We start from the raw sequence: 144,179 nt of genomic DNA on the forward strand, positions 1-144,179 counted from the left end.
TGCCAGCTGAGCCGTGCAGTCTCCTAGAGACTGTGTCTTCGTATTGCTGGAATGAAACTTGACCTCCCACATACGACCTTTTACAATCGCACATGCAGCAATGTATTGCTGTTTACTTCCTATGGCTGGCTGAGCAGATCCGTCAGTCTAAATAATGTATTCATACTGATCTAAAGGCATAATCTCATTTAGGAGAGGATATTCTTGTTCATATTGTAGAAATGCTTGTGTTTTTAGCCTTGGATCATATCTGTATTCTACATCCACTGCAGTGAGAGAATTAGCCCATTGTAACCATCTTGGATGTAAAGCTTTAGCATTAGCGATGCTAGCCTTTGTAACAGTCTCTAAGGCTGGTACTGGAGTTGCGACAATTATGCGTTCCCCCTGAGCTAGTGCTCTTTCTCTCTCTAAAGTGGTCTGTACTGCTGTCAGATTTTTTTCTGTAGATATAAAACACATTTAAGCGATTGTTAACAAATGTGATTTGTATGCTATGGGTACAATTTCGCCTTCATTGAAGGTTAGGTAAGTATACCCGGATTGACCGGCTATAGCATGGATCACCAGATTGCGTACGTTTACACGTGTCTGCAAGTGTTTTGAACCTATCATGTCAGCTTGCAGGGAAAAAAGGATATCTGTGTGTTCCTGTGTCCATTGCCTAACTGAGAAATCAGGTCTTATTAAGTTGCAGAAAGGTTTTACTCTCTCTGTGTAGTCCAAAATGTATGTTCTGCCAAAATTAAAGAATCCCAATATGTATTGTAAGTTCTTCAAAGATTTAGGAGATTGGAACAGCATGCACTTTTCTAAAAAGTTAGCTGCCAGGCTTTTACCTTCACTTAATAACTATTCTCTCCAACATGGGACATAGAGGTGGGCTACTTTAGATTTTTTAAAGTTGAATTTGTAGCCCTCAGAGGCGAACCCCAAAATATGTTGCACATCCTGGTCAAGTGTTCCTTTAAATCATCATCATAAGATAAATATCATCTACATAGGACAATGCCTCTTCATCCAAATTTTGAAGTAATTCTGTTACCCTAGTGCTGAACAACCCAGTGCTATTCTTATAGCCTTGGGGGAGTCGACAAAATTGATGCTGTGAACCTAACTTGGAGAATGCGGACAAATACCTACTTTCAGGCGCTATGTTTTGGCAGAAAAATCCATTTGAGATATCTAGTGTTGTTTTTAATTTTTTCCGCACAATGTTATTCATTAATGCGGCACTGTGTACATTTTGTAATGCAAATGTTTTAGTGCATGTGTTCAGATGTCTGTAATCTAAAACTAGATGGTATGAATTATCGGGTTTCATTACCGGAAACAAAGGATTATTAATTGAGGAGGTGCAAGTTTCTATCACACCGTGGTATTTAAGTTGGTCTAAGATCTCCCTGACCTGTTTTTTCGCTTCCTGTTTTATTGGGTACTGTCTCTGTGGAACTTGATTAGTTATAGCAGGGATTATGTGGTGAGGTGACTCAGTATCCCAACCAACATGGTTGCGATAAAGTGCTGGGGCAAGGGCAATGGCCCACTCCTGTGCATATGTATGTTTTAAGTAAATTGGGACGTAGTCGGAAAAGGATGGTAAAATTACCGTTTCTCCCTTTGGGCAATCCCTAACATCTGTAGATGGCAAATCTTGTTCAGCTAATAGAATGTCATAGCTGAAAGTCAAGTTCACCCAAAAGTGACATTTAACTTTTCTGGGTTTGTCCCCCTCCATTTGAAGTGTTATTTCATGTAACCTATGTGGGACACTTACCCTCGTATCAGGTGTTTCCACTGTGATGTACTCATTCAACTCCGCTGTCACCAGAAATTCCATCAGGTTCTGGCGAGCTATTGTTACTTCTGCTGTGCTGTCTAGCATCGTCAGAGCCCATTGCCCCTTCCGAAGTTGTGTCCTCAGAATTCTGGGCATGTCTAACTTTGAGACCTGCTACTTTCTTCTTTTTAAATTGAGGTTTAGATTGTGGCTTGTCTTCTTTTTTAGGAGGGTAACTTGAAGCGCATTGTGTGTCTCTGGACTTTGTACGCTCTTCTCGTCTGTGTTCTGACAGTCCTTCTCTCTTGGAGTTTCTTGGTGAGTCCTGAAAGAAACGAGAGGAATGTGTACCAGTATCCTGATGCAGGTCAGGTTTTTTAATGTTATCTCTATTCCTAAGGTTGTACCTCCTTTCGGAGGGCTCCTGTTGAGGAGACCCACTTCTGGACTGAGATCTATTTTTTCTATTCTATATATTTTTATTGTTATTATCCCATTTATTCTTGGAAGAAACAGGTGCTTGCTTGGTGCCATCCTTTTCAGGACCACCCATGAGATGCGATTTTAATGCTCTAGATCCCAAACTATCTCCCCCTAATTCAGCATAGGTGCTGTGTTATTTTCAGAGCTATCAAGAATGGCATTTGATCATGTTGAATGGGAATTTAACCCATAATGGCGTGTACCGTTTGTGGTGTAATTTTAGTTGCATTTCCCTGAATGGGTCCTGCTTGTGTAGCTTTTGTTGGCTGAAGTGTTAGTGTTCTCATCACAAACTGTGTTAAGTTTCTGTAAAGTTTTATTATTTCCTAATGAAGTGGATGTAAGTCTGCTACTGGCATTGTGTCAAAATATCTGGATGCGGTGTGTAAGCCGCAAGGACAGGCCAAATGGCTCCCTCTCTTCCGAGTGGACCTAGTCTTGCTTTATTTCTTGTATGGGGAAGAGCGCCTTTAAACCAGTTTATGTGCTCCTGGTAGGTGAGCGGAATTTCAGTGTCCTCATATGGACTGAATTCATCTGGAGGTTCTTCTTCAGCATAAGAATGAAATGTATGTGTTTGTGCATCTCATTGTGGGAATGTAACCCATGAATAGAATACCTCTGTTCTATATGATTTGTGAGCCTCAATCAGGAAAGCTACTGCCCCACCTCATATTCTGCTAGTTTTAAGGTAAGGGCAAATCTAGCATTTTCTGAAATGTTAATTTCCCCTTCTTCTTGAACTAAAACGCATTGCGCTGGCACAGCGGTGTCTTCTGTCATTGTTGAAAAATAATTTCAAGGAAACTGAGATAAGGATATATGCACAATAGGACCTGTTTGTCCCTCAAGCTGGATAAACCTACAGCCAATAAACAGGAATGTTTGCCTACTCAGCTATGGCAGGATAGATCCCTTCTCACTTCAGACGTCTCTGATGTAATGTGAGTTGGGTTCTCTGATAAAAGGACGACTTACTATTCAGATTGACTGTTACATAAGTATCAAAACCAACATTGGCGGCGCCATGTCGTGTAGTTCCTATAAACCTATATAGGATCTGCGCGTTTAGAAAACATACACTGCGGGCTTGGTGTCCAAACTGATTCCGGACACCCCTACCGAGTATGTCAGCCTGTATACCTACTATCTCACAGTGTCACTAGAAACACCTCTTACCAAGGAGAGAATGGTTCTTGGCAACTATCGAACACGACAACCCTGATCCCTCAGAATCGTGGAAACAGTGCTACTAGTCACTCAGTCATTCATTCTCACTTTGTCTCGGAGAGAGATACACAGAATAAACGATGGGGACATCTCTCAATAAGTATTTATTGAACCAGCGTCATTTTAGTGTAAAATAGATGTGCTGAAACAACCATTAGACAGTAACAGATATAAATGATTATAAGCACTAACAGAGTAAAAGGATGGTAGATTTCTACCATAGTGCTAAAACGATAAATACAGGCAAGTGTTAAAATACATGACAATAATAAAAGCGTACTCCTACGATGTGTCCCTAACAAGATGTACCTGAATGTACCTAGCATGTATGTAGGTGTAAAGTCAAGAATCCCTCTAGGATAAAGTCAATCCCATTACCTGAAGTGAGAGACTGTGGGACCCCATTCTGGTCTGGAGGTGCAAACCCCGCAAGGGATTTCAGACCACTGCGAGCCGGAGTGTCTGCGTGCAGGACCCTCAGCGTCTTGTGTCAGTGTGTCGGCATGGAAGTCCTTTCCTCCTCTCTACCTTTGCAAGAGATAGTGTATATATACCCAAATTGATACCCCCTGGGGATATAACTCACTGTGTCATGTCAAACTAGGATGAAGGAAGGAATGACCCTTGTACATAGTTTTTATGCTAGAGATGTTCGGCCTGCTGTGCAGCTGTGATTCCAAGAATACTCGTGCATAATGAATGAGGCTTAAGCCTTTCGGAGAAAAACCTCCGGTCCTCTTGTCATTACCTCAGCTAGGTAAAAGGTCAGTCCTAAGAACCGTAATGTAGTGCAAAATGAGGGCAATGTAGGTGAAAGGTGCATTTAGTACCTGAACCGATTTTGGGGTACCTATATGGAACATAACAGACCTTCCTCAAGGGGTGACTCAACCCATCCAACAAACACTCTGGGGTGCCCGAGGAATTCCAAACCGGGTTGAAATCTGAGTAGAGCTGATACCCAGAAGGGCCCTGACATAAATTTGAATTGTTCACAAAAGCATTTACGAGCACAGCAGCAGTATTCTTTTGCATACTCTTACATGCATTTGTAAATCGGACCAGAAATGTCCAACTCCCTATTAGTAAAAATACAAATAATGGGTGGGCGGAATTTGCGAAAGTGACTTTCACAAATTATCGCGAAAATGTTAAAAATCTCCGCAAACACGCGGAAATATCGCGAAGATGCGGAAGTTTTTTTCCCGCCCGTTCACGGTATTTTCTGCGTGGTCGCGGCTCGCCAACTTACCCATGCGGTTGCTCGCTGGCGCGCCCATCTTGTTTTCACTCTTCTCGCGGTGCATGATCGCGAGAAGAAGGACGTGATCGCGCGACCAATGACATTACTGCGGGCGCGAACTGTCGCGAGACAGCGCAAATGGCTACCAACAATCCAACATCTCGTGGAGAACGCGACCGGATCGAGAAAACTTGTCGGCGAACGCGGGGATTCAGGTAAGGCGATCGAGCGCGCACAAGAATGTATCATTTTACAGCGCGAGCAAGAAACAAATTATCGCTAAGCTGCGGAATGCGGAAATTTTGACATTTTCACGCTCTCCGCAGAACGCGAAAATGTCAAATTATCGCAATTTCCGCGAGCGGAACGGAAATTTAGCCCAGGCCTAATGGCACAGCCCATTCTATATGTTCCAAATGGATATGAATACTCCCTGAATATTCTCATTATATTGCAATTTTTGATTTTTGGGACCAACTCACAAAGGCATATTTGAGTACTTAAAAGGGTACTAGAGGAGTACCACTTTACCTACTTGTAAATGTCTTTGTAAATGGGTCCCTTTAAGTTTTGCAGTTGAGATGTATCATTCGCAGTCAAAATCGTTTACATACACATTGTACATATGGATTTATATTCCTGAAACTGCTTTATGTGTAATTATTAAACTTACATCTGACATGTCATCTCCTGTGTGTTTTCTTCTACCTTTATTAAATTAATGAACCTATTTTAAAAACATTATTTGTAACATTTGACCTTAATACGGTGGCAATGAGGGTTTCATTAAATGGAAACGTTTGTTGCGTTGTCTCCGCAGCATTAACTATATGTTATCCTTAAGAGGACGAAAGCTTAGTGAAATGGTGTCTGATAATGCATTAAAAAATATTCTTTATCTGCTCGACTTGAGACGGAATTTATTGGTGTAGTCGTATAGTAAATTATTAAGTGGACAGAAACAACATTTTTCTTCAAAAAAAACTTGTAAAGGATTTGAAACTTGCGTAAGTTTCTAAATAGTTGGAAATTACTTTTTTGTTGGGACGCATGAATTCTGAAATTAGCCATATATTAAAGGTTATACACACATCTTGGATTTTTTTTAGATACATTAATGCTCAGTTTATTTGTACTAAGATGTTGCAGAAAACTAGAGAAGGATGAAAAAGTTCTTATGATTTCATTCAAAATTCATGCACTGTCAATTATCAATATCACCCGCGATTAAGCATAAGTCATCAGTAGAACTCAAGGAAAAGGCTCTTTAGTCTTCACTTTATGTGATTGTTTGGAGAATGGTCCATGCATGCACATTAATGCACTTGCAAGGATCCCATGTTCAAAGGTCAATAGGCATCAGGAATACAGAAGTGGTATATATGTAAGGCCTAAACTTTCCACCCACAACATCGGTCAGTATCGCACTCTCAATGCACTATCCCTGCTGCACTCTCTTGAACTGGACTCCGCACTGTCTACGCCTTAACTGATGGGCTCTGCTGCACTGTCAATCAGTTGCCCACACACCATCATTGCTGGACTCCCTTCTGTACACTATCATAGAACACAATAACCCAGGTTTACTAAAATGGTCACACAAGGGAACTTGCTGCACTGCGCTGCCTGACAGGGAGAGAGCAGGAAGGTGCCATATGTATTCTCCTTGCGCTGGCACACTTGTGGCAGCCTAGTGCCAGTGGAGGCACTCTTATCCCACTATGCAAAGGTACCTGCGTTGTGGTCAGAATAGCTTTTGTGCAGAAGGATTACATTTCTGCACAAACACTGCTCTTATATACTTATTCAGTTTTGCACGTGTGCTGCAGTACACGTGTAAAAGGAAGCAACGAGGATAAACAAAGATATGTCTCCTCTTTACACCATCCTTGGGTAGGTGCACCATTTGATGGAAAACTCAGTGTTATAGATTTCAGTAAATCTGGGTTTGCATCAAAAGTGGGCATTGTGTGGCCTAGTAAATCCTGATATAGGGAGTATGTCAAGATATTGACACAACCCCGAAACAAAATGTTAGTAGATCCGGACCACAGTGTCCTACCCTCTCACTGCTGGATTCTCCACTGCATTGGCCTTCAGTAGACACCCATACAGCCATGAACTAACACTGCTGGACTCTCTGCTGCACAGTCGTTCACTGCCCAACATTATCCTGGAATATTATTGCTGAAATGTAGTGCACACCCCCTCAGGGCTCAATACCGCACTCACACTGCTGGGCTCCCTGCTGACCCATTCCATCACCGAGGTCCACACGCTCACTGTTAGGCTCTCCGGTGCCCACTCCATCACTGAGCCTTCCACTGTCACTCCATCTCTGAGCCCCACACTATCACTGCAGAGCTGCTCCCCACTGCCTATTCCATCTCTGAGCCCCACACTATCGCTGCATGCAGGATTCTCTCCTCTTTGCTGGAACTCCCTTGGGGCATTATATTCCGATATGTGATTGAGGTTAACAATAGCACATGGCGGTATTTCTCTGCGTCGTGCGTTCTGTGACAACCACTTTTGTTTGTGGAGGATAACTCGGGTGCGAATGGATGCACGGCACGGTATGTGACTTTGCCCCTTGCCCCTGAATTAAAGGGCTTAGAGGTGTGGCAAGTTGGCGCGTACCAGATCCCACATTACATTACACTGTGGTAGACAGAGAAACGTGTCCATTTCAATTTGATCCTGATCCGACCACATTTCCAGCTCGTGCTCTGCCTTCATATCCCTGATAGATAATGGTTTAATACGCGATCTGTTTTTGATTTAAAGGGTCGGTCGTAAAACCCAGATCACGTTTCTCACTCAGTGGGTTAAAAAACCGCTTACGCTCATTTCTGCAATGTAAAACGACACTATATCAAATCAAACATTTCCAGATGTGGCCAGCCTCAGTGTGCAAACTGAGTGTGTTTGTGTGCATCAGAGGAGCGGGAACAAGTCTGTCGAGGGGCAAAAACTACTAAATAATTCTGGAGAAGGGCTGTACCGCCACCTACTGGAACAAATGCGATCGACATTAAAATATGTAAAATGTATTATGATATACTAGTAATAATATTAAAATGAACGAATAAAACTGTCTGTATTAACAGCAACACCAGTATCTGAAATACTGCAACAATTACAAATAATATTAATACTATCACTGCTATATTAATAACAATATTTTTCCATAGCGTACAATATAAATTCAGTTTTTTCACAGTAGTTAATGACAGGGATTATCACATTATAACAGCACAATTCAATAATACTCGTGTTTTTGGCCTTACAAGCATGAAAGCGAGAGTACACCTTGTCAGGATCCAGATCTGTGATGTTGACGATAGACATCTCTTGAGAACTTAATAAATTCAATAAGATATCTGGCCAATAAAGAAAGTTCATATTTCATTTTTGTATTTTGGATTAAAGTGTTTGAGAGGTACATCGTGTTAACCGCGTGCTTTACAATTTTACTAACTCATAAAGCAAATTTAAAATAACTGATTTTCTTTTCGTTTTAACTAATTCATGGTTAGCATTGTGTATTTATGATTTGCATGCTATAGATTTGTTAAAATGAAAAGAAAGTAGGTGGTATCCACTTATATATTATTTACCATCAATGTAAAAACGATGCTGCTGAAAATATGTTACTAAAAATCTGTGTGATTTTTTTTTTTAGAAAGTCTAGAACCCTGGCGTTTAACAGCATTTAACAATAAATATATGTTGCGTTGGTTATATTTGTGAGGAGGAACAGATATATGCTACGTACTTCGACAGCTTGTACTTAAAGGTTTTACATGCACTGTGAAACTCATTAATATATCTAGGCTAACACATAGCTAGTGTAAAGCTTTAAATAATAGGGGATTGTTTAACTTTACTCTGGAGAAAAGAACCCGAGCTCACAGCTAAAAGAGAAGCTGTTGAAAACTTTCCATATGGCCTTGAGTGTTCTGTAAATCATGTCCTACTGTTTGTTCTCTAAGAGAGCAGCTCGAGACTTCTGCAAGGACAATGCACTGTCATCTGAGCTTAGTTTTTATCTTTATTCTAAAGTCAATGATAGAACATTTGATGGAAATAATAGGAACATCTGGTCGAAATTACCTAGGCAAACTAACAGTACTATCTTTACAAAGTCAGGCAAAATATGTCTCTTCTACCAGCGTACACGTTTCAATATCTCTGTTGGAATCGTACAAAGCTCATCATTTTATGAGGACTGCACGAATTTCAGCTACGAAGGAGTAATGGGAATAATTTTTATGATTCTGCGTTACTCTTTGATGCTCTATTACCAATGGTAACATGATTTCGTCCTGCTCAAGTGATTAAGAGTAATTTGTGGGAGAAATGCTACCAAGAAAGCACATTTAGCAAGTGTGAGCTGATGCTAGAACTTGCTATTTGTGTTCTGCTGCATTTAGTGTTGTTTCTTAGCACAAAATGCATCCTTGCATCCATTTTGAATGCAAGGGTGCATTTTGCTCTAAAAAAAAAATAGCACTAAATGCAGAGCACATTGACTGAGCGTGAGTGGCTGCCCCCCTCGCTTCTCATGTTCTATTGCATTTCACGCTATTTCTTAGTGCAAAATTCATCCATGTGCTTTTTTTAACATAAAGGGGCATTTTTGCACTACGAAATAGTGCTTAAAGCAAATATACCCTTCTTGTGTAATTCTGCATTCTCTTACAGAATTCTTAGGTAATGCCGCATAATTGCACTACACAGAATTACTTGAGTTACGCTGACTCCTACATTTTAGATATGGTGAAGTTGTGTAATTAAGAATTTTCCTTCATTTAGGGACTACCCGTAGTTTTGTATCGGAAATACAGGCGAAAGAGTATCTAGATGAAATCTCGGGACACAAGTAAAAAAAAAGAAAAAAGCAAAAAAGTAAAAATCTTAAAAAGTGTGTCTGTTCTCCGGTAATATACCTCCTCTGATATAATAAATCGGGTGTGACACGGTATGTTGAGGCTATAAACAATATGTAAGGGATTTTCTGTGAAAGTAAGCCCTGTGTTAGGGTACCTGTTGTTTTTTTGGTTTTTGATTTTTGCATATTTAAAGGTTATTTGATAATGGGGGGAAATCAGCGGGCGTTCAGGGGGCTGTGTTCGTTGGATGCCACACCCCTGGCCACGTGATGGCCAGGTAACCTCCATTAATGGTGGTGGGAGGGGGGGGACAGGGTGGGGAGGGGGTAGTTTGGGTAGGGGGGGTAGGGTGGAAGGTCAGACAGGTGACTATACTGTTGTATATTGGTGGGGGAAAAAATAATCTGAGGGGTATGGGGCAGTTAAGGGCCCAAAAAATATATATATAAAAAAAAAAAAATCTGAGTACGTATCCGGACCATATGATTTAACTTGATGGGGGTCCTAAAGGTGTTATCCTTAAATATCTGTGGCTTAAATGACCCTAAAAAGAGACAAATGGTTGCGATAGGTCTACAAACTATGGGTGCAAATGTTGTGTGCTTACAGGAGACCCACATCGAGGGCACACAGATACATATATTAAAAACATTGGGGTATAAACTGGTCTGTGCAACTCTACAAGGTGGACGGATACGGGGGGTTGCTATACTTGCAAAGGGCGCAGCTTATACTTTTAATCGTTCCAAAGCCGATAGATTTGGCCGCTGGGCAGTGACGGAGTGTCAAGATGGACAGGGGCAAAAGACTCCTCTTTGTGCTATTTATGGGAGTAATAATGATGACCAGGCAGTCATCCATGAGATCTCTAATGAACTTACGCATTGGCCTCTACCCTTAGTGGTCTGTGGGGATTTTAATATCAATCTCTCCAGTGACTGGTCACTAAGGGATGATTGGCTGTATAAGGGCCGGAAACCTAGAGTTTTTAAGGCAATGAAATATTTGTGTGAGACACATGGGCTTGCAGATGGTTGGCAAATCTTAAACACTAAGGATCCGGGGTATACCTTTTTTTCTAACCCGCATCGTACACATGTAAGGATTGACTATATTTTGATATCTAATTCGCTTAGATCTAAGTTTCAAATGGAGAAGCTTCCCCGAGTTCTCTCAGATCACAATCCTTTGATCTGCACTCTAGACATGTCATCCGGTAGTATTACACCTAGCTCTTGGACATTTGAAAAAACCTTACTGCTAGACGATATGTACTGTGCACACATGAAAGAATTGGATACCAAACTTTATAGAGGACAATGTTGGAAGTGTATCGATCGAAATGGTGTGGGACGCCTTAAAAGCTGGGATACGCGGAGAAACAATGCAATACTCATTAAGAACTAATAAAATAGCCAGGGAACATCTCCGAGGGTTGCAGGAAAATCTTCGTTTAGCTGAAGAGGAGCTGATAACTGCAACTCAAGGGAGCCAACAGTTAGTAGATATCAATAGAACTCAAAATGTGGTAGCAATTGCAAAAGCCGCTATTACAAACATCTTTACTACTAAAGCCATCAAAAAGGCTACCGCTCATAAAGAGATGGTGTATGAGGTCAATGAACAAGTTGGTCATCAGTTGGCTATCCGTATGAGACAGCAAGCCTCAGTAAACTTGATACGGGAAATACAGGATCCGGTGGAAGGCCAATTAACTGACCCGGAACAAATCAGGGAGCCGTTTTGGCGATTTTATAATACCCTATATACCGAAGAGGGGGGGAAGGACCTAGAAAGAATCGAGAGTTATCTAAATGGAGGATGTACCGATAGGTTCGACAGAGAGGACCAGTTTACCCTAGACGAAACCCCCAACAAAGGGAAAGCAACCGGATTGGATAATATACCGTCGGAATTCTATTTAGTTTTTATAGAACAGCTTCAAGAAATCTTATTTGATTTAATAGTACACATTTTTAAAGGGGGGCAGCCCCCAAACTCCTGGTCTAGGGCAAAGATAGTTATCTTTCCGAAAAAAAATAAACCTCCGGATCAACCATGCTCATATCGCCCTATTTCTCTAATAAATGCAGATTCTAAATTATACTCAAAACTGTTGGCAAATTGGATCGCCCCAATTATTCACAAAGTAATCGCCAAATATCAGCATGGCTTTGTTCCAGGGAGATCAACCACTAATCACATCCAGAAAGTGATCACCCTGTTTGACTCTATGGATAGGACCGGGGACCCTATGGCCTTGGTCCTTCTCGACGCCGAGAAGGCCTTCGATAGGGTCTCATGGCCATTTTTGTGGGCTGCTATGTCTAGGGTGGGGATTAATAGCGGATATATTCAGGCAGTGCAAAAACTGTATGTGAATCCCAGGGCCATGGTAATGGTGAATGGCAGCCCCACCAAGGAGTTGATTATTTCGCGCGGAACTCGACAGGGGTGTCCTTGTTCGCCACTGCTCTTCGCGATTTACATCGACTCCTTCATTCGCAGACTAGAGGGTAACTGTGAAATCGCACCAATTGTATCACAAACATATCCAACTTAGATCTTGGCTTATGCAGACGATATCGCGGTGGTAACTGCGGATCCCAGCTCGGCTATGGTAGCTATCGAATGTGAGGCCAATATTTTTGGGGTCGTTTCTGGATATGCACTTAATCAGGGGAAGACTCAGATCGTGACGAATAACAAAATCGAAATGTCGGACTCTCGAGTTGTTGATAAAGCCATATATTTAGGTATTTGTATTACAGCTGAACTTGAGATTTTGGTGGATGTAAATATAAAACCATTGTTGGGCACCATACAGAAAGATCTCCGCCGCCTAGATAATTTACATCTATCCCTAATTGGCCGGGCTAATGCTTTGAAAACGGTGTTTTTTCCTAAGATCTTATATTTATTTAGAGCAATATGCTTAGAATTTTCTGATCAATGGTTTAAATCTATGGAACGCACATTTTCAAGCTTTATGTGGGCGTACGCACAACCTCGCCGTGCGTATAAATTTTTGACCCTGGCAAAGGAAAGAGGTGGGTTGGCTCTCCCAAATTTAAAAGCCTATTATTGGGCATCTGCGCTACTTTATAGCAGGGAATTGCTAATAAATACTGGGCTAGAAACAATACCCGAGGGCGAGTCGCCATCTTTTTTTCAATTAATCTTAGGCAATAATAATTATGGATATCTTTGGCGACACCTCCATGATAGCCATTATAAAAAAGTGAAATTAAAAACATTGACCAACAGCTTTAAGGTATGGAAAGCTGTGAGGAAATTGCTGGGCATTGCACAAATATCTTTCTATACTCCCTTAAGCGATAATCCGGTTTTACCGGAGATCTTTAAAGACAATCATATTAGCAGATGGAAGACAGCAGGTATTAATCATATTGGATGTTTCCTTACCTCGGAAGGGATACAATCTTTTGAGCAATTTAGGGAAAAGTATCAATTGGACTGGCGGGACTTCTTTAAATATTTACAAATTAGAGATTTTCTCATACGCAGGGTGAGGGGAGGGAATCTTTCAGGTAAAATAACTCTAGTAGAAACATTAACAAATAAGAGGGTAAACACAATTGGGGGAATTTACTCCCTTATAAATGCACGAATTCCGGATGATTTGGAGAAAGTATCTCAGAAGTGGCATGAGAAAATTGGTACAACCTCGGAAACATTTTACTCTGCATACGCCATGTTTCAAACTATTCTTATGTCTACAAAACTCCAAACGCAATTTTATAAAACCTGCTTTTTTCTTTACTACACTCCAGATAGGATTACTAAATGGGGGAGTGGTAAGGGGACATGCTGCCCAATATGTATGCTATTTAATGCTGACTGTGTGCATATTTTTTCCATCTGTAATGGACTAACAACTCTAAAACAAAATATTGAGAAGTTTTTGTCGTCCATACTCAAAAGAGAGATTGTCCTGACTAGTGAAGTCATACTATTGGGAGTGACAGATCCTAGTTTGCCCAGGCCGGGTCAGGAACTTATTTTTATAGCCATGGCGGTTTTAAGAATGTGTATCGCCTCGGCCTGGCTAGACCCCAATGCGCCGGCTTTTCACCAATGGCTGGCTAGGTTCCTTGCAATCTCCAATCTAGAGGCAGCTATCTATAAACGGAAAGGGAGAATACGCCGAAAAAGAGGTTGGAGAGTTTGGTACCCCTTAATTGAATGGTGTCAATCTCAAAATAATACTGAGAATACAGTGAATCTTAGCTAATCTTATGATCTAATAATAAGTGGTAGCTATAGGGATAATGTATAATGCACTGTGATGATGAACTGCTGTGAACATATACATTTTATTTTTTATTTTGCTTGTATTGTATTATATTATTAAATGTCTGACCTGGATGGGCCGGGGGTGGGAATTATGGGTGTGTTAATAATGGTAAAATCAAATAAAGATATTTAAAAAAAAAATAATAATTTTCCTTCATTAATTTACCCAGAAAACTTCTCTAATTTGTAGGAATATTCTCTCCAACAATTCACTTTGCAAGAGAATAAGTGCAAATAAAACACTCAGGATTTTTCTTTTTTTTTCCTAATGAAAATTCTGGAAAAATGTAATATTTGGCTTTCTCATTCTACTAAACCTCCTTGTGCTGATATTTTCCCCTGCACATGTTTTCTGCCATTTTTATGACATTTTAGCACAGTTTAATGAAGTGCATTTAAGCGAAGTCCTGCAGTTGTGCGCACTCAATGCATTGTGATGATCAGCAACAATCATTCGGGCGGGAGGGGAGATTTTATGTTTATAAAATCCTGTGTGACAATGGATGGCAAACACTGGTTGTAAAAACTGCATTTGCTTTGTGTGTCCTCTAATTGTTTTTGCTAAATATTCGTTTTACCACTAAAATAGGCTCTAACAAGCGCAAATTGTATTTACAATGGTCTTGCATCCACTTCGTCTGAACTGGTGCTGAGAGCAATGGTAAGTCAGGAGTGAGCTCCATATGTGCTCAGCTTCATGTGGGCTGTAGGGCAAAAAGGATGTAAATGAATCTGTGAGTATGTACGCTAATCAGGCATATATTCACCACATTTGACAATGCAACAAGCACACCATGTAACATTTGGTCAAATATTTTTAATTTTAGACAGCACAATAAATTATCTTACGATGTATTGTTGGTCAGTAGACTTTATAGATTATGTACCTTCCATTTGTTTGAATCATCTTATCACAGGTATCTGCTTATTGGTCATCAACCTTTTCACCAGCAAGAGTAAGACCTCCTATATAAAGGCATCCTGCAGAAACATGGCCTCTCTCCTGAGATGCGTCAAAATTTCAGGAGATCTAGACTGTACCCTACTTTTGTAAACGCATTTGAAGACCAGCTTTCACGCTACTTTCTTTGATTCTTGTTTGAAGGAGATACAAACTGTTCATCAAACAGGGTTCCACCCAGGCTACAGTACCAAATCTTCACTAACTGCCTTTTGAGATGATAGCAAGCCACCCGTTGATTAGAACAGGTTTGCTAGCCTCATACTATTGTACCTGTTTTCTACCTTTGATACGTTAGTGAACCGACCTTCTTTCACAGACTGAACAACAGTGGCGTTCAAAGCACTGCACCAGACTGAATTTCATTATACTTCTGCAAGGGATCTCACATGATCATTTCCTTCATTCACAATTTCACATCTTCTCCCTTTCTCTCTAAGGTAGGGGTTGCTCAAAGATCCACCATCAAAGGCTTTCTGTTTTTTAATCATATATCTAAGCACTTTCCGAACATCATTAAATCCTTAAACTTCACAAATTACATTTAAGCTGAGAACACCCATATCATTCTCAAACTGGAAATCTATCTACTTGCACATCTGTGCTCCAGGCTCCTGTTTACCCACAGTGGCCCACTGGATATCATCTAACCACATACAGCTCAATAATTTTAATAGCAGTGACCCTCACCTGCAGGAACAGGTGGCCCCATCTTCCCATTTCTTTATGGCCCTTTTATCTAGGCCAATTCTGATGTCCACAAAGTGAAGAAGATGACAGGGATATTCAATTCTTATCTGCCTCTTACCCCAAAATAAATCTAGTTAACAAACACCCTTTTTTACCACGAGGACCCATCAGTGTTTACATACTCACCTTGGTTTTCTCCACAGTATATTACGAGCCTTGATCTTTTTCTGCCTAAATGCATACAATGCATAAAGCCTAGGAGAGCCTGTCTGTAGCCTTCACGGATTCTATTGCACAAGCAAAATGATTGCCAGAAAATGCCTACAACTAATCAGCATTGATCACATTACTCCCACCATTCAATATTTTAACTGGCTGCCAGAGGCATGACATATTTTCTTTCAGACAATCTGCAACACATTCATGACCATCCATAGCGGTGTGATGATCTTTCTACAGAGATATTCCATACTCAACTCCCAAAGTAAACCCACTGTCTTGAATGGGCTAATTTTTAACTACCCCTGGGTTCAGAAAGCTCACATATGTGACACCTCCATTGCGATTCAGATAGGCTACCTTGTTGACAGACTTACACAAGTACAAAGTGGATTTCACTGACATTTTCAGTTCATTCTTCTTTCCATTAATGGGACATATGCCTAGTTTCTCACTACCAAGTCACAGGGAGGGTACCCAGCGGCAGAGGAGAATCACCAGCAAATGCAATATCACAGCGTTTATGGCACAGCCTCAACCCTCCTGTGATATTTATCATGTGTCTTAGGTTCATTCAGTCAATGTTACATGAATGGCAGATCAACATTGTTCTTGTCTGTAGACTCACCTCGAGGTTTTGTTCACACAGGTCTCAGTCAGATGTGCTTTGACATGTTCTTCATACTACCTCAGTGACAGAATAAACTTCCACGTACCCAAAAGAAACCTCAGATCTGCCAACCTCGCACTAGCTGAAACCCCGCGCATCCACAGAGCCAGAGCAGGCGGAAGATCGTTCTCTCACATTGCACTCAAGACCTGGAATGAGCTACCGACAGACATCAGACACAACCCCTCCCTGGACACCTTCAGGAAGGCTCTCAAGACCTGGCTCTTTAGCTGAACAGATCTGCGTACCCCCCCCCCCCCCCCCCCCCAAGAGCCTTGGGACTCTCACGAGTAGCATGCTTATAATCCCTTGATTGATTGATTGATTGATACTAGGGCAGTACCTCTTCTTTCCAAGTAGTCTTGCAACTTGTCCTCCAGGCAGGGGTCAGCACAGGGCATCTCCTCAGAGTACAAATTCCTCCCTGCCTTTACTGGTACTTCCAATCCTGGTAAGACACTTCCTCTAATTTAGTGATGGAAAATATCTATCTGAAATCAAGATAAATAACAAGGGCAGGCCCACGAGGGGCTGTAGTGAGGTTCTGATAGGAAGAACAGGCCACTTAAGAGCTGTGTTTCTTTTGCTAATTAAAACCCCAGCTTAACAGAGTAAGGATACAGTTTTTTGCTATTATTCTGGATGCCTGCACTGAAGCTAGTGGCACCAACAAGTCAGCAATACATAATAAGTGGATTGGCAATTCGCATGCCAGCCACTCTGTAGTAATGCGATGACTTATGTTGTCACAGTAAGGTTATTTTTTACCATTGGTTACTGTAATGTTCCATTGCATGAGCTTGTGCTCTTGTTGATGTACACGTTTTTGGAGTGTTATGATTCAAAGCTTGTTCTAGGTTCTTGATGTTGTACTGTCACTATTCTTACTGCTGCCCAGTGTGTGGGTGCTAATAATGAAGACTTAAGAGATATACAAAAGAGTCCTTTTTTCATAACCAAAATTGGCAATGAGGTGACCTGGAGTTAGCTCCCACATCCACTGCTGTGGTGCATGGGAGAAGAGTGAATGCAGAGTCTTTCTGTGTCATTTTACGAATTTCTATGAAGAAGTGCCACCAATGCTGTAAAGCCTCACTGAGTGAAGCATCTGTTCTGCTGCACAAGCTATTTGTAGTTAGGGGTGGGCGGAATTTGCGAAAGTGCCTTTCTCAAAATATCGCGAAACAGCAAAAAATCTCTGCGATCACGCGAAATTTCGCGTGATTGCGGAGATTTTTGTGTGCTGAATTAAAGTGTTACTGAATTCCTGTTGGGGTTTCGTTTTTGTGACAGGAGCATCGTGCCAGAATGAATCCTGCCCTGCATATTTACCCAAGAAGATGCCACCGTTTTGTGCAATACCTCTACTCAACTGGAGTACTTTCTACTGGCTAATCAGTAAGTGCTACCTCGTTGGGTAAATGTATAGTGCTTTTCCCACACTACAGCTGCATAAAGGGCCAGAAGAGTTGTCTACGGTGACCATGTGTGTCTCTAACGTTGCCACCACGCCGACGGGCCCCGGGGTCCCTCGAGTCAGCTGTCCATCGCAGTTCACATGCCTCATGTTTATAAAGGGCCAGAGACCGATCAGAGCAGCAGATGAGGAGACAGAACCTCCTGGCGTCAGGAGCTACAACACGGGGATTGCGCTCGAGAAAGTCGTGGATGCACAGAGCTCCATCAAGGATCACAGCTAATTTTTGACTATAGATGTGGGGAGAAAAGCACACCTACCCAGCCTCAACCGAGCGCACAAATGTTTTGTGCTGATTAATGCGTTACTGAATTTGAGCTCCAACTAAGTCCCCTGCTTTATTTATATCTGTAAGTGCTTCCTGTTGAGGTTTAATTTTTGTGACAGGAGCATCCTGCCAGAATGAATCCTGTCCTGCACCTGCCCGTTCCGGCCACGGATCGCGGAAGTTTCGACATTTTCGAACGCCGAACGCGAAAATGTCAAAATGTCGCAATTTCCGTGAGCGGAACGAAAATTGTCGCCCACCCCTATTTGTAGGGCTGTGCGTTTTACCACATTACACTGCATTTTTAGGCGTAGGAGAGGAAGTGTTAACAGACACAATGAACTATGTAGTCCATTACTGTTTGGCAGTTCTTTGACACACACTCTTAGGCCTGGGCATAGTTTGCGGGGTTACAAAAAACCTCCGCGAAGTTCCACGAGTGGCGGAGTGCAGTGGGAACTGCAGTTTGTGCTGGTAATCCTGCCGCTCAGGAAGAAATTCTACCTGAGTTGCAGCTCGCGCTCGCGAACTTACTGTTCGCGATTGCAAACTTACCGTACATGATCGCGAGCGGGGAAAAAACTCAGCTGCACAACGCGAAGTGGAGTTTTCTGCACTCTATGAGCTCTGTGGAGTGCGGAGTGCAGAAAACTCTGCAAATTCCCCGAATGGAGCGAAGTTCACCGCCCACGCCTAGCCGGAAGCCATCTGATGAAGACATTGCGATGTACAGTCATTTTGGAAGCGTACAGGTTTGCAGTTTATTTTCAGCTGGAGTGACACGCAGTTCACTGTGTGTTTTCCTGTGAATTTTGATGGACATTGTTGTGGAGAACTATCGGATAGAAGTGTAACAGCGTACCCCCATATTGTTGCTTGCCTTGCAACATTGATCAAATTTATCAGCGAGCAGCATATCGTAAATTTCATTACACTTAAGAAGTGAAAGTATGCATAGCAGAAACTGAAGTAATCTTTAAATGTAATTAAATCTGTTGTATAAGTGTCATACTCCAAAGGGTTTTCTTTTCACGTTTTTGGAATATTATTAAGCATTCTTTCAATTACAATGACTGCGACTATTGGCAATCATCCACCTCTGTTTTTTTCAGGACCCAATCAACCCAGCATGAAATGGGAAAAATCGCTCAGCCTCCTTAAAACTTACATGCTATCCATTAATGGAGATTTATTTGAGTCTGGTAGAAAGAAAGCCTAACTTTTAAATTGAATAGGAATCAAGGATGAGGACATTTTTTAACATTTGGCACCTATACAACCCCAAACTGGTACAGATGTAGAGGATTATGATTGCTTTAGTGAAGCCTTGGATAGACTGACGAAACGTTTCAAGGTTTCCTTTTTATACTAGAAATCAGCAGCCTAATGAAACTATAGATACGTATATTTCTACACTAAGGTGATTGGCTACAGATTGTGCTTTGGGAGAGGGTGAGGATACTTACATTCTGGAGCAACTTTTTATTTGTTACTCAAATAAAAAGATACAGGCACAATTACTGTGACATCGCAAACCCTCTCTACAAGATTCCATTGATAACCAAAAGTGTGGAACATTCAATTTCTTCATTTAAAACTATTAATGTTGATACCTTGGCTTCTTATGTAGCAACTGTGTCATTAAAAGGTAATTTTAAAGCAAAATTCATTAGACAAAAGAAAGCATTTCCAGGATGTACCAAAGTATTGTGTAATAGGTGTGAGTCAAAAAATCATTCTTCACAGCTTAAAATATGTCCTGCAATGAATAAGGAAAGTTTCAATTGTGGAAAAATTTGACATTTTGGTAGTTTGTGCAAGTCAACTAACAACAGAAGGGCACTGTTAGTAAAGGAAGAAACCAATGAAGTAGTGTCTAGAGAAGACATGGTATTGGGGATTGTAAAGAATGTTGAAGGGTACCAGGGGACATGTGTGGCTAGGGTTTCCACTTCTGGAAGTGATGTCTTACTCGGGGTCAACAGTTACAATCCTAGCATACACATATTTTTATAAAAATTGGGAGGATAAGAGTTTGGAACCCAATGATGTAAACGGTGTTGCTTATGGAAAAAGTGTATGTTGACATTGCTGGTCAGCAGGTTTTGGGTTGGAGATGTCAGGGAAAATTAGGTTTGCATTTGGATCCCAGTGCCAAAAATCCAATTTACATTCTGGATAATGATCAGATGGTCAAGATTATCCCTATCAAGGATGATTTGTTGGAAAAGTTGTTAGATTCACATGAATGTGTTTTTCGTGTAGAATTTGGCATGGTTGAGGGGTTCATTCATTATATTTCTCTAAAAAAAATCTTGTCCAGTGGAAGACAAATGTATTCACTATCTGCAGCAGGAGAATTATCACCTCACCCATGGTTAAGCATATGTGTAAAGAATACGTTATTGAACCTATGGATGCTTCGGAATGGGTGTCTCCCATTGTGCTAGTTAAAAAAAATGGTAAATTAAGGATGTCTGTCGATTTAAGATCAGCTAACAAACAAATTGTCGTGGACTGCCATCCCTTACTCGTTCAAGAGATTTTTGAAAATTTGCAGGGAGCGAAGTTCTTTACCACAATTGCTTTAAAAGCTGCATACCACCAGATTGTGGTGACCAATGATTGTCGAGAACTCACAATGATTATTAATCTTGATGGAAGCTTTAGGTACAGCAGGATGCTGTTTGGACTTGCATCTGCAGTTTCAGTGTTACAAAAGCTTGTTTGTTTGGGAACTTTGTGGATGTAGGTGCGTTCCAGGACAATATCCAGGTGTAAACTGATATGTAGGAAAATCCTTATCAACTTTGTGACAAAGTGTTAACTAAACTGGAGCACAAAGGGATGACAGTTCAGCTTGAAGAATGTAAATATCTTACTTCAGAGGTTGAATATCTGGGTCATGTGATTTCGGAGAAGGGAATATAACCAAAGAAAGATTTATTGACAACAATTGAAAATATTCAGGTTCCCAAAGATAAGAATAAGTTGAGATCATTTTGGGAATGTGTGAATATTATTCACAGTTTGTAAACATATTTGTGATATGACTTGCCCTTTGAGGATGCTGCTAAAGAAGGGCACCAAATATGTATGTGAGAATCAGGACAATGGTTCCTCTTCATTGAAGTTAAATATCATCAATTCATCGCCATTGTTAGCTTTTTCCCAATCATTGCAAAATATTGTAACTATTGATGCCAGCTCTATTGGTTTAGGAGCTGTTTTAAGTCAGTGCAAGGGTGGCATTGAGTACACTGTTGCCTTTTGTGTCTAGACCGCTAACTATAGCTGAATGTAAATATTCTACTACAGAAAGAGAGGCATTAAGTTGTACATAGGCGGTGGAACACTTTAAAACATACATATAGGGGAGTTCATTTCAGTTGAGGACTGGACACAAGCCCCTGATTTCCTTGTTAGTTAAAAATGGGGTAGGGAAGGCTTCATCAAGGTTCATAAAAAATGTGGGAAGACTATACAAAAATAACTTTGATGTAATCTTTTTACCTGGTGTACAAAGTGTTAGAGCTGACTGCTTGTTGGAGGATGGTACCAATGTTGTGGAGACAAAGTTTGAAGAGGAGTGTGTTGTGGCATCCATTGATGATGTTATCATGTCTGGAGTCATGTGCATTCAAAGGATGAACGGATTGAAGCCTCCTCAAAAGATGAGATTTTAAACAAAGTAAAAAAACATACTGTGGAAGTTTGGCCCATGGAAAGGAATTTGAAAAAAGATTGCAGCCTTTCTGGAAAGGTAAAGAATTTTCTATAGAAAATGACATTGTTGTGAGGAATCAATGTGTTGTGCCCCTCAAAGATATCAGGTATAATATTATTTCTATTGCTCTTTTAGGACATGTAGGGCAGTCTGGAACCATTAAGAAAACTAGGGATTTGTTTTGGTGGGCATGTATGGATGCTGAACTTGTACAGTTTGTTCAACAATGTCAATTTTGCCAGAAAGTGTCTGAAAACTTTGAATGCAGATGTTTTTCATCACACATTGCCTGAAGACCCAAGGAGAGAATAGGCAATGGATTTGTTGGGATCTTATGAGAGTTTTGATCAAGGCAAGGTGTATGTGCTAGTTGTTATTGACAATTTCTGAAAATTGGCAGAAGTGAAATGGATATCTAAACCACATACTGATGCTGTCATTGAGTTTATGCAGGAATGTTTCAGGAGAGAGAGGATTCCTGATTCTGTATTGACTGACAATGGTGTGCAGTTTACATCTATCTATCAAATTGGAGTCATACTTTGTGGAACTGGGTATTAAGCATGTACGCACAGCTTTATGTTCGCCCAATATGAATGGACTAGTTGAGAGGTATAATAGGGTGATTGTGGAAGGGGTTTAATTGGCTATCAAAGCCATAACCTATGTTAAGAAACATGTGCCTGACTTAATTTGTTCATATCATTGTACTTTACAAGTGACTTCATAGCTTGCTCCATTTGTAATGTTGAAAGGAAGGAAATCAAGACAAGGTTTGAATCCAAGCTGGTTGGTTGAAATGTCTTGTAACTTGAGTATGGAAACTATTTATGATAAAGCTAAAGAGAATGTTCAATCAAAATCAAAGTCAGTTATTGATGGTTTGCCTACAAGGTTGTATAAACAAGCATTTTACGCTTTGGTGATGTGGTAAAAATCTAACTACCAGGACATGTTTGTAAAGGAAACTCAAAGTATTCTAAACCATGGAAGGTGGATAGAATTGGAAAAACGTCAGCGTTGCTTAATAATGGTTCACGGTGGAGTTTTATGCGATTGGCTCAGGTCAATAGGGGTGTTTATGATCAAAGTGTGGAAGATGTTTAGTTACATGATTTCAGTTCTGAAATTGTTTTCAATGTAAATATTCTACTACAGAAAGAGAGGCATTAAGTTGTACATGGGCGGTGGAACATAACATAAACACAATTCACGTCTGGATGAACCACAAAAGTCACTAAATCAACCTGTGCTTAACTCTCTGGTAGCTTGGTGCAAAAACTAGTTTCAAAGGATAGAGTTAATCTTATTAAATAAAATTACACCAAAGTGACAAAAATCCAATCAGTACACCCAAAATTACAAGTTTCCTAAGTTTTAATTGAAAATGGTGGGAAAAAGCACAAAGCGCCACACACGATGATCTGGTCACACTGGAATAGGGTAAAGCCATAATTTCAGGCCGACTGCGATGAAGGACAAGCCTGATACAAGGACCAGGTTCATACAGCTGAAGAGCTGCCGTTCGTGTTGGCGGGGGCCGTGAGGAGGCGAGAGGAGCAGGTCAGGTGTCATGGACAGTCCCTGTGTTGGCTTGAACTGCCAGTTGTTGCTAGAGCTTCGCAATGGTGGTCATTGCAGGTTATGGCCCTGAAATGAAGGTCTCACTGGAGCTTCATGTTGGCGGTCGTTGCAGATTGTTGTTGTCGATGTGAAGTGCAGGTACTGCTGGAGTTTTGCATTGGCAGTCATTGTAGGTAGTTGCTTTCAGCGTGTTGGTGCAAGTCCCACTGGACCTTCACATTGGTGGTTGTCACTGGCATTTGCTTTAGGTACATAGAGGCCACATTACAGTCGCAAGGAGCCCAAACCATCTGTAGCTTCACCTTGAGTTCATAAGGAGCACATGCTGATGCCAGCCAGGACTTGAGTGGCACCTCTTGGGGATTAGGACTCACTCCAGCAGAGGCCGGCAGAAGGATTCCGGCATGTCCAGGCAGGCACAGATGGTGCTGGTCAATTGAGCAGTTGTGTAGAGGCCTTTGGAAGCTTATTGTGTCCCTGTAGGTCATACAGGAGTTCGACCAACTTGCCCTTGGTTCACTTCAGGGAGTCCTGGGTTTAAGGCAAGCAGGCCCCATCTTCTTTCTTCAGACATCAGGGCAGTCCTTCTTCTGAATATTCCACAGGACCTGGAGTGTTCAGATGAGAGTTTCCTATGGTGCCACTTTTATCCCAGTGCCAGCCTGTGGGTAGGGGATGCTCCCTTTGTCTAACTTTCCCCCTTTACTGGGTGCGACTCCAAACTGTCTAAGGTAACCAAGGGCAGGCAGGACTAGGTCTGAGCTCCATTTGTCAGTGGCAAGGCGGGCAGCCCATAAACGTCAGGAAGTGAGTGGCATGCCCTGAGGCTACCCTTTCACGGCCAAGGAGGGGCAAATACAACCCATCAGGACATCATGCTCAGAAGAGCAACACCGTGCCCCACACCCAAGGTCATTTTGTTCCCATGTATGGAAGGAACGCACAAAACACCAAAGGAGAGCCAGTCACAGTCAAGTGACCCTGGACACTGGCAGAAAGGCACATTTGGTTTAGGAGTGGCTTGCTCAGGAAAGCAACTTTGTTTTGTTATGTTATAATTGCTTTGTATAGCGCACAACTCATCCCGATAGGGACATCTCAGCGCTTGGTTGGCAGATAGCTGACATGGTGGTAGTATTTTAAAATAACCAGGTCTTAAATTGTTTCCTGAATTCCGTAAAGCTAGGGCACGTGTGTATGGTCAGTGGTAGTTTTTCCAGTGGAGATGTCTCAGGTGAGAAAAGGCACGTCTTCCATATTTAGCCATGTGATTCCGGCGGAGGCGTGGATAGGATTGGTTGCTGGATTTCAAGTTCCTGCTAGGACTATAAGGAGCAAGCCTGCTTTGCAGGTATTTAGGGCCAGAGCCTGATAGAGATTTGTAAGTTCTACACAGCAGTTTGAACAGGGCTCTCTTGTGAATAGAGAGCCAATGTAAGGCTCTTACTGAGGGTGCTGATGGAGTCTTTGGTGGCAGGTTGTTAACCATACGTTCCGCTGCGTTTTGGATGACTTGCAGATGGGACAGAAGAGATTAATTGGAGGCAAAGAATAAGGCATTCCCATAGTCTAGCCCGGTAATGACCAGCGCCTGGGTGAGTTTTTTATGTGAGTTCAATGGGAGCCTTTTAAAGACCTTGGTCCCATGTGGAGGATATATGGTCTCATTGAGTTGGAGGCAGTTAGAGGACATCCTGGAGGCACCACCCCTCCTGCAGCTAGAGAATCTATGTTTGATATTCTCAATGTCCTGCCCGAAAGAGACGAGCAAGTGGGTGCCATCTGTGTATGACAGTGTCTTCAATCCAAAGGATTTGATCAGTCATGCCAAAGGGATACGTATACATTGAAAAGTGTGGGACTCAGGAAAGAGTCTTGAGGAACTCCTGTGTTCAGGGGAGAGTCCTGGAGTGGTGAAGTCCCATAGAGACTGTTTGGTCTTTAAGGAAGTCACTCAACCAGTTAAGGGCTGAGCCTCTCATACCTATCTGCTGCAGATGTTGTAATAGGATTGTGTGTGAGATGGTGTCAAAAGCTGCTGATAGATCAAGCAGCAGCAGTATAGCTGGTTGACCATTGTCAAGTGACAGTCTAATTGTGTCTACTACTAGAAGTAGAGCACTCTCTGTGCTGTGGGATGGTCTAAAATCTGATTGAGTAATGTCCAACAGATTGTTCTGTGTGAGGTAGGCCATAAGCTGTTTGTTAACATGGTTTTTTTTTCAAGATGGGAGTTAAGTGGGTTGCTTTCCATTACCTTGGAACCGTGGTTAGGGTCAAAGATTGATTGCATAGTTCGGTGATGGCCGGGGCAAGATGTGGGGAGAGAAGTGAGGTGATTTTTAAAGGGAAGGGATCAGCAGGAGAACCAGATTTTGCTATGGCTAGTGAGTTGATCATTTGGGTTAGTGAGATGGGCTTGAACATTCATGTGTTGCAGAGCTTGAGTAATGTTGTCTAGTGGTGAGGGAGATGGATGTAGATTGAAAACTATTGTAAATGTTGTTAATTTTGGTTTCGAAATGAGTTGTCAGGTTATCTCAGAAGACTTGTGATGCTGAGGGGTTGTGAGGGGGGCAGGAGAACAGGCCTGTGGTTGGGAGAATGATTTTACAATTTAAAAAAAAGTTCCTTGGAGGAGCTACTGGCCAGGTCGATTTTAAGAACAATATATTGTTTGCGAGCAGTCTTTATTTTAGCAAGGTTAGAGTGAAGTGCATCTTTAAATCTGACTTTACCATTAAAGAGGATTAATTTTGTTTTAAACTGTGTTTGTTCTTTTAACAGAACATAAATAAGCACAATCCCAATTGCCACAAGTTTAAACAGCAATATTCCATTCTGCAGGCCCTTTATTATCACATATTTCTTTGCTAGGCCCCCAAGTTCATTACATAGATAGGAAAACCTACTATTTCCAAAGTTACTTCTCAGTAATCTCTGTCACCCCTTCCTGTTTTTAGGCTAATCGAGCCTGGGGTCAATGCTATAGAGTAACCTCACTCAGTTCATTTAGGTTCAACTAATCCAGTACTTTGCATTTTTTCCAACCTCCCCATACTTTATTTATTTGGGCATTCTGTTCCCTCATACACTGCCCTTTCACTCTCCATACATGCAGTCGTTTCATTCATTCACATTTGTATTGAAAGCGCCATTGTATTCGCCCATAACTTGGTGATGTCTCACTTCACCACAATGAATCCCTGCATGCAAAATAAGAGCTGGTACCTGGGAAGTCTACTTCACATAGGACTCCAAGCATTGTGAATTGTGGTGTGTCTGGTAAGGGAGACCTGTGGGCCTAGGATAATTCCGCAGCTATCTCTGACCATTACCTTCTTATAGTTGGGCATTCTCAAATTAGATGAAAGAAAGACCCCTATTTCTCCTAACAGTTCAAATACTTAGCTGGTTGGGCTCTCCCCGTTTGATATAGTCTACTTCCGTTATTAATAGTCTCTGTGGAGTATCTTTAGCTGGATGAATTTAAATGTGATTAGTATGGCCACCTCGCGGGGTATATCAAGACCACTTCCCAGTTGACATCCTCCAATTTTCCCAGATCTGCTTCCCATATTTCCCTATGATTCTTGAGATTATCCCGCCTGTTGTTATTCAGGGTGCAGTATATGAGGGAGATCCCTTGCATGAGAGTATATACAGTAAGACTCTGCCCTCCAGTGGACTATTGTCATGCAAGTCTGTTCAGTCTATCTGTTCCGCCTCCAAGGAATGTTTCAGTGTGACATATATGTACTTTTGGGTGGATGCCAAATTGTATTGCATTTGTACATTTTCTGAAGTTTTGACGTCTCCCTCTTGTTTCATATCTCCTACCATGGAGATCCCTATTAGGTCCTATCATCGGAAACCCTCCAGCTTCTTTATTTCCCTCAGTTGGCCCCCTATCCAGAGATGACAGCTAACTCCTCCATCTCATGTGCACCCAGAATAGAGTCAGTAGTCCTTTTCCACAAGTTTAAAGAGGATTTTAAATTTCAATTCATTTGAGTGGAAGAAGCATTTCTCTATTTGTTACCAAACGTATCACTTATTACATGCAGTAAGGTAACTAGGCGTTAATCTATAGGAAAGCTAGCCTTACAGCAGTGAAAAATGACTTTAGGAATTTCTCCCTGTAAGGACATGTAAAACTTTACACACCTTCTTTGTAAATACAAGGCATCCTGCCCTATGAAACCTCAGGGCCTACCATAGGAGTGACTTATGATCGAAAAGGAAGGTTTAAGCCTAGCAAAAGATTATTTTGCCAGGTCAAAATAGCAGTTTAAAATCGTACTACAGATGCATTGGCAGACTTAAGACATATTTTTCAGTGCAACGTTAGTGGGTGGCACAATGAGTAATGCAGCCTACAAGTAGACTTTCGTTTACAGGACCTGGATACATGTAGAGCCATATACTAGGGACTTACAAATGAGTTAAATGTACCAATCAGATGTAGGCCATTTTTGCCATGTTTTAAAGGGAGAGCACAAGCACCTCACCACTAGTTAGCAGGCCAAAAGTGCACAGAGTCCTAAAAGCCAACAAAAACTTGTTCAACAAAGAAATGCAAACATTCTTAGGGCCATGCTTATAAATTAATGATATTTATACCAAGGTGCTAAAAGCTTCCCCAAATCATAAACAATTGAAGAGATCAGTGTTCATTTGTTCCCTAATATAATCATCTCCAAGTTGATTGTGAGCACCCATGATATTTTACATCAATAACTGTAGGCCATTGATAATCAATGAAATGACAAAAATTTGAGATTAATACAAAATCCCAGCCCTTCCTTTGGCAACAGGATCCAAGAATCCTATTTTAATTGGAGAATTAAAGCTTGAGACAGTTACTGTTTCTACATTGCTGATGAGCCAAATGATCAGTATGGCAGAAGAGACACTATAAATGAGAAGTATTATAAAGAAAACACATCTGTAAATGTCACAGCTTGGCACCAAATTAGCTGACTAGGTACTCAAACTAAGGTTGAAATCACCTTAGCCTATTGGCTAAAAATATATGGACTAGTTTCCACCATCAATCAGATGAGTAACTTTGAGAGACGATTCCATAATAGTTCCCTTCTTCTTCTATAGCAGTTTCTTAAGGGTGCACTTGAATTTGATATTTGGGATAAAGTACCTTCTGCTGTGCATACTGTACGATTAATGCAATTCATCGATGAGTTCTGTGACCATATAGAGGAGCAAGGCAGAAGACTGAGTTTCTTTGTAAGGTCATATAACTCCAGTGTGACTTGTAATAACCTATAAAGTACAGTGGGGGGGCACATTATTCCTCATAATGCATGGTCACACACACCACAAACCATTTAAGTCCTTGGTGTCTTGCTCTTTCATATAAAAGAGACAGTGGGGCACATGCATCAAGGTAGGCAATCGCGAATCCATAATTGCAATTATTACCGAACCGCAATTATGGAATCACAATTGCCTATGCATGTAGGTTTAGCTAAAATATTAGCGATTCCTACATATTCCTTAATTGCAAATAGCAAATTGCGATTCACAATTAAGAAATAGCTTCTCATTTATTCCTATGGGCCTCGAGGCCCATAGGAATGAATAGGAGTTGCATGCACAATTTGCAAGTACCAAATAGGTACTCGTAAATTGTGCATGCAATTTCAAGGGTGCAAGGGGGCCAAAAGGCCACCCTGATGCACCCCCGAAATTGGCATGTGTACACACGTGGCGCACACACATGCCCGATGGGCATGTGTGTGCGCCAGATGGCACTTTGAAAAATGCACTTTTGTGCATTTTTCAAAGTTTTTGCAAAAAACAAGCAACTTGCAGTTGATGGTAATTTGCGTTTCCTAAATGCGAAGTCGCATTTAGGAAATGCTTGACGCATTCCAAACAGGGAATCGCAATTAGCAATTCCCTAAATGCATTCGCAATTTAGGTAATCGTAGATAATTGTGAATTTACATTTGGGGTGCCGCTCGGAGGCCGGACATTCTGCTGACTTTGCCCTTATCACTGTGATTGCCCGGAGGAGCTTGCTGCGGGGAGACAGAGGGAAGAGTGCTTATTTTATTCTCTATTCCACTCGCGGGACTGCGAGGACCAGCGGGCCTTGTGCCTTCCTCATCATTGCCTGCAGCTGGTGTCTCTTCCCGTTCCCTCCCCCCAACGATACTTAGCGCCTCGCGGCCCCCGCTTCGCGGGAGCCGCTCCGAGGCCGGACATTCTGCTGACTTTGCCCTTATCACTGTGATTGCCCGGAGGAGCTTGCTGCGGGGAGACAGAGGGAAGAGTGCTTATTTTATTCTCTATTCCACTCGCGGGACTGCGAGGACCAGCGGGCCTTGTGCCTTCCTCATCATTGCCTGCAGCTGGTGTCTCTTCCCGTTCCCTCCCCCCTGATTGTTATATCTGTTAACCCGCTCACGCCCCCCTAGAATCCACCGTTCAGGCCTTCCCCTGTATTGGAGGTAGTTCTAGTGGCAATGAAGACCCATCTTTTTATGAGACTGTCCCTCCCGAGTCGCGGGATTGTCCCCCCGCAAACTGTGCCCCGTGTGTTCGGGTCCCTAGTGAAACCTCTCCTCTTAGTTCTACAAGTTTTCCTGCTGACCCCAAAATACAGTTCTCTAGCCATGGTAAAAGGACTAGGAAGAAGCCTAAGAAACCAGAAATAGTTAAGATTCAAGGCCCACCCCAAGTAAAATAGGACGTAAGGAGGGGGGGGGCATGGCTAAACCTAAGATTAGCCACTCTAATTTGGGGAAGCTTACAAAGTATACCGATAGAATTGATTCGAGGATAGCGGCAGCCTCAGCAACTTTGCCTGAATTGGTTTCTGTTTCTCCCTCTGTAGGCCTCGAAATAATTGTGAACAGTCCCGAGGCGCCCTCTATTTCTGTCGAACCGCTGCAGCTGGCAGCACCCTCCTCCGCTTCACTAGCTAGTTTGGGAGATTTGATTAGTTCTCTCATTTCGCCCATCATTGAAAGTTTGAAGCGGGTGGAGCAAAGGTTGTCGGACATTGAGTCCGTAGTAGGTTGTAAGGCTGATTTGGCTATAGCCCAGACGTTTAGGGCTGTTCCGCCCATCCCTCTTATTACTCCATCTACCATCAACGTTCCCAAAGATACCCCCCAACCCAGTAAAGCCACACTTAAGTCATCTAATCAGATAGTACCTAATAAACATAGGTTAGTGCCTCCCATGACTGAAAAAAACCTGGGTGCTATATCAGCTAAAGACTCTTTGGGGGGGATTTCAACGGCACCCATAGGGAACAATTGGGCCAAGAGGGGGATTATCAGCCACAACGGGGGTTTGGCGTCTCATGGGCCACAGGTAGAATTACCCCCAGAAGCTGTGCCCTTGGTGGTTGTTCTGACGGGTGTGCCTACTTTTGAGATCACAGGACACTTCTTTTAGATATAGTGGGTTTATTAAGTAACACAGAGAGACCCCCAGAACAACCTCCTCAGCTCCTCAGCTAAGCTTCACTGCTGGACTCTACAATCCAGATTCCAGCAGTAGAACCTCGTTGCTAGGAGATGAAGTACAAAGCATAACATGGAAACATTAAAGGAACATTACATCTAAAGAAAACATAACACAACTCCTTTTTTTAAACAATATTATGGAAGAAGATTTACTATACACTCATACACATATAATTTACTACAATACGTAAACAAATGAAGATTTCCTTGAACCTTGAAATGTGTGATTTTCTTGAACCTTCATGAGATTGGAACGTAACGATGCTTAATCACAAATATAATTCTCCAATTTTCTTGGTCTAGACTTAATGCGCTCACTAGGAGCCCTTCTAGGCAAATCACTAGTTCTGCTAAACAAGTTAGGATTTTTATCCAACCACAACTTTATCTCAACTTCACTACACCTTACCACCCTACGCACATTCCACCATTTTCCGTCTGAAACTTTGATCATGTTGCCCTGAACTTCACAGACCTTCTTAGGCTCCGATAAGTTGGAACTACCTTTTTTTCAAAAACATCCTGCACTTACTCTTACCCAATCACCTTCATTTATACTGATGACAGTTTTCTTTAACTTATCATTGTGTCTCCTTTGATAAGAATTTTGGTCATTCTCCACTTTACTGCGTATGTCCCCATCATTTATAACCTTCTTACCACATCTGCCCATCCATGCTGGCACCGACACTGTACAAGGCACCCTACCCTTAAGTAAACTAAAAGGTGTTTGCCCAGTTACAGAGTGTGGAGTAGTTCTGTAATTCCATATCAATTTTTTGACTTCAGTTCTCCAACACCCATTCATAGAGAGAGCCAATTGAATATTTTCACCCAGAACTCGGTTAAAACATTCCACCAAACCATTTCCCCTGGGATGATAAACAGGAGTCTTCAAATGTTTGATGCCCAATCTGTTTAGAAAACCATCAAACTCCTCAGAAGTAAACTGCGGACCATTATCTGTCAATATCTCTGCAGGACAACCTTCTCTTCTAAAAACCTCATCACAAAAGGCAACGACACTGCTAGATTTGACATCACTGACGAATGCAACTTCAGGCCATTTCGAATAATAGTCCATCATAACTATAGCATACTTTTCTGATGATGCTAAACAATCAAATGGACCACAAATGTCCATCCCCAATCTCACCCATGGTTTCTCTGGAAGCTGCATGGGAATAATGGGTGATTCCCTTAAAACATGAGACTTGTCACTACAAGTACAAGCTATACATTCTCTCACAAACCTTTCGATGTCCCTATCCATGCCGGGCCACCAGAAATCCATTCTGGCTTTTCTCTTGACAGCAGACATGCCTCCATGACCTTCATGTAACAACCGCATTAATCTGTTCCTTAAAGATTCAGGCACAACTAGTTTATCCCCTCTCCTTACAATGCCATTAACCACAGATAACTCCTCCCACACATCCTTGTAACTTCTAAAATCATCATTTATTTTCCAACCATATGTAGTGGGTAACATTTTGATAATTCTAACCAAAATCGCATCCTCTGCAATTGCCTCTTTCCACTCAGACTCGCTTATAGCTTGACACACATCCACGATGTTAGCTACCATCCATTCTTCCTCGTCTAGACTATCATGTGTATCATAACTCACCGGTAAACGTGACAAACAATCTGCAATCACGTTCCTCACTCCAGGAACATACTTTAACTCAAACGAAAATTCCTGTAAGCGATACAACCATTTTGCAATTCGTGGAGTGGCTCTTCCAGCACCTGCAGTAGTAAAAATGTCTAATAACGGTCTGTGATCAGTATATAGTTCAAACTTGGTTCCCCAAACATAAACACGAAAATGCTGTACACCCCACCAACACGCAAGCGCTTCCTTTTCAATGGTTGAATACGAAGACTCAGCACCCTTCAATGTGCGTGATGCGAAGGCTACTACTCTCTCTTTACCTTTACTTCTTTGCATTAATACTGCCCCAAGACCATATCCACTAGCATCTGTCACAATTATAGTTTCATCCTGTGGATTAAACGGACTTAAAGCAGTTGCATTAGCCACGGCTTTTTTGATAGCTACAAATGCTGATTGACATTCCACAGACCATACAAATGCCACTCCTTTTTTCATGAGACCACGTAAGGGCTGTACCAAATCGGAAAAATGATGAACAAATTTGGCATAGTACTCGGCTAAACCGAGAAAAGATCTTAATTGGTCCTTGTCTTGAGGAGCAGGAGCCTTTTCCAGATCCTCTACTAAATTCAATTTGGGTTTTATGCCTTCAAATGACAGGGTGTGTCCTAAATAGTCAACTGTTTGTTTCCCAAATTTGCATTTTGGGAGACCAATCGTCAGTCCCGCAGACTGTAACTTTGTAAGAACTTCTTGTAAAATTGTATCATGTTGTTTCTCATCCCCTCCCCAAACCAGTACATCATCTTGGAATACTAATACATTTCTTATATCCTTCAAAATCGATTGCATCACTCTCTGAAAAACTGCTGATGCAGAGGCTAACCCGAATGGCATCCTAACAAATTGAAACGCACCTTCAGGTGTTATGAAGGACGTCAAATGCTTCGATTCTGGTTGCAAACGCACCTGATGATAGGCACTGGATAAATCAAGAGTTGTAAAATGTTTACCACCCGCCACGCTTGCCAACATTTCATTTATGCGCGGCAAAGGATGTCTATCTACCCATATGCATTCGTTTAAGTCTCTCAAATCCACACACATGCGGATATTTCCGTTCGGTTTGTGTGCGATCACAATCGGACTCAACCATTCCGATGCCTCAATAGGTTCTATCACGCCCTCTTTACATAGTCTTTGCAATTCCATCTTGAGTTTACCCCTTAAAGCTAAAGGAACATTCCGTACCTTGTGTACTTTGGGCACAGCGTCTTTTTTAAAAATAATCCGGTGTTCAAACTTTTTAAGACATCCCAGTTCTTCCTTGAACAGATTTGGAAACTTTTCTGCCCACTTGTTGTCTTCAAGGTCCGTTAACAGGACTTGCAAAGGATGATTAGGATCGAGAATGATTCCCAAACGCTTTTGTTCCTTCCATCCCAATAAGCATTTCCATACCTCAACTACATAAATTTTGGCTTCCGTTCTCCTTCCCCTGAACAATAATGATCCATTAAAGTAACCAAACACTGGTAATTTAGTACCACAATATCCTAGTGGTTCAACGTCTGTCGGAATCAATTTTTCTGTATTTAACCCTTCCCAGTTCTGTCTATCGATTATCGTGAAGGATGAGCACGAATCTGCCCACATGGATATTCCCACATCATTTATGCTAATAATGCATTTGGGAGGAACATATACATCAGAGGAAATCGCATCAATACTTTTTCTAACCACCATTACTTCAACATCAGAATAACTTTCTCTTTCTGTTTCAATCATGGCTTGTTGCGCCCCCACATCATTAATGATGTTTACAGATTTTTTTGCATTATGAAAATGTTCTCCTTTACACACTCTTGAGAAATGGCCAATTCTTTTACATTTAAAACAACGACATTTAGCAGCCGGACAATGACTGGCCTCAACAGTGTGTTTATTACTCCCACACCTGTAGCATACCTTCTTCTTTATCCCCATTTCTTGTTTCATAGCAGGATTCGTCTTGTCCTCATTATCTGTTTTTGCGGTTTTCTTAAGGGGATTCAACAAGCATATCTTGTTTCCTTCAGGATCATTTTTTTGTTTATTGTCAGCTAAATCTTTAACATACTGAGAGGTGTTCTCAATACGTTTCGCTATCTCTAATGACTTGTCTAATGTAGGATCCTTTAAATCTAACAATTTCTCTTGAATTTTGGAATTGTTGGTTCTATTGATTAATTGATCTCTGATGATCTCATCCCTTAGATCTTTAAACCTACAAGTTACAGCTAATCTCCTTAAGGCTGCTACGTACTGTTCAATTTTTTCACCTTGTTTTTGGGCCCGAGAGAAAAACTTATGTCTCTCAACTACTAAACTCAATTTTTTCCCAAAATTCTATGACAATGCGGACAAGGCACTTTCATACAAGCCATATTGGTCATCTTCAGAATCAGAATTCCCATTGTCGTTATCTACGTGGAAATTTGGCAAGGTACTTAATACCTTTCTCCCTTCAACTCCCAAACTCAACTTTAGAATCGCAAATTTTCTTTTTGGCAAGAATACATCACCCCCAATGGCTTCTAAATAAGTAATAAAAGCTTCTTTCCAATCCTCCCATTCCATGCACGTGGGACCTGGTTCTTGTAAAAAGGTGGGCGGGGGAGGAATGCTCTGAGTGGTCATGATTGGCAATGTTATTACTAATGTAACACTATGTTGCTTTAAAAATCACACCTATGACTCTGGTTTTTTTCTTTTTTTTAAATAATTTGGCCATTCTACTGTGAGCTATTCAAGCATAAACACTGGCAATGGCATTCATTAGCGAGTTAACCACTAAATTCACACGTTTAAAATTCACCCCTGTGACACTAGGTTTCCTTTTTTTAAAATAGTTTGACCATTCTACTGTGAGCTTATTCAAAAAAAAATAAACGCTGGCAATGGTATTCATAAGTGAATTAAACCTTAAATTCACACGTTTAACATTTAGATCATCATTATTCCAATTACTTTCATCCCCAAACAAGGCATCCACGTTGTGTCCTCCAATGCACAGTTCCGACGAGATGGAGCGAATCTCCGCGTCGCGGACGGTAACTAAGCAACACAAGACAACATTAGTTGGCTTCCAGAGTGTCTCGTTGCACCAATCCGGCGAGTCCATGGAGATAAGCAAACATCCAATCAGGCGCGGGCTTGCAATGTGTGTACTGATTAGGCCTGGGCAAAAATTTCGTTCCGTTCGCGGAAATTGCGATAATTTGACATTTTTGCGTTCCGCGGAGAGCGCGAAAATGTCAAAAATTCCGGTTTCCGCAGCTTGCCGATAATTTGTTTCTTGCTCGCGCTGTAAAATGATACATTCTCGCGCGCGCGCGATCGCCTTACCTGAATCCCTGCGTTCGCTGACAAGTTTTCTTGATCCGGTCGCGTTCTCCATGAGATGTTGTATTGTTTTTAGCCATTTGCGCTGTCTCGCGACAGTTCGCGCCCGCAGTGACGTCATGCGTCGCGCGATCACGTCTTTCTTCTCGCGATCATGCACCGCGAGAACAACTCAAAACAAGATGGCCGCGCCCGCAAGCAACCACATGGGTAAGTTGGCGACCCGCAACCATGCAGAAAATCTCGCGAACGTGCCGGAAAAAAACTTCCGCATCTTCGCGATATTTCTGCTTGTTTGCGATAATTTTAAACATTCTCGCGATAATTTGCGAAGGTTAATTCCGCAAATTCCGCCCACCCCTAGTACTGATGTCATCAAAACTTGGGCGTGGACCTGAACGTAACGCTTGGCACATAATGATCACGACGTCACTCCAGCAGTCTCAGCAGTCTCAACGCCACCCACGAAGCATGGCCGCGCGATCGCCGCTCCACCTCACGCCTCACAGCCGATGTCCACGACCCTGACCAGGATGCGTTCAGTCCGCCACAGCCTCTACACCTCACAACGTGATGCGTTGTCTACAGCTCTCCCACGTACTTCGAAGGTGAGAGTTTTCTTGGGTTGTAATCCCGCAAGTATTTCCAACACATAGAAATCTCCAAGCGTCACGAGCAGCCACAGATCCCGCGCGCTCCGCGGGCGTGCATAATCATGTCGCTGTTGATTTACAAACAGCAACCGTCTTCCTCCTTCTAGTTAATTACCGCTGGCGCTAAAATCACACAAAATCCGCTCTCGATCACAATCTCTTCCCAGAACAAAAGGGGAAGAGAATCAGACTCGCGATAATCCAACGGTGCAGTCTGGGGGTCTTCCAAAATGTTCAAAATGGAATAAAATTCTTCCAAGTTAATTAATGTCCAAAAATATCCTCAAGTATCCTTGTCTTCATAGGGATCCCATTCTCGTCGCCATTTTTGAGATCACAGGACACTTCTTCTAGATATAGTGGGTTTATTAAGTAACACAGAGAGACCCCCAGAACAACCTCCTCAGCTAAGCTTCACTGCTGGACTCTACAATCCAGATTCCAGCAGTAGAACCTCGTTGCTAGGAGATGAAGTACAAAGCATAACATGGAAACATTAAAGGAACATTACATCTAAAGAAAACATAACACCTACATTGGCCGATAACAAGAGGGAAGGTTTTATCCAGTTGAAAAATAAAATTATACACTGGTTAAGTATACACAGAACGATTAACAAAAACATCAATGGCGAGATACTGCTTGTTAGACGTCTCGCTTGGCTGGGAGGCAGATGCAAAGATATTGAGGGAGACATAGTGGTGATCAACTTTAGAGATCCAGGCGCAGTTGATTATATACTGAACTGGCCCTCGGGAAACGGTAACAACTGCATTAGCCCCCGAGCCTTGACATATTTTTATCCAAGATCCCTGGTGTTTCCTCCATTTTACACTAGTGAACAGGCCTTACCTCATACAAGCTTCCCCTTAGTATCCACTTCTAGCCATTCATTACTTGATCCCCAAGGGTGGAACATTGTTCCCCATAGATTTAATAGAACTACCAACCGTAGAATGGTCCATTTGAGTCCCTTTAGCCCCCTTGAGACAAGGAACAGATTTGAAGTGTTTTCCGGCATGGACGATTGCGATTGAAGCTTACAGTCCACGTTGGGTACCCGGGGTAGTTCAGGTGCCGCTAGTCAAGAGGGTGACAACCTTGAGGCTTTTGGAGAGGCCACTGGTTCCGATATTAGGTTTGAAGTTTCTCCGGTATCCAATAGTCTTGCTATCAGTAGGATTCCAACTCCCATTCATTCACCGTCCTCGGGTGTAGAGGTGTTGGTTGTCAGCCTTTAAAATCTTTAAACCGACTCGTAGCCACCATCGACTCTGTCCCTTGTGTGATGGGTGGTAATAAGGGGGTTAGTCCCGTTATGCCTACTAGAGATAAGGATGTTATCCATTTGATTTCATAGAATGTGGCCGGGTTGAAAAATAAGATGGCTCTTCAAGAATGGAACAACTTTATTGAAAAGTTTGACGTATGTATGTTCCAAGAAACGTGGAGCCTGTTCCCCGTGTACAAATCTGGCTATGCAACCTTTTGGCTCACCGCTTATAGCTGTGGGAAGGGCAGACCTGCAGGTGGGTACATGTTTGGGTAAAAATAGATTTAAATTGGGATATTTCTACCCATGATTCAGCAAGTAGGGACAACCAACACCTTTCATTTGCAGGCCACAAGAAGAACAGCAGGATTTACTTATTTAACATCTATTCTAGAGGGACCCCGGGAGATAAATTATCATGTACTTTTGCAATTTTAGAACAGGCACTAGCTAACTGCCCCCCAACCTCCAAATTCTTGGGGGGTGGGGATTTTAATTGTACATTTGAACCCCTTAGTGGGGATGATCCCTTGGGTATAGAGGATGAGGACTCTTATTGGTCTATTCCTGCTCTGTCACTAGCCCCGATTAAAAAATGGTCATCTAAGGCATTACATATCAACGCCCTCACCGTGGAATATAACCTAAGAGCTCTAAATGGCAGGTCACCATCAGACCGGGACGGAGCAATGACTTTTAATAGGATTAGTGGTCCATCTAGAATTGATTATATCTTATTGGACGTCACATTGTGGCGAGATCTAATAGATATGGAGGTGGTTCCTTCGCAGGATAGTGATCATAACCCCCTATGTATGAAGTTAAGGTGGGGCTACCTAAAAGGAGGCTTGAGGAGTGCCCCCTTGAGGTTAACAAACGAGGTGGTCCTAATGGTAACCGTAGGTTGAAATGGGATAAGGTCCATCTACAGACTGATAAATTGGTAAGGATTAGGGTGCACATAGAAGAGCTGACTGAAGAGTTGGTGGAACTTGATTTGGAACTAGGCTGCGCCCAGGAGCCGCTCTTTGCCCTGGTCTATTAAAATGCTATTAAGAAAGTAGGTAAATTCTTCTTAACCCAGGGTAAAAGAGGTAGATTGAATAATAATTTGCCAAATTCCAGTAATCCTTGGTACTCAGACCAGTGCAAGGCAAAAAGGAAGGAGCTAACCGTTGCCTTGCGTAAAAAGAATCAATCTCTAGTTAGAGTAGCCAGGAAGGAGTATGCAAAGGAAATGGTGCGGGATAAAAGATTGTGGGAGGAGCATTTCTGGCAGGATCTCAAAGATACATCCAACAGGAAGAACGCATCGCAGTTTTGGAAACTGATTAATAAGGCCAGGCAGCGTATCAAACCACAATAAGTTAACCATATAACGAGTCAACAATGGTATTCCCATTTTTCTGCTTTATATGGTGGACCGGACGCGATGCGCCTGTCCTTTCCCGAGCCAGTTAGTAGGGCCTCCCCCTCACCGTTGCTCGAAGAGCCATTTTTGGCTTCGGAGGTAACATTGGCCATTAGTCACCTGTCCCCGTTGAAGGCTGCTGGCCCTGATGGTATCCCGGGGGACCTCCTTTTGGAAGAACCTGTAGCCTGGGGTAAACTTATTGCCCTAATAATGAATCTGATCTGTAAGGGACACCCAGTGCCTGATTCGTGGAAGGGAGCAGAGGTAATAACTGTGTTCAAAAAGGGTGCCAGAGATGACCCTGCCAATTACAGACCGATCAGTCTGATTGACGTGATCCAGAAAGTGGTTGGCAGGGTCATCATCCTGCGGGTGGGCGCCTGGATGGAAGAGGAGCATATTCTTTCTCACTTCCAAGCCGGTTTTCGGCAAAAGGTGGGCACGATGGACCAGGTTTTCTGCTTTTTTGCGATCTATAGGAAGTCTGTGACCATTAATAATGGTAGTCTCTATCTGGCTTTCATAGATCTCAGGATGGCGTTCGACTTGGTCCCTCGTGCTAGGCTTTGGGATGTTTTAGAGAGGATGGGCTTCCCAGGACCACTTTTGGACTTCATGGTGAAGCTCCATGAGGGGAATTATGCGAGGATCAGATGAGGCACCCAGGGACAACTGACGGAGAGGGTGCCTGTGAGGAGGGGAGTTAGCCAGGGATGTGTTATGGCTCCAACCCTGTTCTCTCTCTTCGTGAATGGTGTGGTGGACCATCTGAGAGAGGAACTGGCTGACGCGCCCTCCCTGGCGGGGGAAAAATCACCTACCCTACTCTTTGCAGATGACACCATCTTGATCTCCAAATCCCCAGCAGGCCTCCAAAAGCTGTTGCACCGCTTTAGTGTGTTTTGCATCGATAGAGGGCTCACCATCAACACCTCTAAAACTAAGCTCATGGCCCTTTCACCCTCTAAGAGATTCAGGAATAATTTCTCGCTTAATGGCGAGTCATTGGAGATGGTAGATTCCTTCGATTATTTGGGTGTTAGGGTAAATAGCCGGATGAGCTGGAAAGATCATCTGGCCAAAATGTCACTGAACTTTAAAAGAGTATCAGGGATGGTCCTGAGAGAACAGCGGGAGTCAATGAGTAAACCTGTGGCACCTACCCTCGCAATATATGAGGGTCAAGTATTACCTTCTGCCGTTTATGGTTCCGAACTCTGGGGGTTCGAGAGCATACCAGAATTTATTACATCAGAAAATAAGTTTTTGAGAGACCTGGTGGCTCTACCTGCTTCAACTCCGTTAATCCCATTACGCCTTGACTTGGGTAGGCGCCCCCTCAAAGACCTAGTGTGCCTTTGCCCACTACTTTTTTGGGTTCGATTGAGAAGAACTGGGGAGTTTAACAATTATGCTGCTGCTTTGGACGAACTCATTTTGCTTAATATAGGCAATAAGATTAAGTGGCTGAACAACTTGAGGCAGTTGGTTGTGCAATTGGGCTTGAGCGATTCTTGGATGAGCCAAACCCCGCCACCCAAGCCAGTCATTAAGAAGCTGTACTGGGATTGGGTTCAGATGGAGGCCACACGTAGAGGCGTTGGGGGCCCCCTCACTGAGCGGTTCTTGGAGTTTAAATGGTCCAGGAAATTTGAACCGCTCCTTGACTACATAGAGAAACCTTTGGATAGATCACTATATTTAAAAGTCAGGTTCGGGACCCTCCCAGTGAATGATTTCACCTCTGGGTGGAACAAGCAAAATGGTACTTCGAAGGCTTGCCCGGGTTGTGCAGCCCCTAGTGAGTCCTTGGCGCACTTCTTCTTTGCCTGCCCTGCTTATAGGGTGGCCAGGAGGATATGGTTAAAACCTCTTTGCAAGGGGATGGGCCTAAGATGTCATAAAGTGGCCCTGCGGGTCCTTTGTACCAACACGACCTCTTCAGCCATGGTGTGTGGAGTAGCAAAATTCCTTGGTAGTGCTTGGTTGACACACACGAGGAGAATCAAGTCTTCCATTCAATCTTGTGGCTAGTGGGCTCTGGTAGGAAGTATCAATGGTATTCGTTGTTGTTTTATATATATTTTACTAATTGGATATTGTGTTTACTGATGATGTATGTATATTAAGGCTGGTGGGTTCTTGATTTTATTTCAAGTATGTATTGTATACTTTTATGATGATATTTCATCGAATAAAGTTCTAAAGTTAAAGAATTTACATTTGGGTTGATGCATCCCAAATGCAAAAATACTTGTCGCAAAGGTGCTGATTCAGCAAATCGGCCCGTTTGCGATCTGTATTTTCGTTGATGCATGTGCCCCAGTATGTTTTTAGACATGAAGAGTAAAACATGAAGAGTAAAAGCAGCATCTGTACTGCAAAATTAAACACACCAACGTTTAGAGAAACTAATCTGAAGAATTAAAAATGTCTTCTCCTTTTTCTTCTTTAACTGTACCTGTGTTTGGTCTGCCTTCACTTTGAATGCATGCTCTGGTAACAGACATTGTGATGCCACATATCAACTGTAGTAACTCATTACAGGTGACCACCCACATCCTTTCTTTATTACAGGTGACTAGCGACATCACAACTCGATTATAATAACCGAGTCAGAGACAGTCTTTAATATAGAGATTGCATGCTCCCATGTATTATACTAACTATTAAATCATGCTGAATGGTCTAAAATGGCATCTTAGAGACATGCCATTCAGAAATCAGTAATGGAAAGAGTCCCCCTCGATGACAAGGTATGGAGAGAAGAATTGCAAATGCAGGTGAATCTTCTCTCCTTGATTTCACACTCAAACCTGCATAGGTAGAGTTGTAAATCCAGAGGTAAAAAGACCAATTGTTTTGACATGGGCGGACAAAATCATCTTGGCCAGCTTTGTAGCATAAAGGACAAACACTAACAGATACTTGTAAATACAGCTCTGATTGAAAATCGATCTGCAACATAAATTCCTAATTTGTCCAAAGTACCTACATTTCATGATTATTATTCAAACAGATATCTTAACTTACACGCAGCTCAACCAAGCCAAAACATTCATTTGAAGGGGGCCATGATCTTCGAGCTATGATTGTTAAGAAGGCCACCAAAATAAATGAGTCAGCAGGAAGACATAGTGGAAAGACTATGACTGGCTCCTGACTTATTGTCCTCACTTCTCTCATTTTTCCATCAAAATTTTCTATCATTTGATTCCTATCTAATCCATCCCATTCCCTCTCCCATTGTGCCTAATATCCTTGACTTCGCTTGTCATTTTTTATCTTTTGTATGTGTATGATGTCCCTTTCGCAACGTTTGGTAAACTTCGCACTGAACAGTGACTTTCTTTTGATTTGCACACTTTTTATTTACATTGTTAAGTATGGAAGGCTACAAGGAAAGGAAAGCGGTAATTATTTAACTTATTAATTTAAAGAGGTGTTGTTGACCCATTAGCAAAGACAATCCATTTGCCACAGATGGGCCAAAACCTATGGTGGTGAATTTGTCTTTCTCGTTCAATATGGCGAGATTGTTAGCCTGAACAATTACACTAATTTAAGCAACCAAGGTTCGATCTAATATTTCATTAAACAGAGGTTTTACTATTGTGTTAACATACATCAAAAATACTGGTATTTTCATTGTCAATTTATTTAATTATTATATTTTGCTTTAATATTTAAATCTAGTATTGATTATTCTTACATGTACACTTGTTGCATGTGTCTGATTTTTCTACTTTTAATATTTAATGTAATTTTACTGTATTAAGATTTGATTGAATTATTGACTTTTAATTAAAGACAAAGCTTAATTAATAATCTAATTGCTGCACAACTCACATGTTAAACCCCTACATGCATTTGAAATATGTCTGGCATGGGTACTTTTTGACAGACTTACCACTGTGCTGAAATAGATCATTTTCTCTAGTTGTCTAAGTTCCATAACGTAATTTCACCGCTTGACTTATGGCCTGATTATGAGTTTGGTGGATAGGGTTATTCCGTCACAAACATGACAGATATCCCGTTCGCCAAATTACAATTCCATTATATCCTATGGAAATTGTAATATGGCAGACGGGATATCTGTCACGTTTGTGACAGAGTATCCCATCCACCAAACTCATAATCAGGCCCTTAGCCGGGAATACTAATCAATTTCCCACACACCTTCTCTTCTAATTCTGCAAGCCCTGTACAAGATGACAAGCAAATGCACATATTCCACCAAATTACTGATTTCTACTGAAAATGTTATCACTATGTCTCCTTAAATACCCAAAATTACTGTTTTCTACTGAAAGCATGGCCATTATGTCTTCTTAAACTCCTTGCTATTACATGAGTTGGAATCTGATTTTCAGGATTTTTAACTTTCTGTCTGCAATCTTCCTATGGTCTTTACCCATGATCCTTCTAGTCTTCAGCCACATCCCTTTTAATGTTAATCTGAGTCTATCCTTCATTCTCATCTTTTCTAGAAATGGTACTAACCAAGCTTTATTCAGCTCTAAAATCCCAAAGAAATGCAACATTTTTTATATCAAAAATCACAATATGCACTCTCTCTCAAACACCACTATGAATTCTATCCTGCAGAAGTACTTATCAGCAAGCGCTGACTATAATGAAATTGCCAACTCTCTTGCCCACTCTAATGCTCACATAACTGGTATCATGCCATCCTGGGTAAAGGACGTCTCGTGAATATCACCAAAAAGGTAGTTACATAAACATTATACACATCACCAGTGTAAAGGTATACACGCAGAAACGAGCCATCCACTGGCTTTAATAAAACAAATTACAGCTATTTTGCTAAATTCACAAAGCGTTTTAAATGTTAGAACTCACCAGGTGGCACTTCCACTGCTACTTAATGTTAAATGGAAAACATTTACGAAAAGTGGTAGATGGTGATTCAGCTATCTTGAGCTATTGATGGGGAACACTGTAAAATATCAGCCGGGTGATAAATGTATCCTCTTGATATAATTGTTCTGAAACATTGAGGACTGAAGAAGAGTGACAAAAAGCCTATAAAATGTTTTGCTCAAGTGCACCTGTAGCAACATGCCTGAAACAGAAGGATTTATGATGCAGAGGACAATTACAAATGGAAACATGGCAGGTTATCGCTCGTTTCATCATAGAATATGGTATATGTGACTCAAGTGAAATTTGGTGTTTGTTTTATCAAAACAGATGTCTGCATTTGGTGAAATAAAGAATGATGGTAGTGACGAAAAATAATCCATTTGAGTGTGAATGGTTAAAACATGCATGTTAATTGGAATAGGTTACTAAATCATCAAGATGTAGTCATCAAGAGTCAGATATTAACCTTATTGCATCATCCAGCATGCAATATCATCAACTCTACATTTTTATCTACATAGAAAAGAAAGAAGTATTAGTAAAAACATGAAAACAATTGTGGAAAACAGCCTTCTCCAAGCAATATATTACTAAAGGTCAATATGCCACCTAGGGGCATATTAACAAGCCAGGCGATAACATTATCGCCGCTTTAGCGGCAGAAAACTGCCGCTAAAACGGCGATAATGGGCTTGATAATATGATCTATGGAATTCCAATTGAAGCCCATGTTAGATGTCCTTCGCATTTTACATGGGCTTCAATTGGAATTCCATAGAGCATATTATCAAGCATATTATCGCCGTTTTAGCGGCGGTTTTCTGCCGCTAAAGCGGCGATAATGTTATCGCCTGGCTTGATAATATGCCCCTATATCCGTGACTATGCTTACGTCTAGATAGTAATATACCAGTGTGGGTCTAACCTAGGGCCTGATTTAAATTTTAGTGGACGGGTTACTCCGTCACAACGGTGACGGATATCCTGTCGGCAGAAATATAAATCCCATAGGACATAATGGGATTTATATTTCGGCGGATGGGATATTCATCACCGTTGTGATGGAGTAACCTGTCCGCCAAAAACGAAATCAGGCACTAAGTTATTTTGTACAATTTATTAGTGGACACTATTCATAAATTTGCCTACTTTGCCTACAAAACTCACAGTATTTGGAAATTTGAGGTATTGTGAAAAAAATACAGGAAATTGGCTTATCTGGGAAAAGCGACATAATTCACCCTTTATGACTTGTGACTGATTAAAATGTGACCAACCCTAAACCTTGTAGACATTGGGGCAGATTTATGAGGCCCTTGCGCCTCATTTACGCTGCCGTTGCGTCACTTTTGTGACGCAGCGGCAGCGGAAATCCTGCGCCATGCTGCGGGGTATTTACAACGTGACGCATCTGGGAGATGCGTCACGTTGTAAAGCCCTGCGCCAGCAGTAGGCGTACCTGTGCAGGGGGGGGCGTTCTGTCGCAGGAACGCCTCCTAAAAGGGGCTGAGTGAAATCTACAAGATTTCACTCAGTCACTTTTGAGCCCATGCTGCGTCAAAACCCTGCGCCTGCTTGAAGCAGGCGTAAGGATTGACGCAGCATTGTGAAGATAGGTCCCCCCAAAGCATTGCTGGAGCTGCGTCGCGCTTGCAACGCAACTCCAGCAATGCGCCACTTTTACGGCACAGATGCGTCACGCATCTCTGCCGCTTTTGCCCCATGGTGCGCCGCATTGTAAATGCGGCGCATCCATGGTGGCGGAGCTGTGGCGCACAATAACTGGCGCATCCCTGCTGATATGCAGGGATGCGCCAGTTATTATAAATCTGCCCCATTATACCTAGATGCGTGCAGTTCCATGCCATTTGCCCAATGTATCTATTTGAAGAACTCAAAAGCCTAAACGTTCACAGAATACAATCTCCTTTAACCATCTATTTCTGTGCTGTTTCATTTTCTGCGCATGTGTGCATTTCTTTGTTCATTTAGTTATACTTTTCTTGTGTTTTGCATATTATGGAATGTCACTGCGACCACTTCAGAGCATTTCTGGGTTTTAATAATTGTTGTTCTGAACCGGGTCTGTAAATGTGTACAAAATAATTATTTCCGCACACTTTGTTCACACTTTCATGCTGCATGTCATCGACATTTCATTTTCCTCTCGACCATGCAGTACCTCCCTGCCGCTATCCTCCAGGGCTCAAAGAGGCATATAGTTAGATTAGAGTCTTCCTCTGAGTGCTGAGGCTCTAACTGAAAGCAGATGGCAAGTCTGCCTTCCAGAGAGATGCTCATTGATCTCCGGCAGTGAAAGGACTCAATTTAGAACACGAACCTGGGTCGGGAAAAATTCAGTAGAACTAGCCACCAATATTTGGATTGATCCTCTGTCTACTGTCCTCAATGTCCACAAATAATGTTTTGGCATGGTTGGTTGATTGATTAAGCTAAGTGCCGGATGCTGCACTCAAAGGTCCTCATTTATGAGAAGTGGCGCATCACTGCGTGAAAGCAGCGATGCAACACTTGTCAGTGCGCCCTCCTTACGACACCAATGATGCATCATATTTACAGTATGACGCATCATGTGGCAAGGAATGACAGATACGTCAGCATTACTGACGTATCAGTCGATGCAAAATGTGGTGCATTGCTGGAGTTGTGTCAGAAGCCTGACGCAACTCCAGCAATGTTCCTTTCACATGGGGCAAGCCCCATGTGAAAGGGCCTGCGTCACCCTTATACCTGCCATGAGGCAGGCGTAAGGTTTTGACGCTTGGTGGCAAAGAAGTATCTTAGTGAAATCTCATAGATTTCACTGCAACACTTCTACGGGGCTTTGTTACGACTGAACGCCCACCCTGCATACATTATATCTGACGCAGGTATAATGTAACGCAGGGCTTTACAAGGTGACGCATCTGCCTAGATGCGTCACCTTGTAAATATGTCGCAATATGGCGCATGTTTTACGCTGCCGCAGGGTCACGAAAAGTGATGCAACGGCAGAGCAAAACAGGCGCAAGGGCTCATAAATAAGCCCCAAAGTGGTTACTTCACAAAACAATTTGAAATCACACCAACTTTAGCTTCTTCTTATACATGGCCGTAAATAGAAGTGTTTTCATTGATTCTCAAGTATTTCTGACATAAGCATTCTTATTTTTTGCTTACCATAAGCTCTTCCTGTTTCTGATATGCATAATTACAACTCTGAATACGTATTGTCGCCTAAAAGAGTGAGAGTATGCCCATTTCCCTTAAACTTACATTTCACATTATATCCCTTGCCTACATTACACATGCCTATTAGTAGGACATTTCTTAATTTGACTTTTTTGCTAACTTTTTGTTATAAAAGCTATTTTCCCTTTTCTCATCTACCCTCCCCCAGCTACAATCGCTATATGATTTTTTCCAAAGTTTGGTAACTTTTCTAAAACTTATGTAAGCACTTAGGACCAGATTTATCATAGTATTGTGTTGCCCTTGAGTCACACATGGTGTTGCAAGGCAACGCAATACTAAAGTCAGATTTACAAAGCAGCGCAAGGCCACTTTGTGTTGGCCATGCATTATTTGGTGAATCTAGAGTACTGCAAGGCAGCTCAAGTCACTGCCTTGCATTACTTTGCCTGGGAAGGAGTGTGGGTGTTCCCACAGATTCACCCAGAAGGAGGAAGAAGCCTCAAAAGATTGTTTTTGTGTGATAAGGTGACCAAAAACAATACTGCCTTCAACGCAGGCCCCTTGGCACCTTGGTGCAAGGGTGCCTGAGTTGGCGCCAGACAGAGAGCAGGAATGCGCCTTATATTGGTAAATATGTCACATTCCTGCCCTCTCCCTTTCACATAGTGCAGTGCAGCAAGTTGTTTTGCTATGTTGTATTGTGTGAAAGATGGATTAATCTGACACCTTAGTGTATTTGTGTATATTAGCACATGGGCAAGGCCATACGTTATGCTTTGCAAGAGTATTTTAAATCAAAATACAGTGGAAACCATTTACAAAATATGTGGGAAAACAGAATATTACAAAAGGCGGAGATAATAAAACTGCTAAATAGACAAAATCAGAATATGAAACAAAAAGGGCCTGATTATGAATTCGGCGGTAAGGGAACCGCTGTCAAAGCGATGTTGGAACCCCTCAGCCTAGTTGGCAGTCCGCCCTCCACATTACGATGTTGGTGGTTTGCAGAATGAAAGACCGCTGGAGCACCACCACCAGCCATTCGCCAACTGCCTCGGTGGTGGCATGGGGAAAGCAGCTCTCAGAGAGCAGGGCACACAACTGTTCTGCTGTCCGAATTACGAAGTGGCTTTCCATTGAACCAACTGTGGTGGGGAACTGCCCACTGACACTTATTTTACTCCAGCACGATTTGAATTAGAAAAGGGGCAGAGCAAGCAACTCTAATACCAAAGTGCCCCGGGCGCAGACAAATCTTGTGCACACATCCACTGTACCCCTGCATACTTTGTCAAAAAGGGACCCCAGGGATAAAAGAGGACTCATCCCAATTGGAAAACAATTAAACTGGCTTCTCCTTCTAGCAAGCAGCCTATGCAAATCACACTGCACAATATACAAGCCAATCCACATGAACAAACAAGACCACCTTGAGAGCAAAATCCACAATTACATGTTAACTGTTTCCATTATGAACCTGTAAATCCAAAAGACACTTTACAGTACCACTTGGAACCTACCTCTCCGTGTTCCCTGTAAAAAACCCCGCCTCTGCACAACTATGATGCACCCTGTAACACTCCTTGAGGCGGGCTCGCCCAGTGGAGATAAATAAAGGGGCTGGAGACCGCTTGGGGTCGTCGCCCACACCGAGTATATCTGTGAGGTGTGTGTGGGTACGCCATCTCTGTTAGGCACTCCTGCACATGAGGGGCAGGCCACAAAGGAAACCTGACCCTCTACACTGGCGATGAGGCCGGTACTTGCCTGCGCCTTCCAGAACCAAGTCTTGACTGTCCTGACAGCAGATCGTGTGAGCCTCATCCTAGACGGGTGTCTACCGGCTGCCTCATCGTCCCTGGGCACCAGGCCGGTGGTAGCCCGCCCACCCCTCCACGCGTGGCCCCTGCAGCCCCCACAGCAACCTCTGGAGGCTCCGCTACTGCACGCTGATGCCCGAACACATCCTCCATCAGGTGAGAGCTCAGCTGCCGGCTAGGCTCTCGCCTGTATATACTGATGACACACGGTGGTGGTGGCCCGCCCTGCCTCGCTCTGCTTGGCTCTCACCAGCTCTGGTGCTGCCTCAGCAGGCCCAGGCCCACCCTTCCGCAGAGTGCACACATGCGGCAGAGGCCCCCGGTGGCCACGTGATACAGTGTAGCCGCACGATCAGAGCCCACCTTCGGGCGAGAGCGCGAGGAAGATCCCGCCTCCTGGTGAGTGTGTGCCACCATGTCAAAATATGAAAGAAAAGAATAAAATATAAAGAAAATGTGGAAGTGGCACAAGACACAACCTGAAAAAAGGGGGGGGCTAATAATTCAGAGGTCATCCTGGTGCCAAGGCCATAACACCCCTCCATCACTCTTGACCGCAGGAGGTGCCAGGCAAGGCACTAATTCCACCCAGGGAGGCACACAGAGTTGATCCTAGATGTAAGCCCAGTCGGCCTGGGGCTGTCCTCCTACAGGAAAATGCAAACAAGGACTGGCCACGCGTAGCGTATTCAAGTAGAGCACTATCAGAGACCAGATTGAGAGGTAGGCTCTTGCCATCAAATGAGCCTGCCAGCATTTCCACCTCTAGCTCCATGAACATGAGTACAGGGTGATAACAAATCACAAACCACTGATTCCCTTGTTCACTGGAACCACACGATTAGCACCCACACAGGATAGAAAGGTGGGCCGTGCAACTCTAGGCCTACTGGTTCGTTGTCGTGTTTCACCCGGGTGCCAGCAACCTAGCCGATTACCTATTGTGCAACCTAATCGCAGTGGACACACAGCAGCCCCACCTGGAAGAAGTGCACATGGAAGAATTTGTCAAGATGATCACCCAAGAGTAGTACCCCAAAACGCTGACGCTGGAGGAGATCGGGACAGCGATCCACCAAGATGGCAATCTGGCAAAGGTCAGAGAGGCATTGACACACATGAAGTGGCAGCATTTTCTGGATGGCGCCCAGTCACTGACCACAGAGGAACTGTGGTGAGCTCAGTGAAGAAAATAACAGAGAGGTACTATGTGGCCAAGTAATTGTGATCCCAAGTGAACTGCAGAATCACGTTATTGATATCGTCCATGTCGGGCACCAAGTGGTGGCAAAGACATAAGCCTGCCTCCGCAGTAAAGTGTGGTTCCCAGGAATGGATGACCTGGTAGATGAGGTCATTTACCAGTGCCACTCCTGCACGATCACCGGGGGAGATCCTCACCGAAGAGCCTAGCCGTGAACCATGGTCGAAAGTCAGCATTGACTTCAGATGCTTACCCGATGGCTGCAGCACCATAGTCATGATGGACTCACACTACAAGTTTCCCGTGGTCGAAGTTGTCTCATACACTGCGTTTTCCCACGTCAAGGCAGCACTCAACAGAACATTTGTGATGATGGGCCTCCCGGACGAGATCAAGTCACACAACGGATTCCCATTCAAGGGTAGAGAGTTCCAAGACTATCCAGCGTCCCTCGCCATACAGCACCAGAAGATCACACCGCAATGGCCGCAGGCAAATGTCGAGATGGAGCACATCATGCAGACCCTCAACTGGGCGCTTTGGATTGGTTTTGAAAAGGGAGAAGATGCTAAAAGCTGCGTCCACCAGTTTCTAAATGCGTAAACTGACAGCCCCCGCATAGCACCACTCGCTGTGCCCGGTCTCATCTGCTGTTCTGACGGGCCCCGCTTGACAACAGCCCATCAGGTCCCATCTGGCACCCAGGAGAGTTTGACGGCTTGGCCACCAAGGCCAGGAGAGCAGCTACCAATCAAAAGGCAAGTCTCGCGCGAAGTTCACAGCTCTCCTCACAATGTGTGGGCGACTATGTAGTCATCAAGGACAGTTACCCAGGGTTGAAGTTCCAGATGCCATGCAAGCCCGAGGTCTGGTAGGTCATCAACACCAATTGGACCATGATCTCCACACGAAGAGGAGCACAAATGTTGACCAGGTACGTTTCCTGGTTCAAATTGTGATCGGACCCCGGCCAGGAAATGAGTGGAAGGTTAATCATGAGGCGGAAGTAGACGAAGTCACTGATCTGGCACCCCACCAGCAACAGGCGGTGAGTGTCATGTTCCAGAGTAGATGGAGCGACTCCAGTTAAAACCCCGTTGTACCCAACCCCTGGAGGTGGCACCCCTTTGAGTAGCCCGGCAGGGACAGGACAAAACCCCAAACCCCAGCTCCCAGAGCCCGACGTATGGTCTCCAGCCGAATCCTGCCCCCAGTCAGCGACTCAGAGACCTTGTGTGCTTCCTGCATCCAGAGCGGCAGCTGAGTGGGATGTAGCCACTAAAGCAAAGGAGGGATATAGCGAGCCACCCGGCCTCTGCACAACTATGTTGCACCCTGTAAAACTCTTCGAGTCAGGCTCACCCACACCGAGTAGATCTGTGTGGTGTGAGTTTGAACGCCATCTCTGTTAGGCCCTCCAGCAAACGTGGGGCAGGCCACAAAGGAGACCTGAGCCTCTACATTCCCCACTTCCTGCTTCAATACAAATCTATAACGTGCCCTCTATGATAATTTTGCCATCCACAATCTGATCTCAAAAAACAAATTAGAGAGAAACCTTTTAAGCACAAAGGGAACTGGGTTAGAGTAACCATAAACAAGAAGATGTTCCCTATGTTATTGTTTCTAAGTTGATTGCCACTCACTTATGTCATACCCATTCATCCATACAGTACACACACACTATAGGCCTTATTTTTAGTAAAAGAATATCCTCTCCTTTATTAACAAAATGATTATGTATACACTTTAAAAACCAAATCAATGCATAAAAAGCCTTTACAAGAGAGACCACAGTTCTGTTCTCATAAATTATCACTCTTGTATGACGTAATCCTTTCCCTATACAACTATTTTAGATTAGCACATTTCTCTATATTACAAATCACACAAATCTATATTATTTCCTACTACATGTATAATGATAACCAGTCATGTGCAAATAAAGCATAAATTATTGAGTCTCATACATAGAGATATACATACATAATATACAGATTTTAAAAAGGATTTAATAAAAACAGTTGTCGACGCGGCATTTTGGTGGATTAAAATTGGTTGACACCACCTTCTTATGGACAGACTTAACATTTAAAAACAGTATTGTTGACTCTAAGGATAAAAATAAAACAATACATGTATCAATATTCAACAAAGGAGGGATTCTACCATCACTAAAAACAGGCATAGGGTTTATTTATGTAAAGCTCTTAAAACATTCATACCATTAATGCTAAATGGTTTAAAAGGTTCAAGGGAAAATGAAGATTTACACCAATATAAAAGCCATACCCCAAAGGTATCATCTAAGTACTAAACATTCATAATCATACATACCCCACTGTCTTATTAGGCATTTACTTACTTAAAATGTACCCTAATCTTATATAATGGGGATTCATCTTATATGGTTCTTCCCATCAATGAAATTCAATCCATATGTAGTTGGGGGTTCTCCTCCTGTGATACCGACAATCTGCAATAATATGTATTTAATAAATAAACCTTTTTGAGAAATAGACTTATACTACTAAAATTATTCAGGGACAACTCTATATGTTCACCCTTAGGTTCAGGAAAGTCTAAATTATTCTTTGAATCCAATAGGTTTTATGAGGCTGTAACATTCTTTGTGGTTTACGGTTCTGGCATGGGTCTCTTTAATTTCTTCGCCATATGCCCTCTTATCAGGAGCTACCTCTCGTGTTTTTCTCAGTATCAGGGTCTATTCAATATTTTTATTTTTATTTTTAAGACAACTTTCTATGGACCTCATTACTCTTACATTGACTCAATTGTAAAAAAGTCTAAAATTCATCAGACAACAACTACTCTTTGAATCTTATATCTTCTCATTTGAATCGTTATAATTTTATTTTACCTGTCAGACAATATCCACCAGTTTTTTGACTAATTTGGGAACACCTGAAAGGGTTTCCTGGCTCCTCACATCTTGGATGTTGTTAAAGATAAAAAAAAAATTCAGGCCGCTAAATTACAATGCAGGCCCTGAAATGGGTTTCCCTACAAAACTCACCATTCATGGATAAATACGTGTAATCCGGCCGAGAATCCCACGCATAATAATTTTTAGCGGTCGATTTAGGATCGTATATATAGGCTAAATTTGCATCATAACATTGTGATTCACCCGCCTTTTTCTCCCGGTCTTGATTTTGTAGTCTCAAGTATTTCCGGGTCATACATACCTTGGGCCATCCCCCTTGGTTCTTATTACTTGTGGTGGCCATCTTGATTATCCTCATATTGCATATATTGCTCGCATAACCTCAATCAAAATCATTTAAAGGAATCTTATAAAGTATGTGTCGATATATTTTAGCATGTGTTATATATACAATAAGGATACCTATCCGAACACTGCTATGGGTTCTATTAAAAAAACTCACTGTTGTGCCCTCAATGTACCCTTGCCCCAGGAACACGCGAAGACAGGTAGGTGTTTCTCTTCCTTTATTGTTTTCTTCTCAGCCATGTTCGCAGGCACATCTTCCTTCTTCTCTCGTGTACCCCAAGTGCCCCATCCCCTTCCCGAAGTGGTGTCCGGTGGCTAAGCTCTCCTATGGTTCGTGTGCAGGGTCCTAGTGCCCTCTGTATCATGTGACAATATCTCCCCCTTTGTGGAAAGAAAAGAAAGGAAAAGAGAGAACGAGAGAGAGTGAGAGAGAGAGAGAAGAGAACACACTGGCATTGTCCTTGTTTGCTTTGCTGTTGGTGATGTTTGCTGACCCCACCACTATATTTCCTAGATTAGTCTCTTTGGCCTTCTGCTCACTCTCTTTGGGCATGACCCTTCTGTTCCTTCGTTTGGTACCCCATCCACTAGGTCTTGTCTCTCGCCATTGTGTGACATCTTTTCCATGCTGTCCATGACTTCCTCCTTGACATGTGTTGCGTTGCTCTTGGATGCTGTATCTTCTTCACCCTCATCTGATGTCTTTAGTCCCTTGAAATGTGAGCTATTTCTGGTTATCTGGTAGGGGCCTGATGCAGCTGTTATCATTGGCCCTTTGACATTTTTATTGCTGGCGGTTCACTTGAGAAAATGATGTCCGATTTCCTTGCTTGTCATTGACGCACCTGAACTGAGTCCTCTTGCTTCAGCTTTGATGGTGTGGCATATCTCCGGGCATCTGCATAGTTTCATTTTCTTCTTAACCTCTTGATCTCTTGCGGCAATGCTGTTGTGTTCTGGTGACGCCTTTGCATCCAGCTGGGGCAGTCTTGGCATGCTTGTTCTTCCCAGCACCAGTTCTGCTGGGCATCGTCCTGTGGAACTGTGAGGGGTGTTTCAGCAGTCTCTTAATATTTGACAGAGTGCCTGGCCTACAGAGATCTGTGCCAGTTTGGCTCATTGGACTGCTTACTTTTTTTTTTTTTTTTTTTTTGGAAAACCTTTATTCTTGAAAACATGGACACAGCTATTTAGCCGACATCCCGGAGTATCGGCAGCTTTGAGAAAGCAGAACAAAGAAACGTCCACAGTGCATAGAGGAGAAGCAAAAAAGGTTCTATTTTAAATAAACACAAACTCACACAAAACCCCAGCAAGGCGAAGGACACTGAATACCACTGGTGATTGCCCCTCAGGGGAGAGCAGACCCCCCTCGTCTAACAGTCACAACACTGTGTTAAGAGGAAAAAGGGGGGAAAAGCAGAGGCCCAAAAAGTCAATTAACAATCAGATACATATACAAAAGCTGGAAAGAATGTTAAGGAGAGAGCTGTTCATCGGGGGGATCCAAATCAGGGGCAAGACATATGCCCCCCCTATACTGGTTCCACCTCCCCCAAATGGCATGCCACTTCCGGGGGCGCCCTCTAGCACAATATACTGTCTTTTCCCTCAGCATACTCCAGTCCATGTTTTCTTTCCACGCAGTCAATGTGGGGGGACCCGCTGAGCCCCACAGGCGCGCGATGTCTCGCTTAGCCACCATATTACCCAGGGTCACCCACTGGGTCTGTCCCTCATCGTGATCGGTAGGCCCCCAAACATTCAGGAGACAGCACCGCGCCTCCGGCTGCATAACAATGCCCGTCACCTCCCCCATCACCGTATGGACTTTCCTCCAGAATTCCATGATAACACCACATTCCCAAATGATATGCATAAAGGTACCCACCATACCGCAGCCCCTCCTACATAAACCCTCCTCAGAGAATCCCATATGAACCAGCCTAGGCCCCGTGACATAGGTTCTGTGGAGTATTTTGAGCTGCACCAGCCTCAGTCGTGATGGGATCGCGACCTCCTTAGGAGAGGAGACCGCAGACTGCCAATCCTCGTCATCCAGTTCGAGCCCGTCCCTAGTCCACTGGTCCCTCAGCCCCAACAGCAGGTCCGCCCGAACATTTATCAATTTCTTATATATGAGAGAAATCGTACTCTTCGGCATATGGCCGTCGAGGATCCGATCCTCCAATGGAGAGGACTCAGGCACCTTCTCACCGTCTACGAGAACGGATCGCAGGGCATGACGCACTTGAACATAGCGGAAGAACTCGGATTTCCCCAACTCATACTCCTGCTGCAGCTCTTCAAAGGACTTCACCCTCCCCTTAATCAGCAAATCTCCAACCCTGGAGATTCCAATCAAGTCCCATTTATCAAAACCTTTCGTATGCCAGAGCTTCCCCAATTTTTCAGATTCAAACAACGGGGTAGCTAGGGTGAGCCTATCCTTCCAGCCCAACGAGTCAGTCGTCAACCTCCACACGCGCACCGCCACCCCAGTGGGCCCCGTGAGGGACGAGTCCAGCGCCCGAGAGTACAACGCTCTATGATAATTACCGCCGCGCAGCAACCATCGGTCCATGGCATAGCCGGGGCTTAGAGCCGGACCATAGAAACCATGATTAATCGCGCTCAACTGGGTGGCCCAATAATAGCGTCGAATGTCCGGAAGCGCAATACCCCCGTCGTACCACGGAAGCGTCAACTTAGCAATCGCTATGCGCGGCCTTCCATCCCACAACAACGATCGTTGGAGGCTTTCAACCTCCCGAAAGTAACTGGCCGGTACCCAATCAAGGGTATTCTGCAAGGCATAGAGGAACCGGGGGAGAGACATCATTTTAAACAAGGCGGTGCGCCCAACGAGGGAGAGCGGCAGCTTCCGCCAGCCCGCAACATCCCGCCGCAAGCGCGCCAGTGGGGGGAGCAGGTTTCTCTCATACCGCAGGGTGGAGTCAGTGGAGATAAAAATCCCCAGGTACACAAAGCTCTGCTGGGCGATCTGGATCGAACACGTTCGCGGGACAGGCGGAACCTCGCCGCTCAGAACATACAAATACGATTTACTCCAATTGATGACGAGACCCGAGTTCCTGCCAAAGGACGTCAGAACGTCACAAACCACTATAAGCGAGTTCTTGGGCGAGGCGAGATATAACAGGATGTCATCGTCATAGAGCGATATACGGTCCTCGTGCTCGGGCGACCACCTAAGTCCACGTATATCCGGATGCCAGCGTATCCACGCCGCCAGCGGCTCGAGGGCAAGGGCGAACAACAAAGGCGACAAGGGGCACCCCTGCCGAGTTCCCCTTCCAAGCTGGAACGGAGTCGACGCCCGCCCGTTTACCACAACACTCGCAAGGGGACCCTCATACAGCAACCTCACCCAGCTCAAAAAACCAGGGCCAAAACCGAACTTGGCAAGCACTGCCCACAGATATGCCCATTCCACTGTATCAAAAGCCATTGTGGCATCGAGAGATGCCACAATAGCTGGTTCTCGGATCGTGCCCGCCCTGGCAATCACTCCATGGAGGCGCCGAAGGTTCAACGCAGTGTTACGGTGCGGGATTAAGCCGGATTGATCCGGATGGATCAAGTCTCTGAGCACCCTGACCAAGCGGCCTGCCAGAATTTTAGCCAGAATTTTCGGCTCAGCATTAAGGAGTGATATTGGCCGATAGGAGGAACACTTATCTCGGGGTTTACCCTCCTTGTGTATTACAACAATCGTCGCCAGTCTCTGGTCCAACGGAAGGGACCCACCCCCCGCGCCTCCACAAACATGGCGCGCAGGTGAGGGGCAACCCTATCCGGGAACAGCTTATACAAGTCAATCGGCAAACCATTAGGGCCTGAGGCCTTACCCGAGTTCAGCGCACGGATGGCACCCGCCACCTCATCGACCGGTATGTCTCCATCGAGGTCGTCCCTATCTACGTCAGACAGGCAGGGCAGATCGATGTCCCGCAGGAGGTCAAGCGAGTCCTCGGTCGGCCTATCCGAAACTGAGGCATAAACCATACGGAAATAATCCGAAAAACACTGTACTATCCCCTCAGGGTCAACAACTACCTCTCCCCCCTCTCTCGTCAGTTCCGGCACCACTCTATTAACCCGTTCTTTTTTGTCCAGCCAAGCTAGGAGCTTCCCGGTCTTATCCCCAACATCATACAAGCGGCCCTGCTGTTCCCTACTGAGGGTCTTGGCGGCATTCGTCACCAGGTCCTTATATTCGGCTTGCTTCAGGCTCAGCTCATGCAGTGAGGCCTCTGTAACCTCCTCCTCCAGGGCCACCTCTAAAGCCGCGATCTCCTCCTCAACCTGCATAACCTCGCCATCTCTCCGCCGCTTGGCTGCCACTACCAAGGAGAGGGCCTCTCCCCTCAGCACGGTCTTAAATGCTTCCCACAACGACACGGCCGAGTCAACGGACCCCTGGTTGTCCTTAAAAAAGTGATCAACTGTCTTCAACAGCGCACTGCGCATCTTGGGGTCCCGAAAGTACCAGGGGTTAATAGGAGCAACCCTGCCCCCTCCCTCGCGCCCGACATCCAGCCGGACCCACACTGGCGAATGATCCGATATGCCCCGCGCCAAATGCCTGGCCTCAGATACCAATGAGGCATGCGCAGCCAGGGTGAGCAGGTAATCAATCCTAGAGAGGCTACCATGCGCCCCGGAGTGGAAGGTGTATTGGCTCTGTGTGGGGTGCCGGAGCCTCCAGCAGTCTACCAGGCCGAGTGTGTCTAGAAAGTCTGGAAGCCACTTCTGAGCCCCCCGGTGTCCCTGGGCGGGTACCTATCCAGCAGCCCAGAGCCGACAGCATTGAAATCACCCCCCACCACTAGCATACCCTCCGGGAGGTCCAACAAGGCCCTACCCAGATCTGTAAACGTGGAGGCCTGCAGGGCTGGAGGGACATAGACCGAAACCAAAACCAAAGTTCTTCCTTCCCACCTCCCCGCCACCGCCACAAACCTCCCCCTATCATCAACAATGGTGGAGTTCACCTCAAATGGTAGTGAAGCTCTAACTAGGATGCCCACACCCCTGGATCCAGAGGAGAATCCCGAGTGAGCTATGAATTTGTAACCTTTCCTATTAAGAGCATGGCAAGTATTACCTATAAGGTGTGTCTCCTGCAGTAGGACGACATCCGGCAAAGACCGTTTCAAGAACTGCAGGACTATCCCCCGCTTAATGCGATCCCCCAAACCATTAACATTCCAGCTAAGAACATTTAAACCCCTACCCCCCATCCCCACACCACAAGAGACCCACCCCACACCCGAAGAGCCACCATGGAAAAATCCTGACAATGATTACTGCGCCTTGCAAAAACAAACCCCCCAACAACAAACCCAAAATCCCAACTATCCCCCCCACCCTGCACCCCTGCTGCAGCTTACAAAGCCCCCCCCAACTTGCAGTGTGCCTGTCGCCCTACCAAAACCCAAATCTTCAAAAAGTACCCTGAGGGAGGAAAGAGCTCCCATCGTCCTCCCGCGACCCTCCGTATTGTACTGCAATCAGTTCAAGTCATCATCCGGAACCAAATCAAGTCAGTCCGGCTCCAAAGGCATCAACCCTGCCCATCCCGGCCACTGTCCCCGTCTGCGGCGGCATCCTCACCAGTCCGTCGTCGGGGCAAAGCGTCCAGCCATTCACCGGCCATAGCAGGCGACTCAAAGAAGAAAGTTCGGTCTTCATACACCACCCGTAATCTGGCAGGGAAAAGCATGGCATACTTCAGGTCCCTCTCCCGAAGCCGTCTCTTCACCCCCAGGAAGCTCAGCCTTTGCTTTTGCACCAGCTGGGTGAAGTCAGGATAGAAACTCACCGACGCGTTCTGAAAAGGGACCGGGCCCGTCACCCGAGATGCTTGCAGGATAGCGTCCCGATCTCGGAAGTGAAAGAGCCTGGCGACAATCGGTCTCGGTGGAGCTCCCACCTTGGGCCTCCCACCCGGCACTCTGTGAGCTCGCTCAACTGCGAAGAACTTCCCAAGGCCCCTAGGCTTCAGATGGTTAAGCACCAAGTCCTCCACGAGAAGGTCCACAGAAACCTCGTCCGAGGACTCCGGGACCCCGATAATGCGCACGTTGTTGCGCCTGGCCCGGCTCTCAAAGTCCTCGAGCCTACGGGCGGAGAGGTCACTCTCGGCCCGCAGCTTACGAACCTCAGTCTGAAGTTCCGAGACATCGTCAGCGAGGCCCGTGGTCTTGAGATCAAGGGTTTTTACCCGCTCATTAGTTTTGCCCAAGTCCGCGCGGATCAGGTTAACGTCCACCAAGATGGTATCCACTTTGTGCGCCAGGGCATCAAACTGTCTCCCAATCGAGGCCTGCATCCCTTCGAGCGCACCCATGACGTCCTGCAACGAGAGCTCCGAGGCCGGGGGTGAGGCAGTCTTCTGTCCATCCAGCGACTGGCTCGATCCACCAGGCGACCCCTTCTGCTGGGCATACCGATCCATATTATTAGCTTGAGTATAGGCTCCCCGCCTGGTAGCCTTGGGTTTCAGCCGATCCACCTCTGCTTTACCCGACATGTCTGGCTCCAAGCAGTCCAGTGCAAAAAGACGGCCCTCTCTCAGGTAGAGGGAGCAGGAGAAGTCAGATCTGCAATAGCCAGCCAGGGTAGGGCGCAGAGCGTCCAGAGGATAATAAAGCAGCCGAAAGCACTCCCGGGCCAAGGCAGACAAAGGGCGAGAAAGTGAAAGTGAAAGGACGGGATCCTCCGTCCGACAGTTCACACCTCGCCTGGCCGCTGTTGTTCAATTAGAGGTCGGGCATCCTGCCAACGCCAGCCCCTGGCATCCCTCGGAGACAGGCCTCAATCTTCCGCCGTGCACAACTCCGGTTCCCGGTGGGCGATCCGAACTCGGGCGGCATCAATCGCCTCCATAACGAGTCATCTGCAAGATGCCGTGCATATAACACAGGATTGAAGACAGGATAGTCGACGGAGGGCGCGTGGGTCTCGGGAGCTCAAAGCTCACGCGGCCATCTTGGTCCGGCGCTAGGCTCCTCCCCTGGACTGCTTACTTGATGCTTCCCATTAATCTTTCCACCTTGCCATTTGCTGGTGGCCACAGAGGCGTTACCTTCCGGTGGTGGATGCCCAGGTAAGCCATGAATCTGCGAAACTCCTTCCTCTCCCGAGAAGGGTGGCCCATTGTCTGTCTTCATCATTTAAGGGGCGCCCCAGGCTGCAAATATGTAATCTAATATTGGCAACTTTGCTGTGGCTGATGTTGATGACACTTGTCGTATTATGGGAAACCTGGAGTACTCATCAATAACTACTAGCAGGTATTTACCAGTGTCCAGTGGCCATAGAAATCAGCTGCCAATGTTGTCCACACTGCCCCGGGCAGGTCGGACATCTGTAGATGTTCTGGCTTTGCTGGCCTTCCGGCTACTTGGCATAGGTGACAGTTCATTATTGTCTTCCACCAGTCGATCCAACCCTGGGAACCATACTCTTTCCCATAGCATCTTCTTTGTTGCTACAGTGCCTCTGTGGGACTCATGCGCTAAGTTCACAGTCTGCCGCCATAGTGCTTTTGGTATCACTATCCTCGTTCCTCTTAGTACAATGCCTCTTTCTGTTTCCGATAGCTCTCTTGTATGTTTTTGACCACCAGCATTTCTTCCCTTCTTACTCCTTCTCCCATGGAGCTGCTGTTGTTCACATGTCTCCATCTTTGCTGTTGTGTTGTTATTTTGACTGCTTGCATTGTGGCATCCCTTGTGGACTCTCGCTCCTGCTCTTCAATTGTTATTGGAGCGGGAGTGTTCTGTCTTAACACAAAGTTTAGGTACTCTTCTGCTATGGATGTGTTGTCTGGTGCCTGTGGTAGAACATGACATGTAGTCAGCTTGGCTGTATTCCTTTCCATGTTTGTGCACCATCTTGATGTCATAGTCCATAAGTCTTATTCCCCACCTTTCAATGACCTTTGGTATTTTTGCGTTTGGGTTTCCATATAATGTTACTAGTGCTTGGTGGTCAGTTACAGTGGTGAAAGGCTTTCCGTAGATGAACATGAGGTAGTGTTCACACACCCATACTACTGCTAAGCTGTCCTTCTCTGGTTGCAAGTATGCCCTTTCTATGTCTGATAGGCTCTTGCCTGTATACGTGACAATTTGCCTGGGTGAGTCTCATCCAGTGGTGCCCTAGAATTGCTCCCAGCCCCACCGGGCTGGCATCAACAGTGAGCTTGGTGCATAGCGATGGGTTCAAGATGATCCACTGCCGTGACTACGTATCTGATGGCCTCAAACGCCCTGTCGCATTCGTTGGTCCAGAGAAATTTATGGCCTTGCTTCGTTAGGTCCAGAAGTGGTGTGTTCACTGTGGCAAAGTCCTTTATGTATCAGTAGCTCGCTAGCCCGAGAAATGACCTCACGTTTTCTACCTCTGTTGGAGATCTTGCTTTTTCCAGTGTTTCGACTTTGCTGGGACCTGGCCTCATTTCTTTTTCTTGAAAATATGTGTCCAATGAATACTAGTTCTCCCTTCCCCAGCTCACACTTGTCCTCATTTAAGGTCAGGCCTGGTTGTTCCAATTGGCTGCAAACCTCTCGTAGGGCCTTGTCCTGCTCCTCATGTGAGCGTCCAAATACCAAGATGTCATCGCTGTAATTCCAGCTGTTCTTTACAGGCCGGATCACTTGTCTTACTGTCTCTTGAAATATTTCTGCTGATGATGATATTCCAAAGCTGAGTCACTTGTAGCGAAAGAGACCCATGTGAGTGGCAAATGTTGTGATGTATCGCGATTGTGGATCAAGCTCCAGTTGATGGTATCCTTGCATAGGTCTAACTTTGAAACTCTGCATGCACCAGTCAGGCAGCTAATCATGTCATTTAAGTGAGACTCTGGGTGTCTTTCACTCTCACTTGCCGTGTTTGGTATTCTCATGTCAACGCAGATGCAAATTTTTGATGTGTTCTTTTTTGGTACTGCTACTATCGGAGATACCCTTGGAGTCGGTCCATCAGCTGGCTCTATGATGACTTGCGCCAGTCGGCTTTGTATCTCCTCTTCCACTTGTGGTTGCAGATGTATGGGCACTCTTCTGTGATGCTGAGCCACAGGCTTGACTGCTTCGTTGATGTGCAGTGCAGTGTTATTTGTTTGTCTTTGTTTCCCCTTATTTCCACTTTTTTAAAAGTCTTTCTATTAGCTTGCCTGACTTTTAAATGGTCACCTGGCCTTCTTCAATGCTGATTGGCCTGCTTTGCCTGACTTAAAGATGGCTGCCGAACTCTTGCAAGATTTCGACTTGAAATCCACGCGGGAGGCTCGGGGCTATCTCCTTAGTCAGCAGGCAGCTGCGGTAATGATCGGGTGCACCGCTTGTTGTTAGACTGTTGCGGGGAGCTTTTCTTTTTACTCAATGGTCACGGGGGAGCTTCTTATCGCATTCTGTGATCGATGTAGCCGGGGTGGGCTCACGATGTCGCTGGAGTCCTTTGCATGCAGACGAGGGTGGGCTCCGGGCTCTGTTCTTTCCTGCAATCAAGGTAGGCTCCCGATGTTGCATTTCTTCTTCTTGTGGCCGATGGACCAGGGTGGCTCCTTGCTCCGTTGAGGCATTGCAGAGGTCATGGGCACGCGCATCTGGTGGCGATTATAAATCCCACCTTCGTGTCGTGTCCTCGATGTACCCTTGCCCCAGGAAGACATGGAGACAGGTAGGTGTTTTTCTTCCTTTATTGTTTACTTCTTGGCCGTGCTCCCACAGGCATGTCTTCCTTCTTCCCTGGTGTACCCCGAGTGCCCTGTCCCCTTCCGAGACCGGAAGTGGTGTCCAGTGGCTGACCCCTCCCATGGTTCACGAGCAGGGTCCTAGTGCCCTCTGCACCACGTCACAATACTCACCAGGTCACACCACAAGAGTGGCAGCCATCTTTGAGCATAATATATGTAGTAAAGTCACAAAAAGGATTTAAATTTTTCTATTTTAGTGATTGGGATAAAATGCACTCTTAACACTGTATTTATTGTGATAGTACTGTTCCAATCACATAAAAGCTAAAGATAGGTCCAAGGGCAATCCGATCTACTGCCTGATAGTGGTGGACATCTTATAGTGACATTAACATGTCAATATATAATATCCACAATCTGATTCCAGTTCCCACCTCTTTTTCTTCTGCACAGCTGCATGCAGGCTCCACTCCATCGCCTGCTACACATACACACACCCTAATGTAATATGGGTCATGGTCTCCTGTTACTAAACAATGCTATATTTTTCCTGTAAGGGGCAGGTGTATGCCATTGCAATACTCTCAATAAAATTAAAGTAACCAAAAATAGATTCAGCATTGCTGATTTGGTTGAACCATGTACCTGCAAAATATCTGCAGTGAATGAGGAATTTAATTAATACGGAGATGAACATCCCCATCACATAGGTGGTGTGTAGCATTATAATGATGCTACAACAAGGGTTTCCATTTTCTAACTTCATATGCCAAGCAATGCACCTCGTCAGAGATCTCACCTGGTAAATGCAGAGGGGCTGAGATAAAGAAATGTGGCTGGATTGAAGAGGTTTGGGGAGGAGGATGTGATCAGTCTTAAGGTGCAAGTTGCAATGTCTAAAGCTGGCATATAGACACATCTTAGACATCACAGCTGAACAAGGTGCATGACGGGCTGTCCATCTTCCAATTTTGTAAGGATTGAGCATGGCACAGTGTACAGCCATAGGATCAAGTAAATTAAATCGCACATAGATTCATAAGGCCTGGCACGGTGGCATCCATGTTTTCTAGTTACAAAACACATACGTGAAGCATCATACAAAATCACCCATTTACCATCTGTCACCAAACAAAACCTAGCGCCTTAAATATCATTATGCGAATTGGCCACATCAGTTACCTGTGCATGTAAGGCACACTTGCATGTCCACAGACATCATACAGGAATGTTCACATACAACAATAAATAAAGGTAATATTATATAAAAACAGCAAATTTAAAATGTGACTGGCCATGATTTGATGAGCTAAGAAACATATATTTACCTGTCTGACATTTCTTATGACAAAATGTAATAACTGGAGGATATCTATAATTCAAAACTTATGCAAATCACCTTGCTATACATAACCTCTTCCACTCATGGTTGCCAATGTCATGTGACATAGTAAAATGTTGTGTCACCCTCAGCACTTCCCACCTTGCCTTCTTGCCTTTCTCTGTCTATCATCCTATCACCTGGGTGCCTCTTTCTCATTTTGTCTCTAAGTGCCTATTTCCCGTCATCTTGTATCCTTGCTTCTACGTTTGCATTCTTATTACCCTGTCTCTATCTGCACGTCTCTTTGTTCATCCTCCTCTGTGTCTCTTTCTCCCTGTCCCCATCTTCATTTCACCTTTTCTCACTGCCTTCCTGCTCCTTCCTGTACACTTGTAAAACACAAAATCCAGATGTATGGAAGCCTGGTTTAAGCTACCTTAGATATTGGAAATCCTGGTTTAAGTGGACTTAGAAAATTCCACCCTCTGATAGCTAGCAAATTATAATGAAACATAGCTTGCAGCAAATTAATCATACCACTTGACCTCCAGTAAGATAAGCCTGACACACTAGATGGTTACCATCGAATGGGCACTCCTAATCTCCACAGTCCAGGTGCCTGTCTGTGCACATTAGGGAATTTAATCTGTGTAACTCAAAAACAAAAATTGCAAACAAGTGTCTGCTACTGACAACTGTAGGCATAGCTCTCTTATATAATTCCGGTTGAGGAGACATGAGACCCAAGTCCATCATCAACATGTGATGGGCAACTGTTCCAAATGGAGGAGACTTCACCCTATAGGTTTTCATTACTGATAGCTAGCAAATTATAATGAAACATAGCTTGCAGCAAATTAATCATACCACTTGACCTCCAGTAAGATAAGCCTGACACACTAGATGGTTACCATCGAATGAGCACTCCTAATCTCCACAGTCCAGGTGCCTGTCTGTGTACATTAGGGAATTTAATCTGTGTAACTCAAAATCAAAAATTGCAAACAAGTGTCTGCTACTGACAACTGTAGGCATACCTCTCTTATATAATTCCGGTTGAGGAGACATGAGACCCAAGTCCATCATCAACATGTGATGGGCAACTGTTCCAAATGGAGGAGACTTCACCCTATAGGTTTTCATTACTGATAGCTAGCAAATTATAATGAAACATAGCTTGCAGCAAATTAATCATACCACTTGACCTCCAGTAAGATAAGCCTGACACACTAGATGGTTACCATCGAATGAGCACTCCTAATCTCCACAGTCCAGGTGCCTGTCTGTGCACATTAGGGAATTTAATCTGTGTAACTCAAAATCAAAAATTGCAAACAAGTGTCTGCTACTGACAACTGTAGGCATAGCTCTCTTATATAATTCCGGTTGAGGAGACATGAGACCCAAGTCCATCATCAACATGTGATGGGCAACTGTTCCAAATGGAGGAGACTTCACCCTATAGGTTATCATTACTGAAAAATAACTTTTGTGGCTTTCCTGACTGAAATTCAAGCACTAAACCGCTCCAGACAGACATGAATTTCCAATGACAATTTTCGTAAACTATCCATCCATTATGCTGGATAATGAAGGTTCTCTGGGAAATAGTCCATGCCTCTATTTTGTAGAAGGCTGTTATGCGGTCACCCACTACACCCATGCAGTGGCAGCGGGCACAGATAAACATGGTGGGGCGGGGCAGGGTGGGAGAAGGGGGAAGTCAACAGACAACGGAATAGGTATAAGTAAATAAATAAATAATACCTATTCCGTTGTCTGTCGGCTTCCCCCCTGCCACGCCCTGCCCCCACCATGCTTAACTGTGCCGGCAGCCGCTGCACCAATGCTATCACATAAACTGCACCCTCTTATTACACCTACCCTGGACAAAATCATGCCCCTCAGGGGAGCAGGTCGATAGATTAATGGCACAGTTAGCATATGAAGTGGTGAGATCTGGGAGTGGGACTTCTACTGTCACCAGGAGGTTATAATCATCACCTATGAGGTGGCCATGCTCATGAGTGTGTGTTCTGTGGTCACAACCATTAAATATGTGTTAGAAGAAATAGAAAATATGATCAATCTGAAAGTGAATGCGAGGAGTATGATGTTCATGAATATGAAGACCTACATAGGGATCACATGAACCCACATTCTGTCATGGATTTTTAGGTTCCCGCCTGCTGCAAATTGCAATCAAAAGTCTTCCTCAGCCATGCTCCAGCCAACCACAGGCATAGGTCCCATTTTAGAGTTTGTCGACCAGGATACTTTGTTGTAAATGTGACAGAGAACCCTGCCTTCCAAACTCTTGATGTGTCCACCTCATTTAGAGATGGGCGGGCTTTATGTATTCCATCGACTGAATCCCTGTTACCTCCATCAGCAGCATACTTCTTTCAAACCCCAACAGTAGGGACCGTCAGAGGAAAGACACTGCATTGCCTGCTCTACTTTTCCTGTCCATCACCATCATGTAAAACCTGGTGGTAGGTGCAGGAAAAAAACAATATGACCTCCACTTCTTGGGAGTGCAGGTCATTCCTTTTTTTATTTTTCAAAATCAAACTCCAGCTTTGGGAGTTTCTTTTAAAAAACCATAAAAAAGTCAAAAGATTGGAGAACACTGTCCCCCAAACATTTATTAGAATTATAGGGAACCTCCATGATGGCAGTTCCTTTCAATGTTGAGATGACCTTTAGAACAGTGTTCATCTCTACATTTTGTGTGCGAAGTGTCCTCAGGATGGTGCCCTTTGCTTTTATGACAATTCTATCCACCAAACCCTAATTGAGGCCTATAGTGCTTTGTGTCATGCTTCCAAAACTGCCACCAACTCGAGGGTAAACTCCTAAGTGTGATAGTTCTCCCCCGCCACATCCATACATAACATGTTCACATGGAAAAGTGAATGACCACAAGAACACACACTGGGAATTTGAGCAGCTCCCACTTATGTTATAACCTGCACACCTATTACAGCTGAACACATCATAAGAGAAAGCTCCATAGCACACTAGGGAATAGGTTGTTTGGAAAGGTGTGTGTCCTTGCACAATGCATCTCTATCTACACATGCACAATAGCACCCCAGCCTCAGTCATATCATCACGCTATCAAAATGTATTACCTCCCCCGCACATTACAATTTGAGTAAAGTCACTGTACATGAAAAAGTAGCAACTCTTCATCTCACTATATATTGAGATACGCATGTGTATGGTGTGCATGCTTGTGTGTGTATGTGGTGTTCGTGAACATGTGTTTCTGTACATATGTGATTATCCACGTTTCATCTTTAAAAAAAAAATATACATGACATGTGTGAGGTGCACTACTGTTAATCTGTGATTTTTTGTAACATTCTTCTAACAGGAACACTCAAGATATGGATATGAATTTCCATATATATATTATAATTTGCTGTATAATTTGGGTAAAGAACAAAAGGGTGGAGAAGAAAGGTTTGGCAAAAAAGCAAATGAAAACTGCGAATTTCATTAGCAAACAAAAAAGCTTTTAATTAAAAATATATAAAAACCTACATTTAATTAGCACATACAGTAAATGCAAAATTTGTAGTAGGCAATCATACTTAAATGTTATAAGCTTGCAAGTTAAGTAAATAAGTGCTGAACTGTCAATGCCATGTTAACTGAAAATAATGCACAAGCATTGACAGGCCTGTTTTCCAAGTTGAACCATCATTTGCACAAGAGGCTTTCTCTTTTGTTACGGATGTTGTAACTTTACAGAAGCCTTCTATCATAACCTAAGAGCCTAACCGAGGGGCAGATTTACAAGCCCCTTGCGAGACATTTACACCGCCGTTGCGTCACTTCTGTGACGCAGCGGCGGCGTAAACCATGCGCCATGTTGCGCCTTATTTACAACGTGACGCGTCTAGGGAGATGCGTCACGTTGTAAAGCCCTGCGCTACATTAAACCTGCATCAGGTTTAATGTATGCAGGGTGGGCGTTCAGTCGGAAAAAGCCTCGGAAAAGTGACGCAGTGAAATCTACAAGATTTCACTGAGTCACTTTTCCGATTCCGACTCTGCTGCGTCAAACCCCTGCGCCTGCTTGAAGCAGGCGTAAGGCATGACACAGCATGTTCGGTATGGGCAGCCCCTGAGCATTGCTGGAGTTGCGTCGTGCTTGCGACACGACTCCAGCAATGCGCTGCCCTTATGCCATCAGATGCGTCACGCATCTGTTTATCCTTGCGCCATGATGCGCTGCATTGTAAATGCGGCACATCTGTGGTGGCGCAAGGGTAAACTTGCGTGACGCATCTTTCCTGGCGCATCCCTGCTAATTTGCAGCGATGCGCCAGGAAACACAAATCTGCCCCCTAGTCTGCTCTACAAGCCTTTAATGGCCGGTAGAGCCTGCTAGGAGGGTTCTAAGGCTATTAGAACATTTCTCTCCTAGAGGGCAGGATGTTCCAATTACTAAAAACAAAGGCCTCTCGCAGCCCGAGGAGGTTTAAATCCCCTTAAATCCCCTTGGGCTCCGAGAGGCCTTTGTTCGCAGCAGCAGCTGTGAACAAAAACAACATTGGAATGTTGCTCTGCAGGCTTCTACCAGCCCGTAGAAGCCCAGAGCAATCCATTGTATTCAATGCAGTGCTCCACATTCCAATGTTCTAATAATTAGTGAATAGGTATTTGTTTTGTATTAGATAACTGATAATGAGGTTCTCAACAGGAGAAGAGGAGTCAACAGGAAGGGTGATTCATGGTAAGGACAGTCTGGACCGCAGAATGTGGACGATGTAACTTTTCAAGAACTAGCGTCTATAGCCTATTGTACAGTATTGAGGAGACAAAGAGTTTACCTATTCCCAGGAGTTTACTGAAATCATATTGGATAATGTGAAAGACAAAAAGAAAATTGTTGCCATTTAGAATATTGCATATGCACATTATAGTTTGCTGTATAATAAGGTGTAATGAACAAAAGATTGAAGAAGACAGGTTGGTCCAAGAAAAATAATATGAAAGTTTTACTACAGTGACAGAAGCAATGCTGCATGGTGGATACCCGGTTCACAAGGACATAAGGGTTGCTCTTGTTATTTAGAATATATGCATGGTGGATAGGGCATTCGTACATATATTGAGATTAATGGGGGCATAACTCCTAATGTTGTGGAAAAGGGCAGTGATGAAGTGAAGACAATACACACCATCTTAGTGGGGAATTGTCATAGAAAACTTAGATAGGGCAAGTTAGAGAATAACACAATAAACTACATTATCTGAAAATGTAAAACACGTGTTCAAACATATGTGTGCATTTCTAGGGTGACAGAGTTCCTCATAGCATACTCACGCTAAAATATGACCCAGCTCAATCAATAACCTCTTCACTGCTACATCCTAATAACATCATGTGGTGGTACCTTCTCAGCAAATAACCTAGATCAATAGTTCTGAACCTGTGGGTGCGGACCCCTGGTGGTCTCCAACGTCTACTCAGGGGCACCGTGACTGATTAGAAAATTCAATAATATTAACTGATTAATAAAGTGTATATAAATAAAAAGGAGAATTTCATTTGAAAAATGTAAAACATTCTGTAAATGTTAATAAATATAAAGCTTGAGGTGAAAAATTAAGTTTTTATACTGCAGGAGTACCAAACAGAATATAGTATGAATGATAAGTGCCCTAAATTTAATTTAGAAAAGCTCCAACTTCAAATAACAATTTTGATTTTTTTTAACATTTCTGAATTAAATGAAATATTTCATCATTAGTGTACTTGCTTTATGAATGGTTTTTCTGTATTTTTGTGATTTGTTTTTAAGGTTCAAATCATCAAAACTGCTGAGGTCGGTGTCCCCAGCTTCCAGTCGTAACTCAGAGTTGGTCTCCAGATTACAATAATGATTCAGTGGTAGTCCCTGGATGCCGGTATTGATTAAGTGGCGGTCCACAAAAGTCAAACTGTTCAGAACAACTTACCCTGATGTTTGGGAAGGGGCAGGAGTTGCACCATTATGATGATGGGGCGGGTCCTGTGATGTTTATGTCACTGGTTCCCTGCAGCTAACCAGGAGAACACAAGTTTGTGAACCTGTTGAGTGTCCAGCTGAGTAAAGACAGAGGCTAGAGAAAGGCAGCAACAGTAACATTCTGACTAGCATGAGGGCATCATATATATGTGTGTACTTGTATTCATCTGCATGGAATCGGGACAAAGGGGATGAGGATGTCAAAGAGATGACATTGGGCATTCAGAAGGAGGGTGGTGCAGGGAGCAGTTCAAGCAGATGTGGTGGATAATAGTGGTGGTTCTCAGAGCTGTGCGAGGGGCCAGTCCTCAGCTTCCTTCATCTTGCAGCGCCTCAGCGACACCAGAACATTTTCACCACCACCTTGTGTTTGATGCCAGTCATCAACAGCTGCTCGGCATGGTTGAGACCTTGGCACTAGTCCCTTCCTTCTTACCAGATTATGTGGTCAGCCCCATTACTCTCTGTATTCCCTTTGGGGGTTGTTACTCAGCGATTGTCACTTGTTTGCAGATGTCAAAAAGTTGCCTTCGAATGCAGACATCTGCTTTCGTGTAATATAAACATATAATATATACATATATATGTAATATATACATATAGAAATGAGACAATGTACACCAGGCCCATACAGGAATATTCCACATGTGATATCATTATACTTGTATATTTTATAATAATGTATTATTAAATACATTTGTACACCCTAATGTTGTTATTGAGGCACTTATCCGATATTTATCACTTCATGCAATATAGAATGTTGTGCACTAGAGTGCTACCCATACACCAAAAAAGCATTTACAATGCCAATAGGTCTTGCTTATAAATGCACTGTCTAGCCAGAGCTAAAAATCCATGTAGTTTATTGACTGCCCTCCTTTCATCTGTGCTACTGCCAGAGAAAAAGACCATAAATTATCTAGGTATATAAGACACTTTAATAGCATTACATCATGTATGTGCTCCTGAAATTCCAACCTCACTCAGCTGTATAAATAAACAAAATGATCACAGCTGTGTGGAAAGAAAGCACATTTTTTTGTGGAAGCACGCAACTTCTGCCCAATCAAAACATGTATTCCTGACTCCCAACGTGTGGGCGGAACCAAAGCCCCTCTCTAGTGATGCTCACTTTATTGTTTGGGGACAGCTGCACTATCGAGCCAGACAATAAATAGAGCCTTTTTCTGACTGTTTGCGATAAAATGGTATGACCGCTAGGTGACGCTCTAAGGCTGATTTAATGTGCCTTATGCAAATGCTTGCCCTGATGACATGTTGGTATCGGCATGGCTTGATGTAACAGAGGGCACAAAATGCAGTTAAATGTGCCGCATAATAGTTCTCGCTTCAGCATTCCCCTACTTTTCCCTCCCACCCATTATCTCTTCCCATGCTGTTCCTCCCCTTATTTCCTCCCCTTCCTCCCTATCTACACAATTGCCACTCACTAGCTCTCCCCACCTCCAATCATTTCACCTCTGTCCGCTCTTTCCTTCATTTCCCTTCAATTTGATGATATATATTTCATTGTAGGCCTCATTGGGAGCTTGTTGGTGTATTCTAAAGCATGTGTAAACACAGTGGCGGCTTGTGCAGGTAAGAGCAGGGGGGGGGAGTTGACAGACGACAATGAGGGAAAATAAAACAATTTAAAAAACGAAAACCAATTACCTTTGCAATCGCCTCATCGCAAAGTAAGTGTTTTTTAATTTTATTCTATTTTCCCTCATCGTCGTCTCCCACCCCCCACCCCCGCGCCCCACCGCTTACCACTCTTACCTGCACCGGCCACAACTGCATAAACCCCTGCTTATGCACAGGTTGTAATTACCAGTTTGTAGGGATTTAATTATTGGACGTGTTGGCTCAAACCAGCTGAAAATTAACGGGGGAAAAGCATAGAGTATTTACTGTTTCATGCAGATTTTGGTGCATTAAATACCAATATCCGTATGTAATTCCCCACTAACTCAGAATAGATCATATCTATTGCACCCGATAAATAATGTACCCCGTGGTATCGTCATCAAGTGCGACAAATAACACCTCTACAGGTAATCAGGCCCCAAATTCTCTAGTTCATTGTAAGTTAAAGTTACTATGCAATCCTCAGCAGCATCTTTCAGGGCCCATACGCTAAATAAATCAGTTAAATAAATAAATGTAGTGCACTTGAACATTAAACCGTGCTGTATGACCGGGCAGTAATGTCATTTTTGCATTTCAGTATTGACACAGAATTTAGCGCAGCACTTTAAATGCGTCGCAAGGTCTCTTGGCGAAAAGGGGAAGTAACAACTATATACTTCTTTAATAGTTCTCTGTTTGCCAAACAAGAAGAATTCTGTGTTTGACCTGCATTTTTTGGAACATCAATTTTAACCTGTCATCAGCCACTCAAATTGAAATATTTGAGTCATTAATTATTTACATAGCGGCTACTTACTCCAAAAGTGTTTGCAAGAGAAAGAACAGCGAGCAGCTTGTTCCTGATGAAACATCTTAGGGTGACGTCATGAGGTCGCCGCTTAGCAGAGTGTGACCGAACTCTGTAAGTAATGGTCTCTCTCGGGTGGCACATAATAGAACGTGCAAAGAGAGAACTTTGCTACAAGCTAAACTGCATTTTAACTTTGACAAGAAAGTGGACGACGCCTGCATAAAAAGTCCCATAAAAAGATACAACCTTGGGACAATTCCAAATGCATAATATATCTGTCCATTTGAAAGCCCTTGATGAGAAGGACTTGAAATGTTTTTAAGTGGTAACATCAGGACCACTGTTTTGGTCCATGGCCAACAGACCTAAGCAGACTCGCAAAACCGACATTATAGGAGCTGCGGCTCGGCAAACTAAGAGAAAAAAGATCTGTGTTATTTTTCTGAATGTTTGAGTAGGTGAGGGTGAATTTTTTTTTGCCAATTTAGAATTGAGCAGTCACATTTTTGGTATCATTTATGGGTCAGAGATTTGCAGAGAAGCTTTTTTGCCAAAATATATGAAATATCACGCTTTTGGTGCATGACGCCAAAGCATCATTACAAGTGCCTGGATAAATTCGCTGGGTCAATAACATAAGTTAGTGGAACGGGCAAGATTACAACTAATTTGGGAACACCACTGGTCTGCAGCTTTTTCACCTGAATACTTCGCCTGTCGAAGAAGGCAACTTGTATGGGTGAACCTACTAACAAAAAAAGTTGTGATCAGTGCAGAGCACTAATGCGGAACACTAATTCATGCATTTTACTCCCTAAGAGAATTGATTATTTGAGCCTCCCCAACACCAAACAGCTCAATTATTAATGCACATAGTCTTGGTAATTTCAGGAGAGGGGAATACTGGCCTGAATTCTGGCCACCTTACAATGGACTCCTTACCAGTGCTAAATAATTTTTTTTTTTTTAAAGTGCCACGGCCCTCATCAGGCGACCCCGGTAGCTTGCACCACCAATTGCAACTGCCAGCGGTAATGACAGTAACTATACAACTACTAACCATCACACTCCTACAAGAGTGACAATTCAGACTGTTTGCGGCTCCCAAAGTTATAAGAATGGCTTGGGCAGCATGTATTTGTTGTTTTAATGTATATTGAATTATTAAACAACTGTTGCTCTGCTCATCTCTGAATTACACAAACCACACCACAATGTGGCAGCTGTCATAAGTTCCGGTGTTGATAATTAGGTGCTGGTGTCGAGGACTGGGAACCACTGGCTCATATTAAGCATTGCTCCTTACAGTTTCCGCTGCACCACAGTCCTAGCTCAAGAGATGCCACTGGTGTAATGCTTGTGGACAGAAACAAATTGTAAATTAACCTTTCCCAGGAGTTGTTCTTCCTTGCCACTAGTACCACCATTGACTGTAGTTGAATTTTCTTGGTGTTATTCTTTTTGTGATTGTGAGCATGTGACGGCTTTGTTGGAAGAACATTAGGCAAGACAACCAATGTGCAAATCAGTTTTCATTACTCTTAATGTCTCTTGTGACGATTAGCAGTAGTGAGCGAGATATTATAGATCCAAACTATTGCACTTTATGCAGACGGTAAGATAACTGAAGCATATAGCCCTCTATTCATGAGAGCGTTGGATGTCATGCCATCTTAAACAAACATTAGATGTTTCTGATTGACAATGCCCCTGAGGTGTTTCCCAAGTTTTTCTCTTACACATTTCCCCGAATTCTCCCAAATACAATGATTACTACCTGTAGTTTGTAGATTTTATGGCATGTGGGTTTTCCCATTAAAATCAGGCTTCTGAACCACTTTTTCAATTATTTTGAAAAAAAATATTTGCAACATAAATGCACTTTCATTCTTTACTGGTTTTAAATTTAACTCATGCGAAAACAGCACATCCATTTTTAACACCAACTAGAATTCTCAAAGCTGCAAGAAAGAAGACAGAGATAAACGGAGGAAAAGCAGAACATTTCAAGAGATACAGGCCAATGATGATAACTGTGCTTATGTAACAAAGCCCAATAATGACTTTCCACATTTCTAGTGAAAATGTGATGTTATATATAGGTTGAACTTCAACAAAATGATGAGTGCTTCAGAAAAGATGTACTGGCACCATGCAGGAAATATGCCAACGTTTTTAAACATGAAAGAGGGAGATTTTGAAACAAACAGTGGCAAAGCCAATATGTTTTGTGTATGCAAGGTCATTGCCTTTGCCAATGTTTTTTAAACATTGTGTACAGCACTAGGCTGTGCAAAATGGCTTAAAGTAAAGATAAAAAAGCCCTATAATGCAGTTAGTGTTGACCGCAACATAGAATTAGTTTTTTTTCTATAAACCACTTTTCACAGCAGCCCACGCTGCTCTGCAATATGCGTAAAAAAGCACAGAGGGAATCACAATGAAGGAGGTGCGGCAGAAGGGAGACAGGGAGCAAAACGGTCCGAGGGAGGAGGGCGGGGGGGGGGAAAAACAACACAACGGAGGTGCAGGGGAGGACGAAGGCAGCAGCAACACAACAGACAGATTCAGGAGAGCATGGCCAAAGGAAGGACACTGGCCACAAACAGGAACCTGTACTAGCTCCATGCTCCACTGCAAAGACAACATTGAATCCCCAGGAAAAGCCAGTATGTCTGGCCATGACAAGCTGGTGAAACATATTTGTTTTATTTTTTATTGCAAGCATCTGGCACAAAAAGATAAAAGAAAAGAAAACATGCCACAATTGAAACATTTTATTGTATATTTCAGTGTGATGTCCTATGTGGGACCTGTAGGCCCCAGTGTGGGCCCCATGCACACTCCGCTACTGGAAACAAGCTATCTCCAGCTGATGAGCCCTAATAAAAGTGAAACCATTCCTGAGTTGCTTGCGTTCCAGTGCAAAGAAGAACTGACCTGGCAGTTCGGGCTGAACAACACATTGGAGTGGGGTTCAGGAAGTGGATGGTCTGGCAGTTGAGACTGGGATGTTCCCATTGGAGCTGGGTCAAGACTGATTTGCATACGGCTGGGTCAAAACTAAGATGGCATGGTGTGCAAAATAATGATGACCTGGGATGCAGCCTGAGTAATTACCAGTGGCTGAAATTCAAGTATATTTTCCATCACTTTTCGTATACTTTAGTGTGATGCCCTAAGTATGACGGGTATGCTAAGACGTGGCACCTGTGCATCCTGTGCCACTAGAATCAAGCTATGCCTGGCTGATGAGCCCTAACAAGGGTGAAAATAGCCCTCGGTTGTTTGTGATTTGGTTCAGGGAGGGCCTGGCTTGGCATTTCTGGCTGGACTATCAGCATTGGAGTAGGGTCAAGACTGATTTCCATATGGCTGGGTCTAAAGTCAAATGAAATGGTGCTCAAAATAACAATGGACTGGCTTATGGCCCTATGTAGTTAGCAGTTGCTGAGATTAATTCAAGCATTCCTTCCATCAATTTCTTGTAAACTTCAACATTTAAACATGGCAGCATTATATCAGCATTTATTATTTATATTAAAAAATGAATCTAGCACGGGTGAGTCCTAAAAGAAAGCCATATTTTGAATTGGTATCACAACCCTTTTCAGTGGTAATGCATATCATTGGAAAATTATTCTTATTAGTGCAAATAAATAATGGCTTTCAGGCACTCTAATTTGAAGACATAGTCTAAACTGATATGGATGACTAAAAAAATACAATTGTTTTAGGAGTAGAAAGCTAACATCTTTAACCAAGGAATGGATGGACCTGCTATCCCTGGCACTTCATTTTAGGGGGATGTGCACATGTGATCAGGGAGAATGATGTCAATCACAGTGCAAGAGAGCAAAGAATGTATGACGTTACAACGCATACATTTACAACGCATGCCTTTACAATGCAGTTTTTACATCGCAACATCCTTTACAACGTGTTCTTTTACATCGCATGCCATTACATTGCATTTTTAGAAACCACCTATACAACGATTTCCATTGCATCGCATTATACCATTACAATGCATACCATTACAATGCATACCATTACATCGCATTTAAGGTAAGTGTTGGATAGTGTAGGGGTAATAATTGCTATTCTAACTCCAGTGAGTGCAACAGTGGGGTAAGTGTTGAATAGTGTAGGGGTAAAATGTCTATTCTAACTCCAGTGAGTGCAACAGCAGGGTAACTGTCGGATAGTGTAAGGGTACTATGCGTTTTAATGGTATGCATTGTAATGACTTGCGATGTAATGCCTGTGTTGTAGTGACATGCGTTGTAATGACATGCGTTGCAGTGACATGCAAAGTAATGGCTCCGTTGTAATGACATGCGATGTAAAGGATGTTGCAATGTAATGACTGCGTTGCAAAGGTAATGCGATGTAAGGACTGCATTGTAAGGGTTGTTTGCCGAGAGCAAATAGCTTTAGTGGGCTGGCCAATCGCCCCATGCTCTATGCTGTAGTGGGTGGAAGTAAAATGTAAATGACAGCTGGACAGACCAATGGATGAAGAGGGCTGACCTAAAGCTTCTCTCAGTATGTATATGTATTTGTTTATTTTATATTTATGATTTATTTTGCTTACATGATATTGGCGAAACAGCATGAGCTGTCTGTTGGCCAGACAAAACAAGAGGATGATCAGTTTCTCTCCCTATCTCCATGTAGGGCATTAAATCCACTGTAAGGATTGCTAGTACATCACTACTGCTAACTGTTACATAGTTGGGGGCTCACAAGCCCGATATTAATCAACTTCAGGTGTTAATTCTGAAGTAACAGGGACAAGAATGTAAGCGTTTCAAACTATGAATATTACTGTCTTCATTTAGAGTGCTTGAGAATTAGTGATTTCACCACGAAAGGCGTTTCTGCCTGAATAATTATTTTGCGGTACTGTCACCCCCACTTCTTTCAGAGAAGATATTTCATTAGGTATATCCTGGCAGAATATGCAGGTGGTAAGTTTCCAGGAATAAAGATAATGCATTCAGAAATATTTTCAGACACAGTGATTTCTGCGGTAAATAACCATTCTGGAGGAGACATCTCATAATGGTTCAATAACACCGCACTTGAAAATTACCGCACCCAACCATATCATGATTTCTGGTTGAGATATTACTGCATGGGAATTCCAAAAAGGCCCTAATGAGGACATTAATATCATTCAAGAAAGACAAGAGCCACATCGTGAAATATTCTGTGTGTACATAGAAGAGGCCAAAGCGCTGAAACTGTACTATCTAGAGCATCTATTTTAACTAGAAAAATCTCCGAGTTAGTGCATGTGCTGCAGATAGCAGAGCGTCACAGCATGGAGCAGTTTAAAAAATAAGGGCTGACAGTAATATAAGAGCACCTAGAACCTTTGACATTCAATAGACATACAACATAGGTTCTATAGGATGAAGGATTCGACAAAGTCAGATGCAAATTGAGTAATTAAATTAATAAATCTATTCCTACATCGGCATGCTGACTGCTGCAGCAGCATCTGATTATAGCTCCTTGCTGTAGTCTGGTTGAGTCCTCAGTGGCCATGCAGTAGGCTCATGTTTGGATCCCGTACTTTCTTTTGGAGTGTTCGCATGATCCTCCAAAGGATTGATTCCTAATCCTGCCTTTGTTTCACTGAAATTTCATTTGCGAAACACTGCATCTCTGAAACTTCATTTCTGTATGTGATACATACATGATTTGCCTCTTTACATACATTTTAGCAGTCCTGATGATGACCCACGACACAAGTGGGGTTGAAATGCCATCGACATAAAGGACAAATGTGACTTGTCTATATGGGGAAATCCAATGGCAGACTTATAGATCTGCACCTTACGCTAGTTTCATAAGTATCTAGTCCTGCGCACTGACTCTTCAGCTGTGTTCCAGATCCTAAAATGATGAATCAAGCGGGTGTGCACCAGGTAATGAAGTCCAAACACTGTTGTAGTTTTAAAACCTTTATTTCAACATATTCTTTTCTTTATTTCAATAGCACATAAAGCTCAGCCAACGTGTTTCGTTCCCACAAGAGGAACTTCATCAGGGCTGAAAATTGACACATAAAAGAATCAAAATCAAAACACAGACAATTGAGACTTATTTGACTGCATTCATTGGTCGAATTGTAATTGAATTGAAAATAAGCAACATCGATTACCTTCTCCTTTGTTTCCTTTGTCTGCTTTTTCTTCACACTATATTATGTATTTGCTATTCATCACTGTATGAACACTCACGAGCACTGACCACTTTTTATATAGCAGTAAAACATGTATAAACATGTATGCATAAAAAATATGTGTCTCTCTGTTTCAGCAGCTGAAGCCTTTAACCCCATTTGAATTTGTAAAATATTTCATTAATTGAATTACAAAATTTGACAAATTCTTCATCACATAGAACCTATGTTGTATGTCTTACAACATGAAGAGACTTCGGGCCAGATGTACGATCAGCAATTGCGACTCATAATTTGCGAGTCGCAAAACTGGATGTACAGCAGTGTGTGTAACACTGTTTGTGATTCCCAATAGGGTCGCAAATTGCGAGGCTCATGAATATTAATGAGCCTCTCGCAATTTGCGAGCCCATTGGGAATGATAGGCCTTCCCAGGTATGGTGGCCTGCTGGGCTCAGCAGACCACCATGTCTGGGACTGCTTTTAAATAAAGCAATTTTGTTTTTGAATACAGCCCTTCTCCTTAAAGGAAAACGGGATGCATTTAAAAAAAAAAAAATGAAACGTTTTCGTTTCATTTTTTAAGTGCAGGTAGTGGTCCCTTGGACCACTGCCTGCCCTTAAAAAATATTCTCAGAGCCTCTCACAAAGGGGAAGGGTTCCCCTCGGAACCCCTTCCATTTTGCGACTCCATTACCACCCTCTTGAAGAGGGTGGTAATTTGCGAGTGTTTTGTGACCGCAATTGTGGTTGCAAAACATTCATACATGGGTTAGAGAATCACTATTTGGAAGGGAATGCTCCTTTCAAATAGTGATTCTCTAAACACTTTTTTGCGAGTCGCAATTCATTTGCGACTTACCAAATTGTGTTAGTACATGGCCATTCCTATTTTAGCATGCGCAAACAGGTCGCTAACCCGTTTGCGCATGCTAAAATTGGTCGTACATCTGGCCCTAACATTGCTCTTTGTTTCCAAACCGTGCTACCTGCAGATCCTGCACTAACTCATCGATTTTCAGTTAATGTAAGCCCTGTACAAAGCTAACGTTCTGCAAAAGCGGGCATAATATCATCTTGAACCATATTAAGCTCCTCTAAAGTATGGAGCACAGATGCAGGAAGGGTCCATGCATTCGTTTTCCCTGAAATTGTCCTGTCTTCCTCACATACATTCCCTCAGAAATTGCCCTTATTAGTGCATGAGCTGCAGACAGCACCGCTGTGAAATATGGTGGGGCAAACACTACTCTCTGTTTTCTAACTAGACTGTCCACCACTCAAGCACTAAGGGCCTGGTTACAACTGGATAGCAGAAATTGCCATCCCTTTGCTCACTGTGGGGCATATTCCCAAGCCCCTATCGCCACCACAACGCCACTTTCAGTGACGTTGTGATGGCGATACGGGCCTCGCCTCATTCACAAGGCAGTGTTAGGTCACTTAACGTGGCTTAGCGCAACCTTGTGAGTAAGGCACCCTTTCATGCTGTATTTAGCGTGAAAGGGGCGTGTAGTGGGTGTTGCAGTGGGCGTTCCACCGCAAAATCCATTGATTTTGATGCTGCCCCCTATTCACAAGGGCAGCGTAAATAGGAGACAGCTCCAAAATTAAGACCAGGAAAATCCTGGTCTTAAACAGGCGAAACGAGGATAAATGCTTCCATGCGTATCCTGCCTTGTGCAGCACACATGGAAAAAGCAACTTACCATGGTTTGTGTAGGTACAGGAAGGAGTCCCTTCCTGTACATAAACAAACCTTTTTGTAAAAATGCTATTCTGTCACTTTCATGTGTGCTGCATAAAGCAGCACACATGAAAGTGAGAGAATTGCATTTAGGATTGTTTATGTGCAGGAAGGGACACCCTCCTACACATAAACAATCCTCCCCTGCACACAGACACCCTTACACTCTGGTGCAAGGGTGCCTGCGTTGGTGCTAAGTTGTTAAACTTAGCACAATTGCATGGGGAAACATGAGAGAGAGAGAGGCGTTAAGCAAAGAAGGCTACCGCCTCTCTCCGCCAATTCCTTGTGAATTTCCCCCAGTGTTTGCAATGGGATCAATATTATAAGCGGTGTGCTGTTTATCTCACCTGGTATTTAATGGAGGTTCTACAGTTTGAGCCTCCCATACAATTTCAGATGGTCAAGCTTGCCAGAACTTAATATGGGCAAAAGGATTGGTATTTAAAGAGACATTCACGTTTTGAGGCAGTAACACCAAAATCCAGATGCTAGTCACAATTTCGCACAACTAACGAATTTTGAACCCTAGAGTGGGACATTTTGATCCTGTGTAAATTCAGAATATCCCTCCAGGGAACTTGTAATCAGGCCCTATCTGAGAGATTTTCCAGGTTAACGCATGGACTGGAGACAGGGCAGTTTCCTGAAAAACAAATGTAGAGACCCAATTGGCATCTGTGGCGGCTCTGAACTGCAACATGACAGGGCCACTTCTGCGCCTCACACTGGCGCATAAGTCATCTAGTTGCCCCTGGATTCAAGCTATACAACGTAATTAAGATGGTACCAAGATGTTTACTGCCTAAGGCAGGAAAATACATGAGCACCGGGGGGGGCACACGAAGCAAAAACAAATATGACCTCTATCGTTGCAGCAAAAAATAAATAAGTATTTAATTCAGCAGAAAAATCAAGTTGAGAGGCAAAATCTCATATGGATGAAACAGAATATGATAGATGGTCAGACTTAATAAGAATGGATAAAAGAAGAAATGATTAAGACATGAACAATTTCATTTGGTAAACCCTTGAGGGTGGTAGTGCTCTGTTAAGCCGAGTCATTCTGCTAACTAGCTAATTATTGGCTCATTTGCATAAACTCCCATGGGCCAACAGCAAACTACAAGTCAGAAAGAACAGACAGGGAAATCTCCAGTCTTTTTTCTTGTTTGCTTATTTGGTGATTTATAGGTACAGCCGTGCACTTTTGTGTCCCTGTACCTTCAAGGCGCACCCAAGCATAGCTTGTTGCCCACCATCTCCCTGGGATAAACCTGGTGAGATCTGTCAACACATTTGGGTTTAAAGGAGGTAGGAAGGCCCTGCGGTATTCGGGTGCACTAATCTTTAAAAAGGTTAATTTATTCATAGATATTTTGACAGAGATGTATGGCTAGTCTGGCGACTGGCACGTTTCCCCTGGGGGTGAACTTCGGAGTCCGAGGAACGCCTTAACGCAGGAAGCAGAAAGGCATTGGCTTATGTGCATCAGCAACCACTGGAGCACTGCATGCTCTTAATCCAGCAATAACATCTGATTTCGTTTGTTGTTTTAAAAATATATTTTACACATTATTTTGCCTTCATATGGATACTGCAGAATTACCAAAAACTGCCCTTTTCGACTTCCTTTCCCAATATGCATTTCGTGTAACTAGAGTTGTAATGATGCGAACTAAGACATTGAATTGCAAAATCAAGCTAGTTGAGCCATTGAGAAAAGAAATTCTAAGAAAGCAGCATCAAAAATGTAGTAACGTAACGGGCTTCCTCTCCCAGATTCCTTTGCTGTCAAGCAAACTTGTCAGTTTCACATTCCCATCTGAATACAGACTGTTAGGTTCTATAAACTTCATTTATTTTATATAATCTGATCTTTTTTCTATATATCTCCACCAATGGCTTGCATAAAACATATTATACTAAAGCACAGTGAAAACATAGGGGGTGATTACGAAGGCGTAACGATCGCCGACCGTCACGCCATCGTAACGTTAATTACCCACTGCCATATTACAATGGTGGTGGGTATCGCGACGGACGCAAAGTCCGTCTGCTGCTTTTCCACCGGTCGGCAATTGTTACGATTGCCAGCCGGGCAGAGCTGGGCCTCATATATGGTGGCAGTGCCTGCTAGGCACCGCCATCATATTATGATGTTGGGATTTCAAGGCCTTTTCATGGCAGCGATGCCGCCATGGAAAGGCTGGTGGGAACTTGCTTTGGGGGCCCGTTGCGGGCCCCCGGGGGGTGGAGGGTGATTGAATGGGTGCACTTGGGGGGTACCTATGGTACCCCCTACATGTCCATGCACAAAGTGGAAGGCACCGCGCGGTGCCTGCCACGTTGTGCATGGAAATTCACAACATGGCATTTTACCATTGTGGCGGGTGTTGCAGCCAGCAGCACCCGCCGCAATGTTAAAATGGCAGATGCGACCGCCGCGGTGGTGGTCGCATCATGATCAGGGGTGTGGGAACGCCACATAGCAGGCGGGCAGTCCTGTTCCCGCTAGAATGGCAGGCGGACTCAGGTCCGCCCCCCATCCTAATAGGCCCCTAGTCTTTTTCTTCCTACATTTGCTTACAATCAGTTACAACAAACATTAATGTGACAAATTGTGACTCGGGGATTGGTTGTAGACCAGGAAACACGCCTATGCAAAAGTATAATTTGACAAACATCTGAAAGAAGCATCTTGTAGTTATTATGGTAAAGACAATGCATGTTCTTTGCTCCTTTTCTGAGTGTTTAGGGGCCCCCTAGGTTATGTAATTTATTTCTTAATCTAAATATGAGCACAAGTTACTTCGTAAATATTGCTAGTGCGTATTCATGACATTCTCATTAATTAATAATCTATAAAACATTACAGATAAAGTTGATCCACACATTCTGCTACTTATGAGTATTCTGGCTTACCTTTCTGTAGCATATTCTTAAAGCCCATTAAGGTCAAAGAAATGCATTTTCTTTCTTATACTCTTTGCAATCCTGGTGCTTAACTAGACCATTGTTTCCTTTTGGTAACTTTTCCAATACCGTATTTAACTCAAAGCAAAAATAGGATGTCAAAGCCAACAGGTTTGTCTTTTGTAAAGTGGATAATCAGCATTAGAACATGCACACATACCAATGCGGATTTGGTGGTGTAGAGATTCACCCACTGGCATAGATGTACATACCAACCAACTCTCTAGTAGGCACACATTTAGCAGATATTTAGCCACAATGCACAAATGGGTCCGAGTTACAGAAAGTGACCTGAGGATGCAACGGGCATGTGCTCCCACTTTGTGTGCCCCAGGAGCAGTAGGCTATTACAGAAGTGGCTGCAGATCGTTGTGCTGCCCCTTCTGTAATAAAGATAGTGCTGGCGCAAATGTAGTGCCAGCGCAATAGTGAGATAGCGTTCCCTCATTTGCATGGAGGCGTGGCCTTATGCAAATGAGGGGAATCATTTTGCTTCTGCGCATGCGCATTATTAATGAAGTGGGCGTGGAGGCAAATATGCCCTTTGGCTGCATATTGAACATGCGCCACAAAAAGGTGGGGCATTGTCAGTCTTCCCCCTCAAGCAGCCCTCTTGAAGGTTGAAAGGGGGTCCCATGGACAACCCAGACATCGCCCTGCAGTTGGGTGCAGTCACCCACTGCCACTGCATGCAAGGAGATTTCTATCCATCTTGAAAGGGCAAGAGGGTTGCTGCCTCCACTGTGAAACACGGAGTGGCTTTGGAGCAGCCGCTCCATATTTCACTTAAACGCGCTGTCCCTGGGCAGTGTGAGTTCACGGCTGCCCTGAGGGCAGCCCATTCTTCATAATAGGGGGCACTTTCCCTGTTCTCTCCAGACCATGGCCTGTGAAAGGGTTCTTTAGAATCTCTGGCATCAAGGACTTAGTTAATGCACCAAACCATAGACTGCAACCCACCCGCAATCTACTGATTATTACATGACTAAGGTGTGAATTAGGAAATAATCAGTCCTGTGAGACTCACAGGAATAGATAGTGAAACCCAAGGCCTCTTTCATCATGAATAGACACATTCAAGAATATCACTAAGATAGGAATATATTTTCAAGATTTATTAAGATCAAAATCCACTCCTCGTGCACACAATATCAAAAGTAGTTACTAAAGTAATAAACAAGATAGTGACAACTATACTTTATCAATAGTTGGAAAAACAGAAACTACTGTAACATTATGATGGCATGTTAGTGTTTCCCTGCATCTATATCCTCAAGCCCTCCCTTCCGTAAGCAAACTACTCTGGCTTAAGCACCAAAAGGAGCCTACTGCAAATTCATAGATGGTCTACACCAATATACCTTTTCTCAATAAAAGAAACTGTGTTCAATAAGGAGACAGCAGCTGCTTTTGTTGTCTCTTTGTCTTGGTGGTTATGTTGACCACCAGTAGGGAGATAAGCCGGTCAGTGGACTCGATGTACCTTTTTTGTAGCCTTCTTTGAGGAAAGGTGTTTACAGCTACTGCCCAGCCTTCAGCCTGAAGTGCCAGGATCAATGTTTATCCCTAGCTAATAACACTTAGATGCAATTTATATACTCTGTCTGAACATTGTTCATCGTTTTAAAACTAATAATAAATATCCTCTAGCCTTTCATCTACCCATATTCTATGAAACATTGATAACTGTTTGAAAACAATAACAGAAACATCAAGATATCCAATTCTGTGAAATTTGCTGATTGAGTTAAAGTATTAACTAGAAAATCAAATTATCAAACCATGATAAAATAAACACTTATTACTTAAGCAAGTGAATTATCAGATTACAACAAAAACAAATATTTTAACAACATTGGTAATTATGCTTTTGCTTTTACAACATACACCCAAATAAATGAACATGTATGATCCAAAAAGTGGATATCTAAATAGAAAATATATAACGATTATTTCACCAGGTCTCGCACTTGACAGCAATTAAAATTTGAGTTTGAAATTGGTTCGTACAGGCCCTATATTCATGTCCATAACCTTACAGGCATAACCAGTAAACCTTTTCTCAGTAATGGATTTAAAACTTTTCAGGTATTCTATATCACACTGCTTTTAGTGATCGCAACCTATTTCATCCCACTTTAAGCACTAATACATAGTTACCTACATGCACCTATTGAAAAGGCTACCAGATACACAAATTGCCAAATGTTAGGATACCAGGGCACATAATAGAGTTTTCCATACACAGTTGGTACAGATTAGGTACATACTCGGGTCAACTCAATGGACATGAAATCAAAATCACACAATTAGCTATGGATAAATAGACCGGGGGGTCAGGGGCATTTCATTAAAAACATGTAGCTCTGCAGATACTGGAATGTACTCAACTCTAGTCATGTTGGCACTGGTCTCTCAGTACAGTCATTGGGACACCATTGATAAAAGCCTTCTCTAACAGTATTGACGGACACCCTAGACAGAGCTTCTGGATCAACTTTCAGCCCAGTCATGGAAAAACTGGAAACCTCTGTCACAACTATTTCCACACTGCACCATTCTCTAACCTCAACCAGAAAGTAGCTACCCCCAAGGACTGCCTATTAATTAGGTGTTTCTTTTTGTAGTTTGTGTTTCTCATTTGTGTCCTTCCTCAAGTCCTTAAGATGGAAGTCATAAAATATTTATTCGTTCATAGAAAACTGAATGCCTTCCCTATAATTCCCTTATTCACGGTTGCTGATTTAACAAAAGCTGCTTATTGGGCTTCCTAGTTCCCAGCTGAACTATAGGATCTTTCTGGATGTCCTAGCATTGGCATGCTGGTGCGAGCCTCCTTAACGATTCCAATAGTAGAAGTTTAATGAATGATCATGTAACTCTAGAATGCAGTGACTTTAATCAAATCAAATCAAATTTTTTCAGGTGCCAAAAACACTTATAAAACTACAGAATAAAATAAGGTACAAGATAATTAATAGCAACATCAATAAAAAGTGAAAATGCATTGAGTTTCTAAAATGTACTGCAGATTTAAGGAATGCACCCTCTCTAATGCATGTCTCTTCAGTATTAACAATTGGAAGAAGCGGAGAGACTCTGCAAAAAAGGCACTAGAATTCACTTTGTAAAAATGATATCAAGTTTACAAAAAAAGATAAAATGAAAGAAAGCCTGGAAAGAGACACCATCACAGAGACAAACACAAACACTGTCACTGCTGTACTGACTTAGAGGAAAACAAAGGAGATATCTAACAATACCTTATCTAAATCTTAGCTATCAAGCAGTGTTCTTTTACAATGGCCAGGTAAAGTTCCATGAATCATCAATATTTAAGGTGGCATACAACCTCACCATTGGCTTATCAAGTTGTTCTGCCGCCTTGATTAAATGCCTTCTCTCCAGGAAGAGGTGTTTAGTCTGGAATTTGTTCAATAAGGCAGATGCTGGATAGGTTAGACCGACTCCCCAGGACCCGGAAGCTCTGTTTTACCTATGCTAGAAGGGATATTTTAAGCCCTTTGTCACAGGACAACAGTCTTTAATGATCTGTTGGTTTAGGATCATGTGCGGGTTGAGCCCAATGGATAGCCACAAGGACAATGGGATCAACTTTACACAATCTTCTAAATGGGGATACCCAAATCCTTGTGGAATATATAATGGGTTGTAGAAAGAAGGATAAAAAGTTGCTGTCCTTAGAAACGGTACTCTTCCACTTGCAAAGTTGTGCAGTTTCTGAAGCCCCCTGCCCCACCTATGGCCATTGATACACACTGTCTTTTATAGACTTTCAGAGCGGTAACAATCGATTTTCCACCTAAAGAGTGTGGCAGATTAAAAATGGCACTCATGACTTTAGTGGACTTCAAACAGTGGGTTGCGATGTTGACAAACCCAGGACTTAAAGGAATCCAAGAATCCCCTTAATATGGAATGGTAGAGACCAATTCCATACTGTTGATGTTGATGGAAAAGGTACACACCCTTAGACATCTAGGGCCACAAGCCATGGTATGTGATTTAGGGAAGTTAGTTATTAGGTCTAAATTGTCAATAAACTGTGAAAAGGCACCACATAAAGCCTTCGGAATGTGGGCCAAAAGGACCACATCATCTGCATACAAGAGTGCAGGAATCAGAGTGCTACTGATCAGTGGTACATCTAAACATGAGTTAGAGAATTATGAATGAAGCTTATTAATATGTAGAATAAAGAAGAGAGTTGGGGCAAGAAGGCACCCTTGACGTAATCCCCCCTGTCAGTAGATTTTACCTGATATTTCCTCACCTAGGCCGAATCTAATCCTGACAGATAAGCCCTCGTGGAGATCAGCTACAAAGTGCACTACAACTGTATCTAGACCCAATTCTAGCAATAACAGCCACAGTTTAGAATGACAAATGCTGTTGAATACAGTTGACAAGTCCATGAATGAGGGTACAGTGGTCAATGCTTTTCTATGGTGACTTTTCCTATAAATACATGGACATTGAGGCACTGATCCACTGTACCAAGCCTTTCCCTAAAACCATACCGACACAGACTAAGAATGATGTTAGCATTAATCTAGTCTTGGATTCCCTCCTAAATTAATCCCAGATTTTCGACCAAAGAGTTGATAAGTGAGATTGGCCTGTAACATCTGGGATCCGTTCTGTTTCCCTTTATTAAATAAAAAAACTATTGGGCTCATTATGATGGTGTAAGGACTGCCACCGCCGGCCCGTCTGTGGCGGTCCTTCCGCCATCATACTGAAAATTAGGATGGCGGTGGGAATCACAATGGTTCTGCGGTGGGCGGAAAGTCCGTCTGCCATGGTTCCGCCAGGCGGTCCTTTTCCACCCGCCTTGCGGAACCAGGGCAACTTTGCGGCAGTGCCGTGCAGGCACCGCCGTAGTGATTAGGGTATGGTCTTCCGCCTGTCTTTTTGCAGGGGATATCCCGCTGCAAAAAGACAGGAGGAAACTGGCTTTGGGGGCCCATTGGCGGCCCCCTCTGTGTGTGGGGGGTGCACTGGGGTGTTACCCATGGTACCCCCCTTCTGGTCTATGCACCAAGTGGCAGGCACCCCATGATGCTTTCTACATGGTGCAGGATAATGCTGTGTATGCTCTTTTGACATTGCGGACGGTGCTGCAGCCAGTGCACCATCCGCAATGTTAAAAGGACAGGATGTGCTCGCCAGTGTGGCGGGCGCATCCTAATTGCACAGGTGGAACCGCTGCACGTCTGGCGTGCGGTCCCAAAACCGTTATGATAGCGGGCGGACTGATGTCTGCCTGCCATCATAATGAGCCCCTATGATCACTGTGGGTCATGAGTTAGGCAGCTTGGTATTATCAAACTTGTTGAAATCTTTAGTCAACAGGGGTGCCCACAATTCAACATTACATTTTATGAAGTCATTGGGTATCCCATCTGGTCCAGGTAGCTTGCCAGAAGAAATCTGATTCATGGCCTTCATCATTTCTTCTGATGCTAAGATGAGCCTTGCACATACACAGGTCTGTTCTAAAGATATATGGGAAAAATAACATTGGTTAGAGAGGTTATAAAGGCCCATAAAATTAGAAACTCAGTGAGCACTGGTAATAAGGCAGCTCAATGCACATTTAACAATGTTATTAGATCTCAGTAAACTAATTGTAAGGCAGAAAAATGTTGGAGTTTTCTGATTGGCAGCAAATACAAACATTCTGAACTTGTCCTGTTTCTTAAAGCTGCTTTACTGTTTTTTCTGTCAAATTTATATTGTAGCCTGGCAGCCAAACCGCCCCTAGATGACTTGGTCTGGTAGACAACACGGTTCATAAATCTCTCTTTTCATATGTACATAACACATCTAACCATCAAGGGAGAGTATTGCTGCTCTTATTCAGGGGCTTTAATAAGACCGTTTTGAGGGTAGCGCATAAAGCCATAAATGCTTTCTCTTAACCTTAGTTAGACAAGTCAAAAACAGGTTTAAATTAGTTGTGTTCATAGTGACTACAAATTGACAAAGTCTCAAAAGCATTCATACCAGCCTAAGGTCACCATGTTGGGTTCAGGGATGGACTGTAGTCTCAGTCTGACCCCTGGAAATTGCCTGGGGAAGTGAGAGCAAAACAGTGATTGGATTGTGATCCCTGTAGTAAAAGTTTAAAATGCTGTCCTTTGAGAGATAACATGTGAGTCCCTTTGTCACAAATATTTATTCAATAATTGGTTTGCATCCTCTCCCTTGATAAGAAGGAAAATCCAGCACCCCAATATTCTCTGTTTCTAGTATGGTATTTAAATCATGAACCACACCCCTATGATAAGGACATATGCTTTGCAAGCAACTATTTAGGAGACCCATGTCAAACGTATCGATATTAAGTTTGGCATTGAATTCCCGCGAAGTATTATATTAAACACCTGTCTCGAGGATATATGCTTGCTGTTTAGATCATATATTAGGCTAAACAACAAAGCGAAATTCTTGTGGATGTGATCAAGTAAATAATTATTATAGATATTAATTAAATAAAAGTGTAGACTATTCAAACCCATCATGAGAATTATTTGAACCTTGCTCCTTTTGTTTCCATGACAATTAACCCAACATTTAGGGAGTGGTTAACCCAAATTGAGAGACATACTTTGGCTCACCCTGAACATGAGTGGGAAGCAGAAATCGAATGGCAAAAATAACCATTACCATTTAAGGAAAAGGTGGCCCAGGATTTCAGTAATGGAATAACATTGTATTTTTTCTGATGAGAGAAAGCCAGTCGGGCTGAAATAGTTTGTAGTTACTTAACTCCAGCAACGTTCCAGCTCATGCCTTTTAGAATGTTCATTCCATATGTGTCAATTGAGGTGGTCTCACGACTAGTAGTACGTCCAATCACAGATGATCATTTTGTGTTGCTAAGAATGTTATCCGTAACTGAAGTAAGTTAATCAGTAGCTTCAAAGTTTTGGAGGGCCTCCAATCTATTGGGTAATGAAAAATCAATTTTCCGTGAGGCGCGCAGAATAATTTGGCATTGAAGGCCTGATGCTGGAGCATGCCATGCAAATTTGAAGACACGGGAGATGTATAAAACTAGCCAAGAGGCAAATGATATATGCCATTCTGTTTCCTCTTTGGCAGGTCGGAGGATGCTAACAGGTTGCATGCATAGATCTGATTTCAAGAACTGATGACTATGCAATCACCGGGTTTAGTTTTCATAGACAGTTCAACCCAATCCACCTTCCTGACCATGAAAATCTGGTTATTATTGTACACATTAAAACTCAAATTAGAGGACCCCCAATCAAACACTTTGATGTCCAGGTTGCTTTCCCACCCCACTTGGCCACATTTGAATTTGGGAATGCCAGATAAAACCAAAACTTAAGGACTAGCAGAAGAGGGTAAGTCCAAAATGTTCCACTTGTCGACAGGCTCAATTTCAGCATGAAGTCCCCTCCACAATTCATTGACATGGTGTCCTCCTGGCTTCTCGCAAGTACAGTTAGTAAAGCAGGAGCAACTAGTAAAGCAAGAAGCTCAGGCATTGGGTGCAAACTGTCTGCTATTGCTTGCTTCCACTTGTACGGCTTCAGACTACTATCAGTAGTAGTGCCTTTGGGTTGGTGGCTGACAGCATTTGCCACCTTTCAAATCCCATGCTGTACAGCATAACCCACCATGAAGGCTTAGCTGGAGGCACCCCAGGATAAAGAACAGAGAGGAAATAGCGGCTCTAAAGTGACTTTAGATATGCTTCATCTAATTATATAAATGATGTAAATAATCATAAATATAGCATTACTGCCTTTCAACCAGGGATGCAGTGCTTTCAATGAAGCCTTCACCCAATCACCCCTTTGGGACTGACTTTGTGTGTTTTGCCTATTTTTAATGGGGTTTACTTACTGGACTTCATTTATCTCTCTCTTTTCATCTTTCTACTAGCTGGGGGTTAACTAATCATTGCTCCAATAAATACGACCAAGAACTAACCCAAGCAAGCAAATAGCACACCACATTAATCCGTGGATAGATGTGTGTGCTTGAAATGGGCTTTATTCAGAAACCAGAAACCAGTCTTTATTATCTTCTTGACCTTACTGTAATGAATAAACATGGAAATACAAATGCAGTGTTCAAATATTTTCTTTCTGGAAACTGACAAAGATATTAGAAAAATATTTGTCATTACAATGCAACTGCAAGGTGAACAACCTTTACAACGCAACTTTTACACCGCACTACCATTACAACGAAACTATTACAACGCGAAATCTGTTACAACGCATGCCATTACAACGCATGCTATTACAACGAAATGCACTAGATGGCGTGCTAACATTAGAAATAGTGTCGTTTTACTATCCAAACACCTTCCCTACTGCAACGTGGACTGGAGTTAGAATAGTAAATTATACATTTCTAATGTCAGCACTCCATCTAGTGTACGTCGTTGTAAAAGCATGCGTTGTAAAGGCTGGCGTTGTAACAGATCTTGCGGTGTAAAAAATGCGTTGTAACGGCATGCGGTGTAAAAGCATGCGTTGTAACGTCATACATCCCAACTGCAAAAATGTTCAGACTACCAAGGCTGCCCGGGGGGCCACGTAGGAAACCCTCCAACAAGGCGGCCACCTTAGTGCCACAGGAAGACACAGATGTCCGCTGACTAGGCTCCCTGGGCTAGGGAGCAGGGGGTCTGCAGGCCATGTCACTTCGGGCCCTGGGAGGGGGACAGGGGTACAAAAGTCTTCCCCCGCCCACCGTGCAGTCTCTTAACCGCTGCCCGTCTCGCCGTTTGGGACGTGTGGTCTCCTGGAGCTGTTGTGTGATGCGGTGAGTTTCTTTCACCTCCCCCATCCCCTTCGGGGACAAGGCTGCTAAGCCCGGCCATTGCCGTGGCTGTGGCCGCCTTTGGGGGGCAGGACAGCTCCAGGGGGCTTTGGTCAGCGGCTCCTTCCCCTGGTTGTTTCGCTTTCTGCAGATCGGGGAGGGGGGCATGGGGGTCAGAGACTCCAGGCCGTCAAAGGCGGCTTACCCTACCCTGGCTGGCCAGTTGCAGCATGGGGGATATGGGGGGTTGAGCGCCGCGCGCCCCCCTCTCCAGCTGCCTTCTGTCCAGGCCGTGGCTTGGGCCTTCGCCAGCAGGGGCCTGTTGCTGCCTACTGATGCAAATGGGTGGCGCAGTGTTCCCACGCAGGCCATGAGTAAATCCACCGGGGGGGCGGGAGCGCCGGGTTGCGCCCCCTCTACAAGGCGTGTCGCGTCCCTTGGTCTGGGAATACAGCTTGCGTCGGTCCGGTTGCAGTGAGTGCAGGCCATTTTCAGCTTCCGACACCCCTCCTCTTTCTCCGATGTAAATAAAAGAATCCGGTGGCCCGACCTCCTACTGGTTCCAAGCCTGGGGGCTCAGACTGTACCAGGTCCTGACTTGGTTGTGAGGAGGTGTGGCTGCGGCATTTTTGCAGCGTGGGCCAGTCATCCCGTTTAGTGGGGCCGAACTGGAGCTATGGCTGCCGTGTTATTGCACTGTTTAGGCTTAAGATCCCGGTGTTCAACGGCTTTGTTAATGACCCTAGCTCTATAGGGGTGCGTCACTGGAGCCCAGCCTGCCGTCTAGTTCAGCCGGTTTCGCCAGGGGGGTGGGGAGATTAGTGTAAACCCACCGCTGTTTGCGCTGTAACAGTGTCACGTCCCTGGGTCCGGAGTTTGCGGTCAGGGAGGAAAAGGGGCTTTTGCTATCGGTGAACTAGGGAGATCGTTTTTAGGAGTGGGTGGAACCATTGAGCGGCATGTGTGGTGACTCTACTCTCCCCTCGGGGGTCTTGCCGAAGCTTCAAGGCATTCTGTGTGGTTTATAGCCACCTTGAGAGTCACCTAGTGTCTCGTCCCTGTCTGGCGTTGGGTAGTACAGTGCGATGTTGTCTGACCGGGTCTCCCCCCCCCTTCGCTATCCTCTGTCCGGCTGTACCGGCTCCAAGGGCACAGCGGGGACTCCGAGTGGGAAAGGGGGGCAGCGAGGCCGCTCTGCGCTCTTGCCTCTTAAGGGGGCTGCCGTGTTGTGTGGGCGGTATGGTGAAACCTGTGCCTGATGCTGTGTCGGTCAGTGGCACAATCCCTGCGCGGTTGTTGCGCATCCGAGGTGGGATCGTGGTCTGTGGCACGGTGGTGTCGCGACGGTGGGGCCGTACCCTCCTGGTCTCACTGTCCTCGAGGCACCATGTTGGAGAATTGGTGTAGGCGGCGTCAGTGTGGTGGGAGGGGAGTCCAGGGCCCGCTGAGCCAATTACTATTAGCCTCCGGCGCCCCCTCCCCCTCGTGGGTTGGACAGCTCTTCCTCTGGGACCGTTGTTGCATCGCACCAGCTGGAGAAACAATTAGTTTTTCGGCAAGGTCTTGCTGCATTCTGTCAAGGGTGTCCGTAGTCTGGCCGGGAGGGGCAACCTGCCGGGGGTCACCTGCTTGCCTTTGCTAGGCAGCCGACGGGTAGGGTGTGGGAGTTGGTGAGTGGGGACCAGAAACATGAGCACCTCGCAGCTGTGCATTTAGGTGGGTGCCAAGCGGTATCAAGGCCACTAAGTGTCACTGCGGATCCCGGGCTTTGTTGACTCGAGGGGTCTGTCACTGTCATGAACGCCCGTCCCTTCCCACAAATAGGTGATGTGCAGTGGTGGCAAGGGTTCCCCCCCCCCAGGGTACCTAGGTGACCCACTGTACACCCTGCCCCCCTGGCTTAAGCTGGGTTTTCCCTCTGCGATTGCCGTGAGGGGCGCTTTCCGCAGCAGCAGCGGGGGACAATTATAACAGTACTGGGGCTCATAAAGCGATCCGAGATCTTGGCCCAGTGCGCGGTTCAAACCGCTAGTTCAATATGTGGATTCAACAGGAACAGGGCCAATTTTCCAGGCCCAGGGGTATTCCCCCCACCTCCCCCATCAAACAGACCGTGGACAGCTGCACGCACCATATGGGGTATTGAGACAAAGGGGAGTCTATCCCCTCAGGTTGGTCAGCGCTTGTCCAGCAGTTATCTTGGGAGGTACGAGCCCACGTGGGCGGGGGTCGGGTCTCCTCCTCTCCTAGCATCAGCAGGGTCAGGCCGGCAGCAAGTCTCTGGGGGCACTAGTGGGCAGCCATGTTGTGATAGTAAACATAAGGTGCCCGCAGCCAGCGCTTCTCTGGCGGGCGTTGCTGCAAGGGTCCGGCAGGGGGGAAGAGTAAGGATCCTGACGGTGCGCAGGTTGACTGTCAGATGTGTGGCCTCTCATCGGGCACTCCTCGCAGCCCACAGCACAGTTGGCAATGATTTTCCCGGCCTGCCTGTGTCGTTGTCGGCAGGCGACCTCCTGCCCAGGGATCACAGGTTACCCAGGGGAGGGGACGCTTTCCTCGTGGCTGGGCGCTGACGGGCTTGGCGCCCGGGGAATGTTCAGCTGGGACTACAATAAGTCAGAATGAAACTGACTTTAAGGGCCGGGGTCTCATAAGATGGGCATCTTCGGTACTGCGGGGAGTGGGACCTCTACTGATACGTGATGGTGACAACCCACATATAAAAACTTTCCGCCACTGCACGATGTGCTGCTTGGTCCCGTGGCGGGGGGACGGCGCAGGCAGAGGGCTCGTGGTGTGGTGCACCCGTGCCCCGACAAGAGTAGGCGACCATTGTGTAGACAAACAATGCTACGGGGTCAACGCCTCCTCTCCCCCTCTGCCGTGGGACAGTTTCCTGGAAAATATCTCACGCGGTCCCCCACCGATTGGCGATGGCCATGGTGCAATTTGGCTCATCAGGCGGGCAGGCGACATTTGGGCTGGCCTGCCCTTGGATCGCCCGTAAGATAACCCACCATGTTGGCATATTTGTTATGCAAATAAACCTGCAGCAATTTTCTCCACTAACAAGGTGTTGTGTAGTCTATTTAAGTATGTTGCTGTATGAGAACTGAGGAGTGTTGCCGATATTGGCACTATGAGCAATACATGTACTTATTTGCCCGCTAATGTGAAAATGTATGCAAATTAATGATTACTAGGGGTGGGCGGAATTACCGGAAGTGCCTTTCGCCAAATATCGCGAAACGGTACAAAATCTCCGCGATCTCGCGATATTTCGCGTGATCGCGGAGATTTTGCTTCCGGTTGGGGTTTCATAGTGGGGGAAAGGGCGGGAAGACGTTGCCCGCCGCTGGTGTGTGGGGCGGGACTTCCATGCAGCTCACATGCCTCTTGTTTAGGGCCAGAGACCGATCAGAGCAGCAGACGAGGAGACAGAACCTCCTGGTGACAGGAACTACACGGGGATTGCGCTCGAGAAAGTCATGGCTGCACAGAGCTCAATCAAGGACCACAGCTAATTTTTGACGGTAGATATGGAGAGAAAAGCACAGCACACCACGGCGCCGACGGGCCCCTCGAGTCAGCTGTCCATCAGTGGGGGAAAGGGCTGGAAGACGTTGCCCACCGCTGGTCTGTGGGGCCCGGCTTCCATGCAGTTCACATGCCTCTTGTTTATAAAGGGCCAGAGACCGATCAGAGCAGCAGACGAGGCGACAGAACCTCCTGGTGTCAGGAACTACACGGGGATTGCGCTCGAGAAAGTCATGGCTGCACAGAGCTCAATCAAGGACCACAGCTAATTTTTGACGGTAGATATGGAGAGAAAAGCACAGCACACCATGGCGCCGACGGGCCCCTCGAGTCAGCTGTCCATCAGTGGGGGAAAGGGCTGGAAGACGTTGCCCACCGCGGTGTGTGGGGCCCGTCTTCCATGCAGTTCACATGCCTCTTGTTTATAAAGGGCCAGAGACCGATCAGAGAAGCAGACGAGGCGACAGAACCTCCTGGTGTCAGGAACTACACGGGGATTGCGCTCGAGAAAGTCATGGCTGCACAGAGGCCGAGCTTCATCAAGGTAAGGACAGCTAATTTTTGACGGTAGATATGGGGAGAAAAGCACACCTGCCCAGCCTCGACCTATCTCCCGAATGTTTTGTGCTGCTGATTAATGCTTTACTGAATTTATTTTGTTCAACTTACTCGACAACAATTTCCGTTCCCTCGTGGAAATCGCGACAATTCGACATTTTCGCGTTCCGCGCGGAACGCGAAAATGTCGAATTGTCGCAATTTCCGCGGGCGGACCGGAAACTGTCGCCCACCCCTAATGATTACTCGATTTTTGCATCATAACTTTTAGAGTGTGGCAAAATTATCTCATTTCTAACATGACTCCACCACCAATTCTCTTCTTAGAGGATCATAAGCCACATTGAAATACCATGAACATAACAGCATTAACCCCAGAACAGTCAGTCCCTTTCAAATGGGAGTATATACATCAAACTTCTGTGGCCATGCATGCAGATTTTGAATAACATTATGTTCAATCCTTCAAGTCTCTCAAATCTATCAGAAAATGTTATATATGGATCTAACCGTAGCTGCCCAGCCTCTCTGGTCTCTTTTAACACATATTTCAAAAAATTAGCCTTATTTGGAGTGTGAAATGACTAGACCCTCCTTACTTGTATCTGTTTGCCTTCCTTTACTTCTCTGTATGTTTCACCAATCCTTGTGCTGGCTTGCCTTGAGTGTCCTCCTCTGGTAAGTATACCTCCAATCGAAGTACAATGTCACATCACATCAAATGTTACCTGTTTTGGCTAGTGTGTTCAACTCTCTTCAGCTATGGACCAAACCAAATTAGTATTTTACTGTGTTTGTCGTTGACTTGTGTAGACTTTGTTGCTTCTTCCCGTGCCTATTAATTTCTCAGAGTTATCTTAAGACCCTTTTAAATTCATCTATTGAAGACACAATTTAATACTCTTCCATCCTCTTCTTTTACTGAGATACCCTTTTAATTGCTATGAGTGAAGTAAGGTGAATTGCCGCATCGTCGTGAGGGTTATATTCCAGAAGCTTGCTTCTTTATTTCATTTCTTTATCAAAACTGAGTGGTGGCCCTTCCGTTTTTGTGGTCTAGAGAGGGCTTGCGAAATGTGAATTGAGAGCATGGTCTCATACAATCAATACTTTAGAGTTTGACAGCATCATTTTCACAACATTTTTGAGCTCCTTGCTTCATGAATTTGAAATTAAAATATAGTTCCTTTGCCATAAAATATGATCAATAGCAGCTGGCAAATCCTTGCCACAAAAACTATCAGTTAGTAATAAAGCAGTTAGAAAAATGACAATTTCTTCATGTAAAAATAACTCAGCTACTGCACATGATCCTACAAGGCCTGCGCTAGGGTGCTGGAAAACTTGCCTTGTATGGACAATTATGTACCACAGTGACCACTGTTCATTAAATAAATTCTAGAATGGCACACAGGCGGTTTCTAGCTCAAAATGGGCTTGGCTGTTCTCCAAGCACATCAAAAACATCTACTTTTTAAAAATGTCTACATGTTTTCCTCTTAAATATGGTTCTCCTTTTTTACAACTCCATGCTTCTCTATTCTGTACGACAGCCGACTTAGTGTTTTTCGGTGACCCAGGTTGGAAATACTGGGAAATCTGACACTAGTCTTTTCCATCAGTATGGCAAGCTCTGTACTACAAATGTACCTTATTTAGAATGGTTTGAGCATTGCGTGATCTGCAAGTGCATTTCCTCAAGTGTTTACTGAATATGTTAATCAGTAAGCTTTATTTTCTTAACATCATAATGCAAGACATGCACATGTCATCTCAAGCTCAGGGACTGGTTTCTACTGCTCACAAAGCAGATCCAAGCAGAGTTGTCATCTCACTGAGGGCTGTAACAGGAGACAACCAGAAGGTATTCTTCAAAAGTGCCCTAAGCCAGTAGCCCATGCAGACCCACTGTTACGAAATGATTTCGGAGTCCTTTTGATGATTGTAGAAGAAGGATTTATTCTGATTCAGCAACACCCACGACCAGATGCTCCCGCTGCGCACCAGGACCCCAGGCAACTGAATTAACGTTGTCGGAACCTGGAACGCATCGAGCAGCGTCCGATCACAGAACAACTTTCAAACAAAGCACAGCCTCGTGATACATCCTCGCGCTGCACTCCAGCGCGAGGATGAAGAACAACACATTACAACTTCTCCCTCTTCACCACAAAGAGAAACAACAACTTATGCAAATAAGGACAATTAAAATGTGACAAGAAATAATGGAAGTAGTAAAACAAGAGAAATGCAAAAAACATTACATAACATGTGAAATTATGACAAGACATAATCATTCAATCTGGTAGGTAATTTCCTACTGCGAGTGCCTAATTCTGGTAGTAAAGAGTATGTGTCAGCATTAACCTCAACAGTGTCAGAAGTGGATGGACCAGACAAGTTGGAACTTGTACCTGAAGTACTTGATGTGGCATGCATTTTTGGAATGCAAGATGAGGAAGAATTAGCAAATTCAGATGTTGGAGTTTTTAACCAAAAAGACCAGTCACAATTCTCAAACTCCTTTTTGGTCAATTTAAGTAAGGAGCGAGCCTGTGATATAGAGAGGTATACTAATGATCTTTTGTTCCACCATCCTTTGACACCAAGTAAGGCTGAGCCTTTGCTGATACCAGTAACCTGTACTGGCGGGGAAAATTTTGACAAACCCTTAGTTACTTTTTTAGGATTTTTGATGAGAACCCAATCACCAATTTTTAATTCAAGTGAATCAAATTTTCTCTTTGAATCAAACATTGACTTCATTAGATCTTGTTTTTTCAAAACTTTGGCAGCCAATTCTTGATTTGCAACATTCCCCTTATTGTTCTTACTAAGTAACCAATTGGGACATAAGTTGGTGTGAACAGTCCTGTTTCTCAAAGGTGAAAACGGAGAAACACCTGTGGTACAATGTGGAGAAATGTTGTAAGACCACAACTTAGTTTCAAGAAAAATCTTCTACATCTTGATGAGAAGAAATGGCCGCTTGAATGGCATCTTTAACCAACCTGTTCGCTCTTTCTACTAAACCATTTGAGGTCGGTGAATATAGAGCAACTTTAAAGTGTTTAACATCTCGTTCAGCCAAAAATGAACAAAATTTCTCAGAAATAAAATGAGTGCCATTATCTGTAACAATGATGGAAGGTGAGCCTTCTAGCAAGAATATTTTTTTTTAAAACCTAACAGCATTAGTAGAATTTGCTGACTCACAGAACATATGGTAAACCCACTTGGAGTGATAGTCAATCAGCAAGATGAGATTTCTTAGATCATGGGGAAGAACCTCATTAGGACCAGAGAAGTCTAGGCCGACTTTCTCCCAAGGTTTATCAGGAAAAGGAACAGGATGTAAAGACGCGTTCATGACTCCACTTTTTTTTCAGATAGTAGACACTCAGGGCACGAGTCAATATGAAACCTGACCTGCGATTCAAGTAATGGCTACCAATAGTGAGACTTAATGAGTTGTGCAGTCTTTGAGATCCCAAAATGACCATGATGTGCAAATTGAATAATATAATTTCTGAGACTGGAGGGGGGTACAAAAGAATCATGTCTCATTACTAAACCGTTAACCAATGATAATTCTGATGCAACCATGGCAAATGCTCTCAACTCATTTGACAGATTCCTATTTTCTGGCCAACCCTTCACAATGTATTCGGTTACTAACTGCAAATTCTCATCTTGATTATGAGCTTCAAACCAGGACTGTTCAGAAATGCAGGGTTCATAATTTGGTTACATCAATAGCAGCAACAACACATTCAACATCCTCAATAGCTTCAACTTCTGAGGGGTCCTGAAACGCCATGCGTGAGAGGCAATCCGCCCTGAAATTTTTTCCCCCTGAAATGTGTTTAATATAAAAATGAAACTCATGTAATTTTGACAGAAGTCTGACCAATCTGGCTGAAGCTTTTCCAAGCCCATTACCATTAAGCAATTGTGTGAGTGGTTTATGGTCCGTGAATAAATCAAACTCACGTCCCCAAATGTAATTTCTGAATTTATCGATAGCCCAAACGCAAGCAAGTGACTCGCGTTCAATTGTGCTATAATGTGTTTCAGACGGTTTGAGCATTCTGGAGGAAAAAGCTATGGTGTGCTCTTTTCTTGGCCCAAGACAGCTCCCAAACCTGTGAGACTGGCATCAACCATTATGAAACATCTAGAGGAGTCATGAAAGGGATGTAAGGCCGGCGCTTCAATTATCATTGTTTTGACCTTGTCAAATGAAGACGAAATTTCTTCAGACCAAACAAAATTGGAGCCTTTTCGTAAAAGGGCACGTAAAGGTTCAACTGTTTGAGCATAACCTTTGACAAATCGGGCATAGTACTCTGCTAGGCCTAAGAAGGATCGAAGTGAATCTTTATCTTTAGGAGGGGTAGCATGAATAATGGCCTTGATAAGGGATACTTAGGGTTTAATCCCTTCTGGAGACAAGGTATGACCCAAATAGTCTAACGATTGTGTGCCAAACTTGCACTTGTCAGCTCTGATGGTCATACCTGCCTCATCTAATTTGGATAAGACTGAAGATAACTTTGATAAATGTGACTCCCACCCATATGAAAAAACCAAAATGTCATCTTGGTAGGCTTGGACTACGGGCATGTTCTGAAAAATGTTGTCCATGATTTTTTGGAAAACACTGGCCGCGGAGGCCAGACCAAAGGGAAGCTTGAGGTATTTGAAAACCCCAAAAGGTGTGATAAATGTGGTGAAGTCTTGTGAATCCTTTGTTAATGGTACTTGGTGGTAGGCTGAGCGCAAGTCAATAATTGAAAAAAATTTTGCTCCTCCCAGGTTGGCAAGAAGTTCGTGAATTTTAGGGAGGGGATGGCGGTCAACCAAAATGTTCTTGTTCAATGTGCGCAAGTCCACACATAACCTGACCTCTCCAGATTTTTTGTGTACGATGACGATGGGAGAAACCCACTCTGAAGAGTCAGAAGGTGCAATGACACCAGCATTGCACAGGGAATTAAGAACTGACCTGAGTTCATCCTTCGCACTAAGAGGAACAGGACGCACCTTGTGAACGACAGGTTGAGCTTGTGGCTTGAGTTTGATTTGGTGTTGAAAACCCTTAGCAGTTCCCAATTTTTCTGATTGGGAAATTTGACCAAAATCTTACTAATGTCAGAAGTATGGATGGTGAGACTTAAACAGTCAGTTATTGGATGTGGAACATTTCTAAAGCCAGCAGGCGAATAACCTTGTGGTGGTTTGCCAAGGGCAATTAGGTTTTCAGCACCTGGAATTAGATAAAGACCCATTTTTGCAAGCTCTTGCCAGCCAATGATGTTGCGTCCTTTGACTGCAACATATACTTTTGTGAAAATGGACCTTCCTAAACATTCTAGTCTAGAATTAAAGTAGCCCAGCATGTCAATGTCAAACTCAGCAAATGCTTTTGGGTTGACATCTGTTTGAAATAAGGATACTGATCCTTGCCATTTTTCTACAAACATAACATCTGACAATATAGTAATTGGGGATCCGGAATCAGCCATAATGGAAATCTCTATATCGCCAAAGAATGCTGTACCTAAAGGCCCTTTCACAAAATGTGTAGTAGAAATAAAATTACACTCAATTGAGACCACCATATCTTGGAAATTGTCTATACAATCATCGACAGTACCTGAGTATTCAATGCTATTGATACCAGTAGGTTTTTTAACAGATCTACATGAGGTCTGAAAATGACCTATTTTCTTACACAATACACATCTCTTCCCAATGGCAGAACACATGGGACTATTGCCCAGGTGTGATTTAGATCCGCATCTATAACAAGCAATATTAGTTTTTCTAAACCCTTGCTTAAAAGGTTTGTTAGCACTAACAGCATTAATAGAATTAGAAACATCTTGAAATGGCGTTTTAAAAGAGCTGGAAGATTGATCACTTGGGAGCACTCTGGAAGTAGTGATAGACCTTTCAATGCTCTTGGCAATGTCTATAGTTTCTTGAAGTGTAGGTTTTCTACAACTCAATAATCGTTCTTGAATTTTCTTTGAATGGCAAGCAAAGACAAATTGATCACATATGTAAATGTCTGGGTTTGCTTCAAATTCACAAGTTGAAGCTAATACTCTCAATTGTGCGATATATTCCTCAACTGTCTCATCTTCATGTTGCTTTCTCCTAAAAAAATTGTGTCTTTCTAGCATTATGTTCGGTTCTTCGTCATAATGATTTGCAAGACGAGATAATGCCTCGTTGTAAGAATTCCAATGATCTGCATCACCAGCCTCACCAGCCGGAGTTGGAAATTTGGGTAAATTTTCAAATACGTGTTGTGCTGTAACACCTAGACACCCATACAAAATCGCAACTTTCCATGCAGGAGAAAACTTAACAGCATCTATGGCGACAATATGGTTTTCAAATGCCTTTACCCACTGACGCCAGGGAATGCTTGGTTTTCCAGGATTCTGTAAAAACAGAGGAGGTTGCGCAAACTGTTGTGATGATGCCATGGAAGAAAAAGTATCGTAATAATCTACCCAGAAAAGGTTAACACAGCCTTTAAATTTGGAGAAAAACACTTCTTTTATCTTTCTTTTCTCTCTTTTTTAAATGCCAACAGAGTAAAAATAAGATTCGTGTAGCGGATCTACAGGAGCAGCGAAGGACAGCTGATGTCATGGGGCGTCCAGGAACAGCCAAATCAGGATAACTCACTGAAGGCAGAGGGGAGGGGTCAAACCCCAAACAACGCAGAGAGTCCGGACTCGGCAGGATCACACCAGCAAGGCAGGAACGACAATAGTAGGAGATGGCAAGGTGAGTGCAGTATGGTTGGTGGGTGTTGAAGTGGATTCTTCTCCCGCTTGTAGCCAAATGTTACGAAATGATTTCGGAGTCCTTTTGAAGATTGTAGAAGAACGATTTATTCTGATTCAGCAACACCCACGACCAGACGCTCCCGCTGCGCACCAGGACCCCAGGCAACTGAATTAACGTTGTCGGAACCTGGAACGCATCGAGCAGCGTCCGATCACAGAACAACTTTCAAACAAAGCACAGCCTCGTGATACATCCTCGCGCTGCACTCTAGCGCGAGGATGAAGAACAACACATTACACCCACCTGTAGTGGCGCTCCTGCCAAGGGAGTTCAAGGTGTCGCTGACACCTGATTATCAGAACTGAAGTATCTACTGGGAGTGGGGTAAGACATGTGTGAGAGAACTGGGTAAGGCAGTGGTTACCGATCTGTGCACCGTGGCTCCCCCCAATCTGTGCACCGTGGCTCCCTGGTGCACTGTCAAAACTAGCCAGGGAAGCCGTACACCAAACACTTTAATGCATTTATTGTTGACGGTTTTGTTGGCTTCAGTTAAACTAATTAGACTTAAAGGCGTGATGTAGATGATGTGTAAGTGACATACCTTAAGCTGGAAATGCAGTGCTCACTTGATGGCATGTCGAGGGAGTGAACACTCCCAAAGTAAGCAGAAAGCGCCTGATTTATTTCATTAGATTCATTCATAGTTTAGTCTTTTTTCAAATGCATTTTACACCAATGCAAGTTATCAGGAAAGTAAAGTTGGCCCATCTCTCAAACACACTAAGGGGCCGATTCCGATCTCACTCGGAAATCCCTACAGCAGACTCCCGACCGTAGAACTTTCCGACCAACTCGTGCTCCAGGGCTCCGAGCGATCGAGTACGATGCAAGTATGCGCTGACGGACTTGGGTCACTCGGAGCTCCATTGAAGTCAACGGGAGCCTGTCGTGCAGAGCGTACATAGGATCCCATTGACGAAGAAGGCACGTCTCGAAAAAGGGCGCCCCCTGTCGTGAGGATGTGTCAGTGCCCCCTACACCATACATACATGTGTGGGGGACCCCTGGGTCCCCCCCGCTGGCCGAGTCGTAGACCTGGGGGTTTAGGGGGGTCTGCACCAGACCCCCGAAGTCCACTTTCCAGAGCTGTTTCGAGGCGGAGGCTCCGACTTGCTCCGGCTGCACGAAACGCACATCGTACTTGGTCGCTCGGAATTCAGATGTATTGCGCTGTATGCGTCAGCCATTTTTGAGTCACTCGGAAGGCATCGTAGACGGGTACGAGTCGCTCATAGTGCGAAGCTTAAAACGCATCATACTTGCTCGCTCGTACGGCAGGACGGGTCGGTCGGAAATCACACGCGTGACTTGGATTCGCTCCTGAAGGATGCCGCTAGGAGCCCTTCTGAGCGAGATTGAAATCGGCCCCTAAGTGTTATTAAGTATTGACATGTGTACTTGAACTATAGATACTTCCTGTACACATTTCTTCCAGTGTACACATTTCCAGACAGGCCAGCTCTCTCCATGAGCACAGGGAAGTAAAACACCTTATGCAGCATAATGCCAACATTTGGAAGAAAGAAAGAGGAACATTAAAAAAAAATACTCTGAGGAATTTATTTGGCTTGCATTGAATTGGAGGCAATTTTAGGGAGGAGACAGCTAAAATAAAGCTGTATTGGGTTTAAAAACCATGAGTCACCCTGCTGAGACAGTTGTGTTGTCACGTATGACATGGGTAGAAATGGAAGTGCATGCAAATATTCTTCAAGTGCAGAAACACTTTGGCAATGAGGCCTACATGCATAGAGGTGCTATCTAGTACTGTAAGTGGGCTAAAAAAGTTTGAGAGGGTTCTCTAAAAAAGGCATGGGCAAAAAAGTGTAACCAAGTATATATTTAGTAGAGGTGCCAGCTCAGTAATATGGAACACCCTGCGTATATGATGATAATACCTTCATAAGCTTCTTCCCAATTTATTCCTAGGAGATAAATGGAATCACTCCTGAGGCCAGGCTTCCATCCCAAAAAAGTAACATAGTGGGGAGCCGTGACCAATGCTCAATAGGTCAAGGGAGCCACGGGTCGCAAAAAGTTTAGGAACCACTGGGATAAGTTTACATTGTACTGTCCCTATGAACCTGTGCTTGCCTGCTTAGGGAGCAGTGATGATGGCATGATGCACAGGAACATTTTCTTTTGCATCAATTTAGGCTCTTGAGGTGGGAAAGCGGTGCTCATGGAAACTGCATAAGCAGACCAGCAAAATCACAACACCATCAGCACCAACTGTAAGCACCTTACAACAACTGCTCTGCTCAGGGTGTGCTTAGAGAGGGGGTGAGTTTGGGGTAAGAATAAGATATCCTTATTAAGAAGGTGGTAAAAGAAAAGAGACAGTGAGAATAACTTCAGTTCCTGATACCTGTGTGGATCTCCAATAAGCATGACAGTTGTTATTTTAACTGGTGCATGGTTACCAAGCAGTATTAGTGGAGTTCATGTGGAAGAAAAACAGTTTAAAAAATAGATACTGAATCATCTGCTTAATGGTGAATCTAAAATCTCTACATTTATTTAAGAACTTCAAGGATTAGGTTAGTTAAGACAAAAGTGGAAGAAATGCATCTTATGAACACACATGGAAGTCTGGGCTAAGGAAAATAATATATTAATGAAAGTACAATATAGTTTTAGACCAAGAATTGGAACTGTGGAGTAGTGCCCTAATCTTTACCTTATGGTGGGGAAGTACGTTATGGCCAAAGAGGACACCCTACACCTGGCTTTCATGGATCTTTCCAGTGCCTTTGATTTAGAGCACAGCTCAAATCTCTAAGACCTAATGGAACAGAAGTAGTGGAAGAGAAACTGCTCACACTAGTAATACGCTTGCATCAGTATATATCGTTGTGATCTGATGTGGCCCATCAGATGAATGCACCTCCCAAATTCGACCATCCTGGGGAGTGAGACATGGAAACATCCTGGCCCCTTTTCGTTTGATATAAATGGGATTAATAACCACTTATTATGCAAGGGAAATGATATGCATCGAATGGAAACTCAGCTCATACACGTTCTAATTGATGCAGATGATGCTATCCCTCATTGTTCGTACAGCAAATTGCTTACAAGCCCTGCTGGATTCCTTTTTACCCTTTATAGAGGACTTAGATTTGAAAGTTAATTTCTCTTAGTCATACTTTATGACTTGTTGGCGCACAAATACTAAGTCAAAACCCACTGTATGGGGGGTGCCCAGCTTGAAGGGCAGATGTACAACCGTTTTTTGCAGTCTGAAAAGGTAAATCGTCCCGTTTGCGACCGCAAAATAGGTCTGTCCCATTTAGAAACCCTGTTTTGCGAGTCAGTAACCTATTACCAACTCTCAAAATAGGTTTTGTGACTCGCTAGTAGGAAGGGGGGTGTCAAGGGCAATACTTCCTAATAGCTTCTCACACTTCAATGTAAGATTGTTTTGTGGACGCAAAACACTCGCAGTTTACCACCCATTTCAAATGGGTGGTAAGCCACTCGCAAACGGAAAGGGGTCAGTCAAAGGGGACCCCTTCCCGTTTGTGACTGACATTGAAAATATTTTTTAAGAGCAGGCAAGTGGCTAGATTTATGGCCATGGGGTCACCCTAAATTCTCATATCTCAAAAGTTACCTCATTAATACAACAAAGTGTGGATGAAGTGGGACGGTGTTAAACCTCAATTTCATGAGGCAATATGTCCCAGGATAAGGCATCAGTCAGCATATCAGAATTCAGTTAATTAGGCAAGGAAAGATTCATATGTGAGTTCTAGGGTAAAGTTGAAAAATTTAGAGCGATTAATGAACAAAATTCAAAAGGTTCAATATAAAAATCATTAAATGCGTATGCAAAAAGTCATTGCCATGAAGGCATTCAGTAATAGAGAAATACAGAGTGGTAGACAAAATCAAGATTTATTCTAAGCCCCAATGAGCAGCTAACTCAGTAAGAAATCATACAGCATCCCTAGCAGCACCAGAAAGTTCTCAAGGCTCGCCCCCATATTTGAGGGTTTATTTAGGAAATCCTCTAAATGTGATACACTGAAAGTGCACATTCATCATGGTGTGAGAAAAAGGATACAATTTTGGCAAATCAGAGCACAGAATTAATAATAAGTACCCCAAAAAGCAACACAAACGCCCTGGTCATAAGAAAGCTGGGCTATAAGAACACCCTCTATGCCAGGTATACCAATAACTCACCAGAGGGCTGCATATCATTCAGAGCTTAGCAGCCAGAATCACTTAATCCTCCTATGCTGCACTCACATCACACCACACCTGTAGTAGTTTCACTGGCTCTCCATTCACAAATGAGCCCAATTCACACTCTTTACCCAGACTTTCAAGGCACAACAATACACTGGCCTAGCACATTGGTGACCTGTACTCCTCCACTACCAATTGTAGTGAAGGGATGCCCCTCTTAGTCTTACCCCAAACCCAGTGAGGGTTTACTTTACCAAGGTGGAAATTGAAATCTCAATTGAGTCCATTATCCCTGCTAAGGCCCCCGGGACCAGATGGAATTCCTGAGACTTGTTTCGGTATGAAAACGTAATTGGCCGAATTACATGGTGGAGATTTTTAAAGCTATTGCAGGGGGTGCTAGTATCCTAGCCTCATGGAAGGGAGCTGAGGTTATTCCAGTTTTAAAAAAATTAGATAGAGATAACCCGACTAACTACAAGCCTATCAGTTTGATAGACTGTATTCAGAAGGCGTTTAGCCATACTCTTCTAGCGAGAATCCGGGAATAGATGGCCAAAATAATATATTGTCACCTTTCCAAGCCGGCTTTCGACAGAAAAAACAGAACAATCGATCAGGCTTTTAGATTTTTTCTCCTTTACTGGAAGGTGCTGGTGGTATTGGGCAAAGGGAGCCTATACGCTGCATTCATAGAGCTGAAGTCAGCATTCGATCTTGTGCCACGTGGAAAGCGTTGGCTGGTATTGAGGGACATTGGGATGCCACAGGAGATCCTGCCACTGGTTGCTCGATTCCATGATGACAACTTTGCCAGGGTCCGCTGGGGGAACCAGGGCCAAGTCACTGACCCCATTATTGTTAATAGGGGTGTCCTGCAAGGCTGGGTCTTAGCCCCTCTATATCAACCAAGTCATGTACTTCCTACATAGAATTTCAGCTGACGCCCCCTCACTGGGGAGTTAGAAGAATACCACTCTCCTTTTTGCGGTTTATACACTCCTCAGCTCTAAAACTCCCATGGGGTCCAGATACTATTAAACCAGTTCAAGGCTTTCTGTGATGAGAGGGGACTAGAAATAAATACTAACAAGACAAAATGTATGATGCTGAATACAGATAAATCCTTTAAAGGACGTCTAACTTTAGATAATATTCCTCTAGAGCGGGTACGCAGCTTTAAATATCTTGGTGTAAGATTGGCTGAGGGTATGTCTTGGGAACAACCCCTAACCAAGACCAATTTAAAGTTTAAAGAAATAGTGGGAGCTCTGAGGAAGGAACATTCTTCCTCACATACCAACACAGTTGCCCCGGCTATAGAGATTTATAAAAACAAGGCAGTAAGTAGTGCAGTCTATGGGGCTGAGCTGTGGGGCTTGCTTTCAAATCTTTAAAAGATCTAGCAAAATTACGTCCTCTTCTTTCTTGGCAGAGATTGGTTTCAACCCCTGAACTGTCCTCGTATTAGGCCTCCTTTGAAGAAGTCTGCACTCTAGACAAATTCAGAAAGATAGGCTGGATAAGGAATATTAACACTCTACTTGATAATATTGGTTTAAAGGGGGCTGGAACAACTGCCTGGCCTTGGATCTCCCCACAAAAAACATGTAAAATCTATGCACTTGGACAGGGTATTGGGGAGCGAAAGCAGCAATACTAAGCTAGGAAGAATAACAGGCGAATTTGTAGACTTCAAATTGCTGCGTTCTATGGAGGGCTTCCTTTATCTGTTGCAAGTGACTGTAGACAGAAATCTATATCTGCAATTCAGATATGATACAATCCCCTTAAATGCATTCACAAGCTCATGGCAGTGGACTGCGCCTAATAATAAGTGATGTTCTTGCTGCCTTGCTCCAAACGAAACAGTAGGCCACGTCTTCTTTGGTTGCCCAGCATACACTGTTCCGAGAAGCAAATGGCTTACTCCCATATGTAAACAGTTAACAGTGGGGACTAGAGATCACAGTGTGGCACTACGTATTCTTTGATCGGATGCTAGACTTTTGTTTTATTGTGCAATTGCTAAATTCTTAGGCCACATGTGGGGAATCAGAAGAAAAGTAGAATCTGGACTAGTTATTCCAACAATGATTTCAGGCCAGGCTCCCCGAATATTGGCCATTGAATAGCAAACCATAACCTAAAAGTATGTCTGAAGGACAGGGGTACCCTGCTTAATTGTTTTACACTTATTTAACTTTTTATGTAATTGGCGGCTTTTATCACTACAAACGTTATCTATTTCATGTTACTTGCAAACCACAATTATGTCTTAATGTATTATTTTATTGAAATTAATGAATTTCTACACATTACTCCAATTAATATATGTATATATATTTTGTACTTTTAAGGTCAGTTGACTCAAATAAAGTTATTGACTGACACTGGCCCAGCATACCTCAAAAATTGCGTCTGCTTTCACACACCTTCCAGACACCTTTGCTCATCTGGTCTCCTACTTTCACAAATCTCACACATACAGAAAACCAGATCCAGTGGTCAAGCTTTCTCCTTCATCACTCCTAAAGAATGGAATGACCCGCCATTAAGCATAAGAGCCTCCTCCTCACTTTTTGAATTCTGCAAGCAGCTGAAGACCAGTCTTCTTGAGTATTCCCACTAGGCCCTAGTTGTACACAGGCTCACACTTGCTCTGCACCAGGATACACTCCCGGGTGATAGTGCACTCTACAAATCTGCATAACATAACATCATATTGCCTTACCATCTAAGTACTATCACTATACATGAAAATTGATTCAGCTGGAGGGGGCTGAAATCATCCAGAGATAGAACAACAAAATAGTTGGAAAACAACAGTGAACTATTGTAAATGACTACAATGCAACAAGCCAGGTGATATAACTTGAGAAGTTGAAACATTACTGAGCCCATGTTGGAGAAGTTTTTTTTTTTTTTAGAATTTGGCAATAAGAAAACATGGTTTTGCTTGGCTCTGTGCAGCAGAAATAATACACATTGAATAAGCAGGGTGAGGCATCAATTTTAAACAAGATGGCGTGAAAGGGTAACTTAGGCCTAGCTAGTAACAGCCAAGAAAAGGCACTTTAACAGGACCTCGGAGGAGATGGAGGATGTAGAGCCAGACGCCTTTTTTGAACCAACTCAGGCTCGCAAAAAACAGCCAGTTCGATATTTCTTTTAACCATGGCTCTAATCCTGAATCAGTGATAGGAGCATACACTGATTTATGCAAACAGGCATCATCCTATCTAACAGCTCCTAAATGCCGACATGCTCCAAAACCAAATAGGTGATTTGCACCGAAGCCCACTCCAGTCTCATTAAAGCAATACAAATGTCCCCGACAGACCAGGATGAATTTAAGAGATGTAGGAAACTTTACAAAGCAGTCATAAAGGACAGGAAAAACTAGTTAGAAATGAGGCCTGGGAACAGTTGACTTCTGCATCTGCCAATAACAACTCTGTTCTTTTCTGGAAGATAGTCAATGCCCCTTCTTTTCCCCATATCCATCCCGGAGCATCGACACAAACATCACTGAAACATCACTGAAAATGTCTGATTCAGCTACTTCACCATGCTATATGCTTCACATGATACAACTGTTCCTGATTGTGAGGCTGAGACAAGTAGGATGGTTGGTAGTGAGGATGTACTTACCTCAGCAATGAATAGGTGTCATGCAATAAGGCACCCTGCCCAGACGGCATTCCCGCCAATATGTGAAAGGGCAATCTGACAGTCTGAGCTTTCTTATTTGCAAGACTAATCACCTGTGTGTCCTTGGTTGGTCCTCCTAAATTCTGGTCTAGGGCGAATATCATCCCGATCTTCTAGAAGTGGGACAGGAGCAATCCTTATTGCTACCGGCCCATACCTTTAATCAATGCCACTGCCAAAAGTTTGAGCAGAGTACTGCTGGACACACTTGAATGTTGGGCTTACAAAAAGAACATATTAACCTCAGTCCAATATGGATTTAGGTCTTGTTTGGGTAGTGTCGACCAGTGCTTGCACCTTCACCTAATTATAACCAAATACGTCCTTGCCCAAAAAGGTTGTCCTTACTTGGCCTTCATGGACCTTAGCACAGCCTTTGACAACATAGTAAAGGACTTAGGTGTGGAATATGCTATTATCCAAGGGTACTAATCCCCAAATTATTCACCTTCTTGCCCAGCTGCCCCAGGATGTAAAGGGCAGTGTTCGCTGTGGCCCGGGTGGGGAATGTACCTCCCTGATTAAGGTCAGAGAGGGTGACAGTCAGAGCTCCAGATTGGCCCCTTTTCTATTCAGCTTTCACATCAATGACTTAGATGAGAAACTTATTGCTGATCCACCAAATGCAGGAACTTTTCCGCTTGCTGTACTGATGTATATGGATGATTGTGTCCTTAAGTCTAAGACAGGCAGGGGGCATCAGAAAGGGCTAGATACCTTTGTTTCATTCATGTCTGAACTGGGACTGTGTACCAATACATCTAAATCTTTAACTATGGTTTCAGGCTCGCCGCAGAGCAGGATCACCCCTTTTCACATTGATGGGACGATTCTTGGGTGTGTCCCTTATTTTAATATTTAGGGGCCCCATTTGACTTCTGAGGTAGGCCTGGGCGGCAAATTCCGTTCCGTTCGCGGAATTTGCGGAATTTGGTAATTTCGCGTTCCGCGGAGAATGCGAAATTGCCCAAAAATCTGCGTTCCGCGACTTCGCGAAATTTTTTGCTTGTTCGCGTTCTCAATATGCGTGTTCGCGAGATATTTCACCCAGAGCACGCAAACAGCGATCGCGAACAGGAAAAAAGTATCGCGAACAAGCAATTCCGCGTGTTCGCGGAATTTCTGCGTGTTCGCGGAGATTTTTTACCGTTTCGCGGAGATTTGCGTAACACGATTACGCAAATTCCGCCCACCCCTATTCTGAGGGCAGTTAGAACAATGCAATTTGAAGCAGCCACTGCCCCTCTGTTTAAATTTGCCTCCAAGGTAGGGTCTATGCCAGTGAATTCTGCAGTGACAGCTTATACAGCTATACTTGTCCCAATTGCTTCACATGGTACGGGCATTTGGGGCTACACTGATTATACCCAACTACAGACTGGTGAAAACAAATTTTTGCGTAGATTTGCTGGCTCCTCTGCAACTTCTTTATTCAGCTGAACCTATTGGTGGCAAATGTAACAAATGTAGTCAACAGAGAATTTTAAAAAGTGTTATCAGGGTTGTGGGAGGAAATTACAGCCTTCTGGCATGTATGGACTCCCAGCTTGTTCCACTCATGCTTGAGCCTGCTTTCTCGTTCTTCCAACAAAACTGGGTAGAGGCAGACCACATGCTCAAATGTTTCCTCACACTGACCACACCCTCTGCAAGTTGTTTCTTCCATGAGACAACACCGACTCAAAAACGGCCACTCCAGACCATTAAAGCCATAAATCTTACCTTCAAACCAATGGGGTTGGTGCAGGCAAAAGGTAAGTGTTTATAACAGCCCTAGCATGTTTGCATTTAACTAGGTTAGCCCAGTCTGAATGGCATGACCAGAGGTGTACACATTTTTTAATAACTAATTTAAAGGCTGACTGGCTCAGATTAATGGCCCATGCTTCACTCATAGGCACTGGCAGTCCTCAAGTAAGTAGTGGTGAAATCGGCTTGGGCTGCCGGAATTGATTTCAGCCCATAATGGCACCTACTGGCTGTTGTCCCACAAATTCGATGTAAATTTATTACAGACTGAGATCATCATGGTAAGGAGAATAAACTGGGTGGGCCCAAGCCAGAACCAAGAAAGGGGTGACTGTGTCGTTATTCATTTCGGAAACCCTGCATTGGTACAATCGCTCCTTTTTCACCTGCAACAAAGATGGAAAACTCGTGATCATCAGGCTGAAACGATAACAGCTATCCCTCTAGCATATTTCTACAAACCACAAGAACCTCAATGGAGGCTACAGGTACAGAAACCTGGAGTTGACCAAAGTAATCCTAGACCAAATGTCTTGTTCACACCACCAAAGAGATTTGCACCTCTATTGTCCTTTGACGATCAAGACTGACGCCACAACATGCACCAGAGTTTTACTAATTGTCGGTGGTGGTTCAGTAATTCCGGAGGCGGATGACTTGAGTAGAAAAATTACCCTGCATGATATAAGACAAAACAAATTAAGAACCTGTCCAACAATTAGTCTCCATATTTTATTATAATACCCTTTTTCATGTCTATTTGTTTTTGTGTTTTATGTTTGAATTTTTTATATTGAATCGTGTCACAATTGTCTGTATAAACGTTTTTTGAATTTTTGTGATTATGGATGTTTTATATATTTTGATTCACACAGTTTTTAATATGAATTTATAATAATAAAAATGGAAAAATGTTAATAAATGTTTATTGCACTGTAGTTTATAAAAATATATCAATGAGCCTGTTGTAGGTCGGTGTATGACCAGTTAATTGCCTAGGTTTTTTGTTTCAAATGTGTATTTTCCCTGCCCTAGGACGTATTGTGCCTCAAACATAGGGCAAAACGGTGCTATACCTTTGGAGGTAGATGACCTAAACAGAAAGGCTATTGTCCACGAAACAGGACAAAATGGTGCGGGAGTCACTCCCTGTAATGCTGAAGCAAATAGGATGATGCGCCCTCAGAACAACAGTGCTAAAAACATTTTTCGCTTTCATCATTGAACATAGCGGACATTAAACGCAAATCAGTGAATACAGACTGGTGTCAAAATATATGCACAACAGACTTAATATGCTTCTAATAGACTTGGCATACTGAGGACTATCTAATTAACGGATATATCACCATAAACAGCCCAGCCATTCAATCAATACATGGACATGCTAAAGGGGGGTTGTCCATTCTGGTCTCAACCACGGCCACTGTATCTGTCAAAAAATCCTTTGTTAACTCCCCGTTCTTTCAATTGGTTTTACTTAAGGTGAATCCAAGATTTTCTATTGTTTTAATTAATTTTAATAATAATGTGTATAACATTAAGAGCTCCGAGGTGGTAATGTCACTGGATAATGAATTAGATAAATTCATGAAAAATATGGAAGAAGAGTGGAGCCTTACTTGGGTAGGCGATTTTACTATTGACTTTTGTGTATATTCAGCAAGTGACATTTGTGGATATGCAGACCCAAATAGTAATAATGGTGGTCACTTTCCCCATAGTAAATACGGGGACAGCCTAAATATGATGTTGTACAAATATTATATGGAGATAATTAACCAGAATGGGGACACTTTGTTACCAAATTTCTGTGGGACTAGAGGTTTTTCGAATATTGATCATGTTCTTATGTCCTGCAACAATGAGAGTCTATGTAGTACACTGAGGGCATCATTAGGATGGCGGGCGGGCTTTGTCCGCCCGCCATCCCGATATGAAGAGGGACCGCCCGCCATAAGGGCGGGGGGCCCTGTGGGGGCAATTAGGATGCGCCCGGCACAGTGGCTGAAAGCACCGCCCGCCGCAATGCTAAAAATGCATGTCGCACATTCCGATGCACAACGTGACAGACACCGCACGGTGCCTGCCACGTTGTCTATTGAAATGCAGGAGGGTACCATAGCTACCCCCCATGTGCACCCCCCAGAGTCCCTGGGGGCCTGCAACAGGCCCCCGCAAGCAATTCCCATATGCCTTTCCTTGGAGGCAATGCCACCACGGAAAGGTATGTTTCCACGCCCATAGTAATATGGCTGGCGGTGTCTCACAGACACTGCCACCATATTAAACTCTTTTCCACCCGGTCGACTTGTTGACCTGGTGGAAAAGCGGCAGACGGTCTTTCCATCTGCCGCGGTCCCCCCGCCATAGTAATATGGCGGGGGGAAATGGGTGGCGGGCGGTGGCGATCCGCCCGAGATCCTAATGGGCCCCCAAGTATTGGTTCAGTCTGTTATAGTGACCACTTTCCACTCGCTCTTACAATGGATCTGCGAACTCAGCACCGGGAGGCATATCAGAACAGTTGAGATTGCGAAAACGAATGGTAACAGCCTGAAATGGTCAGGAGTTAATGTCCCAGCATTTCTGGAGAAGCTGGTCAAAAGTAACCTAGATGATTTTAATGCTTGTACCGAATTAGAACCCGAACCAGACAAATTTATCTTAACCTTTAGTAGAATCACAACAACCATAGCTGGAGATTTGAAGAAGGCAAATGCCAGCAAGCAATTGCACTGCACAGGGTGGTTCGATCACCATTGCACTTATGCAAATAACAAATTAAAAAGGGCCTGGCAAAAAGTACAAAGAGACAGAGAGGAAGTCAGGTCATTACGAATAGAATACAAACATGCCATAGCCTGCCGCAAAAATGAATTGAGGGAGCAAATGTGGGCAGACTTAGAACAAGCAGCAGGCTCTTCTGGAAAATTATAAATTCCCCTTTCCTATCAGACGGGGCCGATCCAAAAGTTGAAGTCCTCGTTGCTCCATCAGCTTGGGTGGAATACTTTGAAGGAATCTTTTTCTGTAGGAACCATCTGCTCTTTTACAAACCATCTCTGTGATCGAAGTTAGTATTGCCATTAGAACATGTACCGCCTTGAAAGCACAGGCCCTGATGGAGTCCCAGGCAACGTGTGCAAGGATCAGATTGAACTATGGGCACCAATACTTACAAATATTGTTAACGCTGTTGGAAGGGGGTTTAATCCAGAAACCTGGCCTGGTTCAATTATTGTCCCTATTTTCAAAAAGGGAGACAGAAGGGACCCTAGGTGTTATCATCCAATATTCCTCTTGGACTCTTGGACTCTTCTGCAAAGATTTTAGCGAGGGTAATCTTGAACAGACTCGATAAGTGGGTGAGCGAGAACAGTATTTTAACCGACGTACAATATGGCTTCAGGAAGGACATCAGAACTACCAAGCAATGCTTAAATTTGCATCTAATCATCAGTAAATGTACATTAGCAAAGCAGGGATATGTGCATCTCTGCTTTGCTGATCTCTCTGGTGCCTTTGGTTTGGTGAACCACACAATCTTACGGAAAACTCTGACATGGGTGCACCAACAGATATAGTTGTCCACCTATTCCAAATGTATTCAACAATGACATTACGTGTCAGGTTTGGATTGGGGGGAGACTGTACAACAAGGTTTAGAATCAAAAGAGGGATTAGACAGTGGTGCATGATGGCCCCTACCCTCTTTTCTTTATACATTAACTAAATTGACAAGGAGCTGCAAGTTTTGGATGCAGATGTGCCTAAAATTGGATCCAGTGTCACTCCAGTACTTCACTATGCCGACGATGCGGTGGTAATGTCCAGATTCGCAAACAATCTTCAAAAACAGATCAATGGCTTTGTGACATTTATGGAACAGATAGACCTAAAACTGAACCTATCAAAGACTTACACGATGGTATGTGGTAGTGGTAGGCCTAAAAAGAAAATACATTCTGTAAGGGGCCATAAACTACTCGAAGTTAATACCTTCTCTTATTTGGACATTCTTTTTTCAAATACTGGTTCGTGGAACCCAAACTTGGAATTAGCTAAATTGAAATTCGTAAGATCCATTGAGGACTTGTTCAGTTTTGCAAGTAAAGTTGGAAATAAACCCATCCGAGAAATGCTCCAACTCTACAAGAGTAAATGCATTCCAGTAGCTACTTATGTGTCAATACTGTGGGGGGCAATGGGAAACATTACTTTGCAAACTCAGGAAAATGTATTCTTGGCTAGACAGCTTACTGTAACACATACAAAACCCACCATAATTACTCATAGGGAATTAGACATAAAGTTTATGGAAGGTATATTATACCTGAGTTAGATAACTAGCTGGCATAATATTTGGAGTAAAGCAGGCACGAAATTCTCCAGAGCAGTCATTACAGACTGTCTCACGCTTGAGAATTACAAGAAAATTCAATGACTGGCTCAGGTCGATGTACTAATACAGGAAATTGATGCAGATTTTTAAATTAACCAACCAGCCAATATCTTAAAGTTTGGAAAAAATGAAATCAAAGCCATTATTACGAATAAACAAGAAGGTATGAGTGAAATCAAGGATAGACAGAAAGTCTCAGTAACGACATTCTTTGACGGACCCGTGCAACCAACGCTGAAGGGTTACCTTGCAATGGTTTTTGATGTCCAAAAAAGATTTAAATTAACAGGGTTTTGACTTGGCATAGCACACCGTCTTGTGGCTATCCCAAAAAGAGATGTATGGTCAAATCGGCTCCCTAGATGCCCGTGTGATGGTGTCTCTGTCCAAAGAACAAGGCACTTTAGTCTGTTCTGTAAATTCTATCATCCTCTTAGGAAATGTTTACTGTGCTTGGTACTACAATCGAGGAACTTCCTAGTTCACCAGGAAGCCTACATTTTTTTTTTATTAAGTCTTGATTCTGATCATATTTGTTCCTCTGTCTCATTATTTATTAGTGGTGCTCTAAATGAAATTAAAACCTTATCTCTGTATGATAAATTGGTATAGGAATAAGGAATTTGAAAATGATCTTTTTAACCTTTTTGAAAACTATGAATATTTGTTCTGTTGCTATAATATTTATTGGTGATGTGAAGAGAGAAAAGGAAAAATTCTCACCCCTGCACGATAACATTGGTATATGATTAAGTATGATGCGTTGGTGAATATTAACTCCAGGTTTTTTAAAATGGCTACAATATCTTTTATATATGTTATTATTGCTTAATTTAATATCTTTTGTATGAATATATGAATGTATTTTAACTCTGCTTCCTTTTATGATTATCAGACTTGAAATCGAATAAAGCTCTTTTTGAATTTTTGACTTTGGCACCTCTAGGCAGTCACCTCTGGCCGCCCAGACGTTATGGCACAGTTTGAGGTAGGCACCAGCCCTAAAGGCCTGCTGGTCAAGGAGGCCCAATTCCAGCCTAATCTGAGAAGCCGAGGAGGACCTTGGCAGGCGGAGGACACCTTTAAATATCCTGGGGATGAGTTTGTTTAGCAGGCCACAGTTCTTACCCAATAATGTTTCACTGCCGTATGATAATGAAGGTGAAATGTTTGCCCTCATAATGTCCAGGAGCAGAGAGGTTTGGCCCCAACAATTACGTTCATAGTTTAAATAGAGACACCTGGTGGGCCAAAGCGTTTGCTTTGACTTCCTTGTGTTGCCTTACAAAGGAGCCTCTAGCATCAATAGGACCCTCTCAGGTACTTGTATGACTGATCTCTTATAATCTTGCTAGCATTGTATTGCCAACCGCCCCCATGCGATCTCCTTCCAAACGTTGCTACTTTAGTGTTTTACAGGTTGACCTCCAACCTGTTAAGGAGTGTATAGGAGTATAGCTAATTTAATGAACCCTGCAACCATGCTCTCGTATAACTGAACATGGCAAGGTCACCAGCGTATAGCAGGTTGCTGATTCATTAAAGGACGATCTTTGAGGGGTGGCTATCTACAGAATCAAGAGTTTGAGGTAGGCCAGTGTAGGAAAGTAGGATCTGCTTCTTATGGTTCCCCTCACTTTTTGCTTGATGTGATGGTGTTTTTGACTAGTCTGACTGGGATCCTGCTAATCAGAACCCCAGTCTATCTGCTTTCTCGTAAACTGTTGTGTTATGTACTTAGGTACACCCCAGAATGGATACTGGGGTACCCTTGTCAGTCCCTAGTATATGGTACCCATGTACCCAGGGCATAGGTACCTCAGAGGTCTCCCATGAGCTGCAGCAGGTATTATTGCACCCATGAGAGACCATTCAAAATGGTACTACAGGCCTGCCATTGCTGCCTGTGTAAGTCGGTGCATGCACCACTTACGGAAGATATAGGTTTATTATATCTAAGGGTCACAGCACTTAAAACCGATAAGTCACCCCTCTAGTAGGCCTTTACAATCCTGAAGGCACGGTGCTTGGTTCTAAGTGAGAGGGTGCCTGTGCATGACACCCCTGCAGCCCACGGAGTCCATTCTCTAGGGTTGTCAGTGAAGCAGCCATATACTATATAGAGGGGCATCGCATGACCGCACGATGACCATCTCGAAAATGGTACAACGAATCCTATCATGTTTGGTATCAAACATATTGGAATCATATCTCCCACACCATAAACGGTGTGGGAGGTATGATTCCAAGCACTGGAAGAGCCCTCCGTTAGGCTTTCGGTGTTCCCAGTACCAGCCTTCTAGTCCCGGACAGCACAAAATGGTTGCTGCTGACCAGAGACACATTTCTGCCCTCCTGCTGCTGAGCCAAGCTCGAGCAGGGGAAGGCAGAACAATAGGCATACTATCACAGGGAGGTGTGAACACCTCCCAGCCAGGATGTAGTGTATTAGGGCTGGGTGGGTGAGCTTGCCAGTGCCTGATAGTCTGCATGAGGGGCATATTTGGTGTTCCTGTGCATAGTCCAGTTCAAACCAGTCCTGGGAGCCATTGGCTCTGGGGTAAAAAAAGACAAAAGAAATGGGAGTAACGTTCCCCCTGTCCAGACCCTCCCCTGGGCAGGTCCCCTGAATATACCCAACACTTTCCTTTGGGTACTTAAGGGCTTAGCTGGGTGTAGGTCCCTAGATTCGGCGTGGACAAGATTCAGAACTGAAACCACTTCACTTCTACCGTCTGGGCACTCTGGACTTCACTGGACTTCATTTTGGCCTGACTTCATCTCCCTTTCTGTCTGTTACTCCATCTGTGCCTGTGCACCATACAGGATCCGTACAGGACATGTGGAGTATCCAAGACACTTGAAGATAATATCCCTTGAAGTGAAGGAGTCACTTTCCTGCATTCGCAGGCACCACAACACTGCTGACCGGTCTGCTGATCCTGAGCTCCTGCGGACTCCGAAGAATTCAACAACACAGGTGGTTGTTATCTTTGTCTCTCGAGGCCCGAGCTGCCCTCTCACCAAGTCTGAGGTCAGAATCCCATTAACCCCTGTGCACTGTGTACTTTTGCAAGTGCATATGCTTGCTGGCAACTCTGCGACAAGTGCTGTTGTGTAGTTCCTATACAGGACCTGCGCGCTTGGACAACATACACTGTGGGCTTGGTGTCTAGACTAATTCCAGACAACCCCACCAGATATGTTGGCCTGTATACCAGGTAGCTCACAGTGCCACTAGAAATTCCTCTTACGAAGGAGAGAATAGTTCTTGGCATGTATCGAACAGGGCAACCCTTGTGTTCAACTAAAATTAAGCCTAACCTGCGATCCATGTTTGGTATTACTCTATCCCCCATTCCTGGAATCTGATCGAATGGAACATTGTTTGCATCTAACTTGTTGGAGTGTTTGAGTGGAAAACGTTTCGGCTGGGCCTTGTTGTCTTTGCGTGAAGCAAAGACAGCTACCATTTTCTGTCCATCTATTCTCGTTTTTGAATGAATGATTGCAGCTATGGACACAGTTCGTACTGCCCCCTTTGCGGCTTCATCAGCCAATGAATTCCCTTCAACGTTAATGCCACGGCGTTGATGACTCAGCGTGTGTATTACGTGAGCTCTTGGTAGTTCGTTTTTCAACTCAGCTACCTGTTCCTATAGCATTTTGCGCTTAATTGTGCCATCTTTTGAATCTTTGAACCCATTTTGTCCCCAATAGTGAAGATATTCATAGTATGACTGAACACAGTAAAAGGAATCGCACACAATTAGTGTGGACAATTCTCGATCCATATTTATCAGTGCCAGTAAAAGTGCTTTTAGTTCTGCTAACTGAGCCGTGCAGTCTCCTGAAGACTGAGTCTTTGTACAGCTTGGATGGAACTTTCCATCCTTCATACGACCTTTAACAATTACACACGCGGCACTGTATTGTTGTTTACTTCCTATGGCTGGTTGAGCAGATCCATCAGTGTAAATTGTATATTCATTCTGATCTAGAGGCATAATTTCATTCGATAGAGGGTATTCTTGTTCATATTGCAGAAATGCTTGTGTTTTTAGACTTGGGTCGTACCTGTATTCTGCATCTGATGCAGTGAGAGAATTAGCCCATATCTATCCCGGATGTCAGGCTTAAGCATTCGGGAACACTTGCCTTTGTTGCAGCCTCTAAGGCTGGTACTGGAGTCACAACAATAATTTGTTTCCCCTGAGCCAGTGCTCTTTCTCTCACTACAGCAGTCTGTACCGCTGTCAGAATTTTTTCTGCATCTCAGCTGTTGTGTACAAATGTGATTTGTGTGCTATTGGGACAATTTCACCTTGATTGTATGTTAAGTGGGTGTACCCAGATTGACTTGCAACTATACGGATCACTAGATTGCGAACATTTAGTGTGTCTGTAAGTGTTTTGAAGCTATCATGTCAGCTTGTAGGGAACGAAGGTGTCCCTGTGTCCTTTGCCTTACTGACAAATCAGGTCTTATGAGGTCCTAGAAAGGTTTAACCCTATCTGCGTAATCCAAAATGTATGTTCTGCCGCAATTCAGGAATCCCAGTATGGATTGTACATTTTTCAATGATTTTGGAGGTTGGACTTTTAAAAAAAACTTATCTGCCAGACTTTTTCCTTCACTTGAAAGCTCATATCCCAAAAATAGGACACTGAGGTGGGCTATTTTTGATTTTTTAAAGTTAAACTTGTAGCCCTCGGAGGCAAATGGTGCTCACCCTGGTCAAGTGTTCTTCCAGGTCGTCAGATAAATGTCTTCTACATAGGACAATGCCTCCTCGTCCAGATTCTGAAGTATCTCAGTTTCCCTAGCGTAAAACAATCCTGGGCTGCTCTTATACCCCCTGGTGTAGTCGACAAAATTGCTGCTGGGATCCCAGCACTGAGAATGCTGTCAAATTTCTGCTCTCCGGCGCAATATTCTGGCAGAAAAATCCATTTGAGATATCTAGTGTAATTTTGTATTTTTTCCACACAATGTTATTCACTAATGCGGCAAGGTGTGCGTTTTGTACTGCAAATGTTTTTTGTGCATGAGCTCAGATGTATGTAATCTAAAACTAGACGATATGAATTGTCGGGTTTCATTACGGGAATCAAAGGATTATTAATTGAAGAGGTGCTAGTTTTAATCACACCTTCATACTCAAGTTGATCTAAGATCTCCCTGACCTGTTTTTTCACTTCCTGTTTTAATGGAAACTGTCTCTGTGGAGTGGGAGTAGATTTTAGTGGCATCACTTAGTGAGTTGACTCTTCATCCCATCCAACATGGTTGCAATATAGTGCAGGAGCAAGGGCTACCGCCCACTCCTGCGCGTATGTGTGTTTTAAGTATTCGGGAATGAGGTCAGAAAAGGCTGGCATAATTACCATTTCTCCCTTTTGGTCAATCCATAACAATAGTAGGCGGCCAATCTCTTTCAGCTAAAAGAATGTCGCAGCCAAAATTCAGGTTCTCCCAAAAGAGACCTTTAATTTTTCTGGGCTTTTCCCCCTCCATTTGCAGTGTTTTTTCATGTAACCTATGTGGGACACTTACCCTAGTATCAGGCGTTTCCACCGTGATATGTTTACTCAACTCCGCTGTCACCAGAAATTCCATCAGGCTCTGGTGAGCTATTGTTACTTCTGCTGCGCTGTCTAGCATCATCAGAGCCCATTCCCCGTTCAGTACTTGAGTCCTCAGAATTCTGGGCATGTCTAACTTTTAGACCTGCTAATTTCTTCTTTTTGAATTGAGGTTTTGCTTTAGGTTTTTCTTCTTTTTTGGAAGCCTAGTCTGAAGTGCGTTGTGCGTCTCTGGACTTTGTACGCTCCTCTTGTCTGTGTTCTGACGGTCCTTCCCTCTCTGAATTTTTTGATGAACTTTGAAAGGAACGAGAGGAACATGTATCAGTGTCCTGATACCTGTCAGGTTTCCTAATGTTGTCCCTATTCCTAAGGTTATACCTCCTTTTGGAGGGCTCCTGTTTAGGAGACCTACCTCTGGATTGAGATCTATTGCCTTTATTCTTTTGTTGTTTGTTATTGTCCCATTACTTCTTTGAAGAAGCAGGTGCTTGCTTAAAGGTATCCTTTTCAGGACTACCCATCAGTTGGGGTTTCATTTCTCTACCCCCAAACTGTCTCTGCCTAATTCTGCATAAGCAGTTTCAATTATTTTAGGTAATTCATGTTCCTGCTGCATAAAAGTGAAATCCCTTAGGCGTTGACGGATTGTGCCGATGCTGCCTCCCCTTTAATATTCGCTATTATCATACCTGAAACCTGGGCAAAATTACCTAGTAATTTCATCTCTAAGTTCATAGCAGGTTCTGCTCCATACTCGTTCTTGTCTTAATATATCTGGTATCACTGCTAATGACGGGATACCATGTGTTCTGGTATATATGGCAGCGAAAACTGTACCCCAAGAAGCACAATCTTCTATCTGGGGCGTCATCCTCATGGGCAAGCAAATTGTTAACATTCTGTGTTTTTCATGGGGGCTGGCTGAAGACGGCTGAAATGCCAGAAACCGGTCCTAGGAAGCTTGTTTCCGGTCCAGGGAAGACATGGCTTGGCAGTTTGGGCAGGACTGTTCCGATGAGGCACAGGGTCAGACTGATTTGCATATGGCCATGTCTGAACTGGGGTGGCAGAGTGGGCTAAAGAACGGTGATGGATTAAACCCAGATCAGTTGACTGGGGGTGAGTGCTTGCAATGTTCAACACTCCGTCCATCATTTCCTCTGGTTTTTGTTTTGGAAATACCGCCTCTAGCTGTGTTATTTTTTGAGCCACCCATAATGGCATTTGTTCACGTTTAGTGGGCATTTTACCCATCACTGTGTGTAATGTTTGTGGTGTCATTTTAGTTGTTGATGTTGGAATCGGACATGTTGGTGTAACCTTTGCTGGCTGAACTGTGGATGTCCACATCACGAACTGTGTCATGTTTCTATAGTTTTATTGGTTGTTTATGCTGTGTAAGTAAGTCTCATGCTGGCATTGTTTCAATGTCAGGATGTGGTGTGTACGCTGCTATTACTGGCCAAGTTGCTTCGTCTCTTCCAAGCGGACTGAGTCTTACTTTATTTCTTGTATGGGGCAGGGCGCCTTTAAACAAGTATATTTTGCTCCTAGTAAGTGAGCGGAACTTCCATGTCCTCGTACGGACAATATTCGTTCTGTATTTCATCTTCTGTGTAGTAATGAAATGTCTTTGTTAGTACATTGGCCTGTGGGAATGTAACCCATGAATAGAATACTTCTGTTCGAAACTATTCGTGTGCCTCAATCACGAACGTTACTGACCCACCGCTAGCTGTTAAACCGTATGAGGCTAATTTTAGGGTGATAGCATTTCTTTTTTTTTCTTTTACGGGGTCGGGAGTCACAAGTGCAATGTCGTCCACATACACCAGTACTTTTGTTTCCCAGCCTTGGGTAACTATGGGTCTGATTGTTTCATTAGTTTCCAATTGGCGTAAGAACGGGTCTATGTAAAAAGCAAAAAGAAGCGGCGAGCTTGGGCATCCCTGACGGGTACCTCTCGTTCTGTTAAAGTTATTGGTTAGTGCGCCGTTAACAAAGAGGTGGGCAGAAGGGGGAAAATATAGCATTTTAAAGGCTTGCAGAAGCCCTTTGCCGACTCTGACCCTTGATAGGGTCTCCCATAAAAAAAGCCAGGAGACCCTGGCGAAGGCTTTTTCTGCATCTAGCAAAATTAATGCCATTGGGTGACTAGAGATATTTGCAGCATCAAAGAGTGAGATAGCCCGTCTTATATGGTCTGTCGTCCCTCGCCCTGGCATAAACCCATGTTGCCTGTTTGAAACAACCTTATGGAGAGGCCTGGGCTAAAATTTCGTTCCGTTCATGGAAATTGCGATAATTTGACATTTTCGCGTTCCGCGGAAAGCGCGAAAATGTCAAAATTTCCGCATTCCGCAGATTGGCGATAATTTGTTTCTTGCTCACGCTGTAAAATAATACATTCTCGCGCGATCGCCTTACCTGAATCCCTGCGTTCGCCGACAAGTTTTCTTGATCCGGTCGCGTTCTCCATGAGATGTTGTATTGTTTTTAGCCATTTGCGCTGTCTCGCGACAGTTTGCGCCCGTAGTGACGTCATGCGTCGCGCGATCACGTCTTTCTTCTCGCGATCGAGATGGCCGCGCCCGCGAGCAACCACATGGGTAAGTTGGCCAGCCGCAACCATGCAGAAAATCTCGCGAACATGCGGGACAAAAACTTCTGCATCTTCGCGATATTTCTGCATGTTTGCGATAATTTTTAACATTTTCGCGATAATTTGCGAAAGTGGATTTCGCAAATTCCGCCCACCCCTACTTATGGATAACAGAGGCCAATCGTGTGGAAAGAATTTTAGAGTAAATCTAGCTATCGCTGTTGATGAAGGTTATAGGGCGGTATGAACCGGGTTCAGATGGTATTTTTATTTTTTTAAGAAAACCCACAATCTTTGCCTGTGACCAGGATTCAGGTGGTCTGCCACCCTTGAACACTTGTATGAATAGTTGAGTCATACAGTCTTTGAGCTGTGGCGAGATTTTTTTTAGAATTCGAGAGGTATAGTATCTAATCCAGTGGCCTTACCATTGGGTCAGTTATGATCCCTCGCTCAGGGTCATTTATTTCTTGTATTGTATTCCGTGTGTTTTTTTGTCTTGCTCTGATTGCCAGGTGGTGGCCTACCTGTTCGCAACACTCATATATCTCCTCCCGCCATGTTATAAGTTTATCGGCAGCCGTATTTGCTATAATCTCCATAACCCCTGATTTAGCGACTGCTACCTTAGTCTGTGCTTCCGCGGGGTCGCCCCCGGTTTAAATCACGGAGATTCATTCCTCTTCGGCGGCGGCTAATCTGGCTAGTGTGTCAGATTATCCCAGGTATGCAGTTCAGGGAAGGCACCCTTCAACAACGTGATCATATATTTTCTAGGATCTCCCCCTTCGGTCTGCTCCGGAATGCCGAGAACAGGAAGATTATTGCGCCATTGCCTGTTTTCGTATTCCTCCATTTTCCACATCAGGTCCTTCACAATGCCGTTGTGCTCATTTCCTTGTGCTTTTAGAGTGACAAGATCCTTCTCGAGATTTTCAGTGCGATTTTCAATGGATGCCATCCTATCCGCTATATCAGCACAAGTCCTGCCAACTTTCCGAACTGCCACTTGTAATTTTTTGGCGGCTAGGCGAGATCTCCGGTTGTCTTGTTTGGCCTCTTACCGGAAGCTCTTAATAGATTGTAAGACCACAGCTAGAGCAGGATCGCACTGGACCTCCAGCTCTTTACCTTCAGTGCTGTCAGTGAATGTACGATTTCCTCCTGAGCACACTGTTAGGTCTATCATGCTGGGGAGTTGTGAGGCTGAGTAATCCCATCTGACGTCCCCAGTGCTACCATTGTCGGTGGCCCCGCCCCTTTTCCCCAGCTTCCTTTTTTATTCCAATTTTTGCTATGTCCATGCATTTTAGCTGGTAGCTCTCTGTCAGAATCTGAGCTGCTTTTCCAATTCTGCCCCTCTCCTTTGCTGGAGGCGGATATGCTCAGATCTGAAATATCCGATTCATCTGATAATGAATAGAATTTCTCGAGGGTATCCAGTGTCATAGGCCGGGGGTGAGGGGTATTCACAAGATCAAATTCAGAGGCCTTCCAGATTGAGAATAATTCACTGCAATGTGTTTCTGATTTTCTTTCTAAAGTTTTTTTACAACCTAGAGCGACAGGGGTGACAGGAACGTCAGGAGTGTCAGCTTGGAGCTCCGTGTTGAGATTACTTCCCAGTGCCTCCTCACGGTCAGGGGCGTTGTTTCACCATGCATGCCTGCCAATGGGACTGGAGCGAGGATAGGGTCAGCTCCAGTATTCAAACTATCAGCAGTACTTAAGTCGAGCTCCCCCTCTGGGTCTTTATTTCTTTGGAGAGAAGCCTTATGAGCTTTCCCATTACTTGGACCAAAAATATTTGAAATTAAAGTTTGTGAGTTGGCCAGGTCCCTGGGGTTTCTATGCTGAGGTTTTTTTGCAGAGAAGAAAGATGGCATCGGAGTAAACAACTCACCCCCGATGCTCCACCAGCTGCGCCCCCAGGAATCCGGCTAGAACTTCAATATACCCCCACAGAGCCCTAAATGAAAATAATTATATCTAATGGAGCAGCCCCAGTACCTGCACATTGTTGTCACACTTGTCTGCCAGCACGAGCCATCGGGAAACGGTGAAGTGTTCAGCCAACCGCTCCTGCTGTTAGCACTGTTATCGTCTGCCGTAGCTCAAATCCGATCCATCATTGTCAACGCTGACAACTGCCGCCCTGCGGCCGGATTCCCTCTCTAAGCAGCTGGGTGGAATCCTCTTGGCAATCACCAGAGCCCTGCCAAATGGAATACCTTTTATTCCACACCCAGCTGAGTTACGTGGAAAGTGCGGGGGGTGTTGTCTGTATCCCGGCTTTCGAAATCAAGCAAGGATGACGAGGCGGGGAGGAAAAACAGTAAAATCCAAGAGCTCTCATCCCTCTCTCCCGTCAATAACGCCTACAGGTCTGCCCTCCACATTGACAGCTGACAACCGGGCTAAGCGCACTGACACACGTGGGGCCAAAAATAAAGGGGGAGAGAAAACCGAAACAACTGAAAACATTGAGAGCTTGCAAAAAACAGGGTGATGGCATTTCTAACATTTTCTGAAAGATGTATTGCATCTGTATATTCTTCTGCCTTTGTTATATGCAGTTCACGTACTGTGTCTCCCTGCTCAGTCATTGTTATGAGTTAGAAGAGTTTTTCAAGGGAACTGAGATAAGGTGTTTTGCAGAATAGGAACAATGTGTCCTTCAAGCTTGATTAAACCAACAGCCAATACATAGGATTTTTCATACTCAGCTGTGGTGGATTTTTGTTCCCTCCCACTCCAGACGTCTCTGGGGAAAAGTGAGTAGGGGTCTCTGAGAATAGCACGACTAAACTACTCAGATTTGACTGTTAAATAAGTACCCAACCAACGATGACGACGCCATGTTGTGTAGTTCCTTTAAAACCTATACAAGATCTGCGCGTTTGGACAACATACACTGTGGGCTTGGTGTCTAGACTCATTCCAGACACCCCACAGGGAGATACACAGTAGAAACGGTATGAACGTTTTTCAATAAGTATTTATTGAAGGCGGCATGACGGAGTACCACGCCTCCGTGTAGCCGTACGAGACCATGCCCCTCCCCGACGGCAATGGCGATAGTGATAGCGATGCAGCCCTGGCGTCCGCGGTAACGGCTGAAAAAACAGTCTGAAAGAGCCGAAACCGATCCGACGAAGTGTTTCCTGTGTTCCACGGCCAGCAGCGGTGCGCATTTGGAGCAGATTTGAAAGCAATATTTCTGCACCTTCTTTCCGGCCGGCGGTGGTGCAAGAGGAGGAGGAGGTTAAGACCAGCAACAATATTGTGCTTGAGCCTGATGGAGAAAGAAGAGGATGATGGATAGCGGCAAAAGAGAGGCGAGGTGAGGTGAGGGGGCCCGGGAGGCGAGGTGAGGAGCTGTAAGTTAATATTGAAGGAGCAAGCAGTGGTGACAGTTTATCCCAGTTTCCGGTGATCGTCACCCCCCTCCCCCTCTAATGGAGAATGCAGACTGATTGAGATGCGGGTAGTTTGACGTTCCGCTGATGCACCAGCGAAAGAAGGAACACTAAAACACTTAAAGAAACACTTAAAGAACGAAAACTGACTGTCCTTTCTCGTTCTGTTCTGGCATGGTGGCAATTTGGTGACTGGATCAAAATTAGCAAGGCTTTTGCCGGATGAGCACCGCACCGCACATAGCTCTTCACGGCGGCTGCAGCGATTTTTGGCTGTGGTTGATCCTGGTTGCTTTCGACACCGGTGCAGACGTCTCAGCGAAAAAAGTGTGTGGCAGGATAGAGAAGTCCAGTCAGATAGGATTGCCCTGCTCCTGAAGGCGGACTTTAGGCCATTATAAAGTCTGTGGGTCTGAGCTTTTAGAGATGGGGAAGTTATTGAATACCCGCCTGGCGAAAGCGAAGACCAATCGACTTCTGGCTAGGGAAGCAAGAGAGGCTAAAAAGGCAGCTCGCTTTATCGGCGTAGAAGGTGCCTCGCCCTCTCCGCCTTCTCATTTTACAGACTCTACGGCTGAGACCTCGGAGAGGGAAATAGAGGAAGAAAGTTCAGCAGTTGATAGGCAACAGCTAGCCTCATCAGATCAGAGTGCTGTTAAAAATTCAGATATTACAAATACTGTACCCTCTTTGATAAATCTGCAAACAGAAGGCGAAGGCAGCCCACAGAAAAAATCCAGAGATAAAAGTGGTAATAGGGCGACCAAGCAATTTCCACTCTTTCAGAAAAAGCTCATCAAAGATACAGACAGTCCTCAACCCCCTCAATCGCTTCATGAGCCCATGATTTCTCTAGATCCTGCTTTCGCTATACTATCAACCGGGTTAATTAACTCCGCTCCATCTAGTGTTCTAGATGGGAGTCCGGATTTTACAGCTATTTCTCAGAGTCAAGATCTTAATGGTGTTCCCAAGGAGTTAGGGAAGGGATTAGGCTTGGAGCAGAGATTCAATAAGCAGGCTAGCTTTACCAAGAAAACGGGTTTAGCTATACCAACTGTGGCCCAAGCACATCAGGAGGAAGAAGTTCAGGAAGGGGGTTCAAGATCTTCCCCACCTTCCCCAGGGGCCACAACTGTAACGTTACCCACTCCCAACGTTAATACTGTTCTGGAACCTAATCGATCCGTAGATTTGACTGGTGATTTTCAGATCAGTGTTAAGGACATGTTAAATTTGATTCTAGAAGAAATCCGAGATATGAAAAAAAATCAGAAGGCGGAATTGGACTCCTTGAAACAACGTCTGGAGAAAATGGAAAATATTATGGGCAGTCTCCCTGTTAAGCTCCATGAGGCAGAGGAGAGAATCTCTGTATTGGAAGACCAGTTAGATAAAATGACAAAAGAGGTTAAAGTCGGAGCAAAAAGCAAACAGGCGCTGGAATCCAAATTGGAGGAGTTGGAAAACCATTCACGTAAATCTAACCTTCGCCTAGTAGGCGTTCCTGAAGGAATATAAGGGTCGCAAACTTTAAGCTGGGTTAACACCTTCATTAAACAAAAAGTTATTCCGGACTTCCAGGGAGACCTTACAATTACGTCCCAGTTCATCCTTTCCCTAACTCAACCCTTCCACGCATGATCCTGGTCAACTTTGCAGATTTTCGAATAAAGGAAGCAGTTCTTACAAAGGCTATTCAGCAGAGACAGTTCCCAATCAACGAGACTACTAAATGTAGAATCTTTTCGGGCATGACTGCCGCTGCTGCCCGCCGCAGGAAGGAATTTGTTAAAATGTTGCAGTTATTTAAGGCAAAGGGGGCACAAGCTTCAATTGCACAACAATGCAAATTGCGAGTATTAGTGAAGGGAAGGTTTTTTTGTTTACGGATGTTGATGAGGCACAGAGTTTTCTGGAGAAGATTACGAGGGATTAGAGTAGTGTTAGGTTGATATCGTCAATGTTCCATATTCGCCCCTTTTTGGAGGATACATAGTAATAAGAGTAAATTTGATATAAAGCTCGCTATGTTAGGAGAAAATTTAAAATTTATTTTTCCCCTCTTTTCTCTCTCTTTCTTTTTTCTCTACTTTTTTGGTTTAGGGAGATTAACTTAGAGGGCTTTATCACAATTGCAAGGTTCGACAGAAATTTTTTATTTTGGAGGGCAAAAAAATCAACACGTATTACAGTGCTGAGGGGTGGGTAAGGGGTAGATTCACCGGGTGTAATAACATGACACCCAAATTGAGTGGGGGCTGGTGGAAAGTTGAAGGAGTGGTGGAGGGGGGATAGTCTACTTTTCTGGGGGTGGGATGGGGGATTAAAAAATAGGGAAAATGCAACCGGTAGGTTCAATGATTGGTTGGTTATTTCATATGTTACATTTGCCTTTTTTTTCTTGGAATGTTACATTGATTGGTTTTTTAGATTTTTCTTTTTTATGTTTCCTGTTTAAATGGCTAATAGGCTAAAAATAATTTCGTTTAATGTTAACGGCCTGAATAATCGGAAAAAAATGCGGGCTATTGAAGCATGGTTAAAAACAGAAAATCCTGAAATTATTTTGTTACAAGAAACTCATATCTCAACTATAAACATTTCTGAATTTTTAATGTTTAAAACCTGGGCCAGCTACAGGGGCTTTTCATCTGCCTCTGCATCCCATAGAGGGACTGCTATATTTATAAAAAAAGGCTTACAAGTAGAGTGTATTAATTCGGGTAAGGATCCATCTGAGAGGTGGTGTTGGGTGACATGCTCTTTTAGATCCAAACCATGCCCTCTGACTTTTGTAAGCTACTATGCACCCATTGAAGATGACGCCAAAGCATACGACGATCTTTTTCTCTCTTTAAATCAGGTTGTAGGAGATTTGATTGTGGGCGGGGATTTTAATATCTTGATGAATCCACATCTGGATTCCACAGTCCAAGGGAAAAAGCAGACAAAGCCTACATCTCTTAAAACACTGAAAGATCATTCGGATATACTAAATCTACAAGATCCTTGGCGAATAGCATTTCCGACTTTAAAGAAATTTACATGTGGATCAGGACGGTTTGGCTCTTCCTCACGCATTGATTTTTTTTTGATCTCTGAGAATTTAGATTTTTTTCAACAAAATTTCTCTTCCAATGGATTTTCGGATCATGCAATGCTATCCCTGGAAATTCATGTGGGCCCTGGTTTAAAAACACCTAAACGCTGGGTATTTAATAAGTTCCATCTGAATGATGCCGAGTGGGTAAAATTTATGGATATTGAGATCAGACAATTTTTAATCCAGAACATTAATTCCGTAGAACCCAATATAGTTTGGGACACATTGAAAGCCTTTATTCGGGGATTAGTAGTAAGCAAAGAGGCAGTTACTGCCAAAAACGCTAAGGTGAAGAAATTAAAAATTGAAGATAAGATCCATATTTGTAATGAAGCTTTTTTAAAGAATCCCTCTTCCACCACTAAAGTTCAACTTGAACAAGCCAAGCGTGAGCTTTGTGCTGTATATAACACTCAAAGCGAGATCTTTTTCCAACAGTCTCAGCAGAAAATCTATGAGGAGAGCAACTTTACTGGTAGGCTGTTGGCGTGGCAGGCCAAGGAACAAGCAGCTACAAATCAAATCAAAGCTTTGAATTGCCCATTCTTAGCAGGCTTTACGGAGGATCCAGGTGAGATTAATAGTATTATGCTTGCACATTATCAGACCATCTATGGCCCACTTCAGTCAGTCGATGATTTGCTGTTGAAAAAGTTTCTCCATGAAAATCCACCGCCCATGTTGATGGATATAGATAAAAATCTCATGGCCCGCTCGTTTTCATTAATAGAGTTGGAAGAGGTGATAGAGAGCTTACCTAATGCCAAAGCATGTGGTCCAGATGGCTTACCCGCCGAATTTTATAAATTTTTCTTTAAGGCCTTCGGTGAATTCTTTCTCTCCTTGATAAATTCTATGCTAGATGGGGGGGGGGCATTACAGAATCTTTTAAACAGGGAAATATTGTTAGCTTTCCGAAGAAGGGCAAAAACAAAAGGGATCCCAACTCTTATCGCCCAATTACATTGCTGAACTCGGATTACAAAATTGTCACAAAACTTCTATCTCTCCGGTTCAATGAATATGCGGCAAAATTGATACACGTTGACCAAAATGGATTTTTGCCGAGTAGACAGTTAGCTACCAACACCCATTTTCTTGCCGAAGCTTTGGATTATTTTGAAATTCAGAACATCCCCGCGCTAGTTCTATTGCTCGACTCGGAAAAAGCTTTTGATTTGCTGGTTTGGAAGACGTTGTTTTGTATTTTGAATTCTTTTAATATTCCAACGTCTTTTATACTCTTAATTCAGAATTTATATAAGAATGCAGTGGCAAATGTAATTATTAATTCGACCGTGGCAGGGTCCATTAAAATTAAGCGTGGTACAAGGCAAGGATGCCCTCTATCTCCAGTATTATTTGCTTTTTTTATTGAACCCCTGGCAATTGCAATACGGAACTCCCCAGCTATCCTTCCTCCAATCCCGACTATGCCGTCGTTAAAACTCTATGCAGACGATATTATGCTGTTAATTAAGCCCACAATAGAAGTACAAATCAAAGTCTTCAAACTATTTGAGGACTTCGAAGCACTAGAAGGGTATCGAATAAATAGAGCCAAAACGGAAGTTATACAATGTGGGAGAGATGCCTTTGATTTACATCCAGATATCCAAGGCTCAGCAAATCTCAACCCAAAAAGATATCTGGGGATTTTCTATTCCGCGTCGTTCGAAGATTTATTTAAATTAAATTACATGCCACTTTTAAGGAAAGTTCAAGGGTTATTGACTCGTTGGAATATGCTTCCTTTATCCATTTTAGGTCGTGTTGCTCTTATCAAGATGTCTATCTTACCATTGTTTAATTTTCTGTTTTCTTCAAAACCATGCACTTTATCAAGCTTGTTTTTCTCTCAGGTTGAGTCCATGTTTACAACTTTTTTATGGGCAAAAAACCCCCCTGTTTAGCACTTGGCACTTTATATGAAGATGTAGATCAGGGAGGGCTCGCACTCCCGAATCTGAAACATTTCTAAGACGCTTACTTTGCACAGTATTTATCTAGGTTCAAGCCTTTACCACAAGCACATTTTTATTGCATTTTTTTTTTTATTTAATTTGTACTGAAACTCAGGTTAATTCTCTCATGTTATTGTTTAGGTTCTCAAAGCTGGTACGATATAAATGTCTCCAATGTATTTTTAAAAGACGTCAGGCCTTCTTTAAAAAATATTCTATCCCAGCAATTAATTCAGCCACCTTAACCCCTTCAGTGCCCGCCCCTTTCCCCGCCCTGTGCCGGCCGTTGCATTAGCGGGCGGGGTCTATGACGAGCTGGACTCGTCATGGGCACAGCGCAACCGCGGCCCATGACGAGTCCAGCTCGTCATGGGCACTGAAGGGGTTAATAGAAGAAATCCTCCCTTCAATAGGAATTAAACAACCTACCCACTTGACATCAAAATGGGCGGAAGTCGGCTACTTTAAAGTATCAGACTTCTTAAGGGATGGCAACTGGATGACGGTAGCAGAAATTTCTCTAGGGATTGCTACGGATTTTATTTTGGTTAACTCTTATGGCTGTCTATATAAATATCTAGTAGAAGTAAACCCCACCTCTGTTATGACCCAAAATCAGCTTGTAGAGAATTTGTTAGCCAAAGCAGTCAATAAGAAACCAGGGGTTTGGAAAACATTCCTGGCTTCTCTCAAACAACCGGATCTCGAGTCAAAAGCAATTAAGAAATGGGCTGATCATGAGAATTGTGTAGGTTCTCCTCAGATTTGGTCTACAATTAATAAGTTACATTTTTGCACTCTCAGAGGGGCCGATTGGCGTAGGATGTTGTTTTTTAGTAAGTGGTTATTGTATCGAACTCCCGCTGTTTTAGCCAGGATGTTCACTAACCAGTCCTCTCAATGCTTTTGCTGCATGAATTATACACACGCCAGTTGGTCACATATTATGGTGAGTTGCCCAAATATTAATATTTATTGGACTGAGGTATTTTTTTTCTTAGAACAAGAGTGCAATATAAAGCTTGAAGTTAACAGTAGGCTAATATTACTTGGTTATGACCCAGATATTCTCTTCTCGGAATCCATGACTAGGTTACTCTACATAGCAATAGCGATCGCCAGGTCACTTCTGCTGCAAAATTGGCGTTCGGATTCCATACCCTCAGCTATGAAATGGGTTCAGAAGATGAGGAGGTTCAAAAAGAGCGAATATATCTATGCCGCACGCATTGGAGGCCTTAAGAAATACGAGAAAATATGGGGTACCACGTCTGATTTTGATTTTGAATATTAGCCTTGGGAGATATATGAAATTGCTAGTAAGACGTGATTGAGTCAGGGGAGGCTTGAGCTTTTTTATGAATTTTACTAAAGTTGCCTTTAAGATAATTTTTTGTTAAACAGGCTGAGGATTTGAAATATTTTGTGATCTATTAATTAATTATCTGTGTTGTAATATAATACCATGTTTTAACTCCGGTTGCAATAAAAAATAATTTAAAAAAAATAAGTATTTATTGAACAGTCGTTATTCTAGTGTAAAATAGTTGTGCTGAAACAATCATTAGACAGATATAGATGATTAGAAGCACTAGAAAAGAAAAAGGATGGTAGATTTCTACCATCTTGCTATAATCATAAATACAGGCAAGTATATAAAATATTAGACAATAAAATGCATACTCATACGATGTTATCCTAACTAGATGTACCTAAGTGTACATAGCATGTCTGTCGGTATTAAGCCAAGAATCCCATTACCTGAAGTGAGAGACTGTGGGACCCCGTCTTGGTCTCGAGTTAGACACCCCGCAAGGGATGTTCAGACCACTGCGAGCTGGAGTGTCTGCATGCAGGAACCTCAGCATCTCACATCAGTGTGTCAGCATGGAAGTCGTGATCTCCTCTCAGCAAGATGTGATGTTTATATACCCGAAGGTATCCCCAGGGGTTCTACCTTGCTGTGCCACTGTCAGACCTAGGATGACATCGGGAATGAACCTTGTACATAGTTATTATGCTGGAGATGGTAGTCCTGCTGAGTTTCCAAGAATCCAAGGATGCTCATGCACAATGTATGAGGCTATTGTTCAGGGAAAACCCCACGTTCTGTAATCAGTACTGTAACTAGGTAAAGGGTCAGTCTTAGCAGCCTGTTATGTTTGTAGTGTAGGGACGAATATAGGTGAAAGTTTGGGATGTTACCCTGGCCTATATTGGGGTACCTATATGGCATATAACAGTGCATTGGGCTCCAAGTAGCCCCAACCTCCGTCAACTTCTTCCACCAAGATCTTCAGCCACACTGCCTCGTGGGCACCGTGGCCTGCTCCTTTTGGTGAGCTGCTCGAGGTCCTCTCATGATCCCTTTGCCTCCAGCCTGTAGGTCCAATTGAGGGTCATCTTTGTTTTCCTTGGACTCCCCTCATTGGTCAGGGCCTGTCCTGACTCCTCTGCTTGTGGTGAGTCTCCTGGACCTTGCTGGTCCCAACCGTGCACCTTCTTGTTTTCCTGCATGGTTTGCATTTGCCAAGGCTTGTTGCTCCCGCTGGACACCGACCCTTCAGCACTCGACATCCTTCGTGGAACAACTTGCATCCGAGTCCTGGTCATCCTCAGCGTTGCCTGGTCCTCGCCGCTGCAGAGTCAAAGTCACACTCCTCATTCCTGAAGCATTCTACATTGGAGGGCATTCGTCATCCAAGTCTACTGGTCACCCCTGAGTGACATAGACTCTGTCCCCTCTGCTTTCAGGTACTCCTCATCAAGAATCCACATTTGGATTCCTCTGGACACTTTCTCCTCTTCCAGCAGCGACACTTTCCTGAAGTCCTCCATTGGGTTCGACAGCGGTTTCTGATGCCACTTCACACCTATGCACCCGGCTTCCCTGGGATAGGTAATTTGGGTATCTCGGTATCCATGGGTGGGGTGGTTCTCTAACCTTCTGTCTTCTATGGGGTTTCTTTATTGTCCACTGCGAAGGGTCCCTATTTGTTAAAATTCCAACTGATACTTGCACATAGGAGGTAAGGAGCACACGGTCGTGTTCTCACACTGCACACGCTCTCCGTGAGGTCCCTATCTACTTACCTTGGGTGGTTCTGTGTGTCCCCAGCAATTCTACGCCCTCTCGACAGTGTCCTGACTTGAGTCATGGTTCTTATACCACTTTCTTAGTATATGGCTTGGTCCCCCCTGGGGCCCGCTGTGTATTAGTGCTATGTACTGTGATTTCTTTGTGAAAGAATTGTTTGCTTTGTGTCTGTCTCCGTGCAGGAGATAATGTGATGCACTAGAGTGTTCTATAATAAATATATATTTTTATACATACTCTGTGTAGTTCCTTTTCATTTGATCTATACCATAAGATTGCATTCTGGTAAAACAAACTGCTTTACACTCCTTCAAGACTAAGCCTGAAGGCTGCTCTCCACAGCTACCACTTGGATAGCTTTCCTAGGCTGTCTGAGACATCTTCAATCACCATAAGGGTTCTCTGGACTGGTACAAGGTGCCCACTTACATTAGTGGACATCATATACCAGGCCAGCTTCTCACAGACAGTAATAAACAAATTCAAAAGCAGGGGTAGCCATAACACACCCCTGCTTTAATCCCCACATGGTAGAGATCTCTCTCGACACACATGCGCTGTCACCTAATTTGATACGAATCCAGGTATTAAAATGAACCTGGATGATGGGCTTCAAGAGATTTTGTGGAATGCCCCATTTCCTTAGTTTAGACCAAAGAGCCCCCCTTGGTACACGGACACCAGAGGTTGTCAAAGGAAGGGTGATGGCAGTAAAGCTGGTATGTGTCTGATGGGAGGAGGTGAAAGGCAAGGCACGTACAACATAAAACGTACATGAGTACATTGTGTATCTCTTTCATAAGCTATGATATTATTCTGAGAACATCATTGAACACATATCTCACTTTTAATATTTAATTATGGTCCCAAGTGTATATTGCCCACTGTTTCCTTCAGCTTAGGACATAATGAGAGGATTAACAGTTAAGAGGTGGTATTGCCCACAGAAGAACTCAAAACAATTTCATTCAGAATGCCGTGTGCCCTAGATGAATAATAATTCTAGCAATAGCTATTGTTATTCGTAGTGCTAGACGTAGTATTAGTAGTAGTCACAGTCATGGTAATTTATAGTGGTCTTGAATTTTCTGTTAAAAAGTGATAAGCCAAAGTTACAAAAATGTGTCTGAGTTGAGAAAAGTATTCCCTCCCTCAGATGTAGTATTAAGGGCACCAACAGAGACCATTTCTAGATATGTTCACTGTTTTGAGATATTTCCAGTTTTTAAGAGTTTCTGAAACTTGCACTTTTTATGCGTGTATCCAGCTGCTGTGTCCTCTGCCCCTTCCTAAACCTGTGCCTTGAAAGAAAGAATGTATTGATGTCTCGCTATTTTAAGTTTTTTTCTTTTTTTTGCATAAGGCAGATGTTTTTACCCGTCCACCCCCACCACTCTTGTAAACAAGATACAGAGATGGTCCGGGTTGGGTTACCTCTGTAAAATATTGTAAAATAAATAAAACGATGGTTGGTATGTTTCAGGTGAATTAGCATGATTGGAACTGTCAGTTGCAAAAAGTCCAAATAAACAAAGCTCTCCAAGGATCCATAATACAGTTAGAGTAACTAGGACATCATGTCTGAGATTTGAACATAAACGTCCAGGCGCATAAACTGAAGGCCCATCACTCGTATGGAGCTGATGAATTGCACGCTACCGCCTTCCTTGCTTGAAATCTTCTTAAAGCAGCAGTGATGAGCAAAAATATAGCGTCCGATTCATATAGCTCCTTGCTCAGCTGGCACTGACCTAGGTAAATAGGATCATGTACCAGTGTGAATTCAGATTAGTGATTCATAAAATGTGCATTTGTACTCATGAAAACATTTACCCACACTTAACATTATACACGCAGAAATGCTCGATTGCTACATATTCACTATTTTAGTGGTGTGTGAAATTTGTTTGATTTATTTTTGTGTAATTATGTGACATTTTGGAAAAATAGCAATAAATTAAGTGTAATTATACAAAAGATAAACCTGCCTTTGGCGCTATATTTTAGAGCAAAATTGTGCCCCAACGCATATTTTGGACACAAGGGGGCATATGTACAAGGGGATTGCACCCAGGAACATCACTTTACCGATGTTCCGGTGGCACAAGGCCCTGCTCCATATTTGCAAAGTGGTGTTAAGCCATTTTACGCGGCTAAATGCCGTTTTGTAAATATCGTCCCCTTTCACGCAGGTATCTGTGTGAAAGGCGCGTGCAATGGTTTTTGCTGTGCGCGTTTCACCACAACACCCATTACTTTTTGACGCTGCCCCAGATTTACAAGGATCTGTAAATCTGAGGCAGCACCACTGAATAGCAGGCGTCATATTGGCGCAATGAGGAGATATACTTTTATTTACTTCTTGTTTTTGATTTTCTGCAGCACACGCAGAAAGAGCAAACCGCCTTTAACGAGTGTTTATGTGCAGGAGGGTGTCCCGTCCTGCACATAAACAATTATCCCTGCAACCCAGACACCCTTACACCATGGTGAAAGGGTGCCTGCGTTGCAGGGATTCATCCCTACAATACAGGCACACTTGCATGATGTCGCAAGGGTGTCTGTGTTGGCGCTAGGCAGCTTTTTTTAGCGCCTGCACAAGGAAAACACAGAGATTCACTGTATTCTTGTAAATACGGCGCATCCCTGCGTTATTTAACTGGTGCGACGCTGCTAAATTGCTCGCAGTGCTGCGCCATTTCCTAGAAAATATACCCCTAGGATGCATTTGACACTAAAATAATAGTGCAAAAAAACACAAATGCCACAAACAGCAGTCGCTTGCATTTTGGTTATTTAGGTTTGTTCCTGTCTACTTGTGCTAAACATTTGCCGTGAATGATACATAATTGCATAATGAGGCTAAAAGCGTAATTTTGGAAATCAGACATAACAAGTGTAGTGCCAGATTATCAAAAGTATGCAAGTTTACTTCCACATACCAGATTATATATCTCCATGGCCTAATCTGCATTTATGTACACAGGAGTAACATGAAATTCATAAAGTATTGCAAAACGACTTCTGAGAATATAGACACGGTCTGGCATCATTTGGTCCATTACAGATAGGCCTGGGTGGTATATTCCGTTCCGCTCGCGTAATTTGCGTAATTTGGGTAATTTCGCGTTCCGCGGAAAACGCGAAATTGCCCCAAATTCTGCTTTCCGCGACTTCGCGAAATTTTTTGCTTGTTCGCGTTCTCAAAATGCGTGTTCGCGAGATATTTCTCCCCGAGCACGCAAACAGCAATTGTGAACAGGAAAAAAGCATCGCGAACAAGCAATTCCGCGTCTCCGCGGAATTTCTGCGTGTTCGCGGAGATTTTTTACCGTTTCGCGGAGATTTGCATAACGCGATTACGCAAATTCCGCCCAACCCTAATTACAGACAAAAATGTATTGTAAATATATGCATATACCTACACATGTAAACTTCTGATCATGTTTTGTGAAATGTGCCCCTGATCTGATCGGGAAAAGAGAGACCCACTGATGTTTTAACTTCAAACGTGTTTAAAGACAATAACACTATCTCATGTAGTGAAAACATCCCTTCTCAGAAGCGACCAATACAGAGTAAGGCACAATGTCACACAATTTCCCCCAATCACACTAGTTACTGAATATTGCGCCTTTTTGGGCCCAATAAATGGTGGTCCGTAATTCCTGACTCACCAGTATCTGGAGTTACAGGCAGAATCAGGAAGAACATGATCCGTGGGAAAACACAGCTCCAAAGTTTTTTCATGCGGGCATTTCACCTGTATACAAGGGAAAATACCACATACATGAAGAGTAACATGGGAGTCAGTGGAGAAAAAACGATTTCCATGCTATTGCCCATTTCTCAAGGCCTGACTATAAAATGACCTGCTATGGCAGATTCTTAACTGAGAAAACACCAAGGTAAATTTAATCAGGACCAGCGCTAGACATGGGCTGTGTGGGCAGCTGGCCACTATCCTATGACAGCTCACCACCATGGTGCCCCACACAGCTTTGTGCATCTCTCTAATCATTTACACTACTACTTTTCCAACTCTCCTGGGCATGGTAGGATTGGTAGTCATGTTCTAGCCAGCGCTGTGAGGCCCAGGCAAGAAGGTTACTCTCAGGGATGTATCAATCTAACATGCAGCAGGTGCAGTGACACCTGGAAACTAGCACCGGGAATCAGAGAATACATGAAAATGAAAACTATCCTAAGAAGTGATAATGGAAATTTGATTACAGGAGAGGGGGCCCTAGAAATTAGTGATGGAGGGGCTGAGAGTTGATTCTTGACCTTGAGGGTTCCCAGTCATGACCCAGGACTTCAAAACCCAGTGGAAAGAAACCCTTCCTCTAAGCCCTGCATCCATGGTCCAGCTCTGAGAGACCTATGGGAAAGGGCGCTGGGGTGCCTTGAATGTGCTTAGTTGCAATGAAACTCCGGTCAGTCCAACCTGTAAGCTTTTACTAACTTAAACACAAATTAAAACTCTTTTCCCTCCCAGAACCATTTATGAGTTATTCACTTCACTAGCTACTGTTGTACACTCATTAACGCCAGATCCATTGTAAATAATGTGATCAAATTTGCAGACTTCATGGACTCCCAATCTCTCGATCTGGCATTTATAACTGAAACCTCCTGGGCTGAAGTCGCTTCAGGCCCGGCCTGATATCGGCGATGCCAGCCGGTTTCTCTCAATTTTTAGGCTGGATGCTGAGGGGAGAAGGGGCAAAGGCTTAGCTATCATCTATCAGAAACACTTTAAAACTTTGTTTCAAGTGCTCACCGTCATCCGGGATTGTGAAGCACTGTCTTTTACAATTGAACCAAACTAACATCATTTAATGGGCTACTCATATATCGATCTCCTGGCCCTACTACTGGAAACTAAGGTTGACTCCTTAGATTTTATGATCCTTGGGAACTTTAATTTCCATTTCGAAAATCCTATGGATATTAACGAATGGCAGGCAAGCCTCGACTTGTACATGGTTGCGGAATGGGTGACATACAAGGCCCGGGGCTGTCCTAAAAAGTTGCGGAAAATTTGGAACCGATGGATTAAATATTATAGTTTGGAGGTAGGGGAGAGGAGGAGGATGGGATTCCATCGTCCGAAGGACTTGGGCGCAGAGCCTTGACCGATGTACTGTTGGTGCCTAATATGTGTAGTCATGTGCACTGTGCTACTGCTAAGCAAGGAGGTAGATCCCTGGAGAACACACTCATACAACTGTAATGTTGATTCTTTTGCAATCCTTACATAACACAGGACGCTCTTGCATTTTTCGAATCCCAAATAGCAAGGGACTTTTAGATGATAAGGAAAATTCTCCTTACTAAAAAGTGCCAGACAGATTCTATATAGCTTTGGGATCTAATACAATTTTTAGCAGGAAATATTGATTGTCTGTAGTAAGTAGGGTTACAATAGGTTTTTGCGTCTATGATTGTTTAGGAATCATGTTGAAAGATACTGCTATGTATTAAATGTGTAATCTTTTTATGTATTAAAAACAATGTATTTTTTATGAATTTTTTCGAAATTTTAAGAACAGTAAAATTCATTTTAACTGACAATAGTGTATGCATTGCATTTCAGTTTGAACTGTATCTTGGTTGGGAAGACGGTTGCCTGAGAGAGTGGAGAGTGATATATTGTGTTATGTAAGGATTGCACAAGAATCAACATTACAGTTGTATGAGTGTGTTCTCCAGGGATCTACCTCCTTGCTTTTAAGAACCCTGTTCCCTGGAACTAGTTTGGGTCATCTCTCTTTTTGTCAAAACTCTGTACTACTGCCTCTGACTTCTCTTTGCGCCTAGTCCATGTGCATATATGTTTAGATTTGACCAAGATAGGCGCTCTGTTATACGCTTACCCTACATGGCCAATGTGGAATGCTATGCAATGTGTATTCATGCTTTGTTTTATGTTTTGTTTTATTTGGAAAGCGCAATAAAAACCAATTCTAAAAGAAAATCCCATGGATAATGACTCAGCTCACGTCACCAATTTAATGGCCAGTCTAGGTCTAGCTCAACTAGTCAAAGGATCTACCCAATGTAGCAGGCCATCTACTTAAAGGAATTTTTTCAGATAATCCCCACCTTCAAATGGTGCCTTCTCTCCCACTCAGTTGGTCAGATCACCTGGCATCATGTTTGAGCTTAAATGGGTGGCCAGAGACACAAACATTAATCAACCTCAACCTAACACATCTGTGGCCCCTGGCACAAGCTCAGTGCCGATATGTTAAACACAACTCTAGCTCGGACCCTACCTGTGGCCTCCAATGATTTGGACCCTGCTGCCAGCAATTACCATCTTTG

This window comes from Triturus cristatus, chromosome 1_2, assembly GCF_964204655.1.
Source record: "Triturus cristatus chromosome 1_2, aTriCri1.1, whole genome shotgun sequence".
NCBI lineage: Eukaryota > Metazoa > Chordata > Amphibia > Caudata > Salamandridae > Triturus > Triturus cristatus.